Genomic DNA, 142418 nt, shown 5'->3' with positions numbered 1-142418 from the left:
TTTGGCTATTTTTGGAAAAAATCCCTGTACTATCTGTGTGACTTAGGCAATTAAGGAGAGCTGACTTATGATCTGCCTAACTCACTGCTTATATCATTATACTGCCCTATGTACATTATCTGAGTGCTTTTATATACATTTGCACACGCTCAGATCGTTTTTTGTGTTTCTGCCTAAGTCAGCTGTGTGACTTAGGCAATTAAGGAGAGGAGACTCATGATTTTTTAAATAAAATAAGAAATACATTTTTATAGTATATTTTTTAACCCATTTGTTACAAATTCTTTCTCTTTTATTGCTACTTTCCTTTTCTAAAATCATCAGTGTTAATTTTAATCTGAAGAGCTGATGCCATTACATTTTCTTACTTAAAGGTAAAATTTTTTGTATATAGATGATATGGACAGCCTCATAACAAAAGAGTCTAAGTCACAATTTTTTGTTTGTTTTTCTAACTCACTGCTTATATCAATATACTATATTTTTTGTGTTTCTGCCTAAGTCATAGTACAAGGATTTTTTCCAAAAATGGCCATTTTTGGATCCTTTTATTTTTCGATAAAACTGGTGTCTATGGTACTATAAGGTGATGATAAAGCAATATATGATCATATGGAGCAATTTTATAACATAATAATTGAATTTTAAAAACTTCATATTTTTGGCTATTTTTTGAAAAAATCCCTGTACTATCTGTGTGACTTAGGCAATTATGGAGAGCTCACTTATGATCTGCCTAACTCTTTGCTTATATCATTATACTATATTTTTTGTGTTTCTGCCTAAGTCAGTTGTGTGACTTAGGCAATTAAGGGGAGCTCACTTATGATATGCCTAACTCACTGCTTATATCATTATACTGCCCTCTGTACATTATCTGAGTGCTTTTATATACATTTGCACATGCTCAAATCGTTTTTTTGGGTTTCTGTCTAAGTCAGCTGTGTGACTTAGGCAATTAAGGAGAGGAGATTCATGAGTTTTTAAATAAAATAAGAAATACATTTTATAGTATATTTTCTAACCCATTTGTTACAAATTCTTTCTCTTTTATTGCTACTTTCTTTTTCTAAAATCATCAGTGTTAATTTTAATCTGAAGAGCTGATGCTATTAAATTTTGTTACTTAAAGGTAGCATTTTTGTATATAGATGATATTGACAGCCTCATAACAAAAGTGTCTAAGTGATAATTTTTGTTTTGTTTTTTCTGCCTAACTCACTGCTTATATCAATATACTATATTTTTCGTGTTTCTGCCTAAGTCAGCTGTGTCATTTAGGCAATTAAGGAGAGCTGACTTATGATCTGCCTAACTCACTGCTTATATCATTATACTGCCCTCTGTACATTATCTGAGTGCTTTTATATACATTTGCACACGCTCACATCGTTTTTTGTGTTTCTGCCTAAGTCAGCTGTGTGACTTAAGCAATTAAGGAGAGGAGACTCGTGATTTTTAAAATAAAATAAGAAATACATTTTTATAGTATATTTTTTAACCCATTTGTTACAAATTCTTTCTCTTTTATTGCTACTTTCCTTTTCTAAAATCATCAGTGTTAATTTTAATCTGAAGAGCTGATGCTATTACATTTTGTTACTTAAAGGTCAATTTTTTTGTATATAGATGATATGGACAGCCTCATAACAAAAGAGTCTAAGTCACAATTTTTTGTTTGTTTTTCTAACTCACTGCTTATATCAATATACTATATTTTTTTGTGTTTCTGCCTAAGTCATAGTACAAGGATTTTTTCCAAAAATGGCCATTTTTCGACCCTTTTATTTTTCAATAAAACTGGTGTCTATGGTACTATAAGGTGATGATAAAGCAATATATGATCATATGGAGAAATTTTATAACATAATAATTGAATTTTAAAAACTTGATATTTTTGGCTATTTTTGGAAAAAATCCCTGTACTATCTGTGTGACTTAGGCAATTAAGGAGAGCTGACTTATGATCTGCCTAACTCACTGCTTATATCAATATACTATATTTTTCGTGTTTTCTGCCTAAGTCAGCTGTGTGACTTAGGCATTTAAGGAGAGCTGACTTATGATCTGCCTAACTCACTGCTTATATCAATATACTATATTTTTCGTGTTTTCTGCCTAAGTCAGCTGTGTGACTTAGGCAATTAAGGAGAGCTGACTTATGATCTGCCTAACTCACTGCTTATATCATTATACTATATTTTTTGTGTTTCTGCCTAAGTCAGCTGTGTGACTTAGGCAATTAAGGGGAGCTCACTTATGATCTGCCTAACTCACTGCTTATATCATTATACTGCCCTCTGTACATTATCTGAGTGCTTTTATATACATTTGCACATGCTCAAATCGTTTTGTTGTGTTTCTGCCTAAGTCAGCTGTGTGACTTAGGCAATTAAGGAGAGGAGATTCATGAGTTTTTAAATAAAATAAGAAATACATTTTATAGTATATTTTCTAACCCATTTGTTACAAATTCTTTCTCTTTTATTGCTAATTTCTTTTTCTAAAATCATCAGTGTTAATTTTAATCTGAAGAGCTGATGCTATTAAATTTTATTACTTAAAGGTAGCATTTTTTGTATATAGATGATATTGACAACCTCATAACAAAAGTGTCTAAGTGATAATTTTTGTTTTGTTTTTCTGCCTAACTCACTGCTTATATCAATATACTATATTTTTCGTGTTTCTGCCTAAGTCAGCTGTGTGACTTAGGCAATTAAGGAGAGCTGACTTATGATCTGCCTAACTCACTGCTTATATCATTATACTGCCCTCTGTACATTATCTGAGTGCTTTTATATACATTTGCACACGCTCAGATCGTTTTTTGTGTTTCTGCCTAAGTCAGCTGTGTGACTTAGGCAATTAAGGAGAGGAGACTCGTGATTTTTTAAATAAAATAAGAAATACATTTTTATAGTATATTTTTTAACCCATTTGTTACAAATTCTTTCTCTTTTATTGCTACTTTCCTTTTCTAAAATCATCAGTGTTAATTTTAATCTGAAGAGCTGATGCTATTACATTTTGTTACTTAAAGGTAAAATTTTTTGTATATAGATGATATAGACAGCCTCATAACAAAAGAGTCTAAGTCACAATTTTTTGTTTGTTTTTCTAACTCACTGCTTATATCAATATACTATATTTTTTGTGTTTCTGCCTAAGTCATAGTTCAAGGATTTTTTCAAAAAATGGCCATTTTTCGACCCTTTTATTTTTCGATAAAACTGGTGTCTATGGTACTATAAGGTGATGATAAAGCAATATATGATCATATGGAGCAATTTTATAACATAATAATTGAATTTTAAAAACTTGATATTTTTGGCTATTTTTGGAAAAAATCCCTGTACTATCTGTGTGACTTAGGCAATTAAGGAGAGCTCACTTATGATCTGCCTAACTCACTGCTTATATCATTATACTATATTTTTTGTGTTTCTGCCTAAGTCAGCTGTGTGACTTAGGCAATTAAGGGGAGCTCACTTATGATCTGCCTAACTCACTGCTTATATCATTATACTGCCCTCTGTACATTATCTGAGTGCTTTTATATACATTTGCACATGCTCAAATCGTTTTTTTGTGTTTCTGCCTAAGTCAGCTGTGTGACTTAGGCAATTAAGGAGAGGAGACTCATGATTTTTTAAATAAAATAAGAAATACATTTTTATAGTATATTTTTTAACCCATTTGTTACAAATTCTTTCTCTTTTATTGCCACTTTCCTTTTCTAAAATCATCAGTGTTAATTTTAATCTGAAGAGCTGATACTATTACATTTTGTTACTTAAAGGTCAATTTTTTTGTACATAAATGATATGGAGAGCCTCATAACAAAAGAGTCTAAGTCACAATTTTTTGTTTGTTTTTCTAACTCACTGCTTATATCAATATACTATATTTTTTGTGTTTCTGCCAAAGTCATAGTACAAGGATTTTTTTCAAAAAATGGCCATTTTTCGACCCTTTTATTTTTCGATAAAACTGGTGTCTATGGTACTATAAGGTGATGATAAAGCAATATATGATCATATGGAGCAATTTTATAACATAATAATTGAATTTTAAAAACTTGATATTTTTGGCTATTTTTGGAAAAAATCCCTGTACTATCTGTGTGACTTAGGAAATTAAGGAGAGCTAACTTATGATCTGCCTAACTCACTGCTTATATCAATATACTATATTTTTCGTGTTTTCTGCCTAAGTCAGCTGTGTGACTTAGGCAATTAAGGAGAGCTGACTTATGATCTGCCTAACTCACTGCTTATATCATTATACTATATTTTTTGTGTTTCTGCCTAAGTCAGCTGTGTGACTTAGGCAATTAAGGGGAGCTCACTTATGATCTGCCTAACTCACTGCTTTTATCATTATACTGCCCTCTGTACATTATCTGAGTGCTTTTATATACATTTGCACATGCTCAAATCGTTTTTTTGTGTTTCTGCCTAAGTCAGCTGTGTGACTTAGGCAATTAAGGAGAGGAGATTTATGAGTTTTTAAATAAAATAAGAAATACATTTTATAGTATATTTTCTAACCCATTTGTTACAAATTCTTTCTCTTTTATTGCTACTTTCTTTTTCTAAAATCATCAGTGTTAATTTTAATCTGAAGAGCTGATGCTATTAAATTTTGTTACTTAAAGGTAGCATTTTTTGTATATAGATGATATTGACAGCCTCATAACAAAAGTGTCTAAGTGATAATTTTTGTTTTGTTTTTCTGCCTAACTCACTGCTTATATCAATATACTATATTTTTCGTGTTTCTGCCTAAGTCAGCTGTGTGACTTAGGCCATTAAGGAGAGCTGACTTATGATCTGCCTAACTCACTGCTTATATCATTATACTGCCCTCTGTACATTATCTGAGTGCTTTTATATACATTTGCACACGCTCAGATCGTTTTTTGTGTTTCTGCCTAAGTCAGCTGTGTGACTTAGGCAATTAAGGAGAGGAGACTCGTGATTTTTTAAATAAAATAAGAAATACATTTTTATAGTATATTTTTTAACCCATTTGTTACAAATTCTTTCTCTTTTATTGCTACTTTCCTTTTCTAAAATCATCAGTGTTAATTTTAATCTGAAGAGCTGATGCTATTACATTTTGTTACTTAAAGATAAAATTTTTTGTATATAGATGATATAGACAGCCTCATAACAAAAGAGTCTAAGTCACAATTTTTTGTTTGTTTTTCTAACTCACTGCTTATATCAATATACTATATTTTTTGTGTTTCTGCCTAAGTCATAGTTCAAGGATTTTTTCAAAAAATGGCCATTTTTCGACCCTTTTATTTTTCGATAAAACTGGTGTCTATGGTACTATAAGGTGATGATAAAGCAATATATGATCATATGGAGCAATTTTATAACATAATAATTGAATTTTAAAAACTTGATATTTTTGGCTATTTTTGGAAAAAATCCCTGTACTATCTGTGTGACTTAGGCAATTAAGGAGAGCTGACTTATGATCTGCCTAACTCACTGCTTATATCAATATACTATATTTTTCGTGTTTTCTGCCTAAGTCAGCTGTGTGACTTAGGCAATTAAGGAGAGCTGACTTATGATCTGCCTAACTCACTGCTTATATCATTATACTATATTTTTCGTGTTTTCTGCCTAAGTCAGCTGTGTGACTTAGGCAATTAAGGAGAGCTGACTTATGATCTGCCTAACTCACTGCTTATATCATTATACTATATTTTTTGTGTTTCTGCCTAAGTCAGCTGTGTGACTTAGGCAATTAAGGGGAGCTCACTTATGATCTGCCTAACTCACTGCTTATGTCATTATACTGCCCTCTGTACATTATCTGAGTGCTTTTATATACATTTGCACATGCTCAAATCGTTTTGTTGTGTTTCTGCCTAAGTCAGCTGTGTGACTTAGGCAATTAAGGAGAGGAGATTCATGAGTTTTTAAATAAAATAAGAAATACATTTTATAGTATATTTTCTAACCCATTTGTTACAAATTCTTTCTCTTTTATTGCTACTTTCTTTTTCTAAAATCATCAGTGTTAATTTTAATCTGAAGAGCTGATGCTATTAAATTTTATTACTTAAAGGTAGCATTTTTTGTATATAGATGATATTGACAGCCTCATAACAAAAGTGTCTAAGTGATAATTTTTGTTTTGTTTTTCTGCCTAACTCACTGCTTATATCAATATACTATATTTGTTGTGTTTCTGCCTGGGTCAGCTGTGTGACTTAGGCAATTAAGGAGAGCTGACTTATGATCTGCCTAACTCACTGCTCATATCAATATACTATATTTTTCGTGTTTCTGCATAAGTTAGCTGTGTGACTTAGGCAATTAAGGAGAGCTGACTTATGATCTGCCTAACTCACTGCTTATATCATTATACTGCTCTATGTACATTATCTGAGTGCTTTTATATACATTTGCACACGCTCAGACCGTTTTTTGTATTTCTGCCTAAGTCAGCTGTGTGACTTAGGCAATTAAGGAGAGGAGACTTATGATCTGCCTAACTCACTGCTTATATCATTATACTGCCCTCTGTACATTATCTGAGTGCTTTTATATACATTTGCACATGCTCAGATCGTTTTTTGTGTTTCTGCCTAAGTCAGCTGTGTGACTTAGGCAATTAAGGAGAGGCGACTCATGATTTTTTAAATAAAATAAGAAATACATTTTTATAGTATATTTTTTAACCCATTTGTTACAAATTCTTTCTCTTTTATTGCTACTTTCCTTTTCTAAAATCATCAGTGTTAATTTTAATCTGAAGAGCTGATGCCATTACATTTTGTTACTTAAAGGTAAAATTTTTTGTATATAGATGATATGGACAGCCTCATAACAAAAGAGTCTAAGTCACAATTTTTTGTTTGTTTCTCTAACTCACTGCTTATATCAATATACTATATTTTTTGTGTTTCTGCCTAAGTCATAGTACAAGGATTTTTTCCAAAAATGGCCATTTTTCGATCCTTTTATTTTTCGATAAAACTGGTGTCTATGGTACTATAAGGTGATGATAAAGCAATATATGATCATATGGAGCAATTTTATAACATAATAATTGAATTTTAAAAACTTCATATTTTTGGCTATTTTTTGAAAATATCCCTGTACTATCTGTGTGACTTAGGCAATTAAAGAGAGCTCACTTATGAACTGCCTAACTCTTTGCTTATATCATTATACTATATTTTTTGTGTTTCTGCCTAAGTCAGCTGTGTGACTTAGGCAATTAAGGGGAGCTCACTTATGATATGCCTAACTCACTGCTTATATCATTATACTGCCCTCTGTACATTATCTCAGTGCTTTTATATACATTTGAACATGCTCAAATCGTTTTTTTTTTGGGTTTCTGTCTAAGTCAGCTGTGTGACTTAGGCAATTAAGGAGAGGAGATTCATGAGTTTTTAAATAAAATAAGAAATACATTTTATAGTATATTTTCTAACCCATTTGTTACAAATTCTTTCTCTTTTATTGCTACTTTCTTTTTCTAAAATCATCAGTGTTAATTTTAATCTGAAGAGCTGATGCTATTAAATTTTGTTACTTAAAGGTAGCATTTTTTGTATATAGATGATATTGACAGCCTCATAACAAAAGTGTCTAAGTGATAATTTTTGTTTTGTTTTTCTGCCTAACTCACTGCTTATATCAATATACTATATTTTTCGTGTTTCTGCCTAAGTCAGCTGTGTGTGACTTAGGCAATTAAGGAGAGCTGACTTATGATCTGCCTAACTCACTGCTTATATCATTATACTGCCCTCTGTACATTATCTGAGTGCTTTTATATACATTTGCACACGCTCACATCGTTTTTTGTGTTTCTGCCTAAGTCAGCTGTGTGACTTAGGCAATTAAGGAGAGGAGACTCGTGATTTTTTAAATAAAATAAGAAATACATTTTTATAGTATATTTTTTAACCCATTTGTTACAAATTCTTTCTCTTTTATTGCTACTTTCCTTTTCTAAAATCATCAGTGTTAATTTTAATCTGAAGAGCTGATTCTATTACATTTTGTTACTTAAAGGTCAATTTTTTTGTATATAGATGATATGGACAGCCTCATAACAAAAGAGTCTAAGTCACAATTTTTTGTTTGTTTTTCTAACTCACTGCTTATATCAATATACTATATTTTTTGTGTTTCTGCCTAAGTCATAGTACAAGGATTTTTTCCAAAAATGGCCATTTTTCGACCCTTTTATTTTTCAATAAAACTGGTGTCTATGGTACTATAAGGTGATGATAAAGCAATATATGATCATATGGAGAAATTTTATAACATAATAATTGAATTTTAAAAACTTGATATTTTTGGCTATTTTTGGAAAAAATCCCTGTACTATCTGTGTGACTTAGGCAATTAAGGAGAGCTGACTTATGATCTGCCTAACTCACTGCTTATATCAATATACTATATTTTTCGTGTTTTCTGCCTAAGTCAGCTGTGTGACTTAGGCATTTAAGGAGAGCTGACTTATGATCTGCCTAACTCACTGCTTATATCAATATACTATATTTTTCGTGTTTTCTGCCTAAGTCAGCTGTGTGACTTAGGACATTAAGGAGAGCTGACTTATGATCTGCCTAACTCACTGCTTATATCATTATACTATATTTTTTGTGTTTCTGCCTAAGTCAGCTGTGTGACTTAGGCAATTAAGGGGAGCTCACTTATGATCTGCCTAACTCACTGCTTATATCATTATACTGCCCTCTGTACATTATCTGAGTGCTTTTATATATATTTGCACATGCTCAAATCGTTTTGTTGTGTTTCTGCCTAAGTCAGCTGTGTGACTTAGGCAATTAAGGAGAGGAGATTCATGAGTTTTTAAATAAAATAAGAAATACATTTTATAGTATATTTTCTAACCCATTTGTTACAAATTCTTTCTCTTTTATTGCTACTTTCTTTTTCTAAAATCATCAGTGTTAATTTTAATCTGAAGAGCTGATGCTATTAAATTTTATTACTTAAAGGTAGCATTTTTTGTATATAGATGATATTGACAGCCTCATAACAAAAGTGTCTAAGTGATAATTTTTGTTTTGTTTTTCTGCCTAACTCACTGCTTATATCAATATACTATATTTGTTGTGTTTCTGCCTGGGTCAGCTGTGTGACTTAGGCAATTAAGGAGAGCTGACTTATGATCTGCCTAACTCACTGCTCATATCAATATACTATATTTTTCGTATTTCTGCATAAGTTAGCTGTGTGACTTAGGCAATTAAGGAGAGCTGACTTATGATCTGCCTAACTCACTGCTTATATCATTATACTGCCCTATGTACATTATCTGAGTGCTTTTATATACATTTGCACACGCTCAGACCGTTTTTTGTATTTCTGCCTAAGTCAGCTGTGTGACTTAGGCAATTAAGGAGAGGAGACTTATGATCTGCCTAACTCACTGCTTATATCATTATACTGCCCTATGTACATTATCTGAGTGCTTTTATATACATTTGCACACGCTCAGATCGTTTTTTGTGTTTCTGCCTAAGTCAGCTGTGTGACTTAGGCAATTAAGGAGAAGAGACTCATGATTTTTTAAATAAAATAAGAAATACATTTTTATAGTATATTTTTTAACCCATTTGTTACAAATTCTTTCTCTTTTATTGCTACTTTCCTTTTCTAAAATCATCAGTGTTAATTTTAATCTGAAGAGCTGATGCCATTACATTTTGTTACTTAAAGGTAAAATTTTTTGTATATAGATGATATGGACAGCCTCATAACAAAAGAGTCTAAGTCACAATTTTTTGTTTGTTTTTCTAACTCACTGCTTATATCAATATACTATATTTTTTGTGTTTCTGCCTAAGTCATAGTACAAGGATTTTTTCCAAAAATGGCCATTTTTCGATCCTTTTATTTTTCGATAAAACTGGTGTCTATGGTACTATAAGGTGATGATAAAGCAATATATGATCATATGGAGCAATTTTATAACATAATAATTGAATTTTAAAAACTTCATATTTTTGGCTATTTTTGGAAAATATCCCTGTACTATCTGTGTGACTTAGGCAATTAAAGAGAGCTCACTTATGATCTGCCTAACTCTTTGCTTATATCATTATACTATATTTTTTGTGTTTCTGCCTAAGTCAGCTGTGTGACTTAGGCAATTAAGGGGAGCTCACTTATGATATGCCTAACTCACTGCTTATATCATTATACTGCCCTCTGTACATTATCTCAGTGCTTTTATATACATTTGAACATGCTCAAATCGTTTTTTTGGGTTTCTGTCTAAGTCAGCTGTGTGACTTAGGCAATTAAGGAGAGGAGATTCATGAGTTTTTAAATAAAATAAGAAATACATTTTATAGTATATTTTCTAACCCATTTGTTACAAATTCTTTCTCTTTTATTGCTACTTTCTTTTTCTAAAATCATCAGTGTTAATTTTAATCTGAAGAGCTGATGCTATTAAATTTTGTTACTTAAAGGTAGCATTTTTTGTATATAGATGATATTGACAGCCTCATAACAAAAGTGTCTAAGTGATAATTTTTGTTTTGTTTTTCTGCCTAACTCACTGCTTATATCAATATACTATATTTTTCGTGTTTCTGCCTAAGTCAGCTGTGTGTGACTTAGGCAATTAAGGAGAGCTGACTTATGATCTGCCTAACTCACTGCTTATATCATTATACTGCCCTCTGTACATTATCTGAGTGCTTTTATATACATTTGCACACGCTCACATCGTTTTTTGTGTTTCTGCCTAAGTCAGCTGTGTGACTTAGGCAATTAAGGAGAGGAGACTCGTGATTTTTTAAATAAAATAAGAAATACATTTTTATAGTATATTTTTTAACCCATTTGTTACAAATTCTTTCTCTTTTATTGCTACTTTCCTTTTCTAAAATCATCAGTGTTAATTTTAATCTGAAGAGCTGATGCTATTACATTTTGTTACTTAAAGGTCAATTTTTTTGTATATAGATGATATGGACAGCCTCATAACAAAAGAGTCTAAGTCACAATTTTTTGTTTGTTTTTCTAACTCACTGCTTATATCAATATACTATATTTTTTGTGTTTCTGCCTAAGTCATAGTACAAGGATTTTTTCCAAAAATGGCCATTTTTCGACCCTTTTATTTTTCAATAAAACTGGTGTCTATGGTACTATAAGGTGATGATAAAGCAATATATGATCATATGGAGAAATTTTATAACATAATAATTGAATTTTAAAAACTTGATATTTTTGGCTATTTTTGGAAAAAATCCCTGTACTATCTGTGTGACTTAGGCAATTAAGGAGAGCTGACTTATGATCTGCCTAACTCACTGCTTATATCAATATACTATATTTTTCGTGTTTTCTGCCTAAGTCAGCTGTGTGACTTAGGCATTTAAGGAGAGCTGACTTATGATCTGCCTAACTCACTGCTTATATCAATATACTATATTTTTCGTGTTTTCTGCCTAAGTCAGCTGTGTGACTTAGGCAATTAAGGAGAGCTGACTTATGATCTGCCTAACTCACTGCTTATATCATTATACTATATTTTTTGTGTTTCTGCCTAAGTCAGCTGTGTGACTTAGGCAATTAAGGGGAGCTCACTTATGATCTGCCTAACTCACTGCTTATATCATTATACTGCCCTCTGTACATTATCTGAGTGCTTTTATATACATTTGCACATGCTCAAATCGTTTTGTTGTGTTTCTGCCTAAGTCAGCTGTGTGACTTAGGCAATTAAGGAGAGGAGATTCATGAGTTTTTAAATAAAATAAGAAATACATTTTATAGTATATTTTCTAACCCATTTGTTACAAATTCTTTCTCTTTTATTGCTACTTTCTTTTTCTAAAATCATCAGTGTTAATTTTAATCTGAAGAGCTGATGCTATTAAATTTTATTACTTAAAGGTAGCATTTTTTGTATATAGATGATATTGACAGCCTCATAACAAAAGTGTCTAAGTGATAATTTTTATTTTGTTTTTCTGCCTAACTCACTGCTTATATCAATATACTATATTTTTCGTGTTTCTGCCTAAGTCAGCTGTGTGACTTAGGCAATTAAGGAGAGCTGACTTATGATCTGCCTAACTCACTGCTTATATCATTATACTGCCCTCTGTACATTATCTGAGTGCTTTTATATACATTTGCACACGCTCAGATCGTTTTTTGTGTTTCTGCCTAAGTCAGCTGTGTGACTTAGGCAATTAAGGAGAGGAGACTCGTGATTTTTTAAATAAAATAAGAAATACATTTTTATAGTATATTTTTTAACCCATTTGTTACAAATTCTTTCTCTTTTATTGCTACTTTCCTTTTCTAAAATCATCAGTGTTAATTTTAATCTGAAGAGCTGATGCTATTACATTTTGTTACTTAAAGGTAAAATTTTTTGTATATAGATGATATAGACAGCCTCATAACAAAAGAGTCTAAGTCACAATTTTTTGTTTGTTTTTCTAACTCACTGCTTATATCAATATACTATATTTTTTGTGTTTCTGCCTAAGTCATAGTTCAAGGATTTTTTCCAAAAATGGCCATTTTTCGACCCTTTTATTTTTCGATAAAACTGGTGTCTATGGTACTATAAGGTGATGATAAAGCAATATATGATCATATGGAGAAATTTTATAACATAATAATTGAATTTTAAAAACTTGATATTTTTGGCTATTTTTGGAAAAAATCCCTGTACTATCTGTGTGACTTAGGCAATTAAGGAGAGCTGACTTATGATCTGCCTAACTCACTGCTTATATCAATATACTATATTTTTCGTGTTTTCTGCCTAAGTCAGCTGTGTGACTTAGGCATTTAAGGAGAGCTGACTTATGATCTGCCTAACTCACTGCTTATATCAATATACTATATTTTTCGTGTTTTCTGCCTAAGTCAGCTGTGTGACTTAGGCAATTAAGGAGAGCTGACTTATGATCTGCCTAACTCACTGCTTATATCATTATACTATATTTTTTGTGTTTCTACCTAAGTCAGCTGTGTGACTTAGGCAATTAAGGGGAGCTCACTTATGATCTGCCTAACTCACTGCTTATATCATTATACTGCCCTCTGTACATTATCTGAGTGCTTTTATATACATTTGCACATGCTCAAATCGTTTTGTTGTGTTTCTGCCTAAGTCAGCTGTGTGACTTAGGCAATTAAGGAGAGGAGATTCATGAGTTTTTAAATAAAATAAGAAATACATTTTATAGTATATTTTCTAACCCATTTGTTACAAATTCTTTCTCTTTTATTGCTACTTTCTTTTTCTAAAATCATCAGTGTTAATTTTAATCTGAAGAGCTGATGCTATTAAATTTTATTACTTAAAGGTAGCATTTTTTGTATATAGATGATATTGACAGCCTCATAACAAAAGTGTCTAAGTGATAATTTTTGTTTTGTTTTTCTGCCTAACTCACTGCTTATATCAATATACTATATTTGTTGTGTTTCTGCCTGGGTCAGCTGTGTGACTTAGGCAATTAAGGAGAGCTGACTTATGATCTACCTAACTCACTGCTCATATCAATATACTATATTTTTCGTGTTTCTGCATAAGTTAGCTGTGTGACTTAGGCAATTAAGGAGAGCTGACTTATGATCTGCCTAACTCACTGCTTATATCATTATACTGCCCTCTGTACATTATCTGAGTGCTTTTATATACATTTGCACACGCTCAGACCGTTTTTTGTATTTCTGCCTAAGTCAGCTGTGTGACTTAGGCAATTAAGGAGAGGAGACTTATGATCTGCCTAACTCACTGCTTATATCATTATACTGCCCTATGTACATTATCTGAGTGCTTTTATATACATTTGCACACGCTCAGATCGTTTTTTGTGTTTCTGCCTAAGTCAGCTGTGTGACTTAGGCAATTAAGGAGAGGAGACTCATAATTTTTTTAATAAAATAAGAAATACATTTTTATAGTATATTTTTTAACCCATTTGTTACAAATTCTTTCTCTTTTATTGATACTTTCCTTTTCTAAAATCATCAGTGTTAATTTTAATCTGAAGAGCTGATGCCATTACATTTTCTTACTTAAAGGTAAAATTTTTTGTATATAGATGATATGGACAGCCTCATAACAAAAGAGTCTAAGTCACAATTTTTTGTTTGTTTCTCTAACTCACTGCTTATGTCAATATACTATATTTTTTGTGTTTCTGCCTAAGTCATAGTACAAGGATTTTTTCCAAAAATGGCCATTTTTCGATCCTTTTATTTTTCGATAAAACTGGTGTCTATGGTACTATAAGGTGATGATAAAGCAATATATGATCATATGGAGCAATTTTATAACATAATAATTGAATTTTAAAAACTTCATATTTTTGGCTATTTTTGGAAAAAATCCCTGTACTATCTGTGTGACTTAGGCAATTAAGGAGAGCTCACTTATGATCTGCCTAACTCTTTGCTTATATCATTATACTATATTTTTTGTGTTTCTGCCTAAGTCAGCTGTGTGACTTAGGCAATTAAGGGGAGCTCACTTATGATATGCCTAACTCACTGCTTATATCATTATACTGCCCTCTGTACAGTATCTCAGTGCTTTTATATACATTTGCACATGCTCAAATCGTTTTTTGGGGTTTCTGTCTAAGTCAGCTGTGTGACTTAGGCAATTAAGGAGAGGAGATTCATGAGTTTTTAAATAAAATAAGAAATACATTTTATAGTATATTTTCTAACCCATTTGTTACAAATTCTTTCTCTTTTATTGCTACTTTCTTTTTCTAAAATCATCAGTGTTAATTTTAATCTGAAGAGCTGATGCTATTAAATTTTGTTACTTAAAGGTAGCATTTTTTGTATATAGATGATATTGACAGCCTCATAACAAAAGTGTCTAAGTGATAAATTTTGTTTTGTTTTTTCTGCCTAACTCACTGCTTATATCAATATACTATATTTTTCGTGTTTCTGCCTAAGTCAGCTGTGTGACTTAGGCATTTAAGTGGAGCTCACTTATGATCTGCCTAACTCACTGCTTATGTCATTATACTGCCCTCTGTACATTATCTGAGTGCTTTTATATACATTTGCACATGCTCAAATCGTTTTGTTGTGTTTCTGCCGAAGTCAGCTGTGTGACTTAGGCAATTAAGGAGAGGAGATTCATGAGTTTTTAAATAAAATAAGAAATACATTTTATAGTATATTTTCTAACCCATTTGTTACAAATTCTTTCTCTTTTATTGCTACTTTCCTTTTCTAAAATCATCAGTGTTAATTTTAATCTGAAGAGCTGATGCTATTACATTTTGTTACTTAAAGGTCAATTTTTTTGTATATAGATGATATGGACAGCCTCATAACAAAAGAGTCTAAGTCACAATTTTTTGTTTGTTTTTCTAACTCACTGCTTATATCAATATACTATATTTTTTGTGTTTCTGCCTAAGTCATAGTACAAGGATTTTTTCCAAAAATGGCAATTTTTCGACCCTTTTATTTTTCAATAAAACTGGTGTCTATGGTACTATAAGGTGATGATAAAGCAATATATGATCATATGGAGAAATTTTATAACATAATAATTGAATTTTAAAAACTTGATATTTTTGGCTATTTTTGGAAAAAATCCCTGTACTACCTGTGTGACTTAGGCAATTAAGGAGAGCTGACTTATGATCTGCCTAACTCACTGCTTATATCAATATACTATATTTTTCGTGTTTTCTGCCTAAGTCAGCTGTGTGACTTAGGCATTTAAGGAGAGCTGACTTATGATCTGCCTAACTCACTGCTTATATCAATATACTATATTTTTCGTGTTTTCTGCCTAAGTCAGCTGTGTGACTTAGGCAATTAAGGAGAGCTCACTTATGATCTGCCTAACTCACTGCTTATATCATTATACTATATTTTTTGTGTTTCTGCCTAAGTCAGCTGTGTGACTTAGGCAATTAAGGGGAGCTCACTTATGATCTGCCTAACTCACTGCTTATATCATTATACTGCCCTCTGTACATTATCTGAGTGCTTTTATATACATTTGCACATGCTCAAATCGTTTTGTTGTGTTTCTGCCTAAGTCAGCTGTGTGACTTAGGCAATTAAGGAGAGGAGATTCATGAGTTTTTAAATAAAATAAGAAATACATTTTATAGTATATTTTCTAACCCATTTGTTACAAATTCTTTCTCTTTTATTGCTACTTTCTTTTTCTAAAATCATCAGTGTTAATTTTAATCTGAAGAGCTGATGCTATTAAATTTTATTACTTAAAGGTAGCATTTTTTGTATATAGATGATATTGACAGCCTCATAACAAAAGTGTCTAAGTGATAATTTTTGTTTTGTTTTTCTGCCTAACTCACTGCTTATATCAATATACTATATTTGTTGTGTTTCTGCCTGGGTCAGCTGTGTGACTTAGGCAATTAAGGAGAGCTGACTTATGATCTGCCTAACTCACTGCTCATATCAATATACTATATTTTTCGTGTTTCTGCATATTAAGTTAGCTGTGTGACTTAGGCAATTAAGGAGAGCTGACTTATGATCTGCCTAACTCACTGCTTATATCATTATACTGCCCTCTGTACATTATCTGAGTGGTTTTATATACATTTGCACACGCTCAGACCGTTTTTTGTATTTCTGCCTAAGTCAGCTGTGTGACTTAGGCAATTAAGGAGAGGAGACTTATGATCTGCCTAACTCACTGCTTATATCATTATACTGCCCTATGTACATTATCTGAGTGCTTTTATATACATTTGCACACGCTCAGATCGTTTTTTGTGTTTCTGCCTAAGTCAGCTGTGTGACTTAGGCAATTAAGGAGAGGAGACTCATGATTTTTTAAATAAAATAAGAAATACATTTTTATAGTATATTTTTTAACCCATTTGTTACAAATTCTTTCTCTTTTATTGCTACTTTCCTTTTCTAAAATCATCAGTGTTAATTTTAATCTGAAGAGCTGATGCCATTACATTTTGTTACTTAAAGGTAAAATTTTTTGTATATAGATGATATGGACAGCCTCATAACAAAAGAGTCTAAGTCACAATTTTTTGTTTGTTTTTCTAACTCACTGCTTATATCAATATACTATATTTTTTGTGTTTCTGCCTAAGTCATAGTACAAGGATTTTTTCCAAAAATGGCCATTTTTCGATCCTTTTATTTTTCGATAAAACTGGTGTCTATGGTACTATAAGGTGATGATAAAGCAATATATGATCATATGGAGCAATTTTATAACATAATAATTGAATTTTAAAAACTTGATATTTTTGGCTATTTTTGGAAAAAATCCCTGTACTATCTGTGTGACTTAGGCAATTAAGGAGAGCTGACTTATGATCTGCCTAACTCACTGCTTATATCATTATACTGCCCTATGTACATTATCTGAGTGCTTTTATATACATTTGCACACGCTCAGATCGTTTTTTGTGTTTCTGCCTAAGTCAGCTGTGTGACTTAGGCAATTAAGGAGAGGAGACTCATGATTTTTTAAATAAAATAAGAAATACATTTTTATAGTATATTTTTTAACCCATTTGTTACAAATTCTTTCTCTTTTATTGCTACTTTCCTTTTCTAAAATCATCAGTGTTAATTTTAATCTGAAGAGCTGATGCCATTACATTTTCTTACTTAAAGGTAAAATTTTTTGTATATAGATGATATGGACAGCCTCATAACAAAAGAGTCTAAGTCACAATTTTTTGTTTGTTTTTCTAACTCACTGCTTATATCAATATACTATATTTTTTGTGTTTCTGCCTAAGTCATAGTACAAGGATTTTTTCCAAAAATGGCCATTTTTGGATCCTTTTATTTTTCGATAAAACTGGTGTCTATGGTACTATAAGGTGATGATAAAGCAATATATGATCATATGGAGCAATTTTATAACATAATAATTGAATTTTAAAAACTTCATATTTTTGGCTATTTTTTGAAAAAATCCCTGTACTATCTGTGTGACTTAGGCAATTATGGAGAGCTCACTTATGATCTGCCTAACTCTTTGCTTATATCATTATACTATATTTTTTGTGTTTCTGCCTAAGTCAGTTGTGTGACTTAGGCAATTAAGGGGAGCTCACTTATGATATGCCTAACTCACTGCTTATATCATTATACTGCCCTCTGTACATTATCTGAGTGCTTTTATATACATTTGCACATGCTCAAATCGTTTTTTTGGGTTTCTGTCTAAGTCAGCTGTGTGACTTAGGCAATTAAGGAGAGGAGATTCATGAGTTTTTAAATAAAATAAGAAATACATTTTATAGTATATTTTCTAACCCATTTGTTACAAATTCTTTCTCTTTTATTGCTACTTTCTTTTTCTAAAATCATCAGTGTTAATTTTAATCTGAAGAGCTGATGCTATTAAATTTTGTTACTTAAAGGTAGCATTTTTGTATATAGATGATATTGACAGCCTCATAACAAAAGTGTCTAAGTGATAATTTTTGTTTTGTTTTTTCTGCCTAACTCACTGCTTATATCAATATACTATATTTTTCGTGTTTCTGCCTAAGTCAGCTGTGTCATTTAGGCAATTAAGGAGAGCTGACTTATGATCTGCCTAACTCACTGCTTATATCATTATACTGCCCTCTGTACATTATCTGAGTGCTTTTATATACATTTGCACACGCTCACATCGTTTTTTGTGTTTCTGCCTAAGTCAGCTGTGTGACTTAAGCAATTAAGGAGAGGAGACTCGTGATTTTTAAAATAAAATAAGAAATACATTTTTATAGTATATTTTTTAACCCATTTGTTACAAATTCTTTCTCTTTTATTGCTACTTTCCTTTTCTAAAATCATCAGTGTTAATTTTAATCTGAAGAGCTGATGCTATTACATTTTGTTACTTAAAGGTCAATTTTTTTGTATATAGATGATATGGACAGCCTCATAACAAAAGAGTCTAAGTCACAATTTTTTGTTTGTTTTTCTAACTCACTGCTTATATCAATATACTATATTTTTTTGTGTTTCTGCCTAAGTCATAGTACAAGGATTTTTTCCAAAAATGGCCATTTTTCGACCCTTTTATTTTTCAATAAAACTGGTGTCTATGGTACTATAAGGTGATGATAAAGCAATATATGATCATATGGAGAAATTTTATAACATAATAATTGAATTTTAAAAACTTGATATTTTTGGCTATTTTTGGAAAAAATCCCTGTACTATCTGTGTGACTTAGGCAATTAAGGAGAGCTGACTTATGATCTGCCTAACTCACTGCTTATATCAATATACTATATTTTTCGTGTTTTCTGCCTAAGTCAGCTGTGTGACTTAGGCATTTAAGGAGAGCTGACTTATGATCTGCCTAACTCACTGCTTATATCAATATACTATATTTTTCGTGTTTTCTGCCTAAGTCAGCTGTGTGACTTAGGCAATTAAGGAGAGCTGACTTATGATCTGCCTAACTCACTGCTTATATCATTATACTATATTTTTTGTGTTTCTGCCTAAGTCAGCTGTGTGACTTAGGCAATTAAGGGGAGCTCACTTATGATCTGCCTAACTCACTGCTTATATCATTATACTGCCCTCTGTACATTATCTGAGTGCTTTTATATACATTTGCACATGCTCAAATCGTTTTGTTGTGTTTCTGCCTAAGTCAGCTGTGTGACTTAGGCAATTAAGGAGAGGAGATTCATGAGTTTTTAAATAAAATAAGAAATACATTTTATAGTATATTTTCTAACCCATTTGTTACAAATTCTTTCTCTTTTATTGCTAATTTCTTTTTCTAAAATCATCAGTGTTAATTTTAATCTGAAGAGCTGATGCTATTAAATTTTATTACTTAAAGGTAGCATTTTTTGTATATAGATGATATTGACAACCTCATAACAAAAGTGTCTAAGTGATAATTTTTGTTTTGTTTTTCTGCCTAACTCACTGCTTATATCAATATACTATATTTTTCGTGTTTCTGCCTAAGTCAGCTGTGTGACTTAGGCAATTAAGGAGAGCTGACTTATGATCTGCCTAACTCACTGCTTATATCATTATACTGCCCTCTGTACATTATCTGAGTGCTTTTATATACATTTGCACACGCTCAGATCGTTTTTTGTGTTTCTGCCTAAGTCAGCTGTGTGACTTAGGCAATTAAGGAGAGGAGACTCGTGATTTTTTAAATAAAATAAGAAATACATTTTTATAGTATATTTTTTAACCCATTTGTTACAAATTCTTTCTCTTTTATTGCTACTTTCCTTTTCTAAAATCATCAGTGTTAATTTTAATCTGAAGAGCTGATGCTATTACATTTTGTTACTTAAAGGTAAAATTTTTTGTATATAGATGATATAGACAGCCTCATAACAAAAGAGTCTAAGTCACAATTTTTTGTTTGTTTTTCTAACTCACTGCTTATATCAATATACTATATTTTTTGTGTTTCTGCCTAAGTCATAGTTCAAGGATTTTTTCAAAAAATGGCCATTTTTCGACCCTTTTATTTTTCGATAAAACTGGTGTCTATGGTACTATAAGGTGATGATAAAGCAATATATGATCATATGGAGCAATTTTATAACATAATAATTGAATTTTAAAAACTTGATATTTTTGGCTATTTTTGGAAAAAATCCCTGTACTATCTGTGTGACTTAGGCAATTAAGGAGAGCTCACTTATGATCTGCCTAACTCACTGCTTATATCATTATACTATATTTTTTGTGTTTCTGCCTAAGTCAGCTGTGTGACTTAGGCAATTAAGGGGAGCTCACTTATGATCTGCCTAACTCACTGCTTATATCATTATACTGCCCTCTGTACATTATCTGAGTGCTTTTATATACATTTGCACATGCTCAAATCGTTTTTTTGTGTTTCTGCCTAAGTCAGCTGTGTGACTTAGGCAATTAAGGAGAGGAGACTCATGATTTTTTAAATAAAATAAGAAATACATTTTTATAGTATATTTTTTAACCCATTTGTTACAAATTCTTTCTCTTTTATTGCCACTTTCCTTTTCTAAAATCATCAGTGTTAATTTTAATCTGAAGAGCTGATACTATTACATTTTGTTACTTAAAGGTCAATTTTTTTGTACATAAATGATATGGAGAGCCTCATAACAAAAGAGTCTAAGTCACAATTTTTTGTTTGTTTTTCTAACTCACTGCTTATATCAATATACTATATTTTTTGTGTTTCTGCCAAAGTCATAGTACAAGGATTTTTTTCAAAAAATGGCCATTTTTCGACCCTTTTATTTTTCGATAAAACTGGTGTCTATGGTACTATAAGGTGATGATAAAGCAATATATGATCATATGGAGCAATTTTATAACATAATAATTGAATTTTAAAAACTTGATATTTTTGGCTATTTTTGGAAAAAATCCCTGTACTATCTGTGTGACTTAGGAAATTAAGGAGAGCTAACTTATGATCTGCCTAACTCACTGCTTATATCAATATACTATATTTTTCGTGTTTTCTGCCTAAGTCAGCTGTGTGACTTAGGCAATTAAGGAGAGCTGACTTATGATCTGCCTAACTCACTGCTTATATCATTATACTATATTTTTTGTGTTTCTGCCTAAGTCAGCTGTGTGACTTAGGCAATTAAGGGGAGCTCACTTATGATCTGCCTAACTCACTGCTTTTATCATTATACTGCCCTCTGTACATTATCTGAGTGCTTTTATATACATTTGCACATGCTCAAATCGTTTTTTTGTGTTTCTGCCTAAGTCAGCTGTGTGACTTAGGCAATTAAGGAGAGGAGATTTATGAGTTTTTAAATAAAATAAGAAATACATTTTATAGTATATTTTCTAACCCATTTGTTACAAATTCTTTCTCTTTTATTGCTACTTTCTTTTTCTAAAATCATCAGTGTTAATTTTAATCTGAAGAGCTGATGCTATTAAATTTTGTTACTTAAAGGTAGCATTTTTTGTATATAGATGATATTGACAGCCTCATAACAAAAGTGTCTAAGTGATAATTTTTGTTTTGTTTTTCTGCCTAACTCACTGCTTATATCAATATACTATATTTTTCGTGTTTCTGCCTAAGTCAGCTGTGTGACTTAGGCCATTAAGGAGAGCTGACTTATGATCTGCCTAACTCACTGCTTATATCATTATACTGCCCTCTGTACATTATCTGAGTGCTTTTATATACATTTGCACACGCTCAGATCGTTTTTTGTGTTTCTGCCTAAGTCAGCTGTGTGACTTAGGCAATTAAGGAGAGGAGACTCGTGATTTTTTAAATAAAATAAGAAATACATTTTTATAGTATATTTTTTAACCCATTTGTTACAAATTCTTTCTCTTTTATTGCTACTTTCCTTTTCTAAAATCATCAGTGTTAATTTTAATCTGAAGAGCTGATGCTATTACATTTTGTTACTTAAAGATAAAATTTTTTGTATATAGATGATATAGACAGCCTCATAACAAAAGAGTCTAAGTCACAATTTTTTGTTTGTTTTTCTAACTCACTGCTTATATCAATATACTATATTTTTTGTGTTTCTGCCTAAGTCATAGTTCAAGGATTTTTTCAAAAAATGGCCATTTTTCGACCCTTTTATTTTTCGATAAAACTGGTGTCTATGGTACTATAAGGTGATGATAAAGCAATATATGATCATATGGAGCAATTTTATAACATAATAATTGAATTTTAAAAACTTGATATTTTTGGCTATTTTTGGAAAAAATCCCTGTACTATCTGTGTGACTTAGGCAATTAAGGAGAGCTCACTTATGATCTGCCTAACTCACTGCTTATATCATTATACTATATTTTTTGTGTTTCTGCCTAAGTCAGCTGTGTGACTTAGGCAATTAAGGGGAGCTCACTTATGATCTGCCTAACTCACTGCTTATATCATTATACTGCCCTCTGTACATTATCTGAGTGCTTTTATATACATTTGCACATGCTCAAATCGTTTTTTTGTGTTTCTGCCTAAGTCAGCTGTGTGACTTAGGCAATTAAGGAGAGGAGACTCATGATTTTTTAAATAAAATAAGAAATACATTTTTATAGTATATTTTTTAACCCATTTGTTACAAATTCTTTCTCTTTTATTGCCACTTTCCTTTTCTAAAATCATCAGTGTTAATTTTAATCTGAAGAGCTGATGCTATTACATTTTGTTACTTAAAGGTCAATTTTTTTGTACATAAATGATATGGAGAGCCTCATAACAAAAGAGTCTAAGTCACAATTTTTTGTTTGTTTTTCTAACTCACTGCTTATATCAATATACTATATTTTTTGTGTTTCTGCCAAAGTCATAGTACAAGGATTTTTTTCAAAAAATGGCCATTTTTCGACCCTTTTATTTTTCGATAAAACTGGTGTCTATGGTACTATAAGGTGATGATAAAGCAATATATGATCATATGGAGCAATTTCATAACATAATAATTGAATTTTAAAAACTTGATATTTTTGGCTATTTTTGGAAAAAATCCCTGTACTATCTGTGTGACTTAGGAAATTAAGGAGAGCTAACTTATGATCTGCCTAACTCACTGCTTATATCAATATACTATATTTTTCGTGTTTTCTGCCTAAGTCAGCTGTGTGACTTAGGCAATTAAGGAGAGCTGACTTATGATCTGCCTAACTCACTGCTTATATCATTATACTATATTTTTTGTGTTTCTGCCTAAGTCAGCTGTGTGACTTAGGCAATTAAGGGGAGCTCACTTATGATCTGCCTAACTCACTGCTTATATCATTATACTGCCCTCTGTACATTATCTGAGTGCTTTTATATACATTTGCACATGCTCAAATCGTTTTTTTGTGTTTCTGCCTAAGTCAGCTGTGTGACTTAGGCAATTAAGGAGAGGAGATTTATGAGTTTTTAAATAAAATAAGAAATACATTTTATAGTATATTTTCTAACCCATTTGTTACAAATTCTTTCTCTTTTATTGCTACTTTCTTTTTCTAAAATCATCAGTGTTAATTTTAATCTGAAGAGCTGATGCTATTAAATTTTGTTACTTAAAGGTAGCATTTTTTGTATATAGATGATATTGACAGCCTCATAACAAAAATGTCTAAGTGATAATTTTTGTTTTGTTTTTCTGCCTAACTAACTGCTTATATCAATATACTATATTTTTCGTGTTTCTGCCTAAGTCAGCTGTGTGACTTAGGCAATTAAGGAGAGCTGACTTATGATCTGCCTAACTCACTGCTTATATCATTATACTGCCCTCTGTACATTATCTTAGTGCTTTTATATACATTTGCACACGCTCAGATCGTTTTTTGTGTTTCTGCCTAAGTCAGCTGTGTGACTTAGGCAATTAAGGAGAGGAGACTCGTGATTTTTAAAATAAAATAAGAAATACATTTTTATAGTATATTTTTTAACCCATTTGTTACAAATTCTTTCTCTTTTATTGCTACTTTCCTTTTCTAAAATCATCAGTGTTAATTTTAATCTGAAGAGCTGATGCTATTACATTTTGTTACTTATAAAGGTCAATTTTTTTGTATATAGATGATATGGACAGCCTCATAACAAAAGAGTCTAAGTCACAATTTTTTGTTTGTTTTTCTAACTCACTGCTTATATCAATATACTATATTTTTTGTGTTTCTGCCTAAGTCATAGTACAAGGATTTTTTCCAAAAATGGCCATTTTTCGACCCTTTTATTTTTCAATAAAACTGGTGTCTATGGTACTATAAGGTGATGATAAAGCAATATATGATCATATGGAGAAATTTTTTAACATAATAATTGAATTTTAAAAACTTGATATTTTTGGCGATTTTTGGAAAAAATCCCTGTACTATCTGTGTGACTTAGGCAATTAAGGAGAGCTGACTTATGATCTGCCTAACTCACTGCTTATATCAATATACTATATTTTTCGTGTTTTCTGCCTAAGTCAGCTGTGTGACTTAGGCATTTAAGGAGAGCTGACTTATGATCTGCCTAACTCACTGCTTATATCAATATACTATATTTTTCGTGTTTTCTGCCTAAGTCAGCTGTGTGACTTAGGCAATTAAGGAGAGCTGACTTATGATCTGCCTAACTCACTGCTTATATCATTATACTATATTTGTTGTGTTTCTGCCTAAGTCAGCTGTGTGACTTAGGCAATTAAGGGGAGCTCACTTATGATCTGCCTAACTCACTGCTTATATCATTATACTGCCCTCTGTACATTATCTGAGTGCTTTTATATACATTTGCACATGCTCAAATCGTTTTTTTGTGTTTCTGCCTAAGTCAGCTGTGTGACTTAGGCAATTAAGGAGAGGAGATTCATGAGTTTTTAAATAAAATAAGAAATACATTTTATAGTTTATTTTTTAACCCATTTGTTACAAATTCTTTCTCTTTTATTGCTACTTTCTTTTTCTAAAATCATCAGTGTTAATTTTAATCTGAAGAGCTGATGCTATTAAATTTTATTACTTAAAGGTAGCATTTTTTGTATATAGATGATATTGACAGCCTCATAACAAAAGTGTCTAAGTGATAATTTTTGTTTTGTTTTTCTGCCTAACTCACTGCTTATATCAATATACTATATTTTTTGTGTTTCTGCCTAAGTCATAGTACAAGGATTTTTTCCAAAAATTGCCATTTTTCGACCCTTTTATTTTTCGATAAAACTGGTGCCTATGGTACTATAAGGTGATGATAAAGCAATATATGATCATATGGAGCAATTTTATAACATAATAATTGAATTTTAAAAACTTGATATTTTTGGCTATTTTTGGAAAAAAATCCCTGTACTATAGTAGAGGGATTTTTTCTAAAAATGGCCATTTTTCGACCCTTTTATTTTTTGATAAAACTGGTGTCTATGGTACTATAAGGTGATGATAAAGCAATATATGATCATATAGAGCAATTTTATAGCATAATAATTGAATTTTAAAAACTTGATATTTTGGCAATTTTTGGAAAAAATCCCTGTACTATCTGTGTGACTTAGGCAATTAAGGAGAGCTGACTTATGATCTGCCTAACTCACTGCTTATATCAATATACTATATTTTTCGTGTTTTCTGCCTAAGTCAGCTGTGTGACTTAGGCAATTAAGGAGAGCTGACTTATGATCTGCCTAACTCACTGCTTATATCATTATACTGCCCTCTGTACATTATCTGAGTGCTTTTATATACATTTGCACACTGCTCAAATCGTTTTTTTGTGTTTCTGCCTAAGTCAGCTGTGTGACTTAGGCATTTAAGGAGAGGAGATTCATGAGTTTTTAAATAAAATAAGAAATACATTTTATAGTATATTTTCTACCCCATTTGTTACAAATTCTTTTTCTTTTATTGCTACTTTCTTTTTCTAAAATCATCAGTGTTAATTTTTATCTGAAGAACTGATGCTATTAAATTTTGTTACTTAAAGGTAGCATTTTTTGTATATAGATGATATTGACAGCCTCATAACAAAAGTGTCTAAGTGATAATTTTTGTTTTGTTTTTCTGCCTAACTCACTGCTTATATCAATATACTATATTTTTCGTGTTTCTGCCTGGGTCAGCTGTGTGACTTAGGCAATTAAGGAGAGGTGACTTATGATCTGCCTAACTCACTGCTTATATCAATATACTATATTTTTTGTTTTTCTGCCTAAGTCAGCTGTGTGACTTAGGCAATTAAGGAGAGCTCACTTATGATCTGCCTAACTCACTGCTTATATCATTAAACTGCCCTCTGTACATTATCTGAGTGCTTTTATATACATTTGCACACGCTCAGACCGTTTTTTGTATTTCTGCTTAAGTCAGCTGTGTGACTTAGGCAATTAAGGAGAGGAGACTTATGATCTACCTAACTCACTGCTTATATCATTATACTGCCCTCTGTACATTATCTGAGTGCTTTTATATACATTTGCACACGCTCAGATCGTTTTTAGTGTTTCTGCCTAAGTCAGCTGTGTGACTTAGGCAATTAAGGGGAGCTCACTTATGATCTGCCTAACTCACTGCTTATATCATTATACTGCCCTCTGTACATTATCTGAGTGCTTTTATATACATTTGCACATGCTCAAATCGTTTTTTTGTGTTTCTGCCTAAGTCAGCTGTGTGACTTTGGCAATTAAGGAGAGGAGATTCATGAGTTTTTAAATAAAATAAGAAATACATTTTATAGTATATTTTCTAACCCATTTGTTACAAATTCTTTCTCTTTATTGGTACTTTCTTTTTCTAAAATCATCAGTGTTAATTTTAATCTGAAGAGCTGATGCTATTAAATTTTATTACTTAAAGGTAGCATTTTTTGTATATAGATGATATTGACAGCCTCATAACAAAAGTGTCTAAGTGTTAATTTTTGTTTTGTTTTTCTGTCTAACTCACTGCTTATATCAATATACTATATTTTTTGTGTTTCTGCCTGGGTCAGCTGTGTGACTTAGGCAATTAAGGAGAGCTGACTTATTATCTGCTTAACTCACTGCTTATATCAATATACTATATTTTTCGTGTTTCTGCCTAAGTCAGCTGTGTGACTTAGGCAATTAAGGAGAGCTGACTTATGATCTGCCTAACTCACTGCTTATATCATTATACTGCCCTCTGTACATTATCTGAGTGCTTTTATATACATTTGCATACGCTCAGACCGTTTTTTGTATTTCTGCTTAAGTCAGCTGTGTGACTTAGGAAATTAAGGAGAGGAGACTTATGATCTGCCTAACTCACTGCTTATATCATTATACTGCCCTCTGTACATTATCTGAGTGCTTTTATATACATTTGCACATGCTCAAATCGTTTTTTTGTGTTTCTGCCTAAGTCAGCTGTGTGACTTAGGCAATTAAGGAGAGGAGACTCATGATTTTTTAAATAAAATAAGAAATACATTTTTATAGTATATTTTTTAACCCATTTGTTACAAATTCTTTCTCTTTTATTGCCACTTTCCTTTTCTAAAATCATCAGTGTTAATTTTAATCTGAAGAGCTGATGCTATTACATTTTGTTACTTAAAGGTCAATTTTTTTGTATATAGATGATATGGAGAGCCTCATAACAAAAGAGTCTAAGTCACAATTTTTTGTTTGTTTTTCTAACTCACTGCTTATATCAATATACTATATTTTTTGTGTTTCTGCCAAAGTCATAGTACAAGGATTTTTTCAAAAAATGGCCATTTTTCGACCCTTTTATTTTTCGATAAAACTGGTGTCTATGGTACTATAAGGTGATGATAAAGCAATATATGATCATATGGAGCAATTTTATAAGATAATAATTGAATTTTAAAAACTTGATATTTTTGGCTCTTTTTGGAAAAAAATCCCTGTACTATCTGTGTGACTTAGGCAATTAAGGAGAGCTAACTTATGATCTGCCTAACTCACTGCTTATATCAATATACTCTATTTTTCGTGTTTTCTGCCTAAGTCAGCTGTGTGACTTAGGCAATTAAGGAGAGCTGACTTATGATCTGCCTAACTCACTGCTTATATCATTATACTATATTTTTTGTGTTTCTGCCTAAGTCAGCTGTGTGACTTAGGCAATTAAGGGGAGCTCACTTATGATCTGCCTAACTCACTGCTTATATCATTATACTGCCCTCTGTACATTATCTGAGTGCTTTTATATACATTTGCACATGCTCAAATCGTTTTTTTGTGTTTCTGCCTAAGTCAGCTGGGTGACTTAGGCAATTAAGGAGAGGAGATTCATGAGTTTTTAAATAAAATAAGAAATACATTTTATAGTATATTTTCTAACCCATTTGTTACAAATTCTTTCTCTTTTATTGCTACTTTCTTTTTCTAAAATCATCAGTGTTAATTTTAATCTGAAGAGCTGATGCTATTAAATTTTATTACTTAAAGGTAGCATTTTTTGTATATAGATGATATTGACAGCCTCATAACAAAAGTGTCTAAGTGATAATTTTTGTTTTGTTTTTCTGCCTAACTCACTGCTTATATCAATATACTATATTTTTTGTGTTTCTGCCTGGGTCAGCTGTGTGACTTAGGCAATTAAGGAGAGCTAACTTATGATCTGCCTAACTCACTGCTTATATCAATATACTATATTTTTCGTGTTTCTGCCTAAGTTAGCTGTGTGACTTAGGCAATTAAGGAGAGCTGACTTATGATCTGCCTAACTCACTGCTTATATCATTATACTGCCCTCTGTACATTATCTGAGTGCTTTTATATACATTTGCACATGCTCAAATCGTTTTTTTGTGTTTCTGCCTAAGTCAGCTGTGTGACTTAGGCAATTAAGGAGAGGAGATTCATGAGTTTTTAAATAAAATAAGAAATACATTTTATAGTATATTTTCTAACCCATTTGTTACAAATTCTTTCTCTTTATTGCTACTTTCTTTTTCTAAAATCATCAGTGTTAATTTTAATCTGAAGAGCTGATGCTATTAAATTTTGTTACTTAAAGGTAGCATTTTTTGTATATAGATGATATTGACAGCCTCATAACAAAAGTGTCTAAGTGATAACTTTTGTTTTGTTTTTCTGCCTAACTCACTGCTTATATCAATATACTATATTTTTCGTGTTTCTGCCTAAGTCAGCTGTGTTACTTAGGCAATTAAGGAGAGCTGACTTATGATCTGCCTAACTCACTGCTTATAGCAATATACTATATTTTTTGTGTTTCTGCCTAAGTCATAGTACAAGGATTTTTTCCAAAAATGGCAATTTTTCGACCCTTTTATTTTTCGATAAAACTGGTGTCTATGGTACTATAAGGTTATGATAAAGCAATATATGATCATATGGAGCAATTTTATAACATAATAATTGAATTTTAAAAACTTTATATTTTTGGCCATTTTTGGAAAAAATCCCTGTACTATAGGCTAGTACGGGGATTTTTTCTAAAAATGGCCATTTTTCGACCCTTTTATTTTCCGATAAAACTGGTGTCTATGGTACTATAAGGTGATGATAAAGCAATATATGATCATATGGAGCAATTTTATAACATAATAATTGAATTTTAAAAACTTGATATTTTTGGCCATTTTTGGAAAAAATCCCTGTACTATAGTACAGGGATTTTTTCCAAAAATTGCCATTTTTCGACCCTTTTATTTTTCGATAAAACTGGTGTCTATGGTACTATAAGGTGATGATAAAGCAATATATGATACTATGGAGCAATTTTATGACATAATAATTGAATTTTAAAAACTTGATATTTTGGCCATTTTTGGAAAAAATCCCTGTACTATCTGTGTGACTTAGGCAATTAAGGAGAGCTGACTTATGATCTGCCTAACTCACTGCTTATATCAATATACTATATTTTTTGTGTTTCTGCCTAAGTCAGCTGTGTGACTTAGGCAATTAAGGAGAGCTGACTTATGATCTGCCTAACTCATTGCTTATATCAATATACTGCCCTCTGTACATTATCTGAGTGCTTTTATATACATTTGCACACGCTCAGACCGTTTTTTGGGTTTCTGCCTAAGTTAGTGTCTATGGTACTAAAAGGTGATGATAAAGCAATATATGATCATAAAGAGAAATTTTATATCATAATAATTGAATTTTAAAAACTTGATATTTTGGCCATTTTTCGACCCTTTTATTTTTCAATAAAACTGGTGTCTATGGTACTACAAGATGATGATAAAGCAATATATGATCATATGGAGCAATTTTATCGCATAATAATTGAATTTTTAAAACTTGATATTTTGGCTATTTGGCAAATTTTGACCATTCGACCCTTCATTTTTCGACAAAACTGGTGTCTATAGTACTATAAGATGATGATAAAGCAATATATGATTATATAGAGCAGTTTTATCGCATAATAATTGAATTTTAAAAACTTTATATTTTGGCCATTTTTCGACCCTTTTATTTTTCGATAAAACTGGTGTCTATGGTTCTACAAGGTGATGATAAAGCAATATATGATCATATAGAGCAGTTTTATCGCATAATAACACGAATTGGCAAAATGTTGACCTTTTTATATTATGAAAAGGTCATGGCATGCACATTCCTCAGTGTTTTTTTTTTTGAAAAATGCCCAAATTTCAACAAATTTTCAATATTACATTCAAAAATATTAATTAATTTCAATGATTTTAGCAATAACAAGCTGAAAATATTAAACAGTCTTTGTATGTACTTCAAATGTAAAGATTAGTTTCCACTACAGATGCAACGCAAGGACGGAAGCAGCGAGTTGATCAATGGTAAGCCAATGGTCAAGGTAATCACTTGTGATTGATCAAATTAATTACATTTAAGCTTGCGTTCTTGCATTGCGTCCTAGTGAAAACCAGGCTAAAATGTGAAAACAATCTTCAACAATTATACAGAAATGGCAGGTCAACAGTGAAAGTTTTTTTTCTAGTGTACATTTTCTATCATCAGTCGCTACTGAAAACAAGAAATTGGAGCATGCATAGAACATGTCATGGAGCATGCATAGAACATGTCATGCACTGTTGACTGCCGATATCCTCATCTGTTTGCAACAGGGATTTTTAGCATTCCTTCTCCATTAACTAACTTAATAGGTTTGTTGTATTTTACGAAAATACTGCTAAAAGTAAATTAACTTCCCTAACATTGATTTAATAAATTAGTAAATTTTGAACATAATATTATTTGTATTTAAATATAATATTACACTACATTTATCATGTGACAAAAGCCTAAATAAAGTTTATTAACATTATTTTTAATTCCACTATGACTAAAGTTATATAATATGACTCTCTCTTTGCCAAATATACATCTGATGAGATTTTCTCATTGACGGTGGGAAATATACTAATTTGCTTTCTAGCAACACTTGTAGTAAAACATTACATCTACTTATTTTAAATGCATACACCTATTTATGAGTATTGGACTACATAAACTGCACGTAGTAAAAATTCCAGTTAAGCATTGAAATAGATGTGTTTGGTAGAAATATAACTTTGCTTGTTGCACGTTTAATTTAGTAACTTTCTAACTCAACATTAGTACCTTTATCTCTTGGTACATGAGGAGCAGGTAGCTTCAACGTCTGCGGTTCCACGCCCCAGATATCACGGGCATAATCGGTAATTGTACGATCACTAGAGAATTTTCCGGAAGCTGCGATATTTTTTATGCACATTTTAGTCCACTGGTCTGGGTCCTATTAGATACAAAAAAAAATGATATAATGAAATCAACAGTTTTTGTTATCATCTTTGTCATCATATTTCTTTCTAGTTATTAATATACCGTACATTAATTAATGTAAAATGTAAATTACTTGATAGAGTTTGCTGACTCGTTCTTGACACTTAACGTAATCATCAAAGTCGGCTAGTAACATAAACCTGAAAATAAAGTACCAACACCATACATTATTCCTCATACCAACATACAGTATGCATTGGTGTTGGTATGGGTGAAGATGTAAGGAGTGTTGAGATTTCACATCTTAAAGTCTATATATACTAGGGTCATACTTAGTGGTGTAAGGCTATGAACAATCACTGGCTAAACCCAGGGGCCCCTAAAACAGGCATTAAAATATGTCGAGTGTTGGAGGGCCACTGGTGATACTACATCATCAACGAATCAATCAACGAATCAATCTAACCTGTCATGATGTAGTAAAACATTAACGATATCTTTGAATGCGTCAGGCTCGTGGGCTGAGAAATAACCGTCTCTGATCTGATCTATAGCCAATTTCAATTCTGGATTTTTCTCGTAGTAATCTATTGAATGATAGCTGCAAATATAAGACAAAACATTATTTCAAGTTTTGCATGGTTAACAACATTTTACTTTCTTAATAAATTGCAACATTTTATTGTTTTATGTTGAAATGTTGTTTTAATCTTAATTACAAACTTTGTTTTATTTGTGAATTAAAACGTTAAAACGATTTCCAGTAAATCAATTATGAGTTTACGATTATAGACTTACGTAGGACGCCGTTCTTCCACTTCTTTTACCGTCATGCCAAAAATAAAGATATTCTCTTTTCCCATTTCTTCTCTCATTTCGACATTAGCACCATCCAATGTACCAATAGTAAGGGCTCCGTTTAACTGATTTAACAAAAAAAAACAAATAATGCATCAGACAATATCATGCTTTGGATATCAGGACGAAGGAGATGGTGATTTATACAAAGATAATATGCAGTTCTGTTTATTTTCAAGACTGTATTTGGTGGATTTAACATTCACTCTTTGCTGATAAAGGACAGTAGCCTTATCAATTGCTTATCAATCATACCAGGGAGATGTAATCTCCCTGATTATACTCACCATAAACTTCATGTTTCCTGTCCCAGAAGCCTCGGTACCAGCAAGTGAGATTTGTTCAGAAAGATCTGAAGCAGGTATCACTAAATTAAACATAATAACAAAATAGTTTCAAAATACAAATACATATAATCATCATATTTGTGTTAAAAACAGGGTGAAGATTTAAATAAGATATATATTTATTTATTCAATAATTTTTGGAAATTTGCTTTCTTTTGCATTGTCACATTAAAATACTTAAAATATATGATATCATAAAAACAGTTAAATACATAATACAGTAAAATTAATTACAAATGATTTAAGTAATAATCACAGTGGAACCTGATTAAAATCAAATGATGCCTATATTGCCAAACTATATTTAGATATAGTATTAATCTAAATTCTAATTTAATTACCTTTTTCTGCAAGTGACACTCTATAGTTTTCTAGGAATATGATCTTGAGTTTTTCTCCTACAATTGGGTCGTTGTTGACTACTCGTGCAATACAGTTGATGAGATAAATAATCTGCTTGGCCATGTGGTAGCCTGGGGCAGCTTTGCCTCCAATCATTATGGTACGAGAAACAAAACTACCACTAGGATTGCTTTTGATACCTGAAAAAGTGTTTCATTTTTAATTATTTGAATTGTTTTTATTTGAATATGTCCAAGCACTTAACTTGCAAAGATAGAAATAAAATCACATCACATGAGAAGAAACAATTGTTGTAGAGCTGTTTTAGTCAGATAGACTTAGGCATGGCAGGGGGTGTTGAGCATTTTAATATACTATCTAGTCTTCTGTAGGTATGATTTATCTATTGTAAATGTAAATATATGTAAATGTATGTAAATATCCTCAAGCTTAACTGGAAACTGAGGAAATTTAGGTTAGGCCCTCTACAGACATACAGCAACCAGCAGTGCAGCAGTTCTAGTGTTTACAGGATTATATCCAAAATGACAAAAATGAATTAGAAGGAAACATTAACGTACGATTATAAAGAACAATCATGTGTAACGCATTCATTAGTTGACGTTTGTATTCATGAATCCGTTTTACTTGCACATCAAACATTGAATCAACGTTGATCTGAACACCATTCTGCTTTTGTAGGTATTCAGCTAACTTCATCTTACTTTCCTGGAAAAGCGAACGTGAAATGTAAAGATTACCAATCATCCAATTTTCAGTTATCTCAGAAGAAACTGAGTTTAAAGTTTGAGTTTTTAGTCAGTGGCATAACACATGTGACAAATTGGACTGCTCATGCTCTGAGACCCCTGTGTTTAGCCAGTGATCGCTCATAGCCGTTATGCTGCGGGTTGGTGTGATGATGTGGTAATTCACTCTAAAACATCTTAAATGTAGTAAGTTTTTGTAGTAATCTGTTGATTATTTGTACAGTATCCTTTAGACAGTGTTATTAATGAAATGATCTCTTACTTGCTTAACTTTGCGTACAGCTTTGCAGAATTCTGCATTGTCCACAAAACTAAGTAGTTCTCGTAGCTTGTACAAGTCTGTTGTCCACTCATCACCAATTTTCTAAAACATAACAGAAAGACAATAATGGCCCAAATCAACATCAAAGATATTGAATAGTTAAATATGAGGAAACTTGCAAAAAACAAAGTTGGCAGGGATTTAACCTATGACCTCAATATAGTCAACTTTGAATCATACTTTTATGCTAATAAGTTAGATGATTATCGTGAGGTTCAAGCCCAAGTAAGCAAAAGTACCAAAATGTAAATTGCTGTAAAAAAGTGTCAGAACTGAAAGACATTTTGCAAAACAACAAAACAAACGTTTTTTTAGTTACAATTAATTGATATTATACTGACCTCTGCAATGATGTCAGAAAGACCTGGATTGCAGAGCAGAAGCCATCGCCGTGGCGTGATACCGTTCGTCTTGTTCTGAAACTTTTCCGGTGTTATATCATAGAAATCCTTAAATCTGTAATTAAAAAAAATAATTCCTTAATGTTCTTCGCCTGGTATTTTAGAGCCAACTACCAAACGTAGACACCATTTTACGGTCACAAAATGTTGTTTTAGAATACTATTGGTAAACATTTGACCATTACGGTAAAATAAATGTTGGTGCGAGGAGAGTTTGTTTGATGGTTACCACCGGTCATTATATCGTTGCAGTAAGTTCTACAACAATAATACCTATTTCTACTATCACTACATTTCTAAACCAATATTATAGTAAGTGTTTTAAGTTGAGGTGTGTTGATAAGAGTCAGTACAATATTCAATAAAAACACATTGCCTTACACTTGTGTTCGAATGATTCCCGAGTGAATTTCTGCGACTCCATTTATGGCGTGCGATCCGACGATGGAAAGATGAGCCATGTTGATACACTTGACTGGGGATTCTTCTATGATTGACATTCTACGAACTCTATCCATATCGCCAGGATACTTGTCCGACACATTCTGATTGGACGAAAAAACATGAACATCTTTTAAAATTAAGAAAATAAATTGTACATTATTCAATCAGTTACCATATTTGTCCCATTGAAGTCAAGCAAGATTTAAGTTTGATACTTGATATAAGAAAGATAAATAATGAACAATAAAATCAAAGAAAACTAGCAATTACCAAAAGTCTAACTTACAGCTAAGTGTTTTGAGTTGATCTCAAAAATAATTTGAAGATGCCTTGGTAGAACTTGGTTCATCATATCAACTGGCCAGCGTTCCAATGCCTCGGGTAAGATTGTATGATTGGTGTATGCACAAGATCTAACGGTTAGGTCCCAAGCCTGTCAGTGGAAGAAAACAAGAAATGTGTTATTTGACACAGGATGTTGAGTTGCAGCTTGGTGGTTTGAATGCTCAGCTACTGACAATCCTGAGTACTTGGTTCAAATCCTGCCGTATTCAATTTCACTCCTTGTTTGTTTTTGTACTGTGAAATGTATAACCATCTCTCTGAAAGAGGACAGTCACTCCTGCCAATCTGACAAGAAAGTTTGACGTGGAAAAAGTAAAACACAATCAAACTGACCTTATCCCATGTTAACCCTTCAATGTCCATAAATATCCTCATTAGCTCAGGAATTGCCAAAGCTGGATGCGTGTCATTCAGCTGTATGGCAACCTATAAGATAATTTTAAAAGAAAAACATTTATTTTGAACACATTAAAACAAGCACAGATAAAAACATCAGACACTGAATGATTATAATCCAGTACACCATACCTTGTCGGGGAAAGTATCAAAACTTGTGCGCACTGGATCACGACATCCAAAACGAGAAGACTTGAAGCGACGAATGATGTCCTGTAGCGTGGCTGCCACCATGAAATACTCTTGTTTAAGGCGGAGTTCTTTCCCTTCAAAAAACTTAAATTTAAAGCATAAAATTATAGCCTTTACTATCAGAAATAAGAAATAAAATAATTACATACATAAGCAAAATTAAAGCATTCTAAACCTATAAATTATCAATAGAAAGGAGTATGTAATAATAAATTGTAAAACACAATATATTCTTACGTTATCGTTGGGGTAGAGAACACGAGAGATATTTTCGGCAATGTTACGATCACAAACAGCTTGGATATAGTCACCATCATTGACTAGGTATCAAGAAACATAAACAGAATTATCACACAATATTACACTATACAAGATGATCTTTCTAATGTAAAAGTATTATGCTTGTGAATGCCACACCCTTGGAATTGGAGTATGCAACAACTTTGCTTAAAAAGTAAAACATGAGGATAAATAATAAAAGGATAGTTGAATGTATTCAGTAAGGTTACAATAAGAGTAAACTTATAATAATAAGTATAAACTTACAGAAACTTAAATTGAAACTGTTAGGAGATTTAGCAGACCATAGACGCATGGTGTTTACAGTGTTGTTATGGTAACCAGGTGTTGGACTGTCATAAGGCATCGCAAACACAATCTAAAATGAAACATGTCACATCATTTCAAGACGGTCTGCATTTTCATCAAATGCCTTATTATGATATTGATTCTCACTTGTAATTTTGATGGTTATTATACAATCTAAAATATATTGTTAAAAATCACAAGAAAAGTGTTAATAATTTGTTTTCTTAATGTTTTTCTGAAAGGTAATTTAATAGGATAATGCCCCAGGGTGGGGGCTAAACTAAGACCAGGATAGGATAATGCCCCAGGGTGGGGGCTAAACTGAGACCAGGATAGGATAATGCGCCAGGGTGGGGGCTAAACTGAGACCAGGATAGGATAATGCATCAGGGTGGGTCTTAACCGAGACCAGGATAGGATAATGCGCCAGGGTGGGGCTAAACTGAGACCACGATAGGATAATGCATTAGAGTGGACTTGTCAACATGTGTTTATATATCAAGGTAGGCTCATTAAACTTACCTTGGTGTCAACCCATTTTACTTTCCCATCTTTATGTTCAATTCTTCCATAGAAATTGATGGGAATCATGTATTCAGGACGAGCTTTCTCCCAAGGGTTGCCATATCTCAGCCAATCATCTGGTTCCTCAATCTTTTGAAATAAAGTGAAACAACATATGGAAATACTGTATATATGAAAAACTAAAGAGAATGTTGTAAGCACAGTATTGTACAGATTTTAATATGGTAAAGAATCATAATGAGAGTAAGATTTTAGTCATCTAAGTCATCTCTGTAGCAAGAAGCAAAAAAGAACTTGAAATAAGAAATAAGAAATATTGCACACTATAAGCTGTTAGTGATCTGTCTACACTATCAAATTTTATGTTACAAATATAATGTGGCCAAATATGGACATGATGATGTCATATCACTACCATATTTGGGCACATCACACTTTTTTTGTCAAACTAGTTTGATAGTGTAGACAGAGCTTTATTAGTGATAATCTGTGCATTCTAGTACCCATTTATATTGTGAATGTGAAAAGAAACAAACGTATTCTAAATGCTAAATGGAATTTATATTGTTTGTAAGTAATAAACAAGTTCTGATTTCAATAGTTGTGGTACAGATAATCTATTCTAATTAAAGCCTTAAAATTAATATTCTTACTTGTCTGCCATCTTTTATTTTTTGACTGAAGATTCCATAATCATATCGGATGCCATACCCATATGCAGCAAGACCAAGCGTTGCCATGGAGTCGAGAAAACATGCTACAATTATGTCCAGCAAAAGATATGAATAAATGTCAAACATGCTTAAGAATTATTAAGCTCTCTCTACACTATCAAACTTGTGACAACAAAACAATGATGTCATATCACTACCATATTTAAGCATATCACTACCATATTTGGGCACATCATACTTTTTTGTCAAACTAGTTTGATAGTGTAGACAGAGCTTTAAATAAATAATATTAGTAGATTTCAATCAATGGATTCGCTTTCATCACAAATAGCATGGAAACGCAAAACAACATTTGTATTAAAAAGAACTGAACAATAATGAATTACCTGCCAACCTTCCTAGGCCGCCGTTGCCAAGCCCTGCATCCTCTTCTATTTCTTCCAGTTCTTCTATATTTAGACCAAGCTGTAAACAGACAAACAAAATGTGTTGATTATTGTTATGTCAATACTTAAATTAAATCATTTTTTATTTTCAAATATTGATAATAATTCGTCATACAGATATTATTAATAATAATAATAATAATTTATAAATAAATTGACAATTGAACATAATTAATAATAACGAATAATTACCTGATACATAGCTTCATCGCACTCACTTTGAATGCCCAGATTGACCATAGTGTTGGTCAGTGTCCGGCCAATATAGTACTCCAAAGACAAGTAATATATCCGCTGAAATAAAGCAAAACATAACATTAGCATGACTCCCTGGTAAAGTGAATCTCGGTCGAACATTTGGTTGTATCCTCATTTTAAAATTCGGAGGCGACTTATTAATTTAAAGGAGTATATTTAGGATGTACAGAGTAACCCATCTACCATGGTACTTGATAAGGCAAGCCATATTTATAGAAGTTGTTTCTTCCGCTTAAAAATGATTGATGGGAAGGAAGAGGCGGAGCGGGTTCAATATGTTATCACCTTTACTTTCGAATACTTTCGTTAGTAGCAGCATCCTATTCCAGTAATTGCTTTGTATGTTGTTAGTAGACCTATGCAACAGCATCCTTTTTCAGTAATTGCATTGTACAGTATTTATAGGCCTATATGTAATGTCCAATTTTCAAGGTACTCTCCTCAAGGCTCCATAATTTTTTGCAAATAATATTATTGGTCGGCCTACATTTTTTAATTGTACATAAAAAAATACAGGGCAAGGCTGAAATTACTGAATGATTGACAAAATATAACAATAGAATTATATCTACACTACGGACATAGAAAAAAAAATTAAACACTCCATTGATTATTACAACCTATGGTAAACGACTTAACAAAGAAACCTATTGTTTATCAGTTTTTGTCAAAAATTTGACAAACTTTCAATTTTATTTACTCTAAATATACAAAAAAAAGCTTATTAAAACCTTCTTCAGTTATCTGTCGAAATATTAAATAGCTCGCTCCCTCTCCCCCTTTTTTTTGCTCTCTTAATTTTGTTAAATATTTCATATTTTAATTGATTTAACTAATAATTTATGGATGTCATTCGAACTTATAACACAGTAAGTATACATACTGAATCTAAACAAAATAGATAAGAATATAATGTAAAGAAATACATAATATGTACATCACATATCGTACATTATATTGTAACTGCAAGAAAGTCAACTATGGTATTTTAATCAATGCAGAATGACCTCAAAACTATTTGAACTATAACCTTTGATGCAAGTGACATTATATAAAGTTCACATTTTATCTGATGTTCAATCATGTGTATCATAACGATGGCCAATGGATATTTTACTACGAATAATAATGTAAAAATAATAATAATGTAAAAAGTAATATGTCATAATGTATGTAGAAACAGGGAATTATACGTCCCTGGTAAAATTATAAACCAATTCATTGTGCACTGAAGCATAGCATAAGTCACAATTGATAAAATACAGCATTAAGCAAGTTATATAATATTATGATGTATTCTATGTTATGTTACATTACATTTTGGTACATAACAATTATTCACCAAAATTTAACAAATCTTATGATTAAAAATTGATATTAACTATCTGTGGCATAACTTCCGGCCCTGTTTGATAACTTATTTCTCCATGATTAAACAGATTGTAATTGAAACATCAGCAATACCTTAGGGTCTTGTACGTCATAATGTTGCAGGGTACGTATCCAACGCCCGGCCATACTGTCAAAAACTGTATTCGCCAACGCCAAATAGAAATCAACCTTTGTACCGGTGTTACGATCTTTCATTAGTGAATAGTGCAAATGCCGATTGAATGCGGATTTCATTTCCGCGATGTCTTCTTCTTGCGCAAAACCCTGCAAGGATACTTGGCGGCTAAACCGATCGTGACATAGTAAGACATCTTTGTCGGCCATGTTTTGCGAAAGGTAGTAGTAGAATCCAGGAATGACAGTGAGTAAGCACGGAAGCAAATAGGATCTACTGTACCTGGAAATATTCCACTTCCTATACATGACAGTGCATTCCATAACTGTCATTGTTGCCTAATCAAGTTGAAATAATAATAACAATCCTGTTCAACCTTCAAACACTAAACTATAGAAAATCGATGAATCTGCATTAAATCATTTAAAACTGAGATTACAGATTAAGTTTTTAACTAGCCCGGTTAACACATATTTATTTTACGTTAGCCTTTATCTTTGTAGTATTTTATTTCTTTTCAATTTTATTTATTTGTTTTGACAAAAAATGTGTGGGGTTCTAAATAGACATTGAAGCTCTTTCGTAAACAAGAAGTCCTGTGGTAATTGAAAACAAATTGATTGAAGTTTACAACAAAAACAGAAACATTCATTGAATATTGTGAAAGAAATTAGCATTTCGATTGGAAATTTCATCCAAAAACTATTCGTAAATAAACGGCAATAAGATACAGCAAATGGCAACACAGTCAATGCGAGCAGTAGTAGTTGGCAAACTATAGGTTAATTAGTTACCACGCTACATACCTATACATATATTATCAGACAGATTTCATTAGTGAGAAGTTTCTTAGCAAGACGCCGGAGTGAATTATTTAGCAACAACTGTGGATACCAATAAATAGTACAGGACAGGGTATGTGTAAAATGTGTATTACAAGTAAGCTGTTGGTTGTCGTACTCGTAATTCCAAATGTAATCTTCTTTATGTGCCGTATTGTCGTGTTAATGTTACCAAGAATGGATTTATCTCAAGTATTTGTCTTCTTTTTAATAATTGTGTTGTTAAAGATAATTCTATTGATCTCTTTTTTGACCGTTATAATTGTTTTTGTAATAAAATTAGTAAAATTCTATAATTTTGTATTGTTAGATTTTAAGATTTATATATATTTATATGTTAAAGTTTATTCCATTCTGTAAGGGGCGGGTTTCCCGCTGTTGAATGAGTTTGAATAAAATAAAATACTATAGGCCTATAATAGTATAATTTATTTGCTTCATTTGTATTTTTATTAATTTGTAATTATGTGAAAGACAAATTTATTTACAAAAGAAGATTTATCATCAGGGATTTATTTATTTATTTAACAAATATGTTCATTAAAAAAAATGTCTGCAAAAATGTTTTACATATTTATTTTACACAATTACACAATATTATGAGATTAACACAAGCATTTAAAGGCATATTATCTCAGACCTTCTCACACACATGATTTTTATAACAATAAGGTTCAACAAATTAATAACAAACCTTAGGGTCATGTTCATAATAATGTTGTTGAGTACGAATCCATCTTCCAACCAAATGATCATGCACTGTATGAGCAAGGGCCATAAAGAAATCCCGAGATGTCGCAACATTCCGATCTTTTACCAGCGAACAATGAAGATGGCGATTAAATGTGTCTTTAAATGCTACCACATCATCCAACTGAGCTATATGCCGCACGCTAATCTGGCCTCGCTTCTGGACGTCTACTTCATCTGTAGCTGCCATCTTCTTGGTGAGTAAGTTATGTGTGTGTGTGGGACTCAAGACCGCATCATCCTCTTATGTTAATGAGACAAACGGCACCAAACTTAATTCAGGGACCTCCTCTTAATATTGAGGGCAGTCTATTCATTTCTTAAATACTACTTGTATTAAAGGCTTATTAAGGTTTATCGCAAATAGCGTGCCTGATGCATGATTGGAAGGAATTAGAAGCAACAGCACCACAGAATTTAATAAAAACTTTTTTTATTAGGCCTAGGTTATATTATTATTAAATATTATTATAATATATTTCCTTCCCATCATGCATTACACACAATATTTTTGATAACGCTTATGTAGCATAATAATACCCTTTGATAATTACATTTTAAAATGTCAATAAATAAACAATAAATAAATTGATCATCATTGCACTGTTGCAGTGAGTCTATTATTGACAGTATTGTATTCCCAAAATGTAACCGTATGTTTATACAGCCTCTCTAACTCAATAAATCAGTTTTTAAACCTGTTTTTTACCTGTACGACTCGTATAATAAGCCTAATCAATTTAAATGCCTACCTTTGGATCTTTTTCATAATAGTGCTGTTGAGTTCTTATCCATCGGCCTACCAAGTGATCGCGCACACTGTGTGCGAGGGCTATGAAAAAATCCCTGGAGGTGGCTACGTTTCGGTCCTTTACTAGCGAGTAATGAAGATGACGATTAAATGACTTTTTTAACGTAGTCACATCTTCAACCTGTGCTATACCACGAACACTTATCTGTTTTCTCCGTTCAAAATCAGCTTCGTCTAAAGCTGCCATTTTGTTCCAGTATTTAATAACTAAACTTCGAAAACAATGAAGCCGGTGCCTGTTGAAATGCACGTACCTCGATATCGGTTCAGAAGGTAAACAATGATTATGATAAATAGAGGGCGGCATTTATATTTTTCATAATAACTGTACATAATCTGCATATCATGCAGAAAGTTCCGGGTTCGAATCTCGGTTGTGGATTTCCTCATCTTTGTCAATTCAAATTAATTAACTAAAATTCAGTTCACACAGAGAAGTGGGGGGAGGGGGGTTAGAATTAATGTTCTGTGCCTAATGTACACTTTTAATATTATTTATAATTTCATAAATCATAATGGATCTATCAAGCTTCCTACATCAAAGAGAAACAAACAACCAAAATAAGAATCAAACAGAAAATAATATAATAATTTATTGTTTATTAATAGTAGGCATGTTTCCATTAATTTTAAAGGCCATTACCATAAGTGTATCAGATGATATTTAATATCAACATTTAAGCTCAAGAAATTGTTTTGATAAATTAACGGCTATTTTAAGAACTTCGCATGTATTGAAAGTTTATGAGTAACACTAGTTAAACCATTAAGAAACATTTTATTCAAACGATTCGAAGGCGTCTAATTAATAATAATAATATTTATAACAAAACTAATTAATAATGGTAAGATGATAAAAGAAATATAACAACTACTTTTAGTACGTAAATAATATCAAATCTTAACTAAATGTACTCAGAATACCTGTCCAGTTTTGTCCATATAGTTTGTTCGTACAAGGATGGGGGCCTAAATCTAGTGTATTTGTGTGAGATTCTCTTAAAATAAATACAATTTTTGTTTTCGATTCATTAGTCGAACTGTTAAAAAAATGTATTGCAATCATATACGATATTTAACCTGGTCCAATGACAGATTCATTCCATACAAAGTTTCCTTAAAGCGAAATATACTATCCCAAAATAACGTTTATTTATTTTTACATATTGCTCTAAAATCATCTATGAAAATTTAGTGTAACCAGCAGATGATGACATCATAGGATGTCCTTCTGGTTCGCTGTAGCCCTGTCTTTGTCGAACTCGACGATAACCAATTACGCCGGCTATGATAGCTACGAGGCATATACAGCCCCCGATTACAGACACGGCCACGATTGCTCCGTTAGACGAGGATGATGAATCATCCACTGCCATGGTGTCGAAGGAATTGGCGGAAAAGGTAGCACTACCGCTGTTGGTGCTGGTGACAAAGTACTGATTCTGAAAGACAGGATAATCGTTCATAATAAAATAGTTTAACAGAAACAGAAAAGGCTTAACCGATTATGATAATGATGACGTAATTGTCTTACCTCTGATGGACAGTATATTTCTGCTCCTTCTAGTGAGTAGCTTGAACCAAGATTGACAGCGGTTCGTAGGTCTGTCGGCTTGCCTTTGATGCTTGAAAACTATTTTAAAATAAAAGAATATTTATCAGTAGCTGTAAAAAATTGGAGCGCCGTTTATTGACTGCTTGACGAAATAGACCATTAGGAGAAAGTAGTATAAGGGCAATTGATTCAGTTACGTTGCAAGACACATTTTGTTCCGCCAGTTATCAAGCTTGGGTTCCCACTGGAAACGCAACACAATGACGATGAGACGCAACGCAAGCGAGAGTTGATCAATGACAAGCGACAGTTCCAAAAATCCATCCATCAATTTTTCTAATTTGTTATCGCTCTGAACTGATCCTTTAAATCGAAATGCCGATGTTGTATTGAACTTACCATGCTGCGCCACAGGCCCATTGCGTATACAGCTTGTCCTTTCTTGTTAAGGTTGATACAATCTTGTGACATCAGTGACATTTCTACACTTTTATCCTGTAATAAATTATTATGTTATGATAAATGTCATTTTTATGCGCATCATAATCATCATCGTCGTCATCATCATTATCACAAAAACATTCTAATCATTTAATATATTTTGTTAACATTTCTTATCAATTCGATTTTTGGTCGATGTAGTTTATCCTCTTTGACAAGATAATTTGAATATAGTGAAATGTTTTTCCATAATGGAAGCATTTTATTGGTCAATAGCTGCACGTGGTACTTACCGCCACCTGGTTCTGAAGGTACGGTTGAACCACAACTGTGAAATCATTTTTCTCATAACGACCAGTTTCAATCAGACTGTTGAGTAGGTCCTATAAAACAAAAGCAACATGTACTAATACTATAACTACTCTTAACAGACATAAACGAACGTAATTCCATTCCGCATTGCGTAACTACTTTACGATGATTTAAATTAAATAAATGTGATCAGAGCCATGGCTCTAAATGTGATATTTATAGTACGCCCTCTATAGCGGCACACAAAACTGGTTGTGTGAGGTTTTTTGACAAAATAGTCAACAATTGTCGTTTGGTATTATTTAATGTCTTTTTAATCAATAGTACCTGGTATTTCTCCATAGCTGTATGAACCTGCGCCACAATCTCGGTACCAGCGGTTACACACGGACACGATTTCCTGGTGAAGAAAACAATAGTGTTGTTAATTGATGTAGAAGCCCCGGATGTTGTTTTTTTTTTTCAAACAAATACATGAAATGAAACGTGTTGAAAGTGAAAGTTCTTTTTCTATGTGATTTATGGTACTTATATCTAGGCAGATGTATTGTTAAGTTCTAATGATATTGTATTGAAGCGAGCTAATTGAATAATGGTACGGAAAATGGTGGTCAGCATGCTTGGTTACGATCACAGGGTCGTGGGCTCAAATCTTGAGTGACAATAATAATTTGAACCTTTTTAAAAACTGAACTCACATATAAACAGTGGTGCAAACGGATCCCTGACTAGCTATTGTACTCAGATCATGCGGATTCACAGTCGACACGATGTTGATAAACACTCTTGGCATCTGCATAATCAATTACGATAACATTAATAATCATAATAATAATAATCAAACATATATATAGCGGTAATTCTAAAAAGATAATCAAAGGCCCATTGTATCCTTTATGTGACAATAAAATATGATGTGCCCATAGACATGATGTCATATCACTACCATATTTTGGCATATTACTACCATATTTGGATATTTTAATTTTAACAGACTGTAGCCTAGAAATGTAAAGACGATTTTAATACAGGCGTACTGGAATATCAATATATATATATAACTAAAATTAAATTAATTACAAATGTTTTGTTTTACCTCGTCCATCAACAGCTCCAGCGCTTCATACATTGCCGAAATAAAGTCTGAGGACGTTGCATCGTCTTTATCCACACAATAATTACAAAAGTCATTGCCACCGACAAGTATCGTTACCATCTTCCAATCCTGTTCGTAGTTAATCCGTTTATCGGACTTCATCATGTCGATTAATTCAGCCGCTTGACAGGCTAGCTCACTTCGAAAAAGACAATAACCAATAGTAAATAACATTTTATTTTATTAAATTGTTATTTGCAAATAAACATGGTCTTAAAGCTCTCGCTACATTATCAAACTTTATGTGATAAAAAATGTGGCCATATATGGACATGATGATGTCATATCACTACCATATTTGGCTATATTACTACCATATTTGGGTATATTACTACCATATTTGGGCATATCACACTTTTTTTTGTCAAACTAGTTTGGTAGTGTACACAGACGGGTAAATCGTTGTATAGCAGGGAATAGGAACGCTATCAACGCGTTTCTCCAATATACCACTAGAAACGATCAATAAACGCTAAACAATTTACTTGAGTCTTGCACCAGTTTCGGCTACGTTAAGCCCTATAGAGCGTTCCGTTGAAAAGCCTACGAGTGATGGGTTGAACTTTTTCAGAATGTCTGTTGGTCGAAAGAAAGAAAGAAGGCTGTATATAATGTTTTTTAACTATATATAAACTATAAATATAATTGGTGGTTTCACTATAATAAGAATAAGGATGTCTAATAATGATTGAATTGACATTATAATAATGTTGATAATGAATATGAAAAGCAACTTACTTGGTAATGTCACTATTGTTTCAACGTTGTCTTGACCACCAGCTCTGTAACACAAAATACATAATTGAATTGTATTAAAATTACATTTTAAAATTGTCCTCGTTATACCAGTCTCACTTCTAGAAGAGGCCCACATTACAAACTGAATACAAGAATATTAGTTTAGGTTCTGAGGACTGTTTACTTAATATTAGTAAAAAGATAAATATTATGGCACATATGGCGTTTCAAAAATCATAAACATAAAAAGACTTGGAACAGAATAGAATAATATATGTAGGCCTATGGTTATATATCGACTATATAGCATGAGTATCGCTGTACTTACAAAAAGCTTAATTCTCGGTATTCCGTTAATGTATCTAAAATGCTATCGGAACCTGCACTACTCCCGGCCTGCATAACAAAATAAAAATAACATTTAATCTCCATTTTATTCAAAATCGTATATTCCAGGGGTTTTCTTCAATTCTACAATACTGTACACTTCATCATTTTTATGAGAATTTAGGAGATTGAAAGTTCTCTAATATCGGTCCCCTAGGCCTCCTTATCACCATTTAGTTCCCCGTATTTGACTTACAGTTATTCCATCACCAATCGCTCCTATCACTTTGATATCACTTGGCCTGAGTTCGTGTACTGACGTAGGAATTTTATCACTTTTAAATACTTCACAATTGCACGGTACGCCAGTGGGTTCCGAAGACTACATCAAAATAAAGAAAATGATAATTTATCCCATGAATTTTAAAACATAAAATAATATATATTTAAAACCTAACAAACTTAAAGTACTGAAATATGATTAACGAAATAAATATCAAATATGATTAACAAAATAATTATCAAATAATTATTATCATTAATTGTAATAAATACCAAAATAATAGCTAATTATGTGAACTGAATAGATTGATTAGGTTGGTTATTCATACACATTGTGACGTGTGTTTAATATTCAGATGATGGTAGCAGTTTGTTTTGATAAGCAAATTTATATAATTATGAATAAAGTAGGTAGGTAGGGCTATGCTTCACGTCAGTTCAGCTTCCAACATAAGTCTTCAATTTATACAATTCGATGCTTATTCAGTGTCAAACAATATGAACATTTTAATATTGTAATGTCTCAGGGTATGTCTCAGGGTATGTCTCAGTTGAACACAATACGGATTGGCTAGTGACGATAATTTTAAATGAAAGTAAAATGTATTTCTCTCGAATCAAATAAAATGGTAAAGCAAAGCACAAGCGATCCATTGCGTCGTAATTGGTCAAATTAAGCGTGGTTCGCACTACCGACGCTACGCAAGGACGTACGCGCAAGGACGTACGCGCAAGGACGTACGCGCAACCAATGACAAGCCACTGTTATAATAATATAATATAATAATCCACCGCTTGTGATTGGTCAAATCCCTTACGTTGCGTTACGTCGCAAGTAAAAACCAAGCATGACAACGAACCAAGTTTATTATAGGTTTTATTTTTTACTAGGCCTACATAATCTATGTGGTTTTCATTTCAAGGTGGGAGCCAATAATGAAATTGTAAATCTTACTGTATCTACTCTAGAGTCATCACAGTCTTCTGATGAAATATACTCTGCTAAACGGTTAATCATGTTTTTATCTGCATCTGTAAAACAATCAAACCGATTTTCATTCTTTTATCTTTACTTTCAAACACTATGCCTACAGAACGATCATTATTTCTTACAACTATCAAATTCAAAATTAAAAAAAAAAAATCTACATTAATTTGAAAAAAAAATAAAAATTAACAAAATATAACTTACTCTCGAGTGAAATAGAGTGAGCTTCCACCATTAAAATAGCAAAGAGTACACACTTAAGCATAGTAGCCATGTTTAGTCAAACTGTGCTACAGTAAAGTATCTATGTCTAGTAGCTTCGTCTAAACGCCAGTGTGGTCCGCGCCGTCGTCGTCTTTACAAATACACCCGTATAAATATATTTATTAAACGAAGGCGAGGTTTTCATGTGACGTATAATAATTCTATTGAGATTTATTGAATTCTGCTGGTATGTTCACGCTTACAGAAGTACGGTGCCTACCAGTCATTATTATTATTATGCTTCCATAACTATCATCCCTAAATATATTCTATTATAATAAATGTACAATACAGTAGGACTAAATAAATAATGTTTTAAATTCGTATTTTATATTTATCCCACTTTGGTTACTTCTACCAAGAAAAATAACATGCTCGCGACCGAATAATAACATGCTCGCGACCGAATAGTCACCAAAATCTTTTCATCAAAGCTCTGACTGATACTCCTCCATAGGCCTAAACTAACTTTTTTATTTATCAACATTGGTAAGCTTGGTTCCAAATAGGACGCAACGCAACATCGTAGGCACAACGTAAGTGAGTTGACCAATCACAAGCGATAGTTTGGGTGATCCATCGTATCGTGATTGGTCAAATTACTTGCGTCGACCTAGCCTAATCATGGAGTTATTTACTCCATGGCCTAATGGTGGTATAATGCAACACAACACATTTGATCAGTCATCCGATCGGCTGGTCGAACAATTTGCGTACGTTTTGCCGTTGCGTCCGCGCCAACCATCAGAGAAGTTGGATACAGAGAAAGATTAATCCTAAATAGACAATAAATATGCCTAATAGTAATAGGTCTATACTAAACTTATCTAAATTAACTTAATAACCATCTTCGTTATCATAGAAATTATAATAATACATTTTTTCATTATCAAACATGTAATCATAAAGTTGTAAACGGTCCTCCTTCCCGTCTTTCACGGCACAACAAATGACACAAGAGGCGACCAATGCGATCATGATTATAAACAACGTAATCAACATGGCGGCGTAGTACGGGTGGTTCAGCTTCTTCATTAGTCGGGTGTTCTTGAAATGATTTTCGTTGGAAACTTCAAAACTGATTCCATTCTTGTTGGCATTGTTACTGGTACTGGTTGAAAGGTACGCGCCCTATACGAAATAATGGTAATAATTTGATGGATTTAGTTTTTATTGTGCCTAATATGTTGCTTATCTACTACACGGTGAAACTGATGGGTTCTCAAATAGACTTGTGTTATTCACTCTATTACTTTATACGTTTTCTCTAGGCCTACTAAATATTGGTCCCATTGGGACGCAACGCAAGGATGTTCACGCAACGTAGGTAATCAATAAAAAACGAGGACTATCCGAACTGTTGCTTGTGATTGGTCAACTTGCGTTGCGCGTACATTGTTGCGTTGCATCCTAGTGGGAACCAAGCCTAAACCATTTACCTCCTCCGGGCAAACTAGTTCGACTCCAGTTGCGTAATTATTAACAGTGCGCTCACCAGCTGTAAACTAAAATATGAACAAAAAATGTAATTACACAATCATTATAATTTACAAAATTTAGTATTAGGAAATGTTTAAATTAAACCAATAGTTTACTTACAAGATTATTCCATAGTGTTGCAGCGCTTCTTTCGTGACCCTTCCTGCTTAGGTGTGTACAATCGCCAGACAATAAAGTGACGTCAGGGGTTTCGTCCTGTAAATCATCATAACGAAAACAAATAGTTAACAATAGTTAACGTAAATAATGAATATGTTGATTACGTAATGTCAGTATTTTATAACCTATAACGATTAATCTACCAATTACGCTTACGCTTAATAAGCTACGTTAAAATACTTACAGATAATGACGTCACCAGGTCATTCTGTCTTTGTAATTGGACAGAAAACGTATCAGAATCGTAATTTCCGTCGTCGATTGCTTCTGCTAATTTTTCCTAGAAAGTATTAAAGAAAAAATGTTTGATGTTTGATATAATACAACGTACTAAATATATGATAATGATGAAATGAAGGATACTGCAATGTTTATCATAGCCTACCTGATATTGTTGAGACAGCTGCGATACAACTTCTGCGTCTTCTTTCTTCACAATACATGGACACGTGTTGCTAAAAAAACATTACATTAAGAATTATTAGTATCGCAATGAATGTTAATTATGATATAGCTTCTATTAAGGGGAACACTCTGGAGACTTAATAAAGTAATGAATAGGGGTAATGACCAGTGTTATAACAAATAAATATATATTATATTGTTTGAAGGTTTGCATGGCGAAATCAAATGTTCATATAAAGTTTGCGTTATACCACGTGTATTAGTTCTGAAAAGAACTGTTGAGTTTCTCGACGTTTCGATCAATATACGCTGATCGTCCTCAAGAGTGACAATGTAAATATATATTGTTACAATAGTGGTTCTACTATAGCTTATAAGTTACTATTTTCAAATTTAACATTATGCGCCGTTCGAAATTACTACAACAATCAAGGCAATCTAACAAAAGGACACTGAGCTCGCCTTGCCAAGATAGGAACTAGTAACAGTCCTTTGATCTTATGTCTGGTTGCGACAAATACCAACAATACTGTACACTGTATAGAAAAAAAAATCAATGTCTTACGGTCTTATAGATTCACAATACTGATCATTTGCATCAACTTGACGTAAGATGCTGACGTCAAATATTTGAATAACATTTACATATGCACGTGGAACCTGTGGATGAATAAAATGTATTGTGTTATACTGTACTGTAATTACGTTTTTAGACGTATAGAAATATAGGATAGTTATGCTAAATTGTATAGCAGGTAGAACAATGTTACTCAACTCTGACATTACTACATCATCTCAGTTGTAAGCTATAAAGAAACAGTTGATGACATACCTTTTCTTTCAGTCGTTCGATGGCTTTTGCAATATTCGTGACGTAATTAAAAGATGAGTACTTTTCTACGTCATGGCACGTGTTACAAATGTCATTTAAACCAACGTACAACGTAATCATTTTCCAATCTCGCTCCATGTCGATATTTGAATCGGACTGCATGCGACTTATCAACGTATCAGCTTGAGTAAGCATGTCCCTAAAAAATATACATTAAAATAGAATAAACTATCAGAATAACTTTTACATTTTTACGAGAATATGACAAGAATTTATATTTGTTTTGAACAATTTTACTTATTTTTGTATTTGCAAACATAATTTTTTTATGAAAATTGTATTTATGCAAATATAATTATTAAATTGAAATAATTATTCTCAAATTGATAAACTTAGATAAAGAGGGATTCTGACAAACATTAATGTTATTCACTTACTGTGATTCAGCTCCGATGAATGCAACATTTAAATCACGTGATCCATTTGAGTAGCCATACAGATTGCCATTGTACATTTTTAATATAGCTTTAAAACAAAAATAATATGACTTAGAAATGGTTCGATACTTGAATTGTATAAAAAAACAATTGAAAAGAATTGTAAACTTACATGGAAGTGTCGTCATTTTCGTCAAAGAATCACTGCCACCAATCCTTGGAGAAAAAATAAAACGTTATATAAAAATAATTTTACTTTTTGTTGAACTTAAGTTGAAATTAAATTAATCTGATGTTTTTAAAAACTTACGAAAACGCATGGCCTGACGTGTCAACTGTAATATAAGATGCGTCTATTCCAACACCAGTCTACAAACAAAAGTGATCATTATAATGATACTTGCGTCCTGTGACCGATGATATTATATTGCGAGTATATATTCAGTAACATAAAGATTAATTATTATATATATATAATTATTATTATTATTATTATTTCATATTGTTTCATTCAATTACCGTGATAGAATCTCCAAGCGCTGCAACAACTTGAATATCTCCGGGTGTAAGTCTGTGAACTGAAATAGGTATATTTTTAAAATTTTATTCAATCGAAACCAACAGCGATAATTACCGCTACTAACAGGTTTGATACAAATCCAGGACTGTTTAAAGCACCTTTATCGGTCCTAACATTGATGAAGGGCTTCTCTCGTCCAGTGCCCACCTTGACTTGATTTTTGTTTATGCAGTTACTGTAGGTGGTTGTTTTCAAATGTAAGTTAACTAAACCTAAGTTTTATGCTATTAAATATTCTTGTTACAAGTTGCATGTAGGACGATTTGGACAAAAACTGGGATGCAATCTATGTTGTATAATTACAACGTATGCAAGAAGTGTTAATTAATGTATTTGTTTAAAGCGTAGCTCTGTGTTTTTAATTTATTGTTTATAAGCCAGTACCTCAACATGATAAGCAGAGTACAATGATACAGTGCCTTTAATAAACATGACCTTTCACCCACATATTACCTGATTTAGGTTGAGTCTTGGATTGAGAAACATGACAGCTAAAATCAATACCCGCAGCTTTCTCAGCAGTCTATTGTGTAAATATTAAAATATGTAAAGTTAGTGTACATTTCACAAATACAGGTAGTTCTGTACCATTGTTCAGTAATACAATTATTTATTAGGTTCGGAATAAGCATTAAAATATACATACCTCTTTTGAATTGGAATGATTTGCTGAAGCGAAGGTAAATCCTACTGGAAGTAATAACGAATAGTTATATATATATATTGTTAATTTATAAATATCCCTCATAAATTATATTTTTTTTAAATAAAAAATGTTTGTGTCTAAGTAAATTACTTCACATTTTAAGCTGAACTTTTATTTTAAGATCAAAATATTTGTAAAATGAATGAATGTATGAAGATACATAAAAATACAATACAAGAAAAAGGGTATACTTAAAAGGGTATACTTAAAAGCTCAGGTACAGGCATGAATTTTAAATATAATATTTGGTTAATTGTACATAAATCAAATATTTTCAACAAGCTCGTGTAACACAAATAAAATCCCAAAAATTATGAAACATAGGGGAAACTATAGATCGATAATTATTGGAATGTATGATCAATAGAAATGTTTTGCCCACACCTGGCCTTTAAACTAATAGACTCAACACAAAAGAAAGTAAATAACTTGTTACTCTTCATTTATTTATTTTGTTTTTCTTTTAGTATTGCCACTAGCATTCTATTAATAAAAGTGGGCCGTACGAAATACAGTATTTGAATTAACATTTTAACTAAAGCATGTTCTTTCTTTATCAGTTATCTAAGGACGGTCGAAGCATGAAAGTACATTTATTATTATATTAGTACGTTACTCGTCGAAAGTCTTACTACATAATATGACCTTACAAACCACAAACAAACAATATTACAAATGTATCTTTAACTATTACAATAATCAATCAATTGTGAGTGAGTGAGTGGCCGAGCGGTTAAAGCTTGGTTCCCACTAGAACGTAGCGCAAGGACGTAAACGCAGCGCAAGCGTTTTAACCAATGAAAAGCGAAGTTATAGACAGTTAGCAATCACAAGCGAATAAGCCATCGCTTTTGATTGGTCAATTCACTTGCGTTGCGTTACGTCCTTGTGTTGCGTCGCTAGTGGGAACCAAGCTTAAGACAGTGGAACCGTAAGGACTATAAACCTTAACCGTCCAGTGTACACATCTAACTCATGTGCACTTTAAAGAACCTGGTACATCTTTCTAGACGAGTAGGGGGTTACCCCGGTGTACTAGTTCACACACAGCCACTGTCGTGGACAGACGTAATGGCGCCGTAGTTGGCTACCGATGACACGATGGGACCATTAAGGGAGAAGAATGTTGTTGAAAGAGTGTAACACCTTAGTCCACAGCGCCTTTGATCACTTGTTACTGGAATTGGCGCTTTACAAATTCGTATTTATAAGGACTATAAACCGTATGTCCAGTGTACACATAGCTCATGTGCACTTTAAAGAACCTAGTACATCTTTCGAGACGGTGTACTAGACCATACAACCACAGCCACTGTCACACACAGCCACTTGACCATTTTTAGAGGTGTTTACCACCTGTTGGTCCCGATCCTTCACTAACAGTGTTAGTGAGAAGTTGAATAAATAAAAAAGAATAAATAAAAAAAAAATAAATAAATAAAAATTTACGAAAACATAAGATATACATTTATTACGAAATAGTATAAAAATATATAAATCTTACTTGTGGTATAAAGGCAGACATTAAAAATTAAAAACATAAATCGTGATTCAATCGGCTCCATGGTTATCAATCGTGTCTACACAGCATATTGAGGCAAGAACACAAATCGGTTACGTCTGTATAATCATATGCATATTATAATTATTGCTTATGAATTTGTTTACATAATTATTAATATTAAACAAGAAAGATACATATTCCGTATTTAATTAGTTAAATATGGTGGTACAGTATAAACCCACTTAAGTTGCTACAAAAAACTGCGAGGAATAAATTACACTACCTTAAGGAGACAATCATGGTATGAAACTTTAATGTAAAAAGTGACGTAAAGCGTAGGGGCAGTTTAATTGGTTGGTTGTCATATCGCATCGGCGCGAGCGCGTCATGACGTCACCTATCAACAAATATTGGTATTAAATCTCATCTGTTTCAGTTTATTGTTTGAAATCTTAAAAAAAGGTAAATATATTCAATCTCGCATTTAATTTTCCATTGTTCTAAATTTTCCCCATGTTATCCGTTTTTTTACCAAAACAATAAACACGTCTTTTTTGTTTGTATCACGATTCATTTTCAACTAAAATAACCTCATCACCGGTGAGTACTATCCGATAATTAGATCCTTTTTTTCGACAACACCTTCTGAAATAGCGAACACAGTCTTTGTGTGGTTGAACCGGTAAAGAATGACACAATCGAATTGTTATATAAACTGCTACAATAAGAAAGAAGACTAAGATAGGGAATAGAAACACTAGGTGAATTCCACCGCCATCTTCTGCTGAAAAAAAGAGATAACAATATCAAAGTAGTACGACATGTGTATTCTATTTTACTGTTTTGTTTTACATTGTGGTCCTGTTATACTGTTGTGTTTTGTTTAGTATTCAATTAAGTAACCTAGGCCTACCTGATTGACAAAATAGATTCAATGAAGGTCCTAGTTGACAAGTCTCATCGTCTTTACATAAAGAATGACCGCAAGCATTCGGAGGCGAAGCTGAAAACAATTTAGACATTATTAAATTGGTATTATGCGAGTCGTGGATATGAAATGAGTGGTATATGAGGCGCCTTCTGGACACTGTTAAATTATGTTGACATAATTCCGAATGGCGCCCCGTAATGATGGGAAGACTAATAAACAAGGAGAGAATGCAATAAATAGATGACACTGTGATTGATAACAATGATGACAACATTGATAATTGTCGATAATGATGACATAAAAAACTGTACACAATACATTCCATTTTTACTTTTCTAATTTAAATATTATATATTTTTTCAAGGATTGATAAAGTTGACTGAATTACCTGAACATTCGATCATAATATCATCGGTGTGTACACACTTATTGATTCCCCAATCACTGTGTTTACATTCTGCTAGAGTGCTCTCCGACCCAATACAACTGACGTCACTCAAATGTATTGGTCCGCGTCCTCTCAAATGTTTCAATCCCGCACTACTGTTGTGAGAAGGCGGTCCTAGACCAAGTGAACGACAGACGACGGCGTCCTCGTTGTATGACCAGGACGGCGAACGACAAACAGTTCCCCATTGACCTTCATGGTAGATCTCAAACCTACCTTCCAGTGACGACGCAGGACTAATCAGCCGAACGGAATGCTCTGTCAATGAAGTAAGCAAAAGCAGACGATTAAGTTTGATCTCTAGTACTGGTGACGTAGGTGATGTGCCCAAATATGGTAGTGATATGACATCATCATAATCCATATATGGACACATCTCATTTTTTTTGTCGCATAAAGTTTGATAGTGTAGACAGAGCTTTAGTGAATACATAAAATAAAGATATGTTGTATGTAATCAATCCTCCTACTACTTAAGGTGAAGTCAAACGTTGATTAGTACATTTGGAATAGAATTTCAATACGAAAACACATTCTGGCAGATATTCAGGGGCGGATCCAGGATTTTGTGTTAAAAATTGATATTTTAAATATGAAAACTGAGGTACTAGCCTATTAAAGAGTGACATTTTCCCTATAGGCCTATTTTGAGTAAAGAGTCACAACAGGGCGTTTCGCGCAAGTCAGCGTTTGCACGTACATGGCGGAAAAGGTGCTGTTCCAAGGCCGTCGACAGGACCTGTGGTGGTGAAGAGAACTTTGTTAAATGACGCACCCGATGGCCGGAAGAAATAGTACTCTCGCACATAAAATTCATGATAAATGGCACCTCTAATTTGCAGGAAAAGACACTCTCATAATAATGCAGCATGCTACCAATGAGCAAAACGATCATACTTATTCCCTCCAATAAACACACGTGACTAATTACAGGACGATATAACATTTTGTTGCCGATTTCATTCACTCAGTATTTAGTTTTGATTGCGTTCAAGTTCAATGCGAACGTCCATCTAGGGGAAGCAAATTTAATGCTTTTATTATGGCTCAATATTATTTACATCAATTTGTTGAAGAAATTAAATATATAAATAGATATTGATACAGTTGGGTGGGTGGCCTAGAAAAAAAAATCGGTTGCTATAATGTACACTACAGTAGGGCCTACACAGTGACCACAGTAGGCCTACGATATTATTATTAACAAATCCTCTATGATGATGATCTGTAGGTAACCACGGCGTTCCATTTTTGACGTATATACACTTTTATTTATGCTTGCTGACTGCCAGCGATCGAAACAATAGGTAGACCTACGCGGTTGTATGGCGGTGTCCTTTGTACGAATCGTTCGAGCCCGAGTATGGGTACAATACACGCGTCAATATCATGTTACATCCAGAGACCAAAATGCGTTTATTTTTCTGGTGAAAATAGGCAATTCATTTCGCAACTCTTAGAAATTTACAGCATCGGCAATGGTGACCTCTAATAAAAAGTAATTTAGCACGGCGCTAAAACAATGTATTTAAATCAAAAGTGAAAGTTTTACTCTTTTTTACGCTTCTTTTCCCGATTTTTTTTTCCCATAATGGTAGGATAATTTATAGGGGGGGGGGAGATGCGTGCGGAGGGTGCGCTCCTCCCCCCCCCCTCACCCCTGGATCCGCCACTGGATCCGCCACCGTAGATTTTATAAAGAAAACATCTGGATTGTCACTTGGCTTATTTCTATAGAAACACAATTAACTTAATACCAATACCTGTAAAGTCGTTGCAAAAAGTATACATAGCTTTTAAGTCGTAACTTGTCGACATTTCGTCGGAAAGCTTCGGACAATCTCGGACATCCCTTTCCGTTCCTTTGCAAGCAATGTTTTTAACAAAGCAGCCATAGCCACTATCAAACTTTTTTGTGGAAATCGATTTTGGTAAATTGTAATTGGTTTTGGCAGAAGCATATCCCATACTTCGACAAATTACATTTTTGTCGAAAATAGTGATATCATCGTCACAAATTAATTCGGTTTTTGATGAAAGAATTTCAAAAGAACCTGGAACGCCTTCGTGTTGTTTGTCTCCCAGTAAACGGAATTGGCCATCTATAAAGAGAATAATATTAGATGATAGTAGTGACGGTAGTGGCAAAACACTGACCACTCCGCAATGTATAATGTTCATAAGATTTTCATTTCATATCAAAACATTTATTTACAAACTCTGAAAAAAGGGGTAAGGAAAAATTCAATGCAATATGATAATGAAGACAGGTGCCCGGAAAGATCTTTGGAGAAACATCTTTGGAGTGAGATAGGATAAATACAATTCAATTAGATTCTGAACTCGCTCCATTATTAGTCTATATAAAAATGCAATCAGATGATTGAATATTTCTACTGTTTATAGAATAATTCAGCAAATGGGAGGTACGAAGATATTCAAACTTTAAAAACCTCTCAAAATGTTGCACTACCTTCAGAGTAGGCTGAGCAGCTAATGCTAGCAGGTTTGTGGCACAGTTGATTAACGCCCTCTGTTGGGGAACATTCTTCAATAGTCTTATCTGACTCAACACAATTTAGTGTTATCCTATGAAACGTTTCAGGAACATGTGTAGGACTAAGATAAACAGTTTCACTTGCGTTAAATCCTAGTGAACGACATACCACGTACGCATCATTTATCAACAAGTCTTTGTAGCACATAGCGTCCCATACATAGTTAATAAAAACCTCGACTATGCCTTCTGATGCGACTTCGCCGCCAACAAGTCTGACGTCGAAATCTATGAAACAAATAATTACATTTTTTTTAATCTAATGGTAAATGCACTTTTGATCTCAACATTTCGTTTCACAAATGTGTTTACAGCAGGCCTACTGGGATAACTGATAAATCTTGAAGGTTTAATAAAATGTTTCAAGTATTTTTCTTTTCTTCTCTGTCACTTTCTTCGTACCTTTATTGCGATTGCAAGCTAGTGCTACATCCTGTTTGTGGCTACAATCATGAATGCCCCAGTCACCATGCTGGCAATCTGACAGACTCTTCTCATTACCAGAGCAGATTACGTCATTGAGGTAAATTGGCTGGTCTTTGGGTCCTGGAATCGACTCAATTGTGGAATTACCACTCGGATAGCCAAGCTGTACACATGCCACGGTGACATCTTCTACCGACCATCCATCTTCATCCATGCAGATTGAACCCCATTTCCCAAAATGGTGTATTTCCAGGCGGCCCTCGTTAAGATTCTTTCCATCTACGAGACGGACGTCTCCATCTATAAAAAGTTGAAAGGGTTAAAAAGTTGTAATAGGCCTAAGAAGCACAGACTTGAAAACGGTTTACTGAGTAATACTTCGTGTATTTTTCGACAGAAGAGTTACTCGATGTAAAAATTTACGGTAGAGTACTCTCTGAAACCAAATGGCACACCACTTACCAATTGCATTTATGCTTCCACACACCACGCCGACTTTGTATTTATCTGATCCGATGGTGCTAAGCTGTTCTAAGTTATAAGTACAAGCATGCAAACTGGTTTCTTTGCCTTTGCATTCCACGTCTACCATACCGTAAACCAACCCACTCTGGCCGTCACCAAAGCGTCCATCAGTCACAGCATCATAAGCCGTCTCGTAGCCTAGCGCCCTGCAAGCAACGCTACTTTCTCTCAGTTCCCAATTCCTACTGAGCACAGGAGACCAAACTCCTTCTAGAAGAACTTCGATTCTACCCTCATTTGGTTGATTACTGCCCATCAACCTAGTCTGAAAATCTAAATAAAGAGAGATAGATAGATATATAGAGTAGATTAATCTGATTCATTTGTCGGCGTTTCGGTGTGTTTTAATTATGGGTACGGGTACTACAACGGAGGCACTTTTAGACTTACCTTTTCTTTGAAGACACGTCACTCCTACACTACGCCCTCCCGTACAAGCCGACGGCGTAGTCTCGTTGTAAACCTGGTGTCCACAGTATCGTAAACCGCTCTCTGTACCCTGACACAAGACGTCATGTAGATGGATTTCTGACGATTCCCCGACGTCGCCAGCTGGATGGTAGGCATCAGCAGCAGCAAAGCCAAGGTTACGACAGACGACAGTGGCACCATTCAAGTTCCAATTGGTGTCGCAAATGCTCCCCCAAGTTCCACGGAGGTAAATTTCGACTCTTCCAGAATTATCTAAATCACCATCGCTTAGTCTCACGTGATAATCTTGAAAAAAGGAAGGGAAAAAAGAGAGAATGTTGTTTAATTAAGATGTTAGCTCAAAAACTATCATATGTCACAGCTTTCAATTGTCCTCCTTATGAGGCCAATCTTTAATGAGCAGCAGTATCAGACGTATCGGCTTATGCCTCTTCTCTGGCTAAGGTGGGCACTGGACGAGAGAAGCTCTTGGTCAATGATATGACCAGTCAAAGGTCCTGGCTTAGTAAGTTCCACCATCATTCAGATGAATGCAAGACTAACTGACATTGTCGTTCACAACAGAAGTCGGCCATAATAATAATATCAGTGGCAGAATTCTTACCAGATGCTTCGTTCGGTTTACATATGACACCAACGTCTTCTCCATGGCTATCCTCCATTGGTCGTTTATACAGACAGTCTAGGATATTACTCTCGTTCCCGTGGCACTTTACACCTGCCATGTGCACTGGCATTCCTATTCCTTTTCCAAAGTGACCCAATAAAGGATTACGAGTGACTGGTACAATGTAGCCTAACTGACGGCAGACAACATGGGCTTCCCGTTCACCCCAGTTACTGCTGTACACCGTCCCCCAAGTACCATTTATTTTGACCTCTAAACGGCCCATTTCTGGTGATGCACTGGCCGCAAGTCGAATAAGTACATCTGTAATCATAAGACAGACTTTTAAATGATAGACCTAACTAGGAATAGTATTTTTAGTCACGCGACTCTACAGCTCAATATGTCGGTCGGTTGGTCGGTAACTCAAATTTGAGCACGCGACTGCAGCCATGTATATGGCTTGTTATTTGATGCAGGCCTATAGATGACGAAAACCTACGCCTATTACGAGATCAACAAATCCAACCATTTTGGCTATTTACAATTGTGTAAATCTGTTTGTCTTCTAGGAACGCATATTTTGGGGAAAAGCATAACAATCATTACATAAGTTAATTAATAAATAATTATTTTGTTGTAATTTAAACTTGAGTTTGCTCTAATTTTAATAAATTATTGTGCTCTTTTTTCCAATGTCAGGTGTCGTCATTGTTTTCAAAATATTCTGAATATAATAATCATTGACAAATATTTCTAAAATTAGTTCTAGTCTCATTATTTTTAGGAAACTTTTGATTTGAAAATTTCCGATTAAGTTCAATAGACAATAGGTTTCAACGAATAGGTTATTTCCGTTAGTATTGGGTTAGTTTCCCCAGAGGTCATCATAATTCATTCAAGAAAGACAACGATTTTTGTATGTTTTTATTAGTAAATACGAAATGTAAATTATAATTAGGTAGTATAGGCCTACCTATTAACTACCTGTACCAGGTTTTGAGCGCAACAGTTGTATAGTATCAGGCTTTACATGCACAATATATGTTTTTATTGGGTCTTTAAGCTTGTTTCCCACTAGAACGTCACGCAAGGACGTAAACGCAACGCAAGCGTTTTAACCAATGACAAGCGAAGTTATAGACAGTTAGCAATCACAAGCGAATAAGCCATCGCTTGTGATTGGTCGATTCACTTGCGTTGCGTTACGTCCCTGCGTTGCGTCGCTAGTGGGAACCAAGCTTAAACAACGACTAGAGGCTATATTAAATATTTTGACTGAAAAAATTAATGAGGCGACCAAAATCAATAGGGCTACTACATAATAGGCCTACTTACTATACTAAGGAGTAAGAAGTATGATAGGCATGGTAGGCCTATTAGTGGAAATAACTCGAACAATTATACACTTACCGGTTGCAGTGGTTATCACAAAGACATTGAATAGAATGATTGCGGCCTGTTGTGGTACCAGTAACATTGCGTATACTCAGTGCTGGAACATAGGCGCGCATACGATGAATTTTTACCGTAAAGTTACGACGACGCCATTTATACCACAATTCAATATCATTCTATACATCATATAACACAATAATTTCGTTCTAAAATAATATCATTGTTATGCGTAAACAACAAAACCAACGACGCATATCAACCAATGCGGTAGTCTAAGCCGTATAGATTATAGGCTACCATCAATACAATGATAGGTTTAAATTCAGAGAGGATTATCAAATCTAGTCTTTCTTTTCTAACTACTATAGGTTATTGTGGTGATCCGTTATGGCTGATCAGTGCTATACCTCTATGATCATTGTACCAAATCTTTACATGTTTACCAAACCCAATATTCTATACGGTTATTTAGCTTTCATAAACACCCACAATGTTTTTCACTTTCTATAGTGTTTATGTTGTTTTAACGTTCGGAAAGCACTTGATAAACGAAAGTAGAGTACATTGACATGAAACCAATGATATTAGTCTAATTTATTCATATTTTTATATCATTCGTTTTTAGTCGCGTGCAAATCCGACTCTACAGCTCACTATGTCAGTCGGTTGGTCGGTCGGTTGGTAAACACTCAACTAACATTTACGCACGTGACTGCAGCCATGTAGCCTATATGACCAATTTTAGTCTGGCAGGTGCAGAAAAAAACGAGCTTTCGTTATGGATATAAACAAAATCTGAGCGATTGTATTTTTACAATATTTTTCCAAAAGTCTTCAATCAAAATAACATTTATTTACAAAATAACGGTGACGTCACTATACAAATGCTTGTACTGTATCTGGGACGCAATATTGTATATAAATCATTCTAGTTACTAAACTTCGTATAGTAAATAGAAATGACTCATATTTGTGTATTTCTTCTTTCTATAAATGAAATAATAAATTAAAAAAACGCATAATTTACACAATAAAAAGAACAAACATTTGAAACATTTAATGATTTATAAAATAATGCACTACAGTAGCTAAAGGCGTCACAACGTACAGACATATGATGATAGTCCATTAGTGGTTCATTTACACCTGGCCAGGTTTAGGCCTACAACAATACACACAAACACCAATATATCAATGGTAACAATCAATGCTACGGTGCCATTAAACGGAGCCTTTGTACACGAAATTGTTATTTTTCTTAAATTAAATTAAACGAATTCATTAAAAAGTTGAAAGACGTGTAATTGTATACACTTTGTAAAGTAGTGTTTTTTTTAAACGTTTTACTAACAATTATTTCTCGAATTGAATTCAGTTTTACTCCTGATGGATGGCATGAGTGCGCGCGTAACACGTCATCAGTTGTATGCTGCAATCATGTGTTGTATATCTTTTCATTTGGAGCTCTGTTGCTTGTGGGCTAACAACCCACAATAACTTGCACTGGAAGACGCCTCTTGCTGGCCTAGCTAGTCTCCTACAGTATAAGCTTTGCACAATATGCAGAAGTGGGCTGTCTTGATACCGTTACTGATCGTGCTAACTTTTATTTATTTACTTATGCTGATCGGTGGTTTTATTATCATTTTTAATTATGCATAATTTTAGACTTCATTATCTATGAATTGCTAAAGTCTTAGAGAACGATTACACCATTGCTCTGAGATTTTATATGGATGGATGAATGGATGATGGCTAAAATCATAACGTGGGAACTTATCTGACAATTAATATGAATGATGACTTAAGTTTGTTCTTAAACATACAAAATGTATAGCATATCGAAAGCAGTACACCCAGAGGTGACGAGTGGGGGTAATAGTAGACCTTCAGCAAAAATATGTTTTGGAGAAGTCGAACCACACTTCACAAATGACATTAAGCTACATTATAAACGAGTGAATCTTAAGCACGAACTTAGGTTGTTGTATAAATGGATGACGTGTTGCGGTATCGGATGTCCAGTGCGTCTGACAGAGAACACGTCACTTCTTTTACTACAACGTATCTACTCTTTTTTAGTTCTACTTCTTCTCTGGTTTAACTTCATAAGGACAATGTCCGGACTCCACAATGACATTAGAAATGAAGTGTTTGTCGCTCAAATAGTCACGTTATCTTGGTTCCTCCAGTGCGCGATGAAAGCTACCATTTGGTTCGTTCGAGATCTGCAACCATCCAACACAGAAGACTTCTTCTGCCACTGGAACCAACTCTGTCAAAGCGTTCAAAGTGTTCAATACGGTCTGGGAATCAACCAACCTAAATTACAAAAGTCAATCAAGCTTATAATCGGTTCTATAATAATACTAACGATGGTGAACACGAGTATTATATTTATCGCGAGAGTTGGACCGATCGAAGAGACAAAAAACGAGACGTTGTACTATTACGCACCGTTACCGGAAGACGCACAGATTCCATTAATGAGCCTGATACCTTTTCACACGCTAGCTTATTTCTTTCCTGTAGCCGAATTTGTTGTCATCGCGAAGGTACTTACGAGGCAATTTATTAATCTTAGACTTGTAGTTATAGAATGCTTGAAAAAAGAACGTTGGGTCGAATCCTGCGGCTTCTTAAGAACCCAGCACCAGAATTTAGCGATTGCTGTGTACAAAGCTGATCAAATGTTCTGTCTTTACCTAGCTATGGAGTATTCGACAACAATCGCCATGTTGACGTTTTTATTGTATCAGTTAATATTAATACATAACCAGTTTTCATTGTTTGTGTATGCTATGATGACAATTTGGACAACTGCGGTGGTGTCAATGATCGCATCGGTTTCGTGGTTTTCGGCTGTGATGCACGAACAGGTAAGTCGAAAGGTGTTTGTTCAATCACATTATCAGTCTTTTTCAGAGGAGAGCGAGATTTTATGTAACGTAAAGTAGAAAAAGTAGGCAGTGAGAACTGAAGACGTAAGCACGGTCGCCGTAGACGTCAGCTCGGTAGCGTAGACGTAAGCACGGCCGCCGTAGACGGAACATTATTCAACTTTCCGTCGACTGCGATAGACCTTGCGGCGACTGTGGAAAGTTTACTTGATTCAACACGATCGATACAACACTAACGAGGCAGCTCTAGTCTTAAATGCCTGGGTTATGAATATTTTGTAATAACCACTGTATAATAATAATAATACATAAAAAAATAAGTGAATTTATTCGTTTTCATTTTATATATAGGCACATGAAATTGTCCATTTTATACACAATGCGATTGTGCCATCAGAACCTTCTAACAAGTACGTTTTAGAGGTAGGTATAACATTGTTACGCTACAACATACCGCTTTTCAGTATCTTGTACGGAGTAATATGTTTATTCTTAAATCATTTTATTAGATGGATATGCTATTGGCAAAACTCAACGGACCAAACATTGCGTTTACTGTATACACTTTAATGCCGATAACAAAAGGATTCATTCTTACTGTAAGTTCACTAAAGCTTGGTTCCCACTAGAACGTAACGCAAGGACGTAAACGCAACGCAAGCGTTTTAACCAATGACAAGCGAAGTTATAGACAGTTAGCAATCACAAGCGAATAAGCCATCGCTTGTGATTGGTCAATTCGCTTGCGTTGCGTTTACGTCCTTGCGTTACGTTCTAGTGGGAACCACGCTTTATAAAGCATGGTTTCCACTAGGCGGCGTTCGTGCGCGCAACGTATGTAGTTTGACCAATCAAGAATGATGACAGTTCAGGCAAATTACTTGGGTGTCGTACTTGTGATTGGTCAAATTACTTGCGTGTCGTAGGCCCACTTCTTGTGATTGGTAAAATTACTTGCGTGTCGTAGGCCTACTTGTGATTGGTCAAATTACTTGCGTGTCGTAGGCCTACTTGTGATTGGTCAAATTACTTGCGTGTCGTAGGCCCACTTCTTGTGATTGGTAAAATTACTTGCGTGTCGTAGGCCTACTTGTGATTGGTCAAATTACTTGCGTGTCGTAGGCCTACTTGTGATTGGTCAAATTACTTGCGTGTCGTAGGCCCACTTCTTGTGATTGGTAAAATTACTTGCGTGTCGTAGGCCTACTTGTGATTGGTCAAATTACTTGCGTGTCGTAGGCCTACTTGTGATTGGTCAAATTACTTGCGTGTCGTAGGCCTACTTGTGATTGGTCAAATTACTTGCGTGTCGTAGGCCTACTTGTGATTGGTCAAATTACTTGCGTGTCGTAGGCCTACTTGTGATTGGTCAAATTACTTGCGTGTCGTAGGCCTACTTGTGATTGGTCAAATTACTTGCGTGTCGTAGGCCTACTTGTGATTGGTCAAATTGATTGCGATGCGTGTATATCCATGCGTTGTAGTGTAAACCAAACTTAAACAACTTTTCTTTGTCATTCGAACTTAAACAAGCATAGTTGTTGTTTTGATTCGTTGCAGGTTATTGGTGTGATGTTGACGTACTTCGCTCTAGCTGTTCAGTCGCTACCATCAAAATCAGTTTAAGTTAACAACGTTTTTAATAGTAAATTAAATGAAACACAAACTTTATTAATAAAATTTTACATAATAGTCATCTTTATTTTATATATGTACATAAACAAATATATATATTAGATTTAAACTGTACAGTTATACTGTGCATTTTGTGTGTTGTTTTGTATATTTCATTAATTTAAGAATTTTAAAAATAGCTCTGAATTTTAAGTTGCTGCCAAAAAACCTGAAATTGTATGAAAGGTTTTCACTTTACTTTCTCTTTGTACATTCAATATACGTTTTCTATAAATAAATACAAAACCTTCTTTTGTCTACTGTTGATCAATTTCATTACATGTAATCCAATATCATAACTAAAATCAATTTCAATTAACTCCTAACTGTTTCAATATTTACAATGCAACACATTTAGAGTAACCTAATGATGTTTTATAATATATAAATCGAGCACAGCTGGTGAGATTCTTTTCATAAAGGTATAGTTCAAACTGTAAACATTGCATGCTTGAACAAGCACATTCAGAATATATAACAAGAGAGGAAGTGGGGAATGGAAAAGGAAGGGGACAGAGGAAGTGGAAAGAGGAAGGGAGGAGTGGAAGTGGAAAGAGGAAGGGAGGAGTGGAAGTGGGAAGAGGAAGTGAGAAGAGGAAGTGAGAAGAGGAAGTGGGGAGAGGGAGTGGGAAGAGGAAGTGTGAAGAAGATGTAGAGAGATGAAATGGGAAGAGGAAGTGGGGTTATGAAGTGAAGAGAGGGGTGAGGATAGAGAGGGGTGAGGAAGAGAGTAGTCCAGTGGAAATAAAGTGGAGAGAGAGAGGGGGTGAACAACTTTTGGTGGGGAACTTTCGACTGAAACAATACATAACATAATATACTCCTAAATTTTATTTATTGTTATTGACATGTGTGCTGTTTAAAAACGAAATAAATAACCTCATAATATGATACAAACTAAACTGAATACCTTCATGTATCATTGCCATTGTCCTTAGCTTTGATCTGCTTGATGCCTTTCCAATAGACAAACTTATCAAAATTGTTTTTATACTTCTTGTGCATCATTTGACGAAGTTCAACATTGTTTGTAATCGTGCTGGTTACTGGCGTTGGGTTGGCAGCAACTGCCCCCAAGTTGAACACTGGCCACATACTAAAAACAAGCACACATACATTGCTCAACAAGAGGGAGGTACTGCAACTTCAAGTTGAGAGACTAGAGAGCTGAGGTCGATGACTTACAAACTCAGGGAGGGTAACATGGGTTGATCAAAGAAAACTCTTAAGCTCTCTCTACACTATCAAACTTTATGTGACAAATATGTGATGTGCCCATATATGGATATGATGATGTCATATCACTACCATATTTGGGCATATCCCTACCATATTTGGGTACATCACACTAAAACTTACACTTTAATGTACGAATTAGAAACAATAGACTTACTCTTGTCTTTTTGTGAAGTCATCTGTTACAAATTTTGAAAGATATTTACGCGAAGGCGATTGACCTAAGACAACGATATTGACGATGTTTACAGCTTTCTCTCGTTCTACTTGTAACTGTTTGCAGACATTCACAAATGCATACAGAATAAGTTCAAACCATTTCTCATTTGTTTCAACAATGGCTTCTACAAAGAGAGTATATAAATATAGTTATGTAGTTACTGTAAGAATTCTGACATTTACAAATATATCTATTCTTTTGCCAAAAAGAGAGAACTTTAAAATTGGCAAAATTGTAAGTACCTGTACCATAAAGACTGAGTATAGTCCAAGGGGGCCTATGAGAGTATACTCGAATGGAAAAACTCTTGTGTCCGAGGTTAGCCTAGGGAGATCAGTGGTATTATACTTCGTCATATACAGTGGTTTTTAAAAATCGAGGACAGCTATTGGGATGCTTCCCATAAAGGAAAGTTCATAATGTAAACATTACACGTCTGAAAAAGAGCATTCATTTTTTAAATACCTTGTTTGAAACTTGACAGAGGGCATGTAACTTCAACTTGTTGTTGATTTTCCAGCGCCAAGTTCACATCCTGTGTCACATTCCACGAGGCATCGGCATTCTTAGCTTGCCATGTTATCTCCGGTTGGATAATGTTGACACTGTGAAGCAGTTGTTGCAGACGTTTGATGGGTATGGCACTAAGGAAGCTGTAAATGATGGTGTGATCTTTCAAGTGGTCAGCAATGTCTTTGGCGACTGTTGGAAGCTGAGATGGAAGAACACAAAAGAACAAGACATCGACTGATGACGCCACACTGGCATTATCATTACAGCATCTGACACCCTTTTCTTTAAGTGAAGCTGAAATACAAGGATTTTGATTTAAAATGAAACAACATGTGATTAATGTGATTAATTTACTTTTACTTTTTTATTAAGAAGGTAGGCATAGCCCTAAGCCTATACTAATTACTAATACTATATTTATATCAATCAAGAGGAAACAAAATGTTCAAAATACCCACAAAGTGTTTCTGGTTTTCTTGTTGATACTTTAATATCCTCAGGGTCTACATTAGCATAAGTGAGAAGGCAGTTGGTAAGATGAAGTCCAAGGCGACCACACCCAATTACACCAACTTTGGTTGGATCTCTTGGCGGTGCTTCTTGAAGAAACTTTGATGTCTTTGACACATTTGGTGTCTTAGCTTCAAGAATGCATTTTCTACATCATTTATAAAAAAGTAACAACATTAATACCATGCCTTCACAGTATGTAAATATTAGCGCTAAAAAAAGTGTGATGTGCCTAAATATGGTAGTGATATGCCCAAATATGGTATTAGTGATATGACATCATCATATCATGCCCACACAGCACATGGCATGTGATGTGCACATCACATCTTGTTTTTGTCACATAAAGTTTGATATAGTAGACACAACACAGAGCTAATAATAAAGACACAAGTTACTAATAATATAAATAATATAATAATCTGGGTAGGTTATTAGGCCTAGATAGAGCCTATGGTATGTAGGGCCTATGCCTAGACTTGCGTCACCTATCCTAAGGCCAGACCTGACCTCTGCGGTGTCTGATCATTTCGGCCGCCAGTCATTTCGGCCGCCGGTTATGGAATTGCCAAATTCATGAAACGCCAAAAAGGACAAAATATGTAATGTTAATTTCGGCCGCCAGAATTGTAATTATTCTTGAATATGTATGACACGCCATGTGTGTTAAAATGTTAATATTTTACTAGGCCTAAATACTGTATTATTAAGCCGAATCGGTGGTCTTCAATTCCAGAAACAGCAGCGATATTATAGCGTGCACATTGCCATCACTACAGTGAATATTAATGATATTTTTTTAATAAGAATTAGGAGGTGATGCTGAAGTTTTTTTTATGTGCCAGTCAAAAACACTTGACTTGATTCATAAAACACATTTTTACAAAGCACACGCATCTTCGGGACTTGTAAAATAAATAAAAAAATAAACATTAAATCAATATTCATTTTGACCAAAATATTCAGACGGTAAAATACCGTAACTAATAAAAACTTTAAATCTATGCCTACGGCAAAAACAAAATGTATTTAGCCCATTGCACAACTGATCTCTAGTTTAAATGACCATAGTTCTCTGTGGCGTTCCATAGACTTGATAAAGTTTGTTTTTTTTTCACTGTAATACTGTACAGTTAATGAGTTATTTCTGGCTATTTCAACTTGGCGCGCCATACCTGGCGGCCAAAATGATCATGCCATATTTTGTCCTTTTTGGAGTTTCATGAATTTGGGCGTTCCATAACCAGCGGCCGAAATGCACTGTGACCTTATCTGCCCGGTGGTGGTGGTGTAGAGAGGAACAGTTTTGTGCCTGAAGCCTAGACCTACGATAAATACACTCACTCATCACACACTTACCGTGCCTCGTTTAAAATTGCTATAAAATAAGTTGCCTGAGCACAAACCGAAACTGTCAACGCATGGGATCTAGACCGTAAACACATATAATCTCTCTCTAAATCTGAAAGTCCATTTTCAAACTGTAAGCTTGGTAAATCCTTAGTTATATCATATGGATTTCCTGTAACGTCGGAATCTATGGACGCCATATTTCGCAATCTGGTATCCATGAAGAATATGTTTGTTTTATTCAATACTCCACAAGATGATAGAGTGCGCTATTTCGTTTGGTTCCCGTTTTTGTTGGCGCTGTAAACATTTCGATGTTAAGATTGGCATTGCAACAAATCGTATCATTTAATAAATATCATAATTAAATTTGCTCGCGCACGAAAAATGTCTGTTTTAGGACGATAACGAACGGCGACGATAGGTACATTTTTATTCAAAGAAATTACGAAAGTGTTTTCATCCTAGAACTAGGACTTATACTGTCTTCGACGAAAATATTTCACAAATCCAATTAAATGACGTCATAAAAAATCGTCATACACCGATCATGACGTGATTTGATTGGATTTAACAGTAAAAACTTTTCAGTAGGTCTACAGTGATAAATCCTTAATTCAATGTAATAAAATATTATTATAATGATACAATTACTGTCTACATATTTCAGAATTAAGCATAATTTATATGTAGATACAATACATCCTTATTCCAATTGCAAATTATATAAACACTTATGAGGATCGGAACCATCAAGCTAGATCCGGTATGACCATGGTGTGAAACTAAATTAACTACTACCTTTAATTTAAAGAGTCAAACGATACCGTAACTCACGCATATATTGCATGATCAACGGATACATTACGTCATCGACGTAACAGACTACTACGTACTAATCGCATGATCAACGAATACATTACGTCATCGACGTAATACGTACGTATTGACCACCACGGCCTTCACATCTTGTTGCGAAACCACGTTTCATTACTTAAGATCCGAGTCAAGTTATGACCAGTTTGCTACGTTCGTATTACGTAATGCGTAGGCTCGCCGACACTAATCGTATGATAAAATAAAACAAAAGTTTGATCATTTTTAAGTTATATATATATTTATTTTCCTTTTTGTTTAGTTTTTTCTTTTTAAGGTAAGAGAATGAAAACAAAGAAATCCGTAAATATCAATATAAATTACTTTTTTAAAAGATAGCAAAAATTGGTCAAATAAATGTGTTATCAATATAGTAAATTTCTTGTTTGTTAGGATTATACTTTATATAAAAACTAAATCATAAACAATAGGTATATTGGCCCAAACGTAAACCATGATTGGAGGTATAATAATCAATACCCCATTGGTAAAAGGTATCAGAGTTCCAAAAAAAGTGATTAAAAAATGTGAATAAATCTAGGTATAGATAATATATAATATTAACCAATAAACATCTTTAGTAAAACATATACTTGTTGATATTTTTTCTGTAGTGTATAATAATCATTGAATAATCATTGTAAAAAAACAGAATTTGAATTTCTGTAAAAAATGGAAAAAGAATTCATTTTCCCATCATGCAGGTTGGTGAGCCCTTTATGGAACGCCGAATGTGCCTTTAGAATTGATTTTAAAAATGGACAATTGATTAAATAAAGGTATAGTATAGATACGTGAGATAGATGTACAAAACAACATTATAATACACAATACATTAAGAATAACAATTCAAAAACTAATATTTAAGAAAACGACACAAGGTTACAATATTAATATAAGGATTTTGGAAGGTCGAAATAGAGGCCATGTTCGAGTTGCCTCTCCAATGACTGATGATCATACAACTTGCTAGATGCATGCGACTTCTCTGTAAACAAAGTGTCTACAGTAACTATCATTCGAAATTTATCTTAATGTTAATTTTTGTTTTATTTCTTAAAATCTTGTGGTTGTGGTTATTAGTTCAAGCCCCTACTTCCTTAATTGCCAGAAGCTATGACTATTGTATAGATCAGGAATCTTCTACATTAAAGGTTCATAATAAATTTGTTTCTAAATATATTTAGTATACCGATTAATATTGTCTGTTATTATTGCATTTTCAGGCAAAATCTTTTTATCTACTTTTGTTTCAGACATTTTTTCACAACCATTGTTGTCAAAAATACCCCATACAAAATGGACACCACTTAAAATGTTGTGCCAATTTCATTGATATACATAAATTGCATTTGTAATTGTTTGTACTTAGCACCAATGTGTGTCTGCAAGTGTGGATGTACAGTACAGCGTAATATGAGAAACTCCATAAACTTGACAGATTTCAATTTATGATCATTTTACTCAGGTCATAAAATAGTGACCACACTAATGTTGGTGTCGCGTTAATATTGTTTCAGTGAAAACCTCCAACAACAAACCTATTACGAGAACTTTATATATAACAGCAATGTTTAGTATAACAAAGCACTTCATTGTAAAGTACTGTACTGCATCCCTATCTATCTTTCTAATGGAATATGTTGTAAACCTCACTCATTGTATACATTATAAAAAGCTGATCTCTACTACAAATTATTTATAACTCATCAAGCTGCTACGTCGGTTCACACTGCGCTATAGTAAATGCAGCGCTTCAGTTCACACTGCGCTACAGTAAATACAGAGCTTCAGTTCACACTGTGCTGCAGAGCTTCAGTTCACACTGCGCTACAGTAAATACAGAGCTTCAGTTCACACTGTGCTGCAGAGCTTCAGTTCACACTGCGCTACAGTAAATGCAGCACTTCAGTTCACACTGCGCTACAGTAAATACAGAGCTTCAGTTCACACTGTGCTGCAGAGCTTCAGTTCACACTGCGCTACAGTAAATACTGCTCTTCAGTTCACACAGCGCTTGTTGCGCTTCACTTAACACAATTCTTCGGGTTCACACTGAGCTTCACTCCACACATTTCTTCAGTTCACACTGCGCTTCATTAAATACAGCGCCTCATTTCATACAATTCTTCACACTGCACTTCAGTAATACAGTGCTTCAGTTCAGTTCACACTGCACTGCAGTAAATACAGTGCTTCAGTTCAGTTCACACTGCACTGCAGTAAATACAGTGCTTCAGTTCAGCTCACAATGACTATGTTTCATTTCAAACATCGTTACATTGCTATATAGCTACACAGCACTCTCTACCGGTGTACTGGACCGCGATGAAACTAGAGGGCACCGTTTCTGTTCACTTGATCTACTCGATTTCAATTTATTCTCAAATGTGGCAAGCTGTCCGACAAAGTGAAGGTTTGGTGAAATGACGCTTCGTCTGTTCTTGACAAGCGTGTACGCCTGCGACATGGTCATGTGCGGGTTCTTCTTCATGATGTAAGCTATGGTTACGGTAGGCGATCTGGATATGCCAGCTTGGCAATGAATCAAGATGCCACAGTTGTTTTTCAGCGCTAAATCTGAAGAAAAGAAACATTATATTAGGTTAATAATACTGCATGCTCAGAATATAATGACAAAGAATCATCAAAGATGGTATACAATTTAAAATACCCCCCATGATGGTACACACAGCATATTCACATTATGTGAATATGCTGTATACCATCATGGGGGGTATTTTAAATTGTACCAGAAAAAACATTTGAATATACTGTATTGTTGTAATGCGTGTACAGTATCAGTACGTAACTATTTCTGGATCATAACAAAACCTCTGGACACAGCAGTTATTGTAACAACACTTCCTGTTATTATTAAGATTCAAAGCTGGAACGAACAATTAGCAAATCACATGAGCATTACTTCAATTTCCTTCTTTTGAAATCTAAACTGTCATTTTTGTTAAATGCTTCTTCTGAATTTAAAACTAAAACTAAAAAGTAGACTTTATAGTTTCTGCTTCTGTGGGAATTCAACAAAACGCAGTAAAACTCTTCCAAAACCAAAGTTTTCTTGACAATCGTTTTCATCATTAAAAACCAGATATATTGAGCCATGTATTGTACTGGAAAGAAACCAATCATCACACATAAAAAGCACTCTATAAAAAAAGATTGTATCACAGTTGTTCATATTTGCACTGTTTTGTCAGTTGAGACGACCTAAAAATGTTGCACAAAAGACTGTTTACTAAACTATTATTTGTCAGTAGTTATGGAACTTCTGTACATTCAAACAAAGTAGAATTACAGTATTACTGTACAGGAACTAAAAGCATGCACAGTCCAAATCAATTTTACAACTAAGTGTTTTAGCTGAAGTAACCACAGTGCAATATATTATTACCCAGCAAGAAAAAGTGAACCAACTTGGAAGCATAATCCAAAAAACACTAACATTTTCTTAAACAATTCCTGGATAAAACTCTGCCTATTATAATTACCCAAATATGTCACTGTCAATATATTGGTTATTGAGTATGTAAACCGTACCATTTGGTTTGTAATGTTTAAAAGAAACTCATAGAGCAGAATAGGACTGTTCTACAGTAGATATCTTTTACCGTATCTACATATTTGCACCAGATCTATTTTAACTGTATTCGTCAGTAAAACAGCTGATGCTTGTCTATCGATGCCAAGTATTCTTATGAAAAGGACATATTCAATTTTATTTTAGACTACGACGACCATCACCAAGTGATACGGACACTAATCACAAATGCCTAATTGAATTTGCGAGGAAATCAGCAAACTAGTGACTGCGGTTTTTGCGGTATTATTAGCACAATTAACGATGATTTAATTATCAGGGAAGAGAATTTTGAAATATCAATTACATTTATAAAAATGTTTTTTTTATAGATGAACATGCACTTACTACAGAAAGAAATAAAAAGCCTGTGTGGTGTGAATTTTATTTTAAATAATGTAAACTTATATTTCAACTATCAATGACACAACTCCTCAAAATGTACAGCAAATCTTGCTTAGTGTATGATTTAATTTAGTGCAATAGTTAATATTTTGTTTAAATAATAGTATTAGTAATGAATTAAAAATAAACCTTGTATAAACTACTGTAGTAAATAGGACAAAAAAGTGTATATTCAACCATTTGAGAACTAAGAGAAACTGAAACCTATTACTGACTGTATTTATTATTCATAATTATAGACTTATCTAGACAGACAGACAAACAGACAATACATGGATTGTGTTGTCTGGCACAAAGCCAAGTTCCAGGTCTGAACACTTCTAAATATACAAAGTTACCTCATTTAAAAAGAACCAGGTTTTAAAATATTATTTTAAAGATAATTACAATGTATTGTATTGCTTCCTTATTATTTTTTTTCTTGTATTCAAGGACCTTTCATTTTAACAATTAAAGTTTAGAGTTTCAATGTCTAAATTGGAATAATAAAATATAATTTGAATATTTATGAGGTGCTCTTTACTAAGAACGTCTCACTGCGCAAGAAAGGAGAGTTCTGAGAATAAAAAACACTAGAGAAATTAAATACTAGATTGGATTAGAATCCACTCATACGCCCGTATTCTTAAACTGGACTTCTAGTTGTAGTTCGAGCTAAAACTGTTGTAGTTCGAGCTAAAACTTTAAAATGACATCATTTTAATTCATAAACCGAACTTCAACTAAATCAAGACGGATTTTGATCAATTTTTTAGTCTTCAAAGGGCAGGTTAAATCGCTGACTAAATGGTTTATAACCAATTTAACAGTTATTGACTTGCAATGTTACAAAGATATAATTGAAAAAATAAAATCACTTCCTTACCAATAAAATTAAAAGCTTGTTCAAAATATCTTGAGATGTCTTCAAAGCTGTTATCCCTAACTGGTATCCTTAGGTAGGTAATATCTGATGCTTTCTCATGGTAGTTTGGTAGTTTTGTGGTCATGTTGAGAACGTAACTAATGTTCGTCTTCCTAAGGGCGTCTAGATCTGCTGCTTCTTTGTCCCCGCCGATGTAGATGCACGGTAGGATTGGGGACGGTTGGCCCGGCCCTTCTTTGGTAGCCCTTAGGAAACAGCTCTCTATTTGCTCCAGAAGCGGGGTGTTGACGGGGGAGTCTGGGTTCTCGCAGTTATTTGATTTACCTTCATTTTCAATATTACATAAATCTCGATACTGCGTCTCAAACTCTTTCATGCCACCTAAAATACAGTAAATTAGTAAATAGACAGATTAGATAGTTAATTACTCTGTATAGAAAATTATAGTATCTGTGCATGTTTACTTTTAATAATAATATAGTAATAATAATTTTATTGAATATGAAGATGGACAGCATAAATGTGTTTATCTTTTGCAAAGCTTAACAACGTATGCACTTTAGATAACGATTGTATGCATACAAAATGAAGTAATTTATAACTTTTAAGTTGAGAGAGAGAGATAGGAAAGTCCAAAGACGGATCTGTATCAGATGATTTGTAAACAAATGCATATGGCTAGATTTAATAAACACACTGTAGCAACTACAATAATATTAACGTCCCTGGATGATAGAGTTTGTTACCATTATTTTTTCTTTTTTGAATAGTAAAGAGGCAAATGTTCAGGAAGATGATTAAAAAAATAATTGTGTTGCGTAAACTTAAATAAAGATGGATTTAATTATTCGTAGAAACAAAAACAAATTGTATTAAACTAACCTTTTAATAAAAAAACAGACAAAGAGCCTTCTTTTTCAAGAGATGTTACAAGACATTTCACAGCACTATTAGCTGGTGCATTTTCTAAAGTGTCGGAATCCTCATCGTACAAAACTACTTCATGTACCGCACGATTCTTCAACTGCAAGCGCCCCTTTTCACAACTTATCATATCCGCAACCGTCATTTTACCGTCCAGTAAACGCCGCCTCCTCATTGGATTCATTAAAACATTAAATGCACCTTGGATGTGACGTTTCGTAAATTCAGTAAATGGACGACTGTCTATGATAATAGTGTTTGGCCATTCAGTTAATTTTTGAAAGAGTTCACAAGGCTGGATGGGCCTGTGTCGGACACAAGTCATAGGCCTAGGTCTAGTTCCAACAATATTGGGGATCACATTAATAGGTTTAACTTCTTTTTGGCGATGACGAAAAACCGGCGAATTTGATAAACAAGATGTATTACAAAATGACCGAGAACAAGCATGCTTTGGGGAAGCCGGTGTTGATTTAGGCCTTGGTGCAGCGACAGGCGTACACGATCTCGCTATCAACCGGGTAGTTTTCGGCGACGAAGCAGCACAACATTTTGACGAACGCAAACTTACCGATTCCATTTCCGATTTCTCCTCTAAAATATCTGTACCAAATGGAGGCATAGGGTATTGAAGAACTGTTAAAAACTTAAAATATCTCCTCTTCTGAAAGAAGTATATACTGTCTTACTATATAATACTTACAATAATACCGTGGGTTGAAACGAAATTGGAATGTATTGAATGAGTTGAAAATATAAAATCCAAACCAGCTGGCCTAGCACATAAACACAAGAAGCTAGTAGGCTCACGAAATAGGCGTAAGAATAGATTGACTGTGATGGTATCCTATCCTCCTAGATTTTACAGTTTATTCTTAATCAAACTTTGTTTCCTGAAATTCAAGTTGTTGTTAAAGAACAAATGTATGTTCTAATGTTACTTAATTTTTATAAATATCCGAATTTACAGGCTTAAAAGTCTAGTTTTCGTCAACTTCCTACGGCTTCAATGGCGCCGAAACGATAGCTCCTATTATTTTAGCCTCGTTTCTGCAATCCAATCACACTTCCAAATAACAATGACATCATTATTTTTGTCTATTTTTAGAATTATAACTGCGCAGTCGTAATTTGTGTGGTTGATTCAGCACGTTATGATCATGCATTATTCATGATTACGCCTACTGATGGCAGGTTTTGATTGGATGTTTGGTTAATTGGGAGTAGGCTATTTATAGCAATTCGCAAGTTTTCTCATTAATTTTTTACAATGATTCACAATTAAAAATGTTTAAATAATTACAAAAGTATAAGTAATTGGTATGCCAACATCACCATGTAACCACTAAATCAACAGGCTTCAAATTCACTGAAATGTAATAATGATGATGATGTCACGTCTATCAAACTCGTCTCAAACTCGGTGTCGATATCGACACTTTTTCGAACTCTTGTAACACACAATTCACCATTAAAAGAAAAGTCGGACTTTTTTGGGGTCGGGGCTGTGAATTAAATATACATACTACACGCGCACGCATTCAGGAACGTAGCGCAAAAACCCAAGTAATTTGACCAATCACTTAATCATTGATCCAAAAGAACATTACTGTATATTTACAATATTTGATATCAACCACCACACACAGAGAGAGTGAGAAAGAGCTGCGCTCATTGTTCACATATTACGCGCGCCAGTTTTACGCGCAATAAATAAACGTTCAAAGAGAGATTCAATAATACCTAGAAACTAATTAGAAGAATGATCGAATAAATATATTTAAAAAATGTATTCATTTTGATCATTGTTGATACTATTGACGAAAAGATAAACATGATTCATTTTTTTAACAATAAATTATGGACTTTATTCTCGAGTTGCTATGTATACGCGCGCGGCCATCAGCAGACTTAACAATAGCTGATACGATAATACAACACCCAACAACAACCAAAATATGGTAGGCACACACAGTGACTCACAGACATTGATTATACAGTAGGCCTACAACAAATAAGAAAAACAATAATATACAAAATTATAGTTGATTTTTTTTATTGTTATGCAGTAATAACAATAGTGCTTTGTTACGAAGTTCTATTGTAATGCGACCACCACTGAGTCAGCCTATTGGCCTATTCACAATGATAGCTTATAATTGATACAAGTACAGTAATAATGGTTTTACTCTTCCCCCGTGTGATAATTCAGTTAATACCTTTTTTTCAGACAAAAACCATTTCCTGGCACACTAAAATGTTAAAAGAGAAAATGCAATGCCTGATCAAGTTGGTGGCCGGGCCTATACTCTACTATAGTACTAACTAATAGGCTACTACTATAACTTTTTTGAAGCCGTACCGGTACGTTTTATAATATAACAATAATGTGAACAGGACGATATTGCTTCCTTTTATAATTTCAAACACATTGAATAATAGAAATATAATAAATAGTTTTTTGAGATTGGAATAATAGACGAATAAACACAGACATGCACCCTGACAATGGTATCGTAAAGTACGGTAACACATACTGTTTGTGAGGAAGTAGTGCGGAATGGGTCAGTTTCGATGACGTAGTGTCTACACGTACGCACTCAAAATTAACCCCCTAAACGGATCAGATAATCGATCACGCTATACTAGATTTAATTAGTTTAATTTAAACTTTCTTATGACTTAAAACTGAAAGCAAAAACAAAAGTCACATTGTGTTCGCTAACAGTCTTTCGAAACGATGACAAAGAGGACGCGCTTTATGATTACGTAATGCTCTATAAATAGTTTTAAAGTTTGTTGCGTTTTGGAAGAAAACTCGAAAGGTCGAGAATGGTGGTTGTACGCATGTTAACATGATTGAACTTTGATTTGTTTATAAAGCCAATACATATTATGTATAAACATATCCTATATTTAACCCAAAGTTGTTAAAGTTGAGTTTAAGACGTCATATATGAACAAAGGTTAAGATAAGATAAGATAAGACAAGATAACTTTTATTGATCCTCAAAAAGGAAATTCATTGCTCGTCATAATAAAAAAGAAAACACAATAAAAACAAATATAGCATAAAACCATTCATATATAAAAACATCTAAAAAAATTATCTTCTTGACTTCCTGTTGTACTGGATGATACCGGAGGGAATAAAGGATTTGGCATATCGATTTGTTTTCACACTGAGGAGCCCCTTATACGTATATGTAGGCCTAAATGAATGTTCTGTATGTTTTCGAAGGTGGTTTAATTTTTGATAGGCCTATGTGCTTTATATTGTCAACGTCACACTGATTCGCGCGCGCCACTAATCACCACACGATCGACGCACAGCCGACACTCTTGATCCCGGGTGGTGGTACGTCGTATACGTAGCATTTCAAGAGCGCATGGCATCAGTGGACGTGACTTGAAGTACGTGACACGGCGCATTTTTTAGTGGGCGGTTGGTGTTTTATAGCGTTTGTTTTTTTTTTTAACAAAGTCACAGCCCACTCAAAACTGACTTTGCGATAGAATATTCTTTGGTGACATTTCGGTGATTATTTCGGGGATTTAGGCGTGACGAAGGGACTTCTGAGTGCTGGTGGTATACGTGTACATGCATTTAAATCGCAATGCACAGTAAAATAAGAGGGCGGACATCCGGGTGAACGTGTTTATAACCATGTTTCAGGAACTAACACAGCAAGAGGGCAATGAACCAGGAATTACATGATGATAATATAACAATGATATATATAATATACTAATTAATTAAAAATTATACTACTATTCAATTCATGGTTTTGTAAATCATATGTAAATGAAGGTTAAACAACAATAAATGGTATTTTGGCAGAATAATTTTTATCAAATAGACCTACTTTATTGTAAATTGAAAATATATTCGAAAGTAAAGACAGTGATAAATAAACACCATAGTTGATACATTAGTATGTCTCTCTAAAGTGGGTTTACTGTATTGTATGTCGCTTCCATCTCCTCAGTTATTCGAAAGAAAAGAGCGATAAATACACAATTGATACACTCTCTAGCATGTCGCTTCCATCTCCTCTAGCATCTGATCAGTCGGACATAGTTTGCAATTTAACAAGAATACAAAACCAATAGGATGTCTGAAAACAGTGACTGAAATATGGTAAAGCTCCGATCGACTGGAAGAACCCCGCCTACAGTTTACTTCGTGGTTTAAATACTTTCTCTCTAATTGTTGCCACCGTACCAGTGAAAATGACGCCTACGGTGCCAGCAGCCACATTACCTGCAGCACTTAAGCCGACAGCTCCAATCGACTGTAATGTAGCCACCAGACTACCAACTGCTACACCACCACCACTTGCTGTGGCTGCAGAGGACATCATTCCTGCTGCTTGGCTACCAGCTGAAATGCCAGCTGCTCCAAAACCTAGCAGCGCTGGTCCAGCAGTAGCCACAGCTACTCCTCCAACTGCCCCAGCAGCAGCCTTGAGGACTGTAGAAATAACACTAATTATTGTAATAGTAGCCTAGTACTACCAGTGAATCAATTAGACATACACCAACAATCTGCACTCTTTCACAATATTAAATATTCATACGACAAATTTTCTTTCTTTCGATTTATATCTTTACATAAACATTTCTATTCTATAGAATACGTTATTTCTAAATAGGCCTACTAAATGTTTAATGATTTAATACTAACCTGTTTTAGAAGTTTCTGATAGGCCCCGTTGATTTCCTGAGAATTTAAAAACATTAAAAACCTAAATAAAGTCTTGATAATTACTTGTTTACTACCGTACTTACTGGGGCGGATTGCAATGTATGTAAATTGGTTGCCATAGCACCAAACTTAGCAAGGTGCAGAGTTATATTTTATTACTGTAGCTAATTGGCTTTTGATTGCCTAAAGTTTTCTTGAATTTTACTGTTAAAATTAGTCTGGGTTCCAGACGGAGTTTTGTCTTAATATTAGTAAAAAGATAAATATTTTGGCATATATGGCGTTTCATACGTATACTACTTGATTTTGAATACTTCGTCTGGGCACACGCACTGTGCTTTTAAAAATAATAGTTTTGCATTAGGTTATACCAAAGAATATATATCACAAGAATGAGTAATCCGCGATTTAATTTAATTTTCCCTGTAACAGTAATATTGTCCATGTGGTAGGGCGCCGCCATAAGTGTGGATGTATCTGGGATGTATACAACTTTTTGTGACGGTTTCAATAATCAAAGGCTAGACCACCGGTAGTATTTTCATGATAAAAAACTACAACTACATGCCAACATCATGTTAAATACTATTTGGATATTTAATTGTTCGTTTTATGCAATTTATTTAGTAAAATCTGCCGTATAAACAGTTTGCTTTATCAACCGGGCGCTACGATATCGTGACCGGGCGTGTTGGTGTTTACGCGTTTTCACGAAGGATAGTGAATAATATTCCCCATATTTAACTTGTTTCTGGTAAAACAAATAAATGTTAATGACATTTAACATTTTGTCCTATTAATAACATGTATTTTATACTAATTTATATCATAAAAACCATACTTAATTTACCGGGCGTAGAGTGTAGTACACGGCAATGGTAAAGAATAGGCCGTGCTGAGTAACGATTCGTTGATTTTGGTGTTGCTGTGTTAGGCTTTTTTTGTGAACTAACTTAGCATGTTAGTAAATAATTGTCTGTAAAAGTGAATGTACACTAGTTTGTTAATAAATATGTATTATAAAATAGTTTACAATTGCAAAATATATTATCATAATTCTATTTAATGTTACATGTATAATATCTATTAAATCAAGTCTTATTTAGTATGTATACATCCGCCCTTATGAGGGCGGGCATCACTCTCTGGAGCTCTCTGTTACAAATTTCTCATGCAAAAATCGCGGAATACTCATTCTTGTGATATATATTCTTTGGTTATACTACTTTGCTAGGCTATATATTAAAGGCATTACATAGACATATTTAAATTACATACCACTGCTGGAGGCTAGTTCCTGTTGTCCTGGCATGATTAATTCGGGGATTAATTAAGTACACTACAGACTTTTACAAAACACACGACATAACGGGGGAGGCTGAGAGAGAGAGAGGCACGACCAAAGATCGTATAGCGCCACTGCTGACGCTCGAAAAATGATAATTACATGGGCAGCCATTCCGGCAAGCGGATTACCCAGTAGGCAATGCGGCACGCCACCAAATCAATGTAAACAAATAGGATTTACACATACGCGATAAACAGTACGACTTTGTTTTATCTTTCGCGTCAAAATGAAAGAACATCTATATAAAATTCGATTATATAAATTTACTCCATTTGATATTACACTTACATATGCGTATATCACTGTCCAACCTCAAACGGCTACAGAATAAACACTGACTGTATGGAGGACGAATTTTGTAGGCAGTAGGTTGAGGCATAGTTATAAACAGTGTCGCGGGGCGCAGCGCGATGCTACGCACTTCACGCCCAAGGTCGGCCGCGTTTGGCCTAGGCTGGGATGATGGCACAGTTTATGTGCGAGAGAAGCATTTTTTGGAGATGAATTGTAATAATTGCCAAATATATTGTCCAAAACTGTCTTTTTAATTATTTTTTAAAAATTAATGGGGCAGGGGGATGTTCTTTCCCCTGTTCGTACCCTCTCTTTCTATTTTGTGTGCTTCAGGCCTACAAAGTTATTTCATTGCAAGGGGAATTTTACTCCGATCTGCCACAACTGTAGTATACTGTACATACATTACTAGATACAAAAACAATTGTTACATTTTTTTTATTTCAAAAAAGTAAAAGTATTAAATATTAATTTTAACAATTCATAATCATAATTTGTTCTTTTCAACCCACTTTTATTAGCACAACTTTCAATATTACAGACAGGATTAAAATGCAATAAAAATACTGAAAAATCTAACTTATATAAGTTGTTTATACAGTATTAATAAATGATATGGAATAATTAAATACACTCAATAAATAAATTACGAATGTATGGTTTTAGCCTTCTTAAATACAAGGAAAATTCTATTATTTTGATTTCTTGTATTACAAAAGAAGCCAATAGCCCTAAACAACAGTTCAAAAATATAAACTATTATTACTATTAAAATATAATTGTCCATCAGTTCTGGCCTTTGTATTTAATTCTTGTGTAAAATACCACTGTGCACTCAATCATCTATCTTCTCAGTAGTAATTATACAGTATGATGACAGACTTATATCTTTCTGAAATAGGGAAAAATATATCATTAAATTATTTGGTCACTTTTCGAACTGTTACATAATCATTTGATTACTTATTATAGTATTTTAAAATACTATACATTTTTAAATTCAAAACAAAAGTCAATATACTATTTGTAATTTAAATGTGTGAAAACCAAGATTGTTAAGTTGTAAATATAATATCCAGAAATAATTTTTGAATTTAAACTATCTGCTAGTATTGGTAAATATTGTTATGTAAAAAAATAATTCCTAAATTGTATAATTTTGTAAAAAAATGCATTTTCATTTCCATAGCAACAACATAAAATTATACAAATTATCCAATTACTTTTCATTCCATAGGCAAAAATCATCTGATACTGGTATTTATAAAAAATGCCAAATAGGTTATCTAATGAATATAATGTTAACTTTTTTGGTGTATGAAAAATGTTTATCACCATAGCAACCATTTCTATGTATATTAGATTATCTCATTTTTACCTGAAATAAAATATATAGAATTTGGAGCTTGCATATTATTTGCAGTTCGGAATAATTTTATGTTAAAAAGTTTGTATGGAGACTGTAAAATATTGTGATTAGGTAAAAACATCCAAACCAAGTATCAATACACCTTTTGTCTCCATAGCAACAAAGCAAATTTACCAGAATTATTTTGATTCTTTAAAAAAGAGCATAACCATCATATGTTGAGTTCTACTTATGCTAGAGACTTGATTTTGGTATCAAAATTTTAACAATACTAATATTTCTATTAGCTGTAATGCAACTTCAAAAATTGATTTAGCTAGATTAAACTGATATCAAGATAAGGTCATAAAGCGATAAAACGCATAGTGATACCGGACCGACAGACAGACAGACAGACCGACAAACAGACCGACAGACAGACAGACAGACCGACCGACCGACATAGTGAACTATAGAGTCGCTTCCACGCGACTAAAAATATAAATGTTTTTAAACATTTCAACATTTTTAAACATGTTCAGTAATTTCGGTCAGTATAGTTCACTATGTCGGTCGGTCGGTCTGTCTGTCGGTCTGTCTGTCGGTCCGGTATCACTATGCATTGTAGCACGCGACTTAATGGCTGTTGGCCTTGTTTTTTTTAAACTTACATTTTTTAATTTTGTCGATATGTTCGGGCGATTCATTCAATTCATCATTGAGACGGTCACTGATTATGAACATGCATTTATTCTGTTTGTTTTCTCTGCAACTAGCAACAAAATCCTCCAAATCCTTCAATATTGTTTGCGCTATGTTGGTATCTAAAGTTTAATATAATACGGTAATAATAATAAAGTATTTTTAAAAAACAGATTAAACATCATGTCACCAACATAAGGCAGAGGCTATAAAACAACTAGAAATACACAATTACAAATTCAACTTATTTGAAATTACAGAATGCTAAAATTAAAAATGATTTTTTAACTTAAATGTTTTTGCATAATGGTAAATGATGTAGGCATATCTTATGAAAATAAAATTGAATTGAAAAATCGAATTACATTTTTAAATGTTTTCCCCATGACATCACAATCGTTAAACTATGTAAAATTACCTTTGCTATAGAACCTCCTGAAATGGCAGCTGGTATCTGGGTTGGCTTCATTCTCTAGCGCATCTCTTAACTTATGCAATAATGTTATGTCCTCTCCTGCATGTATTATGTGAACTGTGTGGCGGAAACAATTTTCAGGATCCAAATTTTTTAATAATATATTATAACTAATAATATTAACAATAGGTTACTCAATCCTACTTCTCTAGGCTACTAAAGGCAGAGGTATATTCAAATTACATACCAGTGGCTAGTTCTTGTTGTCCTGACATGATTATTGTTGGTGTCTTGTTGTTCCAGACTAGGCCTATAGTATTAATATTTATTACCTAAAACAACCCGGCGGCGCACGTCACACTAGGGATAGAGCTATCGGCTGAGGAGCCAACTGCTGGCATGATGGCGCGGCCGGCACGAAAGATCGGACGCGCGCGCGCACAATAAAGGCCTTCAGATTACGCGATTTTATGATTGCATAATTACTTACTACACGCTATATGACTGACATAGTGAGCTAAAAAATAAATGCGACGAAGAAGTTGTGATCAAAACACCCAAGAAGATAGGTGTGTCAATAAATTTACATTTTAAAGTTATTTAATATTATTGTATTGTATATTTGTTTATTTATACTTTATTTTATTTATTTCAGAAAAAAAAAATTATATTTTTATAACGTATCAATAGAATCGTTAAGTCTTATCTTTTATTTACAAACGGATAGGGATATGTTATATTTACAACCGGGTTTAAAATATTAACAAATGTTATAGAAACGGCAAACGCAAAATCACTTTTGAACGGATGCGTCCCACGTGATCATGTAAGACTTCACTTAGGTCTAATTCTATTTCTACGTCATCGTTCACGTGAGATGGCAGTTTCATTTCCACGGTGCCAGCAGCCACACCACCTGCAGCACTTAAGCCGACAGCTCCAATCGACTGTGATGTAGCCACAGACCACCAGCTGCTACACCGCCACCACTTGCTACGGCTGAAGCGGACAACATCATTGCTGCTGCTTGGCTACCAGCTGCTCTAAAACCTAGTGCCACTGGGCATAAAGCAGCCACAGCTATTCCTCCAACTGCTAAAACCCCAGCAGCCTTGAGGACTGTTAAAATAACATTTTACTAATGTAATATAGTACAGTACTACCAATGACATTTTTCAATTAGCCGTACACCAACAATCTGCACTTCTTTTACAATGTATTAAATGTTCATATGACAAATTTTATTTCTCTCGATTTAATATCTTTTCATAAACATTTTCTATTCTTTGTACCGTAGAATACGTTATTTCCAATAAATGTTTACGGATTGATTTACTAACCTGTTGTAGAAGTTTCTGATAGGCCTGATTTATTTCCTGCGAATTAGAAATGCAAAAATAAATAAATACAATTTTGATAATGCTTGAAATGTAAATTGGTTCACATAGCACCAAACTTAGCAAGGTGCAGAATTCAAATTTATTACTGCAGTTAATTGGCTTTTAATACACTGTGTCAAGAGCAGCTTTTACAAAGGATCACAGAGAATATGACGTATTATCATATTATTTCATATTATTTAAATGCTGTGAATTTATCCTGTTATCTGGGTTGGCTTCATTCGTAGTGCATCTCTTAACGTTCGCAAAAATTTTCTTTCCTGTCCTACAAAATGTATTCTACTCACTAAAACCATAGGGCAATGGATTCCTTTGCAACTGCCTCATCTCCCTTTTCTTCATAATATGTCACCTTGATTTTATCAAAACGGTTTTCCGAAAAAATGCTGTTGTTTGTCATAACGAGTAGAACAAATGACCCGTTTGTATTATTGACATCATTCAATACTATAAGAAATATTACAGAATGAAATGTTAAAATATTGAGTATTACGTAAAACAGAACGAACAGACAATATTATTTTTAATACTGTATAGTTTGTCATTTAGGAACATCAATACACACAATATACGGGCCTTGTCTTTTAAGGCATAGGAGTGCGATCAGATGCCTTCTTAACACTCATGCAAAATGCCCCTGAGGTGTGGCATTTATGGCACACTTAAATGTGAATGTTCAAGATTTTAATTTGCAACTCACCTGCAATTTGACAAAAAGACAAGGCCTGACTATAATATCGCTACCCAACTTCTTTCTAAAACTTACATTTTTTAATGTTGTCGATATGTTCGGGTGATTCATTCATTTCATTATTGAAACGATCACTGACAATCACCATGCATTTATTCTGTTTGTTTTCATTGCAGCTAGCAACAAAATCTTCCAAATCCTTCAATATTGTTTGCGCTATGTTGGTATCTGTTTAGTAATAATTAACTTTGAGTGTTAATAATATTTTTGTGAGATTTTAAGTTTAAATGTCACCAACATGAGGCAGAATCTCACAATAGGGCGAATACTCCGGTTGTAAAATTAATTTTTTTAAATAGCAAAATTTGAAAGAAGTGAAAGGTCACTAATTAGACTTTAGTACTCTCTATCTCTCTAATCGCTGTTATTTGTTTGTTTGTGATAGTCATAGTCAACTATCACCTTTGGACTGGCCTAACATGTCTGTTTATTGTTTTAGCCAGGTATTCGATCGAAAAGGTGTTTTAAATTCTAAACATTAATTTGAAAATGTTTTTTCCATGACATCACAATCATTAAACTATGTAAAATTACCTTTTCTATAGAATCTCCTGAAATGGCAGCTGGTATCTGGGTTGGCTTCATTCTCTAGCGCATCTCTTAATTTATGCAATAATGTTCTATCCTCTCCTGCATGTATTATGTGAACTGTGTGGCGCAAACAATATTTATAAAGCGCAATTATAATATATTACTAAATATTATACATTTTTAACTCAATAATACTGTACTTAATTTAATCTATTTTAGGCTACTAAAAGAGTCCCCTTATTACAGTAGGCCAAGCATGATTATGCAGTTAGTTTAATATAGTATTCTTTATTTTATGTCTTCAATTATAAAAAAATATTAACTTTTGCGTTAAATTTTTAATTTAATTTAATTTTTTAAATTTTCTTCTTACTTTCAGCAGTCACAGAACCAGCAGTCACAGAACCAGCAGTCACAGTCACATTGGCCCCTGTGGTTCGAGTAGCTACAGCCACTGCAGCAGCAGTACCACCAGCCACAGTGGCGCCGGCAATGCCAGCAAACAAAGTACCTAGAGCACTTAAGCCGACAGCTCCGATCGACTGTAATGTAGCCACCAGACCACCAGCTGCTACACCACCACCACTTGCTATGGCTGAAGCGGACATCATTGCTGCTGCTGGGCTACCGGCTGCAATACCAGCTGCTCCAAAACCTAGTAGCACTGGGCCAGCAGTAGCCACAGCTACTCCTCCAACTGCCCCAACAGCAGCAGCCTTGAGGACTGTAACAATAAAATACTACAATTATTCTAATGTACTAGGCCTACCAGACAATGAAACAACTTCCATTCTTTCGCAATGTATTAAATGGACATAGGACAAATCAAATATCATTTTCTTTCTTTCCATTTATATCTTATCATTTTATATTCTATAGAATACGTTATTTCTAAATACTAATTTTTAATGACTTAGGCTACTAACCTGTTTTAGAAGTTTTTGATAGGTCCGATTGATTTCCTGAGAATAAAAAAAAAAATATACAATTTTGATAAATGCTTCACATTCAATTCAATTTCAGACAAACTTTCCATGTGATACATATAAATACAATAATAAAAAAGAAAATAAATAAAAAGAATTATGTAATAATTATCAACAAAATATGTGTCAAATGGTTTAATACAAATCTAGCAGGGTGCAGAATTCAAATTGAATACTGTAGGTGTTAATTGGCTTTTTATTGTATAAAGTCTTCTTGAATTTATAATACAAAATGAGCAGCTTTCATTGTTACTGTGACCCCTTACAAAGGGTCATAGAGACGGGGTTTTCTTGAAACACAATTCAAATTTTACTGTCATACGGTATTATTTCATTTCATATATTTTATTGCCACAGAATTTAAAAGAGTGTGTGAATAACATTATTTTTTATTTATTTAAATGCTGTGTATTTATCGAACATTTCGTTCCACAATATTATTCCACTTACTACACCATATGGCAATGGAATTCTTTGCAACTGCCTCATAATCTTCTTCATCTTCATGTGCCACTTTGATTTGCTCAAAACTGTTTTCAGAAAAAATGGTGTTGTTTGTATTTATAGTAATTAGAACGAAATTTGACCCATTTGTGACGTCATTCAATATTACTGTAAGAAAAATGACAGAATGAAAGTTGAGTACAATTTTATGTAAAAAAAGATCAGACAATATTATTTTCTAATGATTTGTCCTGCAGTTGCTCTTCTGTTGTTTTTGTTTAGGGGTTGGTATTTGACAAGTTTTTTTACTTCTTTTTCTGATCCCTGAAACAGTTCTTATTTAATGTTACCATTTTAAGTTATTGTAATTAATGTATGCTGTTTTTATTTCATGAACTGTTTTCTAAATAAATGTTGTTGTTGATTGAAAAATTGATAACTTGACATTTCATTCAGGCGCGAATGTAGAAATTTGAATTATAAAGAATCCCTCAACCACAATACTCAACATATTCAGGCTAAGGTCTTTTGACTCGATGCTAGGAGTTTACATACAATTTAGAATAAAACAACTTAAGCAATTTTCTAACTTCTAAAACTTACATTTTTTAATTTTGTCGATGTATTCGGGTGATTTATTCAATTCATCATTGAGACGGTCACTGACAATCAACATGCATTTATTCTGTTTGTTTTCATTGCAGCTAGCAACAAAATCTTCCAAATCCTTCAATATTATTTGCGCTATGTTGGTATCTGTTTAATAATAATTAACTATGATTGAATACAGGTAACCTTTGTAATTTGGTACTTTCTTTATCAATCACTGTGCTAGTATCTGTGATACAGTCAATTATCCAATACTGGACACCTTTGGGCTGGCCTAGTATGTCTGGGTTTTTTTAAAAGCCCCGTATGCTAACAATGAATTCGGGACCTTTTTCAGACGGGCCACTTTTGGGAGAGTTGACAGTACCACCTCATCAATCAATCATCAATCAATAAAATACATTTTAAATGTTTTTCCCATGACATCACAATCGTTAAACTATTTAAAATTACCTTTGCTATAGAACCTCCTGAAATGGCAGCTGGTATCTAGGTTGGCTTCTTCATTCTCTAGATCTAGAGCATCTCTTAACTTATGCAATAATGTTATGTCCTCTCCTGCATGTATTATGTGAACTGTGTGGCGGAAACAATTTTATAATATTTTATATTTAATAAACTGTAATTGAATACTAGGATAGGCCTACTAATTTAAACCTACCGTTAACTAACTATACCGTAATTATAAATATGCCTACTTTTAATTAATCAGACGAAAATTATGGCGAAAACAATTTTCATAAGCGCAATTGTCAATAGTTGTCAATTAGCACCTACTCAATACTACATTCTTAAGCTACTATAATAGGCTAATATTCAAAATTACATACCACTGCCTAGTTCGTGCTGTCCTGCCATAATTATTGTCTGTGGGGCATGAGCCAAAAAGAGGCCTAGAAAACGAATTTCGTGATCTCCTAACGGGGGGGAGGAAGATATTCACACAGTTTATAGTTAATAATTAGATTAACACAAATTCAGCCGGTCCCGCTTTCAAAAGTTACGCAATAAGTGTAATTTTAGGTGTAAAAAAATCGAATTTCTCAACATAAAGAAATACATAGAAATAGCGCCCTCTATTTTTTTTTTATTTTATTTTTTTTTTTTTTTTTTTATTTTTTTTTCTATTTTTTCTATTATTTTCTGTTAGTGTTAGTACTGGATAAAATACAATCGTTCCATTGGAATAACTTATACTGTATCTTTCTTTCACATTTAACATGCAATATTTTTATCATAATTTTGAGATTAATATTGTAGTCCTTGTAAGAAATGTATCTGTTAGTAAACCTTAATTAATATTTATTTAAGCACACTGAAAAGAAGATGCATTTTCAATCTTATAATTCATGACTATGCTGTCACAAAATATTTATTAATATTATCTCTCCTATATAATTGCAACTTTTTGTTTTCATTGGATGCATAACATAGAATTATAATCAATTAGTAATAAATCAAATGTTGCATTATTGTTTTCATTGTAGATGTATAACATAGAATTATAATCAATTAGTAACAAATAAATGAAATTATTACAGCAAAGTTTCTTATAATACTCCTGTTTCTTAATATTGCTTATCATCTCATGGGTTCTTTATTTTATACTTTCTCATGGTTCATCCGTTACGTTACAAAATAGTTAAGTTACAAAATAGTTTAATATAAATTTACATTTTATAGGCATATTAATGTATTGTAAGCATCAAAGTAGAAAGTTTCTTATAATACTCCTGTGTCTTAATATCGCTTATCATCTCATGGTTCATCCGTTACGTTACAAAATAGTTAAGTTACAAAATAGTTTAATATAAATTTACATTTTATAGGCATATTAATGTATTGTAAGCATCAAAGTAGAAATTTTCTTATAATACTCCTGTGTCTTAATATTGCTTATCACCTCATGGGTTCTTTATTTATACTTTCTCGTGGTTCATCCTTTACGTTACAAAATAGTTAAGTTACAAAATAGTTTAATATAAATTTACATATTATAGGCCTATTACATTAAAATCATGTAGACCAAGTAAAATGAACATTTGTAAACCATAAATTACACTTAAACTACACTAAAAAGTTCTTCCTGCTCAAACTCTTCCTCATCATCGCTATCATCTCCATCAATTTCAAACATCTGATGTATGAAGAAGATTGTTACAGTTTTTGCACGAGCATAATTCTGTACAAGAGAATCCTAAGGATACACAGCATTTTTCATTTGCAACCCCTTCATTGCATTTTGACTTTTTACATGACCAGGATGACAATTCGAGAATGCTGTGTAGAGCAGGTTGCTTCTCCATCCAGTCAATTACGAGTTTATTATCGGCCATCTTCCACCCATTTCCAACAGGAGATGGAGCATTTTGTTGTTGAATAAAACTAGCTTTGTGAATTGAAGCTTGAGAATTGGCATGCTGAATATGTTTATATACAGTATCTTTATTGTGTGGCATCATATTTTCAGCTCTTACATTCATTGAGAACATTGCATACCTTACTTCATTGACAGATTGGTTCTTGTGACAATACTGTACAGCCTACATACAAATGTTTCTAGATCACAAAGTAATTTATCTGAAAGTTTGCTGGTAGAATTGCCCAATGAAAAGAATGCATAAATTAGAGTTTTCCATTACGAGTTTCATTGCCTTCACTTTACCGTTCCTAAAAAAGCGCTGACTGAATCGCATCCTGTGAAGCAATGTAGTCTAATTAATGCATTTGAAACATCATTTCCAATATGTTCCTGAATAGCCTGCAGATGAATTGTTCGGAGATTAGCATCTTTTCCAGTATTGAAATATAGGTGACAGCCATGCAGACTTTTGCAAAATGCCAATCCAATAATAAAAACATCATCAGTGTCAGGGCTGATTGTAACAATATCTTTACCACCATGGTGTGCAGCATACTTCGCATACAGAAACATTCTGGTGTCTGCCTCTTCTTGATTAAAACTTTTCCATTTGATTCTGAAATAGAATTGCATAATAATGATGATGTTATGAATACATTTATTCCCTTGAGGTGATCTGCTTCACACATGCTTCATATTTGAAAGAAGAACTTGATTAGCAGATAAAAATGTTTTCAACTGTTCTGGAATTTGCTGTTCGGCTTTTGGTATTTTAATTGTTTGTGAGCCGATGGCTACTCTTCGACTTCGTTCAGCATTTTTTATGCAGTTTGTGTAATTGCTACATGTGATCGCAGAACTCTCCTTCGTTTAGTAACTCTTCTGTTGACTCTAATCCTTGAAATTCTTCTGTAAAAAAAAAGAATACTAATTAATATTTATGATTCTAAATGTTTGTGTAATAAATATAATAATATAATCAGTTCAGTATCATCTATACACTATTTAATATTGCAGTACAAGAATTCAAATAATATGTCTCAAATAACAACATAAAGCATCAGGTTGGTCCATTCTGTCCTTGCCTGAGGCTACTTGCCAAGGTTTGCATGCATTACCACATTGAATAATAAAATGCAAATGTTTTTTCCCAAGATGGAGGTACCATCAAACTAGGTCCACTACACAATAATACTGGGGCCACCCTAGCTAGGCCTAATTCATATTGTAATTATGGGTTCATTTTTTTTTTGCCCAGATATTTAAAAAAAATTATATACTAGGCCTAGCCTACTCTACGTAGGCTTAATACATATTAAAAAAATAAACTTTGTAGACTACCCACCGCCAACCTACCTAGCTAGGCTTTTTTTAGCAAGGCAGTATGATATGAACTAATTACTGGGCCTAGCTAGCCTAGGCTAGACCTATCATTAAAACAAATAGAATTTACCTTCTTCATTGTTGGATGAATTAACATCCTCTATTTCATATTTTACTGCTCGCCTTTGTTTGCTACAATCAGTGAAATATTGATAGCATCTTTTTATGACATCCAGCGTCGCCAGGAATTGGTAACAAGTATTATTGGTAAGCTCCTCTCAATATTTTCAAAAGGATTTGCGGCTACAAAACTCCTTTTGATTGCCGCTTAGATTGCACCAACTTTTTGTACACATTAAAAAAGTTTTCCATTTGGTTTCTGTGAATGTTAATATTGTCCCAGAATTAGATGTATTGTGTCAATAACAACGTTTTTGATCATCAGAAGATGACATCTTCCTGCTCCGCGCTCCAGAAGAACAACACATGTTTGTTTACGATCGTCTAGTAGCCGTATCCCGCTGTGTAAGGGAATCTGATTGGACAGTTACTGTTGCACAGCTCCATGAGTTAAAAGACAAATTTTTTGATTGGTCAATTGTGCGACCTGTACTGACCTACAAAAATGTTCTATATCGCAATAAAATACATATAAAAACAAACATATTTCGTTGAGGCGTAACATTTACAAGCGGGACCGGCCAGTTTAAGGTTATCTATATTTTTGTTATAATTGTCATAGCAATTTTATTCTCCCCCCCGATAGGGGATCACGAAATGAAACGATAGAAGGCCATGCCCCATAGCCTAGATATGACACCATCAAGTGGTGTTTGCCGTTCCAGTGAGACTCGAGAGGGCGATATTTAAGGTGTCGATGATTTTAATACAGTATATATATTGGAATATCCATAAGTAACTGTAACATTATTTCTCCATGGATTTATTGAACAGTCTACGGTGTTATGCAATTTCTATGTAGTTAAGATGTACCGTATATTTATAAATTGGTACTGCATTCGTAGAAGAAATGTGTGTCAATAAATACAAAGTTATTTAATTGTATAAGAACAGGGTTTTGTTTGTTTATTTATACTTTATTTATTTATTTTTAAAAAAACTACATATAATATTTTTATAACGCATCAATAGAATCGTTAAATCTTACCTTTTATTTACAAAAGGATAGGGATATGTTATATCTACAACCGGGTTTAAAATATTAATACATGTTATAAAAAACGCCAAACGAAAAAATCACTAAAAATTGTCAGTTTGAACGGATGCGTCACACGCAATCGTGTAAGACGTTTCACTTAGGTCTAATTCTATTTCAACGTCATCATTCACGTGAGAGGTCCGTTTCATTGTCATTTCAATATCATGCCGGTTTACCATTATTGTCTTTCGTTTCACTCGACCACGAACACGTGGTACTTTAACTTGGTAGATCACTTGCAATTGTTTAAAGCTTAAAGTTAAAACGCTCAAGCCAAACAGGATGTATAGCACTGTCAATAGCTTATACAGCTTCAAAAAACTATAAGATTTAGCTGTGTTTTGTCCTATCACGTAGTCTCCAAAACCAATCGTCGAAAGGGATATGAAACAGTAATATTGACTGGACAGATGAGTCCATTCTTCTATTTTACTGAAGATAACGGCAGGAATCAGAATAATTAAAAAATACGCTAGTATAATAAGTACAACCGTTGATATGACTTTTTTCAATCGTTCATGTTTAGAGAAACACGTTACGTATTTAACTAGTAACGCGTTCCAAGCGTTCCAGCTGTCGGAAAAGCAATCACCAACGTTTGCCAGAAATAATGCTGTTAGAGGGATACCAAAGAACGCGTAACAGACGCAGAACGCGCCACCGCTGTATGTTGACGGAGCAATATGTCCATAGCCTGAAAAAAAGATAAATATTGGAATGAACATACTATAAAACATCAACGGTACATTAGTCATCGTCATAAGACGCAACACAATGACGTAACGTAACGTAAGTAATTTGACCAATCACAAGCGATGGATTATTCGAACTGTCACCTGTCATTTATCAACTTACTTGTGTTGCGTCTATGTCTTTTTGCGCACCGCAAGTAGTTCGACCAACCCGCCGGCGATGATAGGGATCCGCCGAACTTCCGTTATAATTGGTCAACTCACTTGCATTGCGTTAAGTCTTAATTGTCGTTGCATTGTGTCCAACGTAAGAAACCTAGACCTGCTCCAAGTCTGTAGTTATTGTCTTTTAGTGCACCAGTTGGCGTTTCGAGTTTTGTTAGAAAACTTCATAATTTGTGCCAAATAGTTACACAGTCTAGAATCTTTCTTACCAATTGTGGTGACGACAGTGGCGGCAAAGAAGACGGCACTCACAAAATCCCAATAATCAGGCATGTCGTCCACGTTGCTTACGTTGCCTTCGTTAATCAAGTTACTATCACCCCACTCCACAACTGTCTTTATCAATTCACCAAGCTCGTAACTATCAACACAGCTGTTGTTACTTAGAAAATCGTAGACGGTGTCGACGATGTAGCCCTTGTTGTCTTCCTCGTCACTGCGTTCAAGAGAGTGGAAGATGGCACCACCAATGAACAGATACGCTATTAAGACGACGAAGCTAAGCAAAGCTTTTCTCCATGAATTCAATTCAGTAAGTTCCATCTTGTGTGTCTGTTGTCTGTACTCAGTTATGTAGTACTGGTATTTTAAGTTTCTACTGATTAACTGTATTTTTTAGTTTCTATTTCAAGAAGATGTTTTTGGTTTCACAAGCTTCCAACATGTATCTCCATCTGAAAATAAATACGCTAAGTTTAGAACACGTACTTAAGACACACGCATCAAGAACAACAGCACGTACTTAAGACACATGAACAACAACACCATAAAGACACGCGAATAAAGAACAACAACGTACTTATACGATACATGAATAAAGAACATACAATAACATCTTTATAGCACAGAATTGCTTTTATAAATGCCTAATGCATGTTAGCGAATATAATTACCAAAGAAAATAATAATTGACGATAAGTACTGTACCTGCCAAAGATGTGCAAATTAATACCGGTATACGATTGAAAATAGTTTTACTAAGATAAAAACCATACGCGGAAATTAATATATAAACCTAAATATCTATAGAGAATTGAAAATTATTAAATTAATAATATATGCGTAATCTTGCAATCTACTAGGCCTATTGATCATCAACACACAGGCTAATTTGCATATAAAACAGGATTATAAAAGGTTAGACGCTAGAGGATGACACTTGTAGCTGCCATGGTAACATAACACATAAAATGCAAGGTTATTGTTGTTATGGTATCATTATTAACACGTAATGATGGAATATGATTTATCTTGTCCTCAACAACACAGTGAGGCGGATCTAAATTTTGATATATAGGTGTATATATTTGTGGGGATGGGGGTGAGAAAAACAATTTGAAATGAATTAAATTAACCAATCCAATTGTAAATTGTATTTGTCGAAATTTACATAAACATACCAATTCATTTTTGCAATGTACGGTATTCTATAATAATTTTAAAAACAAAACTAGTAATATAAAACGATTCTATAAATATTAGCGTCAATTGCTCATGTCACGTAGTATCACTTTCTAACAAAAAAGACAGCATCGGAACAGATTGAACATCGTTTAACATCAAAAGGTAGAGGAGTACGGGGCGCCGTAGAGGAGTGGGACAAATGCAGCAGTGATTGATAATATCCTATATAAATAGTAATTCAACATTGCCATCTTGTCAGTTATGGATAATGGTTTTTAAATAAGCAAAGCGTTTATCAAGAAGTGGCACTTTCGAAATCTATATTTAGTGTTTTGAATATAGTGCAACATTTTATTAGTCACAGTGTGTGATTCCTAGGTGAACCTTTCTGTATCAATTCAATGTCTTTTAAACCAGATTGCTAATTCATCGTGATAATAAATTTCAATTCTTCAAAGAAAGTATTGTCGCGTCATGATGTTTATTTTTAAGAAAAAACAACTGTTAACAACTTTTAACCCCCGGGGAGAATTTGAACACGTCGTACAAACCGGGGGGGGGGGGGGCTTAGTTTAGAACATTAGAAAAGTATGAACATAATGATTAAATTCTGAAAAAGTATATTCCTCATCGACGACGGGGGACGGGCCTCGTTATAATGCGACGTATTATATAAAATATTTGTATTTTATAACAGCAGCAAAACTAACTATACTAGTAGATTCCATACTGTGGTTACTTTTGCTGCTTGGTTCCCACTAGAGACGCACAGTTCAACGCACGTGATTTGACCAATCACAATCGTCACATTCGCTGTCATTGGTCCACGCACGCGTTGCGTCTCTGGAAAACAAGATTAGTTGCGCAGAATACTGTAATTACTTTTCACATTTTTTTCTTTCTTTTTCGTATTTATATTGTGTTTGATTATTTTGTTATATCACGAACTTGTATAAAAACAATCAATGTTGATTGAACGAGTTGTACTGTACATTAGTCTCGTGTCTAAATAAAGTTTTAGTTTATATATATATATATATATATGATGATTGACTCAGAGGAACATTTTGAAGAAGTTGTTGATGCCCATGATTGATTGCGTCATTTCATTGGTATTTTACAGGTTAAAGGTGACGTACATACATGTTCGTGGTTGGCTGAGCATTTATTATATGTAGTTCCTCCTAGTAGTTCCACACACGTTGTCGTTTTAAAATATTAGTTTACCAAATACACCTCCCAGACACCATATCTAGGCCTACCTCCTCTCCCAGACACCACCTCTACCTCCTCCACCACTGTCCATTTTACACACACAAATCTGGATCCACTATTTACTTTACAATTACTTGGTTGTGATTGGCTAATTGATTGCGTTACACCCTATATGCAACGACAATTTTAGATAACCTATTTTCTCTTCCAAACAAATTATCTTCCGACAAAAAACAAAAGATTAAATAGGAGGTTACGAACTGAACAGCTTAAAACTATCATCAAAAAAATGTGCTTAATACATAATCATGTATGAAAAAATACAATCAAATCATTTTTTTTATTTACGTTTTAACTTTGTATACAACCACGGCTTAATTTGGGTGTATGTCCGGCAGCCGGATACGTCCAAGTATTGATAATTAACGGACATATACTATCCATGGAGGACCATGTAAGACTAATCCGGAAAAGGTGTTGTACTGCTGAACTGAGTACGACGGCTTTGTAATTTGGAAACTTCAGCAGGGAGTCCTTGCTTCTTAGACGTGGCCAGTATAGACTTAAAAATAGTCAATTCAATTATCCAGTGAGTAGCTTATGTTCTTAAAAAGACCTCATTGAATCTGAATAATTTATGAGACTTCAAACTTACCCTGAGCGGAGTGTCATAACAAATGCCTTCTTTCCAGCAAGTCAAGCTTCTATAATATATAAAGGAAGTATACGATGTGATACGATCGGATTTTGTCACACAAAACACCAAGTTATTTTAACAATAGAGTAATGTCAACTTGACAATGATGGAACCAGTCAACCGTTAACGTCAAAAAACAGTTACGCAGTGGGGAAGCATGAATAGCGACACCAACGATTACAAACTTAACTTGCTTTAAACACGGAGACCATGATTTAAACAATCATTTCAGAATAATATTCCTCTTTGCGTTAAAAACAAAAAGTGTATAATATAGAGGAGAAAGGTGACTGGTTGCGTTTAGTACATTAGAGTAGGAAACGCGTTCTGTGTGTTACCTTTCTAACGTTTATATGTTTACTTTCCTGACGTATTACTTCCCTGATGCTGCTAGGTGAACGTGCAAAAACGAAACGACAAAATGGTTTATTAGTGATAGACGTGCTTTTAAATCACTTCCTTAATCGAGCCATTATAAAAGTTTCGATTTTGATGACGTACTAAAGCCTGGTTTCCATAAAATCGCTACACCGTTTCCATTGAAATCGCTACACGCGCAAATGTCGCCGACGCGCATCGGGGAGGTCTCCCCGATTTATCGCAGACAAATCGGCAAAGTTCAACCATGTTCAACTTTGCCGATTTTGTCGGCGATGAGTCGTATACGCGTGTACCAAAAAATATTTAGCGCTCGCGTACTAGATCCCCGATAAATTCTAGCGTTTCCATAGAATCGCTACGCTCTGTCGGCGACAGCAGTCGGCGACACGGTGTAGCGATTTTATGGAAACCAGGCTTAAGCTAAGCTTCATAATTTCTTACCTTTCATGATTCAAACCCTCACCACGTACTATTAGTAGTACAGATACTGAATATTCACAATAGCTTCTAATCTCCCCTTTGAGGTACAGATTCGAACCCTGACCACGTACTGCAGTAGGTACAGATATGAATATTCTCATTCATCCAGGTAGTATTAGGTTCAGAAAGATATCAATCTAATCCACTGGAATTACTTGTTTAGTAAACATTCGGCCTGATGATACGACCTGGATAGGTCGTGAAATGTCTCTGTTTACTAAACAAGTAAAGTCTATGTGGATTATATTTATATCTTTCTAAATTGAATAGTACATGTTCCACAAACATACTGCATCATTCTATATATAATTAGTGCCCAGTATCACAGGCACTGAATTCTGCTGTAATACAGCCTGATATAAGTATCACATGTGTCGCCTGTATTTTACGTTAATAATTTGTCGTGAGCGCAATAAAAGTGATTTGACCAATAATAAGCGATGGATTATTCACTGTCGCTGTCATTGGCCAATTCGCTTGCGTGCGATGTCCGTGCGTTGCGTTTCAATGGGAACTCACATGTAATAAATGTGTATAGTATATTACTATGACGACTGGAAAAATTACAATACCATGAGAATCGGATACAGGTGAACAGGTGTAGGCCTATTAGAGAGTGAACGGAGTAAAGCAGTTTGACTCTCAGCATACTACAAGCTCCGGATGTGTCATGACTAAACAGGAATTGAAAGAGATCATAGCCCTGGAAGCTGCGCCCAGCAGCAGACACACAACATTCATTAGGTAATACCATGAACCAGTTTCTTACCTTCTTACTTTTTACCATCTCAGTTGTCATTCATCAACTGTGAACTGTTTCCATCCACAAAGTAAAAGTAGCCTATATACCTGAATGTGAGAGACACGTGTTCGATAACATGAAATAGGTCTACTGATAATTAAGCCATTACATCGATTTACTAATAGTATTGCAAATAGTCCACTCTGTTAACATGCCAAAGACCAAAGACCGGTCGATGACATTTCATTTCGACACAGATAGATCCGGGGAAAGGTTGCTAGGGAAGAACAAAATTACAATTCTGAAAAAACCTAAAACAAATATTGATTATTTGGCAATAACAATAAGCTATAGCGCCGCCTGCTGCTGGGCTATGATAAAATAAATCTGTACGAATACAAACTTACTGTATATGAAATAGGTAATTAAAAATCGTTTTTTTCACATTCGCTTTCTCGAAATATACGATGAGCCCTCTGTGGCAAAACAAGTTACTTCGGTAAAGTTGTTTTGCTGTACAATTATGTGATGGTGTTTTATATATGAACAAGGTTAACACCTTTTATAAAGGATATGAATTCGCTTATGGTGGTTATCCTTTGCAATTTGCCTATAAAAAGAAAAAAACACAACAAATTTAACAACTCGGAAATTGTTTGTTTGTTGCCACTTGGAGCAACGTAGGCGCGCCAACGCAAATGAGTTGACCAATCACAAGCGACAGTTCGGGTGATTCATCGAGTCGTGATTGGTCAAATTACTAACCGTGGGCTTAACCTCCTTGCGTTGCGTCCAAGAAGTGGGAACCAAGCTTTAGGTATTAAAGTTTGTTATATAATTCAATGACGCATATTATTGTCGGCATTTCATAAAAAATAGATATAGGCCTATTAATAAATGACTAGGACATTAGTATGCCATATTCAGTTTACGAGTGCTAAGGAACAATACTAATATTATCAATATTACACACCTTAATGCACTTTAAAGAAATCAATAATACAAGAAAAAATGGCAATTCTTACCAAATTAATCGATTATGCTTTGTTGTGTGAAGCAGCTTTAATAGTCACGTGGTTGATATCGCCTAAAGTGTTTTGTGTCGGTGTAAACACAGTCTTATGACTGTTGTGTTTTCATCGTACAAACAACGTTCGATCAGACCAATCTAAACATACTTACGGTATTACTCTTTGGGTGCGCGCGCGTGGTGATCAATTATTGTTTCTGAGTAACGTACCTTTTATGAAGATTGATATTAATTTCGAAATGAAAAAAAAAACAGTGCAGCACAGCACGTCTCAATAATTATATTTATTATGATACTGCGGCGTGTCACGAAACATTATGAGCAATGACAAGATAAAAATGCGGCCGAGAATCTGTTAAGCTCTGTCTACAATCAAACTAGTTTGAATGTGTAATGTGTCCAAATATGGTAGTGATATGCCCAAATGTGGTAGTGATATGACATCATCATGTCCATATATGGGCACATCACATTTTTCGTCACATGAGTTTGATAGAGTGTAGACAGAGCTGTACTGAGGCGTAATTTAGACTTGCTTCAAGTCTGTTTTATTGTCTTTTTTATGTCATTCCACACGTCGTCGTTTTGATTTTTGTCTGAAAATACAAGCAATACACGTATGAAACGCCATATGTGCAAAAACATTTATATTTTTACTAATATTAAAATAAAACTCCGTCTGGAGCTCAGACTAGGGCGTAATAATGTGGACAGACACTGCGCGTTCAATATAGGTTACTGGTACCGCGCGGTACGTGTTTTCTACGCGCCGCGCCTGGTCTTTTTGGTGTGACTTCGAATATGATACACGGAAAGAAACAGATCTATATAGGCATACACACCCTACCATGGATAATACACAAAATTGCATTTTTATGTGTAATAAAGTTAATAAATCATGCTTGTTACGATAGTGATAATCCTCTAAATGTGTAAACCATTTGTGCTGTTTCATGGAACAGAAGATGACAGCGTCTTACAATTTGTTTTCTCGACGACTTTTCCATGCTACATCCCACTTGTTCCGTTTCTTGGAACACAAGACGGTGCCGTTGAAAAAATGTCTTTTTCTCCAGGATGTTCCATGCTAATACATTCCTTGTTCCGATGAATAATGAACACAAGTGTCTGTTATGTAAACGGAATTGATGATGGGTTGTGATTTATCTAGAATATAGTTCGATTTGTGTGATGAGTGTGAGTGAGTAGGCAGTTCGTGTACAAACACAACAACAAGTTTACCACGAGAGAAAGGAAATGTATGTCATACGTATTGATTAATAATGATATTTGTTATTTATGTGTAATTAGTATTATAATCATCATCATCATCATATATAATGAAGAGATAGCTTGTTATGTTTTTGTCTCGGGAGAGAGAGTTTGATACAAAATTTATTTTTAATAATTGATGTTATCATAGACTGGTGGTACGGACGGTACTTCATATAGGCCTACTACGAAAGCTCGCTGGGTATAAAGTAGGCATATCAAACTCTGTCTTCGTTCCGGCGCGTCGTGATGATATTGATTATTATGATATTGATGATTATACGCATAATGATCATGACGATTAACATAGCTATGGTTAAGTTTCAGTAATTAATGTGGAATTTCAGAAATATTTGAAATTATAATTTATACCAGCGTCGTACTTTACTCGTATTCATTATATTATTATTATAAATAATTATAACAATATTATTCGACCTAATTGAATATAATTATCATATCAATTGACGTCTTCAATCAATTGTTTGTTATTTAAACTAATAATAAATAAAACTTTACAACTTAATGAATCATTCATAATACAATCGTTTTCAAACATAAGTATATTCACGTGATTCTGAACGAATTGTTTCATTTTTAAATTATGAAAGTTTGTGAATTTCTGTTGAATATATAATTTTGTGAAGTTCTCATTTGTAATTTGAACTAAAAAAAAAAACAGATTTCCATTAATATTTTACATTTGATGGTACTTTTAGATTATGGTCGGCTTAATATGAACATTTTGTGATTGCGCCTGCGCTTCGTTGCGATTGCGACAACCAAACTTACTACGTCATGCTAGTTCACTGTGCGCATGCGGAAAATATTGGGACAACGTATGTCCTCGCTCCTCAACCTGGACAGAGATTTGATGGTTTAGGTTCAGACGTGGTTCAGGCGACGACCCGACGGTACATCGATTGACCTCTGACCTAGGTTGATCTCCGGTCCTCGCTAATCAAAAGTTCCCTGCGTCCAATAGGAACCAAGCTTTGATACCAGAAATACCAAATACAACACAATTATGTCAAGGGTTTCTCTGTTTATTTATAAAAGTTATAACAAATATTATATCAAATCAAGAACCCAGGATAATTATATAAATACTGTACAAAATCAAACATATTTTAGGCCTTATACATTATTATATTATCATTATTGCGATATAAAAAGATACAAGAGCTTACATAATTAAATACTATAGATTATAAACTCTTTAATTTTACATATTATACAGTATAAATAATATAGTGACATCTGTTTTTTGCGCGCGCACCAGACGAGAGGATGATTGGATATCAAAACACTTGACCCGTGACCAAAATCAATTTGCGTACACAATCGAAGGCTCATTAAGCTAGCTTGGTTTCAGAGACGCAACGCAAGAACGTAAGTGATTTTACCAATCACAAGCGATAGATTATTCGAACAGCCGCTTGGCATTTGTCAACTCGCTTGCGTTGCGTCTATGTGTCCTTGCGTTGCGAAGCGTCGTGATTGGTCAAATTACGTTGCGTCTTAGTCACGCTACGTTGGTTCGGAAGTCGTGCGTACTAATTTCGTTAGATAATATTCAAATAAAGTGAATCGAATTGTATATTTTATTTGCTTATTTTTACATTTTATGCCATGCCTACTAAAATTAGAATAAATAAAAATAATGCTAACTTAAAGAGCGTGTTTGCATAAATATGACTTAATATAAATATCCAATATGAAATTATTTTTACTAATAATGAGAGTGTTTAAATACATTAGTTTACCATTTCAGTATTGTGTTTCTTCTCTGTCATAATTCCATTATAATCATAATCATCAGAATTCATAAATGTTAAAATAACGTGTAAAACCACGCAATATTTACAATTATATTAAAAAAAACTTTTTTAGTTTCAACACGTTTGTCTGTTTAACAGAAAATACCAAATCAATGAATTACAGGCCAGATATTTGCATAATATTGAATTTGAATAACCTGTTAGACGGCTAGTCAGGTAAATCGAAAAAAAATACTGGCCACACAAAAAACAACAGATTTATTTCTAATGCTAAATTTGAGCTAATAATATTTCACCTGTAGGCATCGAAAAGAAAACCTAGAACGCAAAAATGTCCAAAGAAAGAAAGATTTGTGTGAATTTTAAACTGTTTTATACTTGGAGGCAACGTACTAATTTGATTGGTCAATTCGTTGCGTCCAAGTGGGAAGGGATATACTGGGTTGGGGCACAAGATGACAACGCTGTTTTCATTTTCAAACAGAAGCCGTGCTTAATATCGGGTTTTTTCCTCTCCATCTTCCTACATTGCACGTTTTAAACAATATCGCTATGCATATCAACAAATACGCGCTTATCTTGTGTATTAACGCACACTTGTCTTGTCTTTGTGTCATCACCAAGAAAGCCGCCATTAACCATTCCATTAACGGCCACCGGTCCTTTAGACGGTGGTTTATTGCGTATATTTGCTTCAGTGTCGATAGCTTCAACAATGTGATTATTGATAACGTCTTTAATGTCTTCAATCATTTCATCCGTTAATCCATATTTTGATATTATCAAGGTCTTGTTTAAATACAGCTCGATTCGATTGGAAAACTCCAAACTAACATCGGCACAACTTAAGTCCGTGGCTTGTGACGTGTCACTTACGCGTCTTTTTACAGTATCATCTTCTACGCGTATATTATTTTGATCATCTGTAGAATTAGAAGAAGACGGTCCGGTATAAACTGTCAGTTGGTTGTTATGGTTACCGTTTGGCGTACATTTAGCAAGATCATTCGATATTGTTTTAATAGATCTTGTATTATTCAAATCGTCCATTCCTTCGTTGCCAAGCAACTTCTTCATCATTGTGCTAAGTCTAGAGTTTGCAAAATTTTTGCTTTTTTCAATTCGTTTTGCTGCAATTTTGAGAATACCGGTGACCAAACCCAGTGTTAATAGAATTGTAAAAATAGTTACAATTAAATCAAAAATACGATTTACTAAAGGTATTGTACTGTCATCAATACTCGCAACAAAATCACCAAACCCAATGGTTGTCATGGTGATAAAAGTGTAATATATGCTGATCCAGTAGGACCATTCCTCCTCCAGAGACCAGTAGTACGAAGGTAGAAACAATGTCAAAATCAAAACAATAGATATACCAAATGCTATTATCGTAATCCTACGTAAACGCACCGACCGAATACATTGCAATTTTTTGTTCAATAATCGTTGGTACCATGTCCAGAAGCGTTCGAAATTGTCGCCAAGAAGGGACAAAAGATAGCCAGTAATTGGGATGCCAAAGGAAGCATATGCGATACAGAATACCTGACCTCCAGTTGTCTTTGGTGTTATGTGTCCAAAACCTACAAGGAATCAAAATAATATGTGTATTTAAAGATAGAAATATGAATACATTGAGATATAAACAACTAGCAATTATACCCGCCCCAGGGCGGGTTTCAAAATTAGTTTACAGCCTTCTCAGTACATAACACCCGACGCCATGAGTATCTGTCTGTACTCGCCAACCTCCACCCCTCTTCAATAACACCCCTCTTCAATAACACCCCATACTCTTTCTTAAAAACAAATTCTTCCCAGTGATGGACAAATTCAATTCAACCTAAGCTTCGAATTGAGAGGAGTATGCATAGCTACGATGGGTCTAATAATGGTTGAATGGTACGTTGTAAATTGTGTAAATGAATAGGTGTCATATTGGCTGATAATTAAAATATGTAATTTAGATACTGCGGCCCCCCAGCCTTCTTTCTCCTTTCACCACCCCAGCCACCAACAAACCTTGACTCCTCCCCTGGACAGTTCAAATTTAGTAACTTTCCTTAGTACAATCCAATCATATAGGCTACTTCATTACGCTAGTATTTTCGCTCCTCCTCCCCCTACTACACTACACCCCAGTACAAATTATGTTATTATCACTCCCAACCCATAATCCCTCAGTGGCAGTTTTCAAATACAGTTTCGGTCATGGTGATAGGCCTACATCCCCACCCCAACCTCCCATCCGCTTCCCAGGGATGATTAAATACTTTAACATTTTCCAACCACGAGTCATATGGCCGAGCGGTTAAGGCAGGGGCGCCGTTTACCGTATCTAAAGAGCCAACAACAACATCGGCAAGGGTTCGAGGCCGACTCGCTCCTAGTTCTGGTGGTGGAACAAGTCTTCTCGGATAAGGACTATAAACCGTAGGTCCAGTGTACACAGTTATAACCTGTGTGTACTTTAAAGAACCCAGTTCATTATTCGAAAAAGAGTAGGGGGTTACCCCGGTGAACTGGTTCACACAATAGCCCCTGTATCAGGAGGATTACCACCTATCTGATAGGACAGTGATTAATTCACTATTGGTAATCCTTGGCCACATTGCCTAAAGACATAAAATAAAAATAAAATAAATAAATAAATAAACCACAATTCTGGTGTAAGCAAAATCCCCCACTATCCCCTGAACCCAAACCCTATCTCCCAACCCCACTCTCCCACAATGGGCGTTTTTCCCTTGGAGGATTGGTGGTGTAGTTGAACACAGTAACAGTAAACAACGTTTGTATGTTCACACAGGAATGGATGTTTGTACTGAGACAATCCAAGAGACGATACATAGCTGGATATGGTTAAAGTACTTTGCTAAATGTGTAAATGAATAGGTGTCATATTGGTTAATGAATAAAATATGTGTATCTATATACGCCTTGCTGAGGATAATTAAAATACTGTAAAACTTTTGTAGGGTGTACATAGCTACGATAGGCCTATGGTTTAAGTACGTTGTAAACTTTGTAAATGAATCGGTGTCATATTGGCTGATAATTAAAATATCTAATATCTTCTTTCTCCTCTCACCATCCCAGCCACAATTAACAACTCTACCACAGGACAGTTCACAGTTAGTAACTTTTCCTAGTACAATTGCAATCATATACTTCCCTCCTAACACACCCCAGATACTGGGTGATGTGTTTAAGACGATTCCAGACAAATTATGTTAGCCATCACTCCCAACCCAACAGTTTCAGTCATAGGAATAGGCCTACTTCCCCACCCCACCTAGCCTAAGGAAAATCCCCACTATCACTTTTACACCCTATCTCCCAACCTCCCTCTCCCACCAATTACCCTTTAAAACCTTCCCGGTACAATTGCGATCATGTTGATACCCCATATGTATGGTTATGTGCAGAAACAGAAATTTGTATAACGAACAAACATCGAAAGTGGGCCATTCTGACCACATTTTGACCCCTAACTTGGATCCTAGATGGCGGATGATGTGATATGGTAGTAGAACACAGTAACAGTAAAGAACTGCTCTCTAATGAGACAATCCAATAGACCGATACATAGCTAGATATGGTTAAAGTATGTTGCTGAATGTGTAATTGAATAGGTGTCATATTGGTTAATGAATAAAATATGTATATATATATCTATATTTCCCCAAACGCCTTGCTGAGGGGAAGTGGGGGTTTTGACCACATTTTGGTCCCTAACTTGGATCCTAGGTGGCGGATGATGTTGAAATATAGCTTAGAACATTCCCGGTACAATTGCGGTCATTTTGATACCCCATATGTAAGATTATGTGCAGTAACAAAATTTTGTATAACGAACAAACAGACAAACAAACAAACAAACAGACAGACAAACAGACAAACTCTCTCACTTATAATATAGATATTGTCAATTGTGAAAATGTAAATTTAATTACCAACTTTAATAGGACGCGGTGTCATGTGTGTGGAGCGCAGATGTATGCGGTGTACGCGCACGCGCAGCAGAGACCATTATTATACGCTTTCATCTTAATTATTTACAAAATGAGAGATTCTTCTTATATAAAATCCTCATCATATCTTGTTAGGTTTTTTTAATGATACCATCACTAGGTTTTATTTACGAACAATCGATGATCGTTAAGTGTCGTTCACACTAACAATCGATGATCGTTAAGTGTCGTTCACACTTTGTTGAAATTATTTATCCGGTTTTTTTTTATAATCTCTGAATATTAATAATAATAACGAGAAGCGATAATTGACAATTGTTATGTAAATTTGCCAAATGTACCTTTCTCTTTTTTAGGTCAATGCTACTTTATGCAAATTCAGTTTCTAGAGGTTGAAAACACAACGAAAAAATATATGATTATGACGTCATGATGGCATATGATTATAAACGAGTACGAGAATACAAATGATAACGACGATTAATAATTAGGATGATTATTATAATGATAATGACGGTTATGGTGATTGCTGACAATAATATTCAAATAATATTTGTGAACGTCCAGAATTATAAATACTGACGGAAGACTGAAAATAAAACAGCTAGCAATGTATGTCGTTGTTTCTATTAATATATAACTAATGTAATTCGATTATATACGAAAATGGCCTGGAATATTTAAATGCTACAGCAGCATCATGCTATCACTGATGCAGTTGCATTAATTAGATTGTCTACATCAACAATAACGGATGAGTAAAATGCGCCTTGTAACTAGATTTGCTGGTATATTATAGCCTTCTATTATTAGGCCCCTGTATAACCACAACCATATTGAATTTCGATAAAAGCTTTGTACGGCCATTTTTAATTTGATACAATTGACACGATTACTACAGTTTGCATAATAATCGAAGTTTTTATTCATTTTATATATAAATTCAGCAGATCCTAAGATCGGTTACAATGTTCTCTCCAGGCATTCAAAATTTCAATTACAAATTCATTCAATTTTTTTTTTTAAATAAGTTTTTTTCAACCAACAATCAAAGAATGGAAAAGTTTATTGTTTCTAAAATAAAAAAAAATATTGTATATTTTATAGGTTATTGTGTATTTTGTTATAATGTTTTATCGCAAATAGCTTGATTTCGCGAGGAACGTCATTGCACAATGCATGATGGGAATGTTTTCGGAGCAAAAGTCACGGCGCGTACGTACACAAACAACAAATCACGTACTAAGCGCGTCGTGTGACGTTTGCTCCCAAATCCTTCCCATCATGCATTGCGCACGCTATATTGCGATAAACCCAGAGAGATGTTAAAAGCCGATGTTATAAAATCTTTGGATTAACCTTATTCTTTATTATGAATACAAAAAAGTAAACTTCAAATAAATTATTATTATTATTAATAAATCTGCTGCAGTTACCAACCAGAATCAAACGAATCGATTTGTAACCTAATTATATTAATAGAAATCTATTTGAGATGTATTGAATTAAAAACTAACTCGTATCATCGTATCATCATATATTAACAACGGATACATTGTGTTATCAATGTAAATTATAACAAGTCATGTACAAGAAATTATCGATTTTCTTAACTAATTTAATAAATGAGAATCAAATATGAACGCAAAGAACGATGTTTATAACTCAGGATTCACACTAATAAACATGTTCACATAATAATGTCAGCGCTTGTCTGTAATTGTATACGCATGCGCACCGTGATGTCTAAAAGCAGTATTACTCTTGAGATGCAACTAATAAGTAGGCCTAAGTAAACAATGTAATCTACCAGAACAAGCCGATGACGATGACGATGACGACGCCCTAGCGGTACAACGAAAAGACACATGTTTCAATTAGATACTCGAGACCATAATGGGATTTGTAATTAATATTCAATAATTATTAACAAATAATTAGCACGTAGTAGGGTAAAGTCTGAAATTATTTCTAACGACCGCTACGAATTAAGAATTTTAAGCTCTGTCTACACGTCAAACTTTGTGTGTCAAACAAAAATGTGATGTGCACATAATATGAACATGCTGATGTCATATCACTACCATATTTAAGCATATCACTACCATATTTGGACACATTACACTTTTTTTGTCAAACTACTTTGATAGTGTAGACAGAGAGCATTAAAAGTTGTTGGTAAAATTTAGCCTCTGATGGCCGGGTACATGACTGGGTCTGGCGAGCACAGACCACGTACAATGAACCCATACAATGTATCGGCAACGAAATAACCTTTCACTATAACTTTTTTTAAGGGATTTTCCTATACGTCACGTGGTATGGTTCTGATATTATATTATTATAAATCACTATGGTACCAAGATGACGCCACGCATTTCTATGACAACCGAACGTGCATTTTTTTCATGGCCATCTTAAACAATAATTCATTAATTTGTTATAAGCCGTGATTAAGTCAAATTTCTTGGGACACATCAATGATTTGAATAATCTAAAAGAGAAACTCGATTTGGTCAGATTATGAGTACTGTGGCACCGCTTTCTAAAATGCTAGTGCAAATTAAGTATAAACTAATATTAACGGATATGTAACGTAATGCTTATGTAATTTTTTTTTTTTTTTTTAAATGTGTGGAAAAACCAATAAAACTAACAAACAAACAATGTTCTCAAACACCCATATTTATCCAAATTCGTTTTTAAATGCAAAATGACACAAATACGCCCAGTGAATATAAAACTTTTATAATTTCGATTCAGTGACTCGTTAATTTTATCAATTACCCATTTAATTGATCAACGACAAAAAAATATCAATTTGTACATGAAATGATATTATCATTCTTCGTACGTCTATTCGATTAGCAAGATAGTTAATATCCCCAATAAAATTACAATAACAACAACGTATCAAACAGATAATTTATACACATATATTATTGGAAATCAGTAATTAATATAATGCTTTCAATAGAAATTGTTGTAATGATAAGAGAGACGACCTACTATACTTCACTGTGTATCAAATTTGTCGTGTTTTCTTTTGGGATTAATGCGCGGAGATACCATAGCAACGTTGACGTCATTGTATTTCAGTACTAATATTCATTAAAATGATGAAATGAATTTCAATGTACTGTAGCAGATGCTCCAATACGTGCACTTATTAATTAGTTTCACCGCCTTTGTTTAAGTATGTATTTAAATATTCAATCATCCGAGGAACATAAGATTGATGACACTAAAGTATGGTATATATCCATAATATCATATCGTACCGTAGCCTACAATTGTACTTTCACCTTCTCACGCTCAACAGGTGAAAATTACTTTTTAACCAATTATTGTTGATATACTGACAGTTTCAGTAAATCACTATCACGTGATCAGTGTTTTAGCTCCCGTTCGCACTATACTGTACTTAATAACCCTAATCACTGGATTAACGTTGGTAGTATATTATTTTCTTCCTGGTTCACACAATTATTAGATCATCACGTTCACATAGGCTACAGTAGAACATTCTTCATGTGTTTATGGGATCATACGCACACATTACATATTTAGAACATGTGTTGGTATATGTTAGTTCACATGAATCAAGTAGAATTACATTATCATGTGCTAAAAATACATACATTTTGAATCACTGTTTAAAATATTTTTCCATGAATTATTTTGCGTTAAAAAAAGTTGATTAACTGATTGAATTATTGATTAACTGATTGATTGATTATCTGATTGATTAATTGATTGATTTATTTATTCAACCATGTTTCAAGATTAACTGATTGATTGATCATCTGATTGATTAACTGGTACATTTTTTTTTATGGATTGATCGAATAAAAAACATGCAATGTTAAAGTTTGCATTTTAAATTCAAACGACGGCTGTTTTCTAATTACATTTACGTATGCAAATCTAGTCATTGTTGACAGAGTCCGTCTAAGAGCTGATAATGTTAACAATAATCTTTATACTTGTATTACTTTTATTGAGTTAAGCGCGACCAAACCCGGAGGTCTTATATTAATATGACTAAATGGATCAGTGTATTCTATGTCGGAATTACGAAATCTTTAAATATTATTAAATCTGGTTCGTGTGTATATGGCTGAGGTTTCATAGAAGGTTAATGCGTAATTATGAATAAAAACAATCATAATTTAAATTAAAAATACAAAACAACAATGAAAGTAGTCACACCTTAGCGCAATGATATTAGACATACATTCCATTTTACAATTTACTTCTACTAATGTCTACACCATATATTCTTATTACAAAATGGTTGGCTATAAAAAAAAACTAGCACAGGGGTTAGTTGGCCAACGAGTTTGATGGAACTTCAATTCAATTTCAATTGTCTAATACAATAAAGTAATACAATAATGAGGCAACATATCGATCCATGTTCTAGAAAACACGGTACGAAATATAAATAGCATTCTTATAATGTCAATAATGTAGGCACGTCACAATGGCATTATAGTACGTCTTAATGTTCACTTTCTGTGAATAATACATGGAAGAACATAATGTATAGAGTGAATAGGAAGAAGGTGAAAGAATGATGAATGGATTGACAGAGAGAGAGAGAGAGGAGGAGGTCAATAGGATTACTGGATAAGCAGAGGAATGACAAGTTTACGGGCTAATGACATCATGGATTGATAAATGATGATGAATGGATGCTACAAATGAGTTTTTCAGCATCACGATACACGCGCGCGCGCTGAGAAAATAGCATTGTTAAAACAATTGTGTGTAACATATATTATTACATTACAAGTGTTAATTAATTATTGTTTGCTTTAGCGTAAATATGACGGATACCATACATCGATTAAAACGTATTCGGTAATATTGTAAAAGACAGATAAGTTTGCAATAAACAAGCTAAGCATCGGACTTAACATATCAAATGAACAGCGTAAGTAAACAAATGGCACAATGCGATCATGCCATTTATTGATCTATAACGCACAACATCGACTTTATGACTAACCAACTCAAAACACTAACGTTTTATCAATTTTAATACATGCTATTCTTTAGTTGTTCTAGTAAGATACAGTATGATACAGTATGATACAGTATGCCATTAATAGTTACCCAATGATGCCAACTGACTCGAATATGCACCAGGATTGAAGATGCTTATTATAAAATATGGTTATCATTGTTTTTACGCGCGCGCCTATTCTGCTATTAAATCGTTTGGCCATTTTTTGGAGAAAATCTCTGTACTCTGTTCTCCCAATGTCATTAATATGTGGATTTTAATTAAATGCCTCATGTAAAACAAGTAACCCAGGCTATATAGAGTAAATAAACACCAAAGTAAAATATTTTTTTTACGTATATTAATTATTATGTTTAGTAGCTTAAAAAATGACGACAATTCTTAAGATTAAAATCACATTGTAAAAACTTAAGTAAAATGTAAATTAATATGATGTGTTTATCGACTGATGCAAAAATGCAATTAATGCATGGTGTTAATTAACGTGGTTACGTCGCTAGCATCAGTCTGCAACAATCAATGAATTCCTTTAATGATCAGATTATTTATAGTAGGCCTATTTAAGTGTAAATGCATAATCAAGCTCCTCCAATAAATCGTTTATGTTTTAAAAGCAGCATTGGTTTTAGTAGAATAATCACACGTGTAATTCTTGTTAAGTGTTCGTCGGAACCCCGCCTAGTACCTGCCCAGCTTTTGGTCAACAAAGCAAATAAAGAAATTTACAAAATGAAGATTAAACAATCTTTAAAAATGATATGACTCATTGAAAATGTTAACATTTCTCTGGCGCGCGAAGGGACATTACACTCCTCAACCTGTCCTCAACATTAGATGTACAATTGCCATAGAAACAAGAGTACACTACAATGTTAAGTATTGACAGTACGTGAGTTACCATGGATAAGATAAAGTGCCGTTTGAACGAGTGTTAAAGATAGGTTATCCATCTCTGAATGCTTGTTTAAAGATAGTTTTTAAAGCTCTGTCTACACTATCAAACTTTATGTGACAAAAAAACGTGATGTGCCCATATATGGACATTATGATGTCATACCACTACCATATTTAGGCACATCACACTTTTTTTGTCAAACTAGTTTGATAGTATAGATAGTATACATTTATATGATGTACACCGAACGTCATCTGAATTTACGATTTGGTCAACTTATTATTTTCGTTGCGCTTACGTGCTTGCGTTGCGTCCTAGTGCGAACCAAACCATGTGAATCACGTACAGTAATTATGGTTTGTACCGATACAACGCCTACTTGTACAATTTCACTGATGAAACTAGCATCATCTTGATAATTGTTTGTAGCTGAATGGAAGCATCATCGGTACATTAAATAATTAGATCTAAACATTTTTTTTTACACCGCTAAAATATGAAGTCCTCGTTACTTTAGGGGGTAAAATAAGTAAGGACTGTTTGTGGTAATTAAACTGTAAAAGTTGGCCTATTCCTGCGCTTTAAATCTGTATCATTACAACTACCAATGTACTGACAGACTAACTACACACATATTTTTCCACTCTGACAAAAATGGAAAGTGATCAAATTGCGACCGAATCTTAGAATGAAATAAGTTTGGTATACAGAGATTCAGAATTATTAGAACTGATAGCAAAAAAAAACTTGTGTCATTAAATTTGGGAACGTGAAACACATATACAAATATACTGTTATTTTATTTACGAACATTGTGTTCGTGGGTGACACGGACGATACTAAAATCTAATACTTTTACTAGGAAAAAAGTGATGGAAAAACTTGTTTTCCGGAATATTTTAAGAATGGTTCTTCCTTGTTCCTATAATTTTCAATCTGCCCACTATTAAGCTTGATGCCAATTTGGACGCAACATCTGAACGTACCGTAAGCGCATCGCGAGCAATTTGACCACGTCATGAATTGTCGTTGGTAATTGGTTAATTCACTTGCGTTGCGCCTACGTACATCGCTGCGTTGTTCAAGAGTTGAAATAAGTGGCCGTATTCACCAACCACACTTAAAGTCAGATATTTCACTTAGATATTAAGTATTTCAATTAGGCTAACTCAATAAATATTTCCCTTAAATTGTATTCACTTAGATAGGAGACTTTTATTTTTATTTTAAGGGCAAGTGTTTCCCTTAGCGTGTGAATGATGAATACAGCCACATGCTTTATAGGTGGCAATAAACATAATTAAGTTGCGAGAAAATGTTTTTTTGTGACAGAAAAGGAGTGATAAAAAAATGCTTTGTACATACCAATTGTTGTGACTATAGTAAAACAAAAGAATACACCGGAGATAGCATCCCAGATAAGATCCAACTCGCCTTTGGTTGAGTTAAAATGGACAGAATATGCTCCTTCATTCACAGCCATTCTAATCGTGTTTAGCAACCTTTGTATGTCTCTTTCTTCAATGCATTCGTGTTCATCAATAAACGAGTTTACATCATTTAAAAGTTTGTTTGTGGCTTCTTCTTCATTTCCTTTTTCTATTGCACCAAAAATAACTGAACCAATCAGAAGGTAGGCCACGAAGAGGAGAAACACTAACAAGCAGAGTTTCACCTTCTTTTCGGATTTTTCTTGTTTTCTAAATGTTCTAGCCATTATATTCCAGATTGTGGGATGATTAGGTAGGGAGGGAGAGGAGCTATCTATTTCAGCGGATACGCCTTATAACCAGCATTTTAGAAAATCACATGATGATAACCAGTTAACCGTAGGCCTAAACTAAACAATCGGACTTTTAACTGTATTCCACTCAAAATCTGTAAGCTCCAATCGGACTCTTAACTGTATTTTACTAAAACTCTTCATAAATGCATTCCACTCAAACTGTTCTTAACTGAACTCCTCTCGAACTCTTCTTAACTGTAAGCTCCAACTGGACTCTTAACTGTATTCCACTAAAACTCTTTTTAACTGTAAGCTCCAGCTGGACTCTTAACTGTATTCCACTAAAACTCTTTTTAACTGTACGCTCCAACTGGACTCTTAACTGTATTCCACTAAAACTCTTTTTAACTGTACGCTCCACTCGAAATCTTAACTTTAGACTCCACTCTTGTTTAATTGTAGCTTAAGACCATTTTTATAACACACATCCTATAAGGAATAAAAATGAATAAAGTTATTTTTTCGCATGGTAAAGCCAGTTCATTCATTTTGTGGCGTTTAAGAGAAGAAACATTACTAGGTCGTATTAATAATAAATCAAATCACTAATGTGTAACAGTTTTTTTTTATCATTTCATCTTTTCTAAAAATAAGTTAACGTAAAAATAGCCATATGGTCGTTGTCAACAATTCGTATTATTAATCTTCATTGCAAGAAGGAAAACAATAGATGTGTCTACGTACATGAATGGTGTTTGTATCACCACAGGTGTTAGTATTTAATGATTTTATTTCGGTAACAAAAGTACACTGCACCGTATGTCATGCAGTAGGCCAAGCCCCTATGTCATGAAGTAGGCCTATAAAACCATGTATGTCATGTAGTAGGCCAAGCCCCTATGTCATGAAGTAGGCCTATAAAACCATGTATGTCATGTAGTAGGCCTAGCCCCTATGTCATGAAGTAGGCCTATAAAACCATGTATGTCATGTAGTAGGCCTAGCCCCTATGTCATGAAGTAGGCCTATAAAACCATGTATGTCATGTAGTAGGCCTAGCCCCTATGTCATGAAGTAGGCCTATAAAACCATGTATGTCATGTAGTAGGCCAAGCCCTATATGCCATGCAGTAGGCCTAGCCCTGTATAACGGCTCATAGAAGGCAAGCAAATATGAGACTAACGACTAATACTTCGGATCCCTATACTTCCTCAGTTAAAATTTACACACAAAAAAAACATTAGATGAAACATCGGTAGGCCTATACCTTTTTTTCTGTGCTTTCTTCAAATCAATGTTGTTCACTTTCGTATTTTTCCGATTAAAACTTCTTAAAAGTACAGATGTTTTTCTCAAATTTGAATTTAGTGTTTCGGAAAATCTGCCAACAAAAGTTGTTTACGGGAATGGTACCGTATTTTCCGTCAAGTAAACATATCAACATCAATAGTATATTTTCTTGCTTGTCAAAATATTGTCATCATAAACGTACGATCGTTAGTTTAAAACGTTCTTTCCACAATGTTATAAATATGTTCCAAGATTCAGAAGCAAAAAACTAACAAATGTCGTACAGAATACCAAGAAGTATACGACACCTATTAATTAACACCATTTGTAATATTGCAATATTTTAGCGCTTATCAATAGCGTATTACCACCACCAGTTGAAATGAATCCGTCAGGTTTTCTACTCGTATTCAAGCGCCGTGATCGATCACTATTCCGCGTTAATTGGTTGCTTTATATTCAATAACGCCACGACTAACTGAACGACGACGACGGACTACCATCAAAATCCGTTTAATATTTATGCAACAACACAGCAGCAAATAATATTTTATAGATGTTTTCGCAGCATAAGTGAACTAGTTATGCGAGATATGTACTGGTAGTAGGCTATTGTCATTAGTTGCTTTGTATCGGTCCCTTAATTGTTCTTAACAGTAGTACAGTATAATAGTCTACATAATTCATCATTTATTTTATTTGTCTGGTGGTTCATCATTCATTTCGGCGGCGTCAGATCGCAAAAATACGTTACGCCCTATTTAATTTTCTAAAATGTGCATGTATCATGGGTGTGTTTTATATAGTAAAATGTTTCTTCCCTCTGGAAAACAAATTCTACCGGTATGTAATCTTGTTTTTATGTGAAAATAATGCCTTGACCTATTCTAATGTGAGGTCATAGTAGAAATACAGAAATAATATAATTTAATGAAGCACAATAATCAAAATCCTTGTACTTGCGACCCAACATGGCCTTTGCCGTCTCCCAACCACAAATATTATTATTATTTTACTTGTTTATTTCATCAATATCAAACACAATACATTTATTTGCAATAAAATAATATGGCTGGTACGTACGTGATGAAAACAAACAAACCGACGGAAGAATACGATATGGATTAGCATATACAATGTCCAATATAATAGACTTAGCAGCACTAGGACAGCCAAGCAACATGGTCTTGCTTAAACTTTGTTTCCACTAGGACGAAACGCAGGGACGTAGACGCGCAACGTAATGATTGGCTCACACTAGGACGCAACACAAGGATTTAGACGCGCCACGTAATGATTGGCTCACACTAGGACGCAACACAAGGATGTAGACGCGCAACGTAATGATTGGTTCCCACTGTAGGACGCAACGCAAAGACGTAGACGCGCAACGTAATGATTGGTTTTCACTTAGGACGCGCACAAGGACATAGACGCGCAACGTAATGATTGGTTCCCACTAGGACGTAGACGCGCAACGTAATGATTGTTGTTCTCACTAGGACGCAACGCAAGGACGTAGACGCGCAACGTAATGATAGGTTCCCACTAGGACGTAACGCAGGAACGTAAGCAATTTGACAAGCGTTTGATTATCAAACTATCGCGTGACATTGGTCAAATCAATTGCGTTTCTCTTACATCCTAGCGTTGCGTCTCAGTGGGAACCAATCTTAAGCAAGTTGACTAATGACGAGTTCCAATAATCCATCGCTTATGATTGGTCAAATCTCCGATGTGGAGTAATACTGCAATATTGTACGCACATTGTTTTAACCAATCACAATCGACAGATCAACTGTTATGTATCCAGTTGTCTTATGCTAAAATGTGTGATAAACGTGTTCGACATCAAATAGAAACAATGAATGGACCTAGAGACCACTAAATACTACCAATAAAAAACATAAAACAATATTATTATCCAGTTGATAACATTTTACTTACAAATATCAATTATTCACAATACTGTAATTTAAATGTATAAAATCTTTTCATCTAATATTTACTCTTCATAAAAATATTGATCCTATTGCTATTTCAAAATTCATATATTTAAGAATTATTATTATTGTATTATATTATTCGTTAATATTTAATCTTTTATTTTTAAAAAACCTGTTATTGTTTACCTTAATATGTTTGTATCTTTATAATTAGATCTCATACCTACTTAAATAATAGATAAAATGTGTCCAAAAAAACGTTTTAAAATTTAAAATACTAAATACTTTCAAAATTCATATAAAAGTATATTATTATTGTATTATCATTATATTCCTTATTATTTAACAATTTATTTTTAAAAACCTGTTATTGTTTACCTTAAAATTTTGATATATTTATAATTAGATCTAATAATTTAAAATGTGTCCAAAGAACATTTTACAAGTTAAAATTTAAAATGATACTCTTGAGTAGATATTATTTTGTATTTCAGAGGAGATCTGTAGAGTGTTATTGAACCACTGCAGATGTACACATTTGGTTTAGACCACAAACACTGTCGCCACGGTAAACCAAGTAGTAACCCTATATGGATATAAATATATTTAAACCATTCATTTTCATGTTATCTTTCTAAAGCTCTGTTTACACTATCAAACTTTATGTGTGACGACAAAATGTGATGTACTCATATATGGACAAAATGACGTCATATCACTACCATATTTGGGCACATCACACTTTTTTTGTTAAACTAGTTAGATAGTGTAGACAGCTTTTAATTAGAACGATTGATTGTATTAAATAAGTATATTATTGTACTACAATCAACTCTCATAAAAACAAATTGATTTTCATGAAAATATGGTTTTCAGAATAAATTAGTATGGATTCTAGACTATTTGACTTTGTATTTTAAAGAAAAAAAAACATATTTTGGCAAAGATGACTTGTCATACTTACACTTGAGCTGAAAACCATTAAAACATGGGTTCGCGTATGGAGTTTTAATGAGTCAAAATTTTAACAAATATTTTCTGTTTATTCCATTTTCTAATATTTCTTAAAATTCCTCACAGTTCACTTATTTCTCTTTTATACAGCGTTCAGGAGTCGAATTAAAAAGAATATTCCTTAAGATTCACTATCATCAATAAATTTCCTTCAAAATACTGTTACATTTCTTGATTACATTGATTGAATAAGATGTCAATTAGAAGTATGTTAGATAACAGCAATGACCTTAGTGAGGGTCATTAGCTAATGCTAATTTTAGAATAGATGTATAAAATAGAAATCTATTTTTATAAAATCATGGTTTTGGAAGAGTTGACATCACACAATTTATTTCCGTGAAAGTTTTAAAACAAAAACACTAAGAAACACATAATGATAGCAGCAGTTTGAAAGGACTTAAATCAAAATAAATATCATCAATAAATTTCCTTCAAAATACTGTTACATTTCTTGATTACATTGATTGAATAAGATGTCAATTAGATGTATGTTAGATAACAGCAATGACCTTAGTGAGGGTCATTAGCTAATGCTAATTTTAGAATAGATGTATAAAATAGAAATCTATTTTTATAAAATCATGGTTTTGGAAGAGTTGACATCACACTATTTATTTCCGTGAACATTTTACAACAAAAACACTAAGAAACACACAATGATAGCAGCAGTTTGAAAGGACTTAAATCAAAATTTATTTAATACATGCATTGCAGATAAGTATGGCAGTCAGTGAGCATGTCAGACATTTGAAACAGGTCAGACGTCTGAAAGCAGGTCAGACGTCTGGAAACCGGTCAGACGCATGGAAGCTGGTCAGACGTCTGGAAGCATGTCAGACGTCTGGAAGGTGTTTAAGGGAAACGCAACAGATTTTTAATATTAGCACTTTTAAAGTTCTATTAAAATGAACTTACCTTTTCACCCCAATCCGCACCCCAGCTGTTCTTCACAATCCAATAAGGTTTGTCATTTTCTAAAAGATAAAAATGTTACAAATAATAATAACATACCTATTTTTTAAAACAGAGGCAGAAATCTACAAAATGCATGTTTTTTTTACAATTTATGCACCACTGATTATTAATATTTAACTGGAAATATAATACATCAATAAAATATGTGAACACTTACTGACACCATAGCCAACAATCAAAACACCGTGATCCAGTTTATTTGGATTGCAAAAGAACTTGTATGGGTGAGCGATTCCACCAAAGTAGAACTGCATCATATTGGCATTGATACCAATAGAGATTGGTCCATTCTTAGCAAGCCACTTAGCCATATCTTAATTTTAAAAACAAAGAATAGCATGTGCTTTAAAAATAATACTTCAACAAATCACTCTTATATTTTTTAATCACAATACTGCAAAACATTTAGATGTCAAATATTTAATATGAAAAGTTTTACCGATGAATTTGTTAAGAATCTTACCTCCCTCATCTTTTGAGATATTCACAGAGCTATTGATGTACACTTGCGCTTGAGATTTGACAAACGTACAGTCGGCTCCTCTGCCCTTATATGGGTATCCTTTCTCAGTCATCAGGCCACCTGAATATCGCACATAAGTTACATTTAAATATTATGCAAATAAGGAAGTAATAATACACATATCAGAAACGTCATAAAGTTAACAGATATTCTTATTATTAGTAGCTAGTGATTAAACAGTGTTATAAAGGATTCTTTGCTGTAGGCCAGAATCCGGATTATATATATTTTTTTCTTTTTCGTGGGGGTCACCAACCCTATATTTTATATGTAAGTAAACGACTCACCTAACTTGATGATTGCTTCATACGCTTGACTGGGCAGGCCACCATTACACCCTTCATCTACCTTATCACAGTCAACAAGTTCTGACAAAGAGAAACATCATTTATTTAATCAAATCTGCAGAAGCTAAGGAGCTCGCACAAAGTTGGTACTAAAATAAGTTTAGCATACCCGTCATTCACAGCTAATGACAAACATACCAATATTAGGTAGACAGTAAAGTAGTCGAATAAATTGACATACCTTGTTCAGATAGTGAGATAAGCTTCTTCTTATTAATAGCCCACTGTCCTTCGATGTTCCCCGTCGTCGAAAATGCCCAGCAAGATCCACACATGCCTTGATTTTTCACTTCGCTGACGGCACCATGGTCGCGCCAATCAAAAGCATCGGGTGCCTCAGTGTTTGGAATGGTGGCTTGTTTCATGGGCTTGCCAGACGGCTTCATCTCACCTGACAGATACTGCTTGAACTCCTCATCTGTGAATATTTAGACTAGTATTGTAGGTCATTTTGTTGTTTTTATTGCAACTTATTATACCGTGTTTGTTGTCTTTTTTTATAATAATATATCATTTCTTTCTAGTTTGACAAAAAAAGGTGTGATGTGTCCAAATAGGGTAGTGATATCGTGTCCATATATGGGCACATCACATTTTTTTTTCACATAAAGTTTGATAGTGTAGACACAGCTTTATTCTAATCAAAATATATTTACAATCAGTAAAATAGAAAGAACAAACAATATGACATCAACATAATTCAACTAATTACCTGTCAAATCAGCAAACTTAGTCGGACCATAAATTGCCGTTCCTTGCTCATTTTTCTGATATTCTTCAATTTTTTTCATGTTCTTGGCAAAAATTTTGTAACGGTATCTTACCACTAAAAAAGTAAAAGATCAAAAAAAACCATGCATAATTGATGAAATACATTTGATAAATGTTTGTGGTACATGATGTGTTTCCAAGAATGCTGCCCTCAATATATCAGTTATTATGCTACAATTGTCTTCTGAGTAATACATTTATATGCTCGGGAAAATATTGTTAATTACAGTAATATGAAAAAGTTTTATCATTTTTTTGTAAAATAAAATTGTAATTTTAATAATTTAAATTTGTATGAAAATCTACATATGGCTTGATTTGTTGTGTTTCAACGATTATAGACATCTTATAAGTCATAGATGCTCATCCTGAGATGAGAGGGCGTCGGCTTTATAAGTTATAGATGCTCATCCTGAGATGAGAGGGCGTCGGCTTGAAGTAATTAGTCAGTACAGTTTCTTTATATTTAATTTATATTTCTATGGACCAGATATTCTGAAATAAAAGAATGAATTAATGAATTAAAGGAAACAATAGCGAGTTTGGCAACAAAGGTAAGGTGATCATTATAACGTACTATCAGGTTCTGCTGCATAGTCTTTGCTGTATTTCTCAAGCCACTTCATAAAGTCATCCATGTATGACAGATCAACCTGTTGAAAGAAAATAGTTAGGCATGAAAACATAATCATTTTTTTCATGATTGATATATTGTCCCAAAAAACCTGAAAAATAAAGGTTAATAAAATCAGACTTTAAATAGGCCATTTTGCAGTTTTAATAAAGTGATTCACTTCTGTGGGAAAAACAAATCAACAAAACAATTATTTCACTTATAAAAAGACAAAGGAAACAGTTAAATTTAATCAAAATTTGTTTAGGGGGAAAATATATCTTTAAACATCTGGGGTCTTCCCATTACATTATTTTTAAAGTTTAAAAGCATTACCTTCTCTTCAGTATCCTTCATGAGTGGTACATGTAAAACCTTCTTAGGTTTGTCGTCAGCTGGTGCAGGGCTACACTTAGCAGGTTCCGTCACCTCTTTGTAATTTAGCCATGCTTTTACCCACACTGTCGCACTGCATTGTTCCCTCTGTAAAAAAAATAATTATATAGCTAAAAAATTAAATTTTTTAAATTTTATTTTTATTAAAATACTTTGATTTTTTAGCTCATTTGTACTGTCATTGCATTAAATGCTAAAATCATAGGCCAATATTAAGCAACTTGACTTACCCTTCCCTTCGGGTTGATTTCACAATCTTCTGGTTTTGCCACATCATTCACTTTGCAGAGTGTCACCGCAGTTAGGAAATTGACTTTGTAGATCCATCCAGAAACGAGCTAAAAAAGAAATTATTGTGATATTTGTATTTTCTCTAGCCTACAAAGGTACTAGGCCTAGCCTAGTACTAGCTAGGCTTAACCAATCAGGCAGGTCTTAAATAAAAAAATAATAATAATACTTAGAAAGCCTAGTAGTAATCTAATAGTATGAGTTACGTCTAGCTAGCCTAGCTAGTAGTAGGGGTATTCGTAGTAGGCCTAGCTACGCGCTATAAGTAGTATTATTATTATTACTATTATTTTATCATTCTAGGCTTACCCTCCTACTCATACAAAAAAAGGTTATTTATTTAAATCGGTCGCCTTTCAAATTGGTCACATATTATGCAAGCCACATATTAATAATATCAGTTAGGCCTAGGCTAGCCAGTAAGACAATAACAAAGGCGCGCCTTCTGTGCTTGCTGGACTGTCTACTCGACTGACTGTTAGTTAGAGGTAGGAGAGGAAGGCCCGTACCTGTTTTTGGATACTGTTCACTTCTACGACTTTGGTTTTGTACAAAGAATTACTGCGTCGATTGATGTCGGTTATGGCAACAGAAGCAATATCAAGGGCTTCGTCCGAGTTTGGATCTATTTTGGTGGGCTCAGCAATAGCATTTATTCCTGAAATTAGGAAACAAATCAATGCAATTTCCGACAACATGACGAATTTTTGTTACGCAGTTGTTCGCTGCTACGTTATGACATGTGACAGTTGCTTTTGTTGTTTATTGTTAAAATGACTGACCAATCACAGACTCGATTTAATTGTTCAGGTCAGTTTTCACGCTTGAATGAGCATAGCACAATGAAAATTATCCCATGATAAAAAATAAATATTTGAACACTAACACAAAACAAGGTAAGTTCCTCTTTTGCAAGAAATTCATTTTCTTATTTTAATGTATATTTTATATTAACTAAGGAAGGGCTAGTGCTGCCCGAAAGCTCTGTAATGGATTTAAAGGCCCTATTATTATATAATAGGCCTACCAAACAACATCTAGATTTTACTCTAAGTCTAACAAGACTAAGTAGAATTGTATAGGTTTCACTTTCCTTGATTTTTTCATGGAGTTTACTCCATGGTTTTTTTTATGCAGTTTGCCTACTCCAGTGCCTACACTACAGCCAGTAGGCCTATGTAGGCCTACTTGCTATTAATAATTATGTTCCATTTATGTTCCATTATAGATTGTCCAAGTATAATGACAAGATTCAAAACCAATTGATTAGACTAGAGCATCAACAAATCATATAAACACATAGCTTGAAACCAAGGTTTTATAAGTACAGTAATAGCATCAGAATGTGTGATAAAAATAATCAGGTACTAACAACTCTTTTGATGTGTAAACATTCTATATATAATATTTAATATCCAAGTTTACGATGTAATAATTGGGGTCTAACTGTTGGTCTTTGTTTGGGTCCATTGTTAGATATTAATATCATTTCCTTATGAATACAGGAAGTTAAAGTTGTAATTAAAGAAGTTGTTATTACCTCATACAGTGTTATGTTCATCTTAAGAAAGTTGTTGACAACAAATTGAGTCTTTTATTTTTCAGAAACTGAATGAAATGAACACGCCTCTCTTAACACAGTATGAGGAAGAACTTAAAATACCAAAGAAGAAACTCTCACTTCTGATTGTTGTACAAATAGTTATTCTAATGTTTTCACTGTTTGGTATATGTTATCTGTTTGTGCTTCCTTTTCTAAACAACAAGCCGTCGACAGAAGATACTGTATGTACCAGTGAATGCAGGTGAACTAATTTACATATATGCAAATTAAACATTCTTATTTCAATATTCAATATTTTACGAGGGTGGTCCATCCAGTCAAAACTATATGCTACCTTTAACTATGCCATTATTATAGATTTAATAGTTCCCTTGGAATAATGTTTATCTTAATTATTTTTTTGTTTAGAGTTGTGCTTGTGGAAAGCATTCCTAAGAATCTGACATACGCTGAGGGCGCTCCATCCCACGTATCCACTTTCAATACTTGGATGAACTTGATACAGTCTGCTAAAACCAAAATAGATGTTGCTTCATTTTATTGGACGTTACGTGCTCAAGATGTCAACGTCACTGAGTCTCCCTCTACAGTTGATGTACAATAGAATTATTTTGTCACAGTTGTTTATGTTATGTTTTTGTCAGATTAAAAGTGAAAACAACACAATTATATTAGTAATCAATATAGCTCTGTCTACACTATCAAACTTGGGACAAGAAAATGTGATGTCCCATATATGGACATGATTATGCCATATCACTACACCATATTTTGGCATATCACTACCATATTTGGTTACACTTTTTTTGTCAAACTAGTTTGATAGTGTAAACAGAGCTTAAGAAGGATTGTTTATGCCAGATTCTAACAGTAATATATTTTTTTCTTAGGGAGAAACAATCTATAAGGAGCTGTTGAAAGCTGGTACGACCAGAAACATTGACATCCGTATTGCATACAACATGCCATCTACTAAATTTCCAGATTGGGATGTCTTAGATCTTGTGAAAGCAAAAGCCGTGGAAGCTAGGTCATTGAACTTTTCCAGGCTAATGAACGGAGGCATCTTGCACACCAAAATGCTGCTTGTTGACGATACACATTTCTATGTTGGAAGTGCAAATATTGATTTTCGTTCTCTTGCAGAGGTTAATTGTTTGTTTTTATTGTTTCTCTGCACACGAACACATAACATTTACAATTTAAAATATTAAAATTACACAGAAGGCCAAAATAGAGTTTGGAGGCAAACTTTAAGTCATGGCCACCAGACTAAATAAAAATAATAAACAAATGAAATATTAAAGGTATAGTAGCTCAGGTAACAGTTGTATTTATTATTATTTATATTTTCATTGTTAACTGAAGAAATGGTTAGTGCTACCTGGAAGCTCTGCAATTTCTTATTCGGATATTCTGGATTTTATTTTAGCCTTTTGTTTAATGATGTATTGTCCCTTGAAACACAAAAAAATGAAGGTCAAAATATTCTAAATTTAAATTGGCCATATCAAAGTAATATTAAAGTTATTCACTTTAAGTCGAAAATTCTAGCCAAAAACAACAAGTACGTAAATAACAGCTAAATTAGTTTGATAACATTTCGTCTGGAAAATCGTCGCGAGTGAAAGTAAACAAAGATTTCAAACCACGAGTATGCATTATGCATATGCTAATTAGGATTATTTACAACTTGTCACAGTTGAGAAGGTATTTTCACACAGATCGTAAAGAAGTTTTATGAAATATGCATACAGAGTAGCGAAACAAGCGCGTTTCATTATGGGATATGTTTTGATGGAAAACTTTGACTGGAAGTCAAAGTTATTTTTTAAACAAAAAAACGTCTGTATTTTAGTTAAATGATTTTTTTTTCGACAAATTTTTGGTGATAGTTAATAACTATTATGATACTTCAAAATGACCCACCTTTTTTCGAAATCTTTTATTTTTTATTTTTTGGGGATTAGTCAAAGGGACAATACATCTTTAACTTTTATCTTCATTGTGATCCAACCACTGATACACACAGCATTGTCTTCTTTTTCCCAGTAATTTTCCTTTTGATTATCTTTCATTGTTACTTTTTATTTCTTATGAATACTTAGGTAAAAGAACTAGGAGCAGCAGTTTACAATTGCAGTTGTCTTGCTCAAGACATGGCTAAAATATTTGAAGTGTATTGGAAACTTGGTGAAAAGGATGCCTATGTACCGTCAAGTTGGCCACAAGATCTCAATACGGACTATAACTTTAACAACACAATGCCTGTCCCTTTTAATAACACTAATGCAAGGGTAGTTCTCTCGGTAAGTTTCAGTCACCTTTCACTAGTTTCATTATATATCAAGTTATTTAAATGAAACTAATCATGGATTACTTGCCAAATATCCCAGAATATAGGAGAGGAGATCCCGTTTTATTATATCCATATCAATGCAAACAAAAACAGAAACAAAACAACCATATAGTAGTTCATTCATACTATGGAGCAATTTTAACACTAATTTGTGTAGTAAACCTCTTTCAAAATTGTTCTTTCGTGTTTTTTTTTATAGAGTTCCCCTCCTTCGTTTTGCCCCAAAGGAAGGGTGTCGGACATTGATGCCATTCTTCATGTGATTGACAGAGCAAAGACATTTATCAAGGTGGCTGTCATGGACTACTTGCCAATTATCCCAGAATATAGGAGAGGAGAAGCAGAGCAGTTGTATGTTCCTTTTTGTGTTAATTAATTAAGTGACCAACCAAATTTCTACAAAAATATTTCTTTTTTGCAGAAACTCGTGTAAATTACAATGAATACAATTAAAATAGGAATTCAATATTTTATATTTGCCAGCCATTTTATTAATTATTCTTTACAGAGAAAATGTTTCTTACAAGTACTTTTTTTTAATTTAATTTTTTTATTTCATTTTGTTGTTTTTTTTGGTTTTTTTTAGGTTTTGGCCAGTGATTGATGATCGTCTTAGAAAAGCAGCGATAGAGCGTGGGGTTGAAGTTCAAATTCTAGGCAGCATATGGAACCATACTTCCAGCAAAATGCTTCCTTACCTGCGGTCATTTAAAGTCATAAATGAAATTGGTGAAAACAAAGTTGATGTTGTGAGTATCCTAGCAGGTTAGGCATGGTATAGAAATACTACAAGATTTTACATTTAGTGTTCTAATGAATTCAATTCTTTGCCATTAGAAATTGTTCAGAGTTCCTGACGATCAAAGGTATATTCCATATTCAAGGGTCAACCATAATAAATATATGGTGACAGACAATGCGGCTTATATTGGTGAGTTTTAACAGTCTATGTTTAATGAAGACCTCCCGATAGTTTCCCAAGTTTCCCAAGTCTCCCGATAGTTTCCCAAGTCTCCCGATAGTTTCCTAAGTCTCCCGATAGTTTCCCAAGTTTCCCGATAGTTTCCCAAGTCTCCCGATAGTTTCCTAAGTCTCCCGATAGTTTCCCAAGTCTCCCGATAGTTTCCCAAGTCTCCAGATAATTTCCCAACTCTCCCGATAGTTTCCTAAGTCTCCCGATAGTTTCCCAAGTCTCCCGATAGTTTCCTAAGTCTCCCGATAGTTTCCCAAGTCTCCCGATAGTTTCCCAAGTCTCCAGATAATTTCCCAACTCTCCCGATAGTTTCCCAAGTCTCCTGATAGTTTCCTAAGTCTCCCGATAGTTTCCCAAGTCTCCCGATAGTTTCCCAAGTCTCCCGATAGTTTCCCAAGTCTCCCGATAGTTTCCTAAGTCTCCCGATAGTTTCCCAAGTCTCCCGATAGTTTCCCAAGTCTCCTGATAATTTCCCAAGTCTCCCGATAGTTTCCCAACTTTTTGAGTGATTTTAAGTTCTTTCCTGATATTTCATTTTTCTAAGTTGTTACCTTTGACCATTACAATTAACCCATTCAACTCATCATCAGCTTATCATCTTTTTCCAGAAATTCAATATTATCATTTAAAATGTTGATTATTAAACTAAGTATTATTGATTGTCATTTTCAATGATTAATCTTGTTAATTAAATTTGATTATGTGACTGTTGAGTAATAATTTAATTAACTGTGATTATTATGCATTGATTTGTGTTGTGATGATTAATAGGTACTTCAAACTGGGATGGGAGCTACTTCACGTTGACTGGTGGTGTAGGACTAATTGTTAACAACACTCACTCAACCTCAAATGATTCCAACAGTCTTCAGGATCAATTACGTGACGTATTTAATCGAGACTGGGAATCTAAATATGCCGAAGAACTCTCCATTTAGTTAAAGGGGAGCTCTGGGTTTTAAAAAAAATTTTAATCTTTGCATCAACATTGATAATAACCCCACTTATTTTCTGATAAAGAAAAGCAGAAAAAACATCGTTAAATAATCCTTTTTATTAAAAAAATGTTGCTATAGGACTTTTTTTGTAATGTTTCAAAGGTTTATATCTCATAATATACATATTGGAATTTTATGCCCGGAGCTACCTTTTAAGGTGCTGTTTTAGCATAGCTAGCTTATCACATAATTTGCTGCACACTGATATAACACTGTCACGTGTGTTGATTGACAGTTGGTGGTATATGGAGGAAACATGGTGGTATATCCAGGGTAATGTATAGTGTTCATTTGTTCATTGCATAATCTGATATTTTAATCTACGAGTAGTGTAGTAAATTTGTTGTCTAATTTCTTCTCTTAGCTGTACTTTAATTACAACAGTACTGAAGTTATATATTATATGTTATATGCTAGTAAATGAATAAAATTGATATGATTATTTGTTTATAAGTATGGCTCCAATTAATGTTTTGCTAATATTGTTGACTGTTTTAAAAAAGTCCTGAAAAAAAGAAAAGGGCCAACGTACGGACCGAAAATTTTGTCTCAATAAAATATGCGTAAGGCTGCGGGCTGCATTCACAAACGAATAATAATGTAATATAATATTTTGTCAACAATTTACTGGAGGCTACTTGACCATCTAAGGAAGTAAGGCTTAAGCCTGAGTAGCACAGAAATACAGTTTCCGGTGTCCTGTATCGTACACAGAGCACTCAATTGTCCAGTAGAGTACCTCTCCTTTGAGAAACCCATACTATATGAAGACAGTGAAACGAAGAGCGGGAAGTACCACAATCAAACCGTTCAGACACAACCATTTACACACAACACGTAGCGGGAGGGGCGGTTTGCGCTCAGGATAGATTCTACGTGGCAAAGGCTATGCGGTTTTCCGCTTACCGTTAAGTAAACTGACCTTATCGTATAGAAGACTATTTCGGAGTTTTTAGTTTCATTCTAGATGGCCTGTAAGTCACCAGACGATTTTGGCATGCGCGCGCGTTAAAAAATAGAAATCATAATTTTAACTGTTTTTAACTTTATTGTTTTGTGTATATATCATAATTTACAGAGTTTAAATGATTCAAGATGAATGTAAATAAAATGGTCCTATAACTTAAGAGTTTAAAATTAAAACGTGTTATATAGAAATATTCCAAATACGTGTGGTGCTCCACAATGACGTCACTACCAGTTTGCGAGCGGCTGCATCATCATAAATTCTTCCATTTCTTTCTCAATATCGATTTCCTAAAAACAAAAGTCACGTGTTCATTAATTAACATCGATCTCAGTTTTTTACTTAGGTCACTCAGCCTCTACACTATACCGGCTCAATCCAGCAATGCTCAGCATTAACTCAAAATTGAGTGGTTTTCACTAAAACTATAAGATAAGAAATTGCTGGTAAATATGGCCTAGGCCTACTATAGATTATTTCATAGGACGCCTTAATGAGAGGCTGGTTTGGATGAAGTGTTCTCAACTTATAGTACAAAACTTCACAAAACAGGTCGAGAAAGTTCGTATAGCGCAACGCAAAGACGTACGTGGACGCAACGTAATCGACTAGTTGACCAATAAATTCAGTAATCACTTGTGATTGGTCAAATCACTTACCGTACGTTGCACATCCGTCCAACAGTGGGTGAACTAAATTTAAGATAATTAACATACCTTTTCTTGGTCGTCGTCAATACTTCGTTTTCTCAGTGTCGATGCAAGCTCTTTCGGACAATTCTTGGGCAACTTAAAGTCCTTATTTGTACGCGACTGTGATATCTTCTGAAAATTCTTGTATTTTCCGATTTGGAAAAAGGGGGCTAAAGAAAGTAGATTGTGTTTCTTAGTTAAGTTAAGTAGAGAAATTTGATTTAAAATGTTATAATTAAGGATGCTGATGACGATGACGATGATGCATAAAGGTGGTGATGTCAAACTATACCATTATTCACAGATTTTTAAAATGTAGGTCTATGCCATGAGAGTTCTCGACAACATGATAATAGTTTTGACCATAGAGGTGCTTACTACTACCTAATGTCGGCCGGTGTAATTGGTCTGAGTAGAGCGAAACACTGACCAAAAATCAATAATACATTGAAATCGGATTCATATAACACTCACCCGGTTGCGGTACGTTAAAATTAATGAGATGGAACATTTCTGAGACGGGCAAACAACCTTCTTTAGTAACTGACAATGTCTGTTCACCGATAATCCCTGATCTATTTAACTGAATCTCCCAGTCTGCCATCTCAATGTTCTCCATCATGTGGTATTCTTGTATAAGTTCCGCAGTGTCTACAATTACAAAAGTTTGTTAAAAGTTTGGTTCCCACCATGGACACAAGTAATGAGTTGACCAATCACAGGCGACAGTTTAGAAGATCCATCTCGTCGTGATTGGTCAAATTAATTGCGTTGCGTTTACAGACTTTATTTACGTCCTCATATTGGGGATCGACAAAGCTTTAGGCTTACTATTATTTATTACATTACTCGAATTAGGGAATAATTGATGCCATAATGTGGTGGTTTAGGGTTAGGGTCCCTCACACTAACCACGCCCAATGCCAGCTCCGAGGTTTCAACGTACTTGTTAAGATATAATAAGATAGACTACAAACCTGGAATGCATTTTAGTGGATCTGGTGCTGTCAGTTCTCGTAAAGTACAATTTGGAGAGCTGTCACTGAATATCCACTCCAATTTCTTTTTAAAATAATGTAGAATGAATTCATTAATTTATTTAACAAAGAAGTCGTATCAAAAAAAAGATAATATTAACGAACTGTCAGTGACTCTTCGAAAGAGGAGGCACATTATTTACGCGCGCGTACAACCCCATACCGTTGATATCATCGTTTGAACGCGCGCGTCTCTACTGTGCGTAGTGGCCAATGAGCTATTTAGGTTCTGACCTTAGAATAATGACGTATGCGATTTGTATAAGTTGTAGATCCAGTTTCCACGTCGAACCTACCAGTTGTGAACAAGGACCGTGGCTTGGTGAAGTCGAACGTGATGCTGAAGTTGGTTGGGTAGTAACCCAAAAAGCCATTTTCCATTGTAAATACGGTATCTAAATCTAAAGAGAGAAACGTACCCATTCTAAATATTATCTACGATGGTATTGTTGAAATTTTTCATAGTTATCGTTTACGTTATCACACAAGTAAATAAATTACGGTTTTAAACAACAATAAAGTTTCCAATAAAAAAAAGAAATTCGATAAAAATAAATTTTAACGTTACCATAATCAATCCTGTACCTCTTGGGGAAACAGCACCGGTTCGCTTCTCGCGCGGACACCACGTACACCAGGCAGACGGTAAAAAACAACGCGCACAGTTTTGCATTCATGATGATGGCTCACAGACTGCCGAACCTAAAGTACTGGTCGTCTTATCAGACACAGAGAAACACGACAATTGTGCGACGATGGAGTTTTTACAGTTCCTGTCATTATTATCTCGATAATCGATTTAGCAGACGTGGATGAAGTAAAAAACAAAAGAATTGTTACGAATGATGACCTCGAAATGTCGAGGAGGAATTAAAGAAGTTCGGAAGTTCAGAAGAGTGACCCAGGCAAAACTCCAATCAAATTTTAAATTTGCAATATTTTATTTGTTTATTTAAAATAATTTAGCGTTTTAAAAGCTTTCTTAGTATCTCTCACTAACATTAATTTGGTAATCATGAGCTGTTTTTGGCAATTTACCACGTGTACGAAGGCCTACCATAACAATCCACCGAATTATCTATTAATTCTTCCAAATAAGGTATGTGCAATTAAAACTTTAATCAATAAAGTTGAAATAATTATATGGAATTTAAGTGGGGAACATTAACAATTCATGTGCTATAATCATGTCTAGATTATTTCCCCTTATCATCATAATGTTTCCATGTTGATTCCTTGCCGGGTTTTTTTTTCTGCAATGGTACTCATGTGGTTTCAAGCGGGAAATCTCGACTAAGACAGACTATAAAAGTTTCCTCTCTTCAGTTTACGGTATATTAGTTTGACGCGTCTTTAAGACGTGTGGGTAATCCGCGTACGCTTGGGAATCATTCAACCATGTGTGAATGGCAACTGTATGTGATAGACACGCCCACACAAGTGGTAAAGATAGGCCTAATGACATGATTGTAATTCCAGGAATAGCTGACATGACCGCGTTGTACATTAAAAAGTATGTTCGACACTTATCTGTGCACCAAGGTCATGGTTTGACTCCCTAGAACGTTCACAAGCGCTTGTATAATACGCATGCATATTAATTAGCTGAAGCTTTCTTTTCACGCAAATAAATTCGGCAAATGGAATGAAAATTAATGAACAATTTCATGACGTCAATGACTAAAAAGCTTGTCATAAAACCTCCAACTTCAGAATTAGCCCCATTGAGGTTCCTCATGCATCATTATTAAGTCTTACCATTAATAATTGTCTTTAAATCGAATCAAAATCTACATGGTAGCGCCATCTTTTCCCGCAAAAGACACATTCACAAGCTTGTAGTATGATGTTATTTATTAAATATACAATATTTACAACCATTGCCTCACATTGTTAAGAGGGCTGCTGAAGTGCACACATATCTTATTACCTAAAATGAGTGTGCTGGCTATGGCAATTAATCAGTGGCGTCACATAGAGACCCAAGGCCTCTGGTTTAAGAACTGTACGTGCCCTCTCCCCCCTCCCCGGGAAGCCTCGGTTGTTTTTAGCATTTTTAAAAATATTTGAATGCTTGTTTTTTCCTATGGGCACTGCTGAAGCCCCAATTATCCAGTAAGTGCTTATAGCCGTTACGCCACTGGAATTAATAGATTCCTTAACAGATCCAAATGAAACTCCCGCATTTCTACCAATAATATTCCTTTACACCCTGAGAATAAAATGTAACATAGTAAACTGTTTTATTCATGGCTGGAAGGACAGGATCCTAGTGGGTTCCGATAGTTTGAATGTGAGTACAAAAAAAAGTGATGGAACGATGACGAGGATAAGAAGAGGAAGATGCACTTTGAGATTCTGGAGTTCTGTGAATGATATGATTCCGTACGCGTGAATCAACCAATGTAGTAACAGGATTATGATGTTCCTCTTGCCACGAAATATGTGCCACAGCTTAAAGAAAAAAGAGATTGATAATTTATCTATTAATATTGAGTATTGATGATGAAGATGATAACAATAATGAAGATAATAATAACAATAATGATGAAGATAATGATAACAATAATGATGAAGATAATGATAACAATGATGATGATGATAACAATGATGATGATAATAATAATGATGATGATGATGACGATGATGATGATGATGATGATGATGATGATGATGATGATGATGATGATGATGATTTATTTTTTTTTTTATTTATTCAATTTCCAGGAATACAGACAACATTAACATACAGACAACAACATTAACATGATGATGATGATGATGGTAATGATAATAATGATGATGATAACAATGATGAGGATGATAATGATAACAATGAGGATGATAATGATAACAATTATGAAAATGATAATGATAACAATGATAAAGATGATAATGATAACAATGAGGATGATAATGATAACAATTATGAAAATGATAATGATAACAATGATAAAGATGATAATGATAACAATGATAAAGATGATAATGATAACAATGATAAAGATGATAATGATAACAATGATAAAGATGATAATGATAACAATGATGATAAAGATGATATAATAACAATGATAACAATGATGATGGTAATAATAACAATGATGATGATGGTAATGATAACAATGATGATGATAATGATAACAATGAGGATGATAATGATAACAATGATGATGGTAATAATAACAATGATGATGATGGTAATGATAACAATGAGGATGATAATGATAACAATGATGATGGTAATAATAACAATGATGATGATGGTAATGATAACAATGATGATGATAATGATAACAATGAGGATGATAATGATAACAATGATGATGATGATAATGATAACAATGATGATGGAGATGATAATGATAACAATGATGATGATAATGATATTGAAGTATAGTGACAATGATGCACCAAGAACAACATAACCAATATCTTACAGAATCTTGTTGTTTAAGAAAGTGTATTGTACTTGTGATCAGAGAAATGACAATCACCACAAATGGGAAAGAATAATCTGAAAAAAAAGAAAATTTTAAATCAATATAATACAATAAAATTGTAAATACAATGTTAATATTATATTATATAATGATTACACCAGGGTAACCCATACTCTTCCGAAAGATCAACTGGGTTTTTTAAAAGAGAAAACATAGCAAGCCAAGTGTGTACACTTGACCTGACATGTTCTACAACAAGAACAATGGTCGAGAAGTGCATTGAACCCAGCTGTAGCAATTGTATGGTTTGTGAGCCTCACCATTTTGACTTGCGCGAACTTAGCATGAACTTACAAATAATTCCAGCAAACACTGCATGAATTACCACAAGAATCGGCAGAAAATAGAGGGCGGCATATATTGAATTTCGACCTTGGTTTTTACACAGTTTTACAGATAACAGAGGTCGAAACAAAACCATCAAAACCCACTGATAGCCAAAGAATATGAACACCATACTGTACCTAAAAAAACAAACAAAAAGTCTGTGTAATAAAATTAGAGCTAAATCATTTACAAATGTAAATTGATTTTAATGGTTAGTCTGAATTACTGTCAAGAAGGATGCCCTCTAGAGTTTTGAGTATTTCCTAAAGCTCTGTCTACACTATCAAACTTTATGCGACAAAAAATGTGATGTGCCCATATATGGACATGTTGATGTCATATCACTACCATATTTGGGAACATCCCACATTTTTTTTGTCAAACTAGTTTGATAGTGGAAAAAGAGCTTAATATACTACTGTACTACTACAGAAAGTGGTCTCAAATGCTTAAAGACCCCTTCCCTGCAATTTTGGACGTTTTTTGGAAAATAATACATATATATCACTTTAAAAACATTAAACCATGTCATTCCTTGTCTTAAATGTACGTTTTATGGTAAATTATGATAAAAAGTGAAAAACAATGCACTACCTAAGTAGCTCGCGGCGATCGACCTCTCGTGGACGGTCTTAGGCCTAGCCTAGCTAGGCTAAGTTTTGTAGGCCTAGCTGGTAAACATCGGTAACGTACGAACATCATACGCTAGCTATATACCTAGCCTGACGTTGTATAGTTGCTGCATTAATTGTCTTTCTATTTCCGTTGATACAAATTGGGGAAAACCCGGTATTTTCGCTGAAAAGTTAGGAGTCTTCCATTTGTTTTGGCCTCACGATCGATCGAAAAGTGGGCGAATTACAGGTGAAAAACAAAAATATCAATCCGCGCGCAATGCATTTTGGGATTTATAGCGGGCCGCTATAATTATTAGAATCGACTTATTTTTAACATTTTTAACCGTTTAAAGACGAAAAAAGTTATCGCAATAAGACCATATAGTATTATTTTTACATTAAATATAGTTTGTGATCTTAAATTAGATCTAAAAAACGTAGGGAATGGGGCTTTAAATTAATCAAATTTCAAAGGTGAATCTTACAAAGGATATACGGCCTCTTGTGTACAATGAATTTTGTGTTTGTAGTCAGGAGTTGGATTGGAAAACATGGTGTACCAATCAGATACCATGTTCACTTTACATGACTGAATTTTCAAATCACCTAAAAACATAAAGAATGTCATGTTATCTTTACATTAACATACAACATTAATGATAGAAGTTGAAATATTTAAGTCATTAATCGGTAATAATCTTAACACTAAAAATGTAATATTTAATTTTAATAAAGTTAATAAATTGCCTTACCTACAGGTTCAACCGACAGTAAAGTAAATATTGCAGCAGCAACACACTCAACGAAGGAAGATGTGTGTAATATTACAACTCTAGAAACAAACAATATAGCGTGTAGTAATTATTTGTACAGTTTTGTGTTAATTTATACTACATAATTTTACTTTCTATGGACCAGAGATAGCTTACTTGACTTCCTTAGAAAAGTGATCTATGAAAAAGAAATGAAGTACAAGTGTAATCAAGAACATAAAGCCAAGGTACAGCCATGCGTACAAGTCCGGATCACCCAAGCATGACTGGCAGATCGAGTACTCATCTGGTCGTTCACCTTTTGGACAAGCCTGCAATGAAGGAAAAAAAGTTGATTTTATGATTTATTAAAATATAATTTTTGATGATTACTTTAGAGAAACTTTGCTGAATAATTATAGTCAGTACCCGGCACTCCGTATAAGTCCAATTGGAGTTGTCTGGCATCGTTTCATTGTATAAGACTCGTCCGCAATAAAGGCCAGGACAAGTGCCTGCTGAAAATTCATTACCTGAAACTAAAAATCAATAATATATTAATAATATTAAGGAAATCAGAAACACAATCGTCTAGTAGTAGAGTATAGAGTAGACTACTTACTTGCATTTAGTTTAGTAACAACACTATGATGACTATAATTGTATGTCTTTGTTCACATTGAGAAAAAAATGACATATTAATTAGGCCTACTAGACTATTTCTCTTCTACACTAAATCATATTCTAGTCTAGCTCTGACGACGATGGCTAAATCATACCCAGCAGCCTCATCTTACTAAGGCGCGCCTCCTAGGCCTAGAGGTTGGGGGGCTCGCGTAATACTCACTAGGTGAAAATGGATCTATCATCGGGTCGAACAAACTTGAAACAGGCTGATTAAAAACAAACAGAATGTACAATACCATCGCTTTTCTGTGTAATACAAACATGCTTCTAATTAAACTAGTGATTCTTATAGGAATAATCACTTTAATATGTACTATCAATAATTAAAGATGACGGTCATTTTTAACCAAAAAAAATCAGACAAAATAACAACAATATATCAGGCTAGCTCCATGTTCCGATCTATCGATATACTAACTAATATTATGAGGGCGGTATAGTAGAATTATAAACTGCATTTTCCACTCAATACCAGGTGGTAGGATGAACAAGATGGAAAAAATAAATAGGCCTATAAATACTTTCGGTCTCTTTTTGGACTTATAATATTTATATCTATTTCGATTCATTTTTAAGATTAATATAATATGCCTAGGCTTATAATAGTTCTTTAAACTCATATCTGCGGGATACGGGATCATTTATATCTGGCGAATTAATGAATTAATTATTTGATTGAATTGATCTTATATGATTGGTTAAACACGAGGTATATACTGTATGTGTGTTTGGTCAAGCATGTTTACGAAGGACCTCACCCACAAGCTCAGCAGTACCTCACCCACCAGCTCGACATCGGAATCCGACAAACTGTAAATCCTGTTTAATAATCATGGCAGCAAACCAGTTAAATGCTTGGGATTTGGTTGCAATTGTAATATAATATTGCTTGTATTAGCAGTCGCCATGTATGTAAGTATTTTAATTGTTATTCCAGTTTAGTTCATTTTGCAGGAGCTATTATGTATCTGTGGTATTTCTAATTTTACGTATAGAGCTTAAAACTCGCAACGCAAGTAATATCATACCACACATACACGACGCGATGATTGGAGGATAATCCGCGAACTGTCGCCTGTGATTGGTAAACTCACTTGCGCGGCGCGCCTCTACTAGCAGTGGGAACCAAGATTTAATTATAGGCAATCATTCATTCTTAACTTTTAATTAATGTTGCAAAGTTTTTTTTTCTTCTTCTTCTTTGCACACGTCACAGCCTTTGTGTAGGTCGAACCTATTTTTTATCATATTTTTATTTTGTGAAGCTGTAATTAACAGTATATGTTAATCATTCGTTCATTCTTGTATTCAATATAGGCCACTGGCCCTAACATTCCTTTAGGCAACACAATGAATGATATAGACATCAGACAACATATTTAGAAGTTAGAAGTTAGAAGCAACTTACCAAGAGGAGGCGACAATAATTAGGATTAATATGGAAAATATGTAGCACTGAAGCGACTAGTATAATATTAAATGAAAGTAGCCACCAGCCTTTTAATTTTATTTATTTCATAGAATGATTATAATATTAATAATTAAAGATACGTTGTTATATTGCATATTTTAAATAATTGATAACTATTTTATAGGCTAAACCGTAAAAATGAAAGAAAGAGGGTTAATTATTTAATATTTTAAAAAAATACAATAGGCCCAAATAATAACAATTTCTTCCATTTTAAAATTCTATTTTCTGTACAAGAACATTTCTATATTTAATATTGAGTTTACAATTACAAATACGTGGCTCTACAAGAAGCAATCATATAATATTTTGCCCTAATATAATGTGTAAGGCTAGGCCTACTATAGATTTCAGGAAAATATTCATGATAAATAAATAAAACGAAAATCTTTCAAAAACCTAACATTTATTTACAGGCATAAACCTAGCTGGATTTTTAGAACAATGCGAGATAGTTCAACCATTGTAATTTCTCAAATAATAGGGCTGATTCAACGTGCCCCCGATTCAACCAACCCCACTCTCCCGCTAGGCTATTCCACGAGTACACTTTCACAACTGAAGGACAACTTTCTAATATTAAGCCTAAAATTGCTTTTTATTCTAGAAAAGACAATATTGGTACTATTGTGATCAGCAACAGTAGTACTGTACAAAGAATAAACTGCATTGTTCATTGTGTTTCACAAGCTGTGCGAGAAAAACTTGTATTGTCTCTTGAAACACATAAAAATCAAGGTCAAAATTTTC

The 142418-nt window shown here is 33.8% G+C and overlaps 15 protein-coding genes across 23 annotated transcripts; 2 read left to right on the top strand and 13 right to left on the bottom strand.

Moving 5' to 3' along the window:
• Positions 1 to 30591: 30591 nt before the first annotated feature.
• LOC140060017 (glycogen phosphorylase, brain form-like) lies at positions 30592 to 43210 on the bottom strand. Of its 2 annotated transcripts, none has more exons than XM_072106050.1 (20): positions 42926 to 43210; positions 39009 to 39110; positions 38757 to 38835; positions 38350 to 38453; positions 37694 to 37825; positions 37130 to 37241; positions 36821 to 36903; positions 36524 to 36667; positions 36329 to 36421; positions 35937 to 36083; positions 35588 to 35751; positions 35147 to 35261; positions 34746 to 34847; positions 34295 to 34442; positions 33713 to 33913; positions 33312 to 33391; positions 32965 to 33089; positions 32633 to 32767; positions 32300 to 32366; positions 30592 to 32179 (listed from the first exon to the last, which is right to left on the bottom strand). In XM_072106050.1, exons 1-20 carry the CDS (start codon positions 43169 to 43171, stop codon positions 31997 to 31999), a joined length of 2562 nt encoding a protein of 853 aa, XP_071962151.1. In that variant the 5' UTR covers positions 43172 to 43210; the 3' UTR covers positions 30592 to 31996. The 2 variants fall into 2 exon arrangements, with proteins under 2 accessions (XP_071962151.1, XP_071962152.1); XM_072106051.1 differs by lacking the exon at positions 42926 to 43210 and adding an exon at positions 42118 to 42375.
• A 365-nt stretch (positions 43211 to 43575) lies between these two features.
• Positions 43576 to 49155, bottom strand: LOC140059820 (phospholipase B1, membrane-associated-like). Its single transcript, XM_072105753.1, has 13 exons — positions 48988 to 49155; positions 48751 to 48827; positions 47770 to 47895; positions 47515 to 47582; positions 47187 to 47230; positions 46934 to 47024; positions 46389 to 46587; positions 45991 to 46085; positions 45620 to 45692; positions 45274 to 45363; positions 44939 to 45034; positions 44519 to 44617; positions 43576 to 44426 (listed from the first exon to the last, which is right to left on the bottom strand). The coding sequence occupies exons 1-13, from the start codon at positions 49055 to 49057 to the stop codon at positions 44166 to 44168; spliced, it is 1389 nt and encodes a 462-aa protein (XP_071961854.1). The 5' UTR covers positions 49058 to 49155; the 3' UTR covers positions 43576 to 44165.
• Positions 49156 to 49199: 44 nt separating this feature from the next.
• LOC140059821 (phospholipase B1, membrane-associated-like) lies at positions 49200 to 55253 on the bottom strand. The gene is made up of 14 exons (XM_072105754.1): positions 55171 to 55253; positions 53607 to 53650; positions 53414 to 53483; positions 52900 to 52958; positions 52691 to 52749; positions 52553 to 52596; positions 52381 to 52468; positions 51944 to 52142; positions 51677 to 51771; positions 51092 to 51161; positions 50891 to 50986; positions 50647 to 50742; positions 50487 to 50552; positions 49200 to 50178 (listed from the first exon to the last, which is right to left on the bottom strand). Exons 1-14 carry the CDS (start codon positions 55229 to 55231, stop codon positions 49885 to 49887), a joined length of 1341 nt encoding a protein of 446 aa, XP_071961855.1. The 5' UTR covers positions 55232 to 55253; the 3' UTR covers positions 49200 to 49884.
• A 475-nt stretch (positions 55254 to 55728) lies between these two features.
• On the bottom strand, positions 55729 to 62743 carry LOC140059819 (scavenger receptor cysteine-rich domain superfamily protein-like). 2 transcript variants are annotated; one of them, XM_072105751.1, is made up of 10 exons: positions 62510 to 62743; positions 61094 to 61420; positions 60448 to 60774; positions 59995 to 60330; positions 59509 to 59832; positions 59023 to 59334; positions 58313 to 58651; positions 56490 to 56807; positions 56084 to 56173; positions 55729 to 55954 (listed from the first exon to the last, which is right to left on the bottom strand). In XM_072105751.1, the coding sequence occupies exons 1-10, from the start codon at positions 62574 to 62576 to the stop codon at positions 55734 to 55736; spliced, it is 2661 nt and encodes an 886-aa protein (XP_071961852.1). In that variant the 5' UTR covers positions 62577 to 62743; the 3' UTR covers positions 55729 to 55733. The 2 variants fall into 2 exon arrangements, with proteins under 2 accessions (XP_071961852.1, XP_071961853.1); XM_072105752.1 differs by having other exon boundaries at positions 55729 to 55951.
• A 1491-nt stretch (positions 62744 to 64234) lies between these two features.
• LOC140061208 (uncharacterized) lies at positions 64235 to 67150 on the top strand. Its single transcript, XM_072107718.1, has 4 exons — positions 64235 to 65373; positions 65746 to 65817; positions 65904 to 65993; positions 66955 to 67150. Exons 1-4 carry the CDS (start codon positions 64324 to 64326, stop codon positions 67018 to 67020), a joined length of 1278 nt encoding a protein of 425 aa, XP_071963819.1. The 5' UTR covers positions 64235 to 64323; the 3' UTR covers positions 67021 to 67150.
• An 89-nt stretch (positions 67151 to 67239) lies between these two features.
• Positions 67240 to 71415, bottom strand: LOC140061210 (NADP-dependent oxidoreductase domain-containing protein 1-like). The gene is made up of 5 exons (XM_072107719.1): positions 70907 to 71415; positions 69496 to 69695; positions 68990 to 69331; positions 68462 to 68648; positions 67240 to 68164 (listed from the first exon to the last, which is right to left on the bottom strand). The coding sequence occupies exons 1-5, from the start codon at positions 71116 to 71118 to the stop codon at positions 67981 to 67983; spliced, it is 1125 nt and encodes a 374-aa protein (XP_071963820.1). The 5' UTR covers positions 71119 to 71415; the 3' UTR covers positions 67240 to 67980.
• Positions 71416 to 71499: 84 nt separating this feature from the next.
• LOC140061207 (dual specificity protein phosphatase 10-like) lies at positions 71500 to 78615 on the bottom strand. Its single transcript, XM_072107717.1, has 3 exons — positions 77521 to 78615; positions 76639 to 77019; positions 71500 to 74353 (listed from the first exon to the last, which is right to left on the bottom strand). The coding sequence occupies exons 1-3, from the start codon at positions 78182 to 78184 to the stop codon at positions 74067 to 74069; spliced, it is 1332 nt and encodes a 443-aa protein (XP_071963818.1). The 5' UTR covers positions 78185 to 78615; the 3' UTR covers positions 71500 to 74066.
• An 816-nt stretch (positions 78616 to 79431) lies between these two features.
• LOC140060325 (uncharacterized) lies at positions 79432 to 83651 on the bottom strand. Its single transcript, XM_072106477.1, has 3 exons — positions 83549 to 83651; positions 82250 to 82285; positions 79432 to 82036 (listed from the first exon to the last, which is right to left on the bottom strand). The coding sequence occupies exons 1-3, from the start codon at positions 83580 to 83582 to the stop codon at positions 81735 to 81737; spliced, it is 372 nt and encodes a 123-aa protein (XP_071962578.1). The 5' UTR covers positions 83583 to 83651; the 3' UTR covers positions 79432 to 81734.
• Positions 83652 to 84620: 969 nt separating this feature from the next.
• Positions 84621 to 92174, bottom strand: LOC140060324 (uncharacterized). Of its 3 annotated transcripts, XR_011847315.1 has the most exons (13): positions 91929 to 92174; positions 91552 to 91674; positions 91093 to 91245; positions 90496 to 90657; positions 89986 to 90021; positions 89433 to 89783; positions 89063 to 89176; positions 88544 to 88696; positions 88065 to 88224; positions 87718 to 87753; positions 86381 to 86494; positions 85932 to 86084; positions 84621 to 84804 (listed from the first exon to the last, which is right to left on the bottom strand). XR_011847315.1 is itself a non-coding variant. In XM_072106475.1 (11 exons), coding segments are annotated over exons 1-10 (1281 nt in total). In that variant the 5' UTR covers positions 91957 to 92174; the 3' UTR covers positions 87065 to 87496; positions 87718 to 87752. The 3 variants fall into 3 exon arrangements, 2 of the variants coding, with proteins under 2 accessions (XP_071962576.1, XP_071962577.1); XM_072106475.1 differs by lacking the exons at positions 84621 to 84804; positions 85932 to 86084; positions 86381 to 86494 and adding an exon at positions 87065 to 87496; XM_072106476.1 differs by lacking the exons at positions 84621 to 84804; positions 85932 to 86084; positions 86381 to 86494; positions 91929 to 92174 and adding exons at positions 87065 to 87496; positions 91797 to 91877.
• A 3673-nt stretch (positions 92175 to 95847) lies between these two features.
• Positions 95848 to 102049, bottom strand: LOC140060043 (potassium channel, subfamily K, member 16-like). Of its 5 annotated transcripts, none has more exons than XM_072106084.1 (4): positions 101866 to 102049; positions 100194 to 100242; positions 97129 to 97593; positions 95848 to 96696 (listed from the first exon to the last, which is right to left on the bottom strand). In XM_072106084.1, exons 3-4 carry the CDS (start codon positions 97460 to 97462, stop codon positions 96044 to 96046), a joined length of 987 nt encoding a protein of 328 aa, XP_071962185.1. In that variant the 5' UTR covers positions 97463 to 97593; positions 100194 to 100242; positions 101866 to 102049; the 3' UTR covers positions 95848 to 96043. The 5 variants fall into 5 exon arrangements, with proteins under 5 accessions (XP_071962185.1, XP_071962187.1, XP_071962188.1 ...); XM_072106086.1 differs by lacking the exon at positions 101866 to 102049 and adding an exon at positions 100574 to 100590; XM_072106087.1 differs by lacking the exon at positions 101866 to 102049 and adding an exon at positions 99586 to 99758 and having other exon boundaries at positions 100194 to 100475.
• A 3154-nt stretch (positions 102050 to 105203) lies between these two features.
• On the bottom strand, positions 105204 to 119282 carry LOC140060042 (uncharacterized). Its single transcript, XM_072106082.1, has 3 exons — positions 118820 to 119282; positions 117191 to 118040; positions 105204 to 107507 (listed from the first exon to the last, which is right to left on the bottom strand). Exons 2-3 carry the CDS (start codon positions 117540 to 117542, stop codon positions 106459 to 106461), a joined length of 1401 nt encoding a protein of 466 aa, XP_071962183.1. The 5' UTR covers positions 117543 to 118040; positions 118820 to 119282; the 3' UTR covers positions 105204 to 106458.
• A 1480-nt stretch (positions 119283 to 120762) lies between these two features.
• Positions 120763 to 126458, bottom strand: LOC140060756 (cathepsin L-like). The gene is made up of 11 exons (XM_072107096.1): positions 126231 to 126458; positions 125661 to 125768; positions 125371 to 125517; positions 124999 to 125074; positions 124363 to 124476; positions 123832 to 124068; positions 123591 to 123671; positions 123244 to 123363; positions 122938 to 123093; positions 122721 to 122779; positions 120763 to 121374 (listed from the first exon to the last, which is right to left on the bottom strand). The coding sequence occupies exons 1-11, from the start codon at positions 126417 to 126419 to the stop codon at positions 121300 to 121302; spliced, it is 1362 nt and encodes a 453-aa protein (XP_071963197.1). The 5' UTR covers positions 126420 to 126458; the 3' UTR covers positions 120763 to 121299.
• An 84-nt stretch (positions 126459 to 126542) lies between these two features.
• LOC140060168 (5'-3' exonuclease PLD3-like) lies at positions 126543 to 132042 on the top strand. The gene is made up of 10 exons (XM_072106264.1): positions 126543 to 126617; positions 126950 to 127085; positions 127327 to 127526; positions 127694 to 127880; positions 128176 to 128433; positions 129394 to 129594; positions 129844 to 129995; positions 130231 to 130393; positions 130482 to 130575; positions 131389 to 132042. The coding sequence occupies exons 2-10, from the start codon at positions 127065 to 127067 to the stop codon at positions 131553 to 131555; spliced, it is 1443 nt and encodes a 480-aa protein (XP_071962365.1). The 5' UTR covers positions 126543 to 126617; positions 126950 to 127064; the 3' UTR covers positions 131556 to 132042.
• A 601-nt stretch (positions 132043 to 132643) lies between these two features.
• Positions 132644 to 135047, bottom strand: LOC140060520 (uncharacterized). Its single transcript, XM_072106775.1, has 6 exons — positions 134880 to 135047; positions 134546 to 134712; positions 134252 to 134336; positions 133749 to 133925; positions 133299 to 133444; positions 132644 to 132872 (listed from the first exon to the last, which is right to left on the bottom strand). Exons 1-6 carry the CDS (start codon positions 134986 to 134988, stop codon positions 132810 to 132812), a joined length of 747 nt encoding a protein of 248 aa, XP_071962876.1. The 5' UTR covers positions 134989 to 135047; the 3' UTR covers positions 132644 to 132809.
• A 1091-nt stretch (positions 135048 to 136138) lies between these two features.
• On the bottom strand, positions 136139 to 140591 carry LOC140060169 (JNK1/MAPK8-associated membrane protein-like). Its single transcript, XM_072106265.1, has 8 exons — positions 140358 to 140591; positions 139940 to 140049; positions 139688 to 139842; positions 139511 to 139590; positions 139244 to 139364; positions 138109 to 138278; positions 137752 to 137828; positions 136139 to 136765 (listed from the first exon to the last, which is right to left on the bottom strand). The coding sequence occupies exons 1-8, from the start codon at positions 140458 to 140460 to the stop codon at positions 136559 to 136561; spliced, it is 1023 nt and encodes a 340-aa protein (XP_071962366.1). The 5' UTR covers positions 140461 to 140591; the 3' UTR covers positions 136139 to 136558.
• Positions 140592 to 142418: the final 1827 nt, after the last annotated feature.

This window comes from Antedon mediterranea, chromosome 10, assembly GCF_964355755.1.
Source record: "Antedon mediterranea chromosome 10, ecAntMedi1.1, whole genome shotgun sequence".
NCBI classification, from domain to species: Eukaryota; Metazoa; Echinodermata; class Crinoidea; order Comatulida; family Antedonidae; genus Antedon; species Antedon mediterranea.
This window is presented reverse-complemented; position numbering and strand designations above follow the sequence as displayed.

Excerpts from the sequence above, each read along its gene's own strand:
- LOC140060017 (XM_072106050.1), bottom strand. The coding sequence starts at position 43,171 with ATGGCAGCTTTAGACGAAGCTGATTTTGAACGGAGAAAACAGATAAGT. Across the intron at positions 37,242-37,693 it reads TAAAATGGGTTGACACCAAG|ATTGTGTTTGCGATGCCTTA; the intron begins GTAAGTTTAATG and ends GTTTCATTTTAG. Across the intron at positions 35,262-35,587 it reads GGAATCATTCGAACACAAGT|ATTTAAGGATTTCTATGATA; the intron begins GTAAGGCAATGT and ends TTTTAATTACAG.
- LOC140059820 (XM_072105753.1), bottom strand. The coding sequence starts at position 49,057 with ATGGCTACTATGCTTAAGTGTGTACTCTTTGCTATTTTAATGGTGGAA. Across the intron at positions 48,828-48,987 it reads TCACTCTATTTCACTCGAGA|ATGCAGATAAAAACATGATT; the intron begins GTAAGTTATATT and ends ATTGTTTTACAG. Across the intron at positions 45,035-45,273 it reads ACCTTCAGAACCAGGTGGCG|GATAAAAGTGTAGAAATGTC; the intron begins GTAAGTACCACG and ends AATTTATTACAG.
- LOC140059821 (XM_072105754.1), bottom strand. The coding sequence starts at position 55,231 with ATGGAGCCGATTGAATCACGATTTATGTTTTTAATTTTTAATGTCTGC. Across the intron at positions 53,651-55,170 it reads TGTCTGCCTTTATACCACAA|TAGGATTTACCTTCGCTTCA; the intron begins GTAAGATTTATA and ends TATTACTTCCAG. Across the intron at positions 50,987-51,091 it reads AGCTGTCTCAACAATATCAG|GAAAAATTAGCAGAAGCAAT; the intron begins GTAGGCTATGAT and ends AATACTTTCTAG.
- LOC140059819 (XM_072105751.1), bottom strand. The coding sequence starts at position 62,576 with ATGTTACTGGTACCACAACAGGCCGCAATCATTCTATTCAATGTCTTT. Across the intron at positions 58,652-59,022 it reads CTGCTCAGCCTACTCTGAAG|ATGGCCAATTCCGTTTACTG; the intron begins GTAGTGCAACAT and ends TTCTCTTTATAG. Across the intron at positions 56,808-58,312 it reads TTTTTGCAACGACTTTACAG|AGCATTCCGTTCGGCTGATT; the intron begins GTATTGGTATTA and ends CTTCATTGACAG.
- LOC140061208 (XM_072107718.1), top strand. The coding sequence starts at position 64,324 with ATGTATAGCATATCGAAAGCAGTACACCCAGAGGTGACGAGTGGGGGT. Across the intron at positions 65,374-65,745 it reads CGGCTGTGATGCACGAACAG|GCACATGAAATTGTCCATTT; the intron begins GTAAGTCGAAAG and ends TTTTATATATAG. Across the intron at positions 65,994-66,954 it reads CAAAAGGATTCATTCTTACT|GTTATTGGTGTGATGTTGAC; the intron begins GTAAGTTCACTA and ends GATTCGTTGCAG.
- LOC140061210 (XM_072107719.1), bottom strand. The coding sequence starts at position 71,118 with ATGGATACCAGATTGCGAAATATGGCGTCCATAGATTCCGACGTTACA. Across the intron at positions 69,332-69,495 it reads AAGAAAACCAGAAACACTTT|CTTCACTTAAAGAAAAGGGT; the intron begins GTGGGTATTTTG and ends CTTGTATTTCAG. Across the intron at positions 68,649-68,989 it reads TCTGTCAAGTTTCAAACAAG|AAGCCATTGTTGAAACAAAT; the intron begins GTATTTAAAAAA and ends CTCTCTTTGTAG.
- LOC140061207 (XM_072107717.1), bottom strand. The coding sequence starts at position 78,184 with ATGCCTCCATTTGGTACAGATATTTTAGAGGAGAAATCGGAAATGGAA. Across the intron at positions 77,020-77,520 it reads GTCTGTTTTTTTATTAAAAG|GTGGCATGAAAGAGTTTGAG; the intron begins GTTAGTTTAATA and ends ACTGTATTTTAG. Across the intron at positions 74,354-76,638 it reads ACAAGCTTTTAATTTTATTG|ATTTAGCGCTGAAAAACAAC; the intron begins GTAAGGAAGTGA and ends TCTTTTCTTCAG.
- LOC140060325 (XM_072106477.1), bottom strand. The coding sequence starts at position 83,582 with ATGCCAGGACAACAGGAACTAGCCTCCAGCAGTG. Across the intron at positions 82,286-83,548 it reads GGAACTAGCCTCCAGCAGTG|GAAATCAACGGGGCCTATCA; the intron begins GTATGTAATTTA and ends TTAAATTCTCAG. Across the intron at positions 82,037-82,249 it reads ATCAGAAACTTCTAAAACAG|TCCTCAAGGCTGCTGCTGGG; the intron begins GTTAGTATTAAA and ends TTATTTCTACAG.
- LOC140060324 (XM_072106475.1), bottom strand. The coding sequence starts at position 91,956 with ATGGCAGGACAGCACGAACTAGGCAGTG. Across the intron at positions 91,675-91,928 it reads ACAGCACGAACTAGGCAGTG|TTCACATAATACATGCAGGA; the intron begins GTATGTAATTTT and ends TCCGCCACACAG. Across the intron at positions 88,225-88,543 it reads TATCGACAACATTAAAAAAT|TATTGAATGATGTCAATAAT; the intron begins GTAAGTTTTAGA and ends TATTTCTTATAG.
- LOC140060043 (XM_072106084.1), bottom strand. The coding sequence starts at position 97,462 with ATGGAACTTACTGAATTGAATTCATGGAGAAAAGCTTTGCTTAGCTTC. Across the intron at positions 96,697-97,128 it reads CACTGTCGTCACCACAATTG|GCTATGGACATATTGCTCCG; the intron begins GTAAGAAAGATT and ends TCTTTTTTTCAG.
- LOC140060042 (XM_072106082.1), bottom strand. The coding sequence starts at position 117,542 with ATGGCTAGAACATTTAGAAAACAAGAAAAATCCGAAAAGAAGGTGAAA. Across the intron at positions 107,508-117,190 it reads TACTATAGTCACAACAATTG|GTTTTGGACACATAACACCA; the intron begins GTATGTACAAAG and ends GATTCCTTGTAG.
- LOC140060756 (XM_072107096.1), bottom strand. The coding sequence starts at position 126,419 with ATGTTGTCGGAAATTGCATTGATTTGTTTCCTAATTTCAGGAATAAAT. Across the intron at positions 123,094-123,243 it reads TATCTCAAAAGATGAGGGAG|ATATGGCTAAGTGGCTTGCT; the intron begins GTAAGATTCTTA and ends TTTAAAATTAAG. Across the intron at positions 122,780-122,937 it reads GATTGTTGGCTATGGTGTCA|AAAATGACAAACCTTATTGG; the intron begins GTAAGTGTTCAC and ends TTTATCTTTTAG.
- LOC140060168 (XM_072106264.1), top strand. The coding sequence starts at position 127,065 with ATGTGTGATAAAAATAATCAG. Across the intron at positions 127,881-128,175 it reads AGTCTCCCTCTACAGTTGAT|GGAGAAACAATCTATAAGGA; the intron begins GTACAATAGAAT and ends TTTTTTTCTTAG. Across the intron at positions 130,394-130,481 it reads GTGAAAACAAAGTTGATGTT|AAATTGTTCAGAGTTCCTGA; the intron begins GTGAGTATCCTA and ends CTTTGCCATTAG.
- LOC140060520 (XM_072106775.1), bottom strand. The coding sequence starts at position 134,988 with ATGAATGCAAAACTGTGCGCGTTGTTTTTTACCGTCTGCCTGGTGTAC. Across the intron at positions 134,337-134,545 it reads GCATACGTCATTATTCTAAG|AAATTGGAGTGGATATTCAG; the intron begins GTCAGAACCTAA and ends TATTTTAAAAAG. Across the intron at positions 132,873-133,298 it reads TTGACGACGACCAAGAAAAG|GAAATCGATATTGAGAAAGA; the intron begins GTATGTTAATTA and ends TTTTGTTTTTAG.
- LOC140060169 (XM_072106265.1), bottom strand. The coding sequence starts at position 140,460 with ATGTTTGTATTACACAGAAAAGCGATGGTATTGTACATTCTGTTTGTT. Across the intron at positions 137,829-138,108 it reads AGTGTTTGCTGGAATTATTT|ATTATTCTTTCCCATTTGTG; the intron begins GTAAGTTCATGC and ends CTTTTTTTTCAG. Across the intron at positions 136,766-137,751 it reads TTCTTAAACAACAAGATTCT|CTGTGGCACATATTTCGTGG; the intron begins GTAAGATATTGG and ends TTTTTCTTTAAG.